This window comes from Hyperoodon ampullatus (genome assembly GCF_949752795.1).
Source record: "Hyperoodon ampullatus genome assembly, chromosome: 13".
NCBI classification, from domain to species: domain Eukaryota; kingdom Metazoa; phylum Chordata; class Mammalia; order Artiodactyla; family Ziphiidae; genus Hyperoodon; species Hyperoodon ampullatus.
Window position 1 is genome coordinate 15,656,875 of NC_136926.1, and position 102,834 is coordinate 15,759,708.

Consider the following 102,834-nt stretch of genomic DNA (forward strand, 5'->3'; position numbering starts at 1 on the left):
AAATAACAAAGGAATATTATGAACTTTATGGCCATCAATTTGATAACACATTGTGGATGTTATAATTTGCTTAGCTGATTTCATGTGCTTTTGACAGTTCTGCCATGTTTCTGAGAGGCACAATTCTCACCCACCCATGACTTCAAGACCTACACTCCGTGCTTTCACCTGTATCCTAATGTTCTGCTTATGACTCAGAGAAGTCCTTGATGGCTAAGGGACTCCTGGTCACTTAGTTCTGATTCCTCCACCTACCTGCTGGGTTAATGGGCAGAGGTTTTGCCTTCGAAGCAGCAGCATTTTCCCTTTCAGCCTCAGGAAGATCCAACTGGCCTGTGAACCACCCAGCTAGCTTTTTTTCAGAACACTCTAGGCTTTATCTGAGCCTTCCAGGTCTAGAGCGGGGAAGGTGAGGGGCTGGAAAGGGGCAGGACATTCATGATGAAGACTGCTATCTCCCAAGCAACTATCCTACAGTAGGTGCTCAGGAAAGCACTATTGAATAAATGGAGAGATGGCAAACCCTGCTTTAACAACAGCCCCGTTTCCTCCCAGGGTGATGTTGGCATCATAGGATAATGTTATTTCACAAAATATGTTCTGTCCTGAATTAGAACCAGAAAATAGTGTCACATTTCAAGAGTGAAAATGGTGGGCCAAGATCTGGCCTATATGGGTTGTTTCCCATCCCTGGACGCAGGGCTTGGAATTTTAAGGTAAAAGATTTAAATATATTTTGTTTTCTCTTTTTCATGGTTTAGTTGCATTTTTTTTCCTATCACGACTTTTATTTTTTTTTGGCTGTGCCGTGTGGCATGCAGGATTTTAGGTCCCCGACCAGGGACCAGGGATCAAACCCTCACCCCCTGCAGTGGAAGTGCGGAGTCTTAACCACTGGACCTCCCGGGAATTCCCTCTACCACCGCTTTTGAAGTATTACCCAATCCTATCTTGTCCTTTTTGAGAACCCATGTTTCATGGATGACATTTGGCTTGCAGAAGGTTCCGGGGATGGAGCTGAAGCAGTGAACGCTGGAGGTATTAACAGACTGGATTGCATCGGTGGTGATGGCTCTGTGGCCGCAGGCTCCAGTGTTATCCTGTGCTTTGGAGACAGAGGACCCTGAATAGTGACTGAGGTTGGGAGGGAATGTGCTCCCAGGGACAGATTTCTAAGCTGCTGGTTATAATGAACAACTCTCTGCTGGCCACTGGCCACGGCTATAGCCCTGGGCAAATTCATTTGACCTTCTGGACTCTCATATCTGAAGCTGAACGGGAAAACATGAGCCTGCTGCACAGTGATTAAGTTTGTGGGTTCCCATGTCAGACAAATTTGAAGTTCAGTCCTAGGGGATCAACACTTCCTTGCTGTGTGGCTTTAGGCAAGTCAATGAACGTCTCTAAGCATCTTCGGCTTCCTCACTTGTAATGTGGGGACAGTAACAGAACCCACGCTTGATAAAACTGTGGTGAGTGTGAAATAAAGTCCTGACTCAGTCATGTTGAGATTTTAGGATGACTTCCAAAATGATACAATTTAATATTAACATTTGAATACTTTTTAAAATAGAACATGTATTTTTCCTCAAAATAATATATACTTATTTTTGTGCAGAAAGGTTTATAAAGAGCCAACATGGATCCATTTTTTACTCCTTTTTACTATTTCTGTTATTTTATTTTATTTTTTTTTTGGTACGCGGACCTCTCACTGTTGTGGCCTCTCCCGTTGCGGAGCACAGGCTCCGGACGCACAGGCTCAGCGGCCATGGCTTACGGGCCAAGCCGCTCCGCGGCATGTGGGATCTTCCCGGACCGGGGCATGAACCCGCGTCCCCTGCATCTGCAGGCGGACTCTCAACCACTGCGCCACCAGGGAAGCCCACTATTTCTGTTTTTAATTTTGTAGGTTTCTGCATTATTCATGACGTTCAGTTAGTAATGGAGGAGGACAGAGATCCCTTAAACCGCTCACCATTTTCCAGTCTCTTCCCTCTTACAGATTAATTCATCACAATTCTTAATTCCTCTTTTGGCAGTGTGGTTTTCGATGTGTTTCTTTCTGGTTATATCCAACTGTGGATAGTATCACTTAGGTTGTTTCAGACAGAAGGAAGAATTTCTTAGCAGTGAATTTAGATTCTTCTAAAATAAACTTCCCCCACTTAAATATATATATGTATTTAAATTGTAATCTTAGCAAATGCAAAACACTGGCTTTTCCTGACTGACAGATTATGTTGTAGAAGAGTCTTCTTTAAACCATGACCCTTTAGTGAGTGGTGGAATCAATTTGCCTGTTGAGACTAGCATTAAAAATAAATGAAATAGAATAGAAAATATCATAGTGCACTGCATGTAGTAAGTATTCTTTTGTATTTAAACAGGTGTCTGCTGGATCAAGGAGGAAAATGTATTTCTTTGTCTGGCTTGTGGTTAAAAAAAAACCAAGGGACTTCCCTGGTAGCGCAGTGGTTAGGAATCTGCCTGCCAGTTCAGGAGACACGGGTTCGATCCCTGTTCCGGGAAGACCCCGTATGCCGCGGAGCAACTAAGCCCGTGCGCCACAACTCCTGAGCCTGCGCTCTAGAGCCCGCGTGCCACAACTACTGAGCCTGCACTCTAGAGCCCGCAAGCCACAACTACTGAAGCCCACGCGGCTAGAGCCCATGCTCTGCAACAAGAGAAGCCACCACAGTGAGAAGGCCGCACACTGCAACAAACAGCAGCCCCCGCTCGCCGCAACTAGAGAAAGCCCGTGCGCCGCAACGAATACCCAACGCAGCCAAAAAAACAAAAACGAAAACAAAATCAACTTGTGTTCAAAAGCCCCCATATTAAAGGCATTTGATTGGTCATAGGATATAACCTGCTGCGATTATTTGAGAGCTAAGGTCAAAGAGATTCTTTTCCCTGATGCTCTGTATTTCAAATGGTCTTGATTTTCAATCCCTTTTGCTTTCAGTTCCACTAACTAGGGCCTGAAGGGAAAAGGGGTGCGTGTGTGTGTGTGTAGCACTTGTCTTGTGTGAAAATACCAGTGTAGAACAGGGTTTTTCAGTCTCCACAGTACTGACATTTTGGGTCAGATAATCCTCTCCTGTGGAGGCTGTGCTGTGTGTTTGTAGAATGTTTAGCATCATTCCTGGCCTCTACCCACTCGATGCCAGTAGCACCCTTCTCCCACCATTAGCTCTGATCAGTTGGAGATGAAATATCTCCAGACGTTGCCAAATGTCCCTGTGGAATGTGGGTGCGGTGCTCCTGGTTGAGAACCACTGGTCTAGACCACAGCAGCTTGGCTTCCCTGTAAAACTCTTGGCACCCCCCATGCTAAGTCCAATGCTCTATCCAGATTCAAAGGAAGGCATGCCCAAGCCTAGCCCAGCTCTGTCTGACGAGCTGACCTCAGCACCATCTAAAGCCACCATCAGTTACAGAATCAAGATCAGATTCACAAGTTGGGTCTTAGGAGCCCTGGGTGCATGACTCTCTCCTGTCAGGGGCTCTTGGAATAAGTCTAGGCAAGTCCTTTATCTCCTTGGCACCTGGTGACACAACACCTGTCTTAGCCACATCAAAAGGGAGCTGAGTGGAGAAGGGATGGTTTAATAGACAGGAAAGCCCTTGGAGAGTTCAAAGCTCTCTTCAACGGGGAGCGATGATGCTGATTATATGTTGAGGGATAAATCACGTAGTGCATCAGCCTCATTGCCCAGAGCTCTTTTCTCCTAGGGAAAAAGGGAAGTACGTGTGGGGAACTTAGCAACTGAGTAGGCAGGAAAGACTCACCCCTTTAATTCAATTTTTTTTTTTTGGCCAAGGCATGCAGCTTGCAGGATCTTAGTTCCCTGACCAGGGACTGAACCTGTGTCCCCTGCAGTGAAAGTGTGGAGGTATGGAGCTCTAACCACTGGACTGCCAGGGAATTCCTTATTTTATTTTATTTTTTTTTTACTGTAAATCAAGTGAAAATCCCAAGCTAAAGCCCTGGCATTTATATCTAACCATGCCTGGAGTGTGTTCCCAAGGGATGCCTCTCCCTGAGCCAGGGCAGAGGTCTGGCTGGGATGCCCGGGGCAGCCTATCCAGCCTGGAGGCAAGGATATTGATACTGACTCTGCAGCCTCTGTTACTGTTTCTTTCAATCAAAAGGCTTGGTAGAGGGTGAAGTCTGGGAAAGGGAACTGTGGGATAGGTTTTTGCTTTCTACTAACAACTTTATAATATTCAGAAAAGGCATGAACAGTGACCTCAGAACTTACCCCTTCTCACTCTTGACTTTCCCACTATTTTCTTCTTTAACTATTTGGAATTCGCCAGTGAAGACATTTAGCACTGGGCTTTACTTTGAGGGAAGATTTGGGTTTTTTTGGCCATGCCGCACAGCTTGTGGGATCTTAGTTCCCAGACCAGGAATTGAACCCAGGCCCATGGCAGTGAAAGTGCTGAGTCTTAACCACTGGACCGCCAGGGAATTCCTGAAGACTATTTATTTCTAATTCAATCTGTTTACTTGTTATAGGTCTATTCAAATTTTCTCTTTATCCTTGGGTCAATTTTAATAATTTGTATTTCTAGGAATTCATTCATTTTATCTAAGTTGTCTTTGCTTGGCATGAAGTTGTTCATAATATTCCTTATAATTCTTTAAGTTTCTGCAGTTCGATTTTGGTAATTTGTGTCTTTTACTTTCTTGGTCAGTCTAGCTATATCTTCCTGATGTACTGACCTTCCTATCAATATAAAATGTCCCTCTTTGTTCTAGTAACATTTTTGTCTTAAAATCAATTTTTTCTGATAGCAATATAGCCTCTCCAGCTCTCTCATGCTTACTCTTTGCATGGATTCCAATTTTTTACTTTCAACTCCTTTGTGTCTTTGAATCTAAGGTGAGTCTCTTGTAGGCGGCATATAGTTCAGTCTCACTTTTTAAATCTAGTCTGGCAAGCTCTGCCTTTTGATTGAAGTGTTTTTTCCATTTACATTTAATAATTTACATTAAATTATTCAGACAGTTGGATTTACATCTGCCATTTTCCTATTTTTTTTATTCGTCTTATCTCATGTTTTGTTCCTGCGTTATTTCTTTAATGCCTTTTGTTGTGTTAAATAAATATTTTTAGTCTACTCTTTTGATTCTTCTGTTGATTTAAAAAAAATTTTTTGAGTTGTTTTCTTAGTGGCTGACTTAGGGATTATAATGTGCATCTTAATTTATCACAGTCTATTCTGGAATACTAAATATTTTCTATTTGATGGGTCATTGTTATCCTACATTTTAAAAATTATTTAAACATGGCTTCCTTTAGTTATTTGAACATATTTATAATAGCTTCTTTGAAGCCTTTGTCTGCTAAAGCCAACATCTAGGGACACATAGAGACACTTTCTGTTGACTGCTTTTTTTTCCTGAGTACGTTTACACACGTCTCACAATTTTTATTGAACACTGGAAATTTTAGAGGGAAGATTTTTTTTTTTTTGTAGCAACTCGCTATTTTTTCCTTCCTAATGATTGTTGTTCTTGTTTTGCTTGGGTGTTTGGTAATTTACTTCCTGGACTAAATCTGTCAAGTCAGTCTCCTCCACAATGTGCAGCTACTGATGTCTCTGCTTAATTTTTTTTTCATATTTTTATTTTTAAACCTGGCTTCCTAGGGGTTGCCTCTGTATCCACATAGTTTAACATTCAGCCAAAAGTCAGTCCGAGGTTGTGCTCAAACTTTGAGCCGGTAAGGCTTCTGTTGTCCCATGGAAAGTGCAGCATGCGCTCAGCACGTCTACACAGGCTCCAACGGCCAGGGATTAAGTGGCTTGGGCCTGCTCTGGTCTCTGCTACACATGCGCATAACCTCTAGTCAACCAAGATATACACAAAGCTCATCAGGCCCCCTATGGCTGCCTCACTCTCCAGGAACTCCAAGCTTTCAGTCCATTGTTTGTGCTAAATAGGATTACAACCTTGGACTGCTAGACCTGCCGTCCTCCCCTGTTCTCTTCCCACCAAGATTGCCACTTTAGCCAATACTCCTTCAAACCAAGTGAGCCCCATCAGACAGTAACAGTGAAGCTGTTGGTATTCAGGGGACTACCCACCCTGGTTGAACTATTATGCCCATAGAACTGGGGGTGGGGAAATTAGAGAAGTCTCAGGTAAGTATAGCACAAACTTGAAGTTTGGTGCTTTTATGAATAAAAACTCTCAGTTTGTTGTATGACTTCGGTTGATTTTCAGTGTGCTAACATAGCACTAGATGGTTTTGTCCAGCTTTATAGTTGCTTTTAAAAATTATTATTGTGGGGCTTCCCTGGTGGCGCACTGGTTGGGAGTCCGCCTGCCGATGCAGGGGGCGTGGGTTCGTGCCCCGGTCTGGGAGGATCCCACGTGCCGTGGAGTGGCTGGGCCCGTGAGCCGTGGCTGCTGGGCCCGTGCGTCCGGAGCCTGTGCTCCGCGGTGGGAGAGGCCACAGCGGTGAGAGGCCCGCGTACCACAAAAAAAAAAAAAAAAAAATTATTATTGTGGCAAAATATACATAGCAAAGTTTACCATTGTAACCATTTTAAATTCAGTGGCATTAAATTGTTACATTCACATCTATGTGCAACCGTCACCACCATCCACCTCCAGAACTTTTTCATCATCTCAAATTGAAACTCTGTACCTATTAAATAACTCCCCGTTTTCCCCTCCCCCCAGCCCCTGACCACCACTATTCTACTTTCTGCCTTAGTTAATCCTCACAACAAACCCTTTGTCTTAAGTATGTAAATGAAATCATATTTTAAGGAGGGGGATGGGAGTTCAGTTCTAAAGTTAGCACAAAAGGCCAAAATTGGTATAATCAAAATCACCTGATTTAAACACTCACTTTCATTGGATGCTCACCTGGGATGTATATATAGGCCGTTGGGTGGAATGGTAGCGGACTTATAAACTACATTCTCACTCCCAGCACCTGTGTTTGACTTGAAAGTAGTTAACTTTGATGCGACTCCACTTGACTAGTATCATCCACGTTTTACGGATGAGGAAGTGGACAAGTGGAGGGGCAGAGTAGAGGATGCCCAGTAGTCCTTGCCGGGGGTCGAGAGGGAGGTCCAAACTGAGGCAGGGGCTGGAGAGCAGGGTCCTGAGTAGGGGACGGGCTCACGGTGGGGGGCTACTGATTCCTCAGAGAGCCAAAGGATAGAGGGCTAGACCCCATTCAACATCTCTTCATCAGTCCCAGCCCTTCCCCACAAAGTCATTCACCTGCTCGGAGGGCTTCAGGTTTTTCTATCCGTGGTAACCACCGAGGTGCCTGCGTTGCTAGGTTACCGGCCAATCTCAGAAGGCGGGACTCAGCGTCTGATTGACTTCCTCTTTCACCATTAAATTCCTTATTCCGCTCAGTTCGTTCCACCTCCTGAGGACTGACCAATCAGAAGCACCGTCTCTATAACTCTCCACCAATTGGAAGACTCGGGCCTCCCTCTGGGTTGGGCTGACCGAGTAAGGCGGGGAGAAACGGAAGGGAAAGGGGCGGAGCTTCTTCGTCCCGCCCCTTCTCACGGAGGGAGGCATGGAGTCCTGTATTAGCAGCAGGCAAGAACTGGGGAAGGACGTAAGACTTGACCAATCAGAGCTCACCATAACAGCCGAGGTAGCCAATAGGCAGCGGTGAAGGGAAAATGGGGCGGGGCCGGTGGGGTGGAAGGGGCAGTAGGCGGTGGACGGGAGAGCTGGCGCAGCTGCTGTGGTGGCAGCGGCTGAAGTGGCGGTGGCTGCGGCGGCTGCCACAGCTGCAACAGCTCCGGGCTCGTGGCTTTGGCGGCGGCGCCGGAGGACTGGGCTGCGCGGTGCGGACCCCGGCGCGCGGTCCGGGTTGCTGGGGCGGCGCATGTAAGAATTCAAGGGGTGTGAGGGTTGGCCTGATGGAGAGGGCAGGGGTCAGGGGTCAGGGGGCTCTGAGTGAGGGCATTGGAACGTGGGAGGAGGGCAGGTTGGGCCAAGAGGGCCTGCGGGGACGTCATCGCCGCTTTTCTCTCCCTCCAGCCCTGGTCGCGGAGACCCCAGCGTAGGGATCGCCCGGGGAAGCCCGGGGCGGGGAGGAGGGGCGCAAGGACGAGCACGTGGAGCAGGCGCCCGCACTCCTCTTCGTTACCCTCCTCCCTCGTCTGCTTGTCTCCCTGGCGCCCTCAGGCGACCCACCCCGCAAGAGCCTGCCTGCCCTCTTTCCCTAGGACCTGTCCCTAGGGATGACCCTTCCCTTCTGGCTCCTCAACAGAGGGAGAAGCACTGTGACCCTGGGCAAGTCCCTTCTCTCCTCTGGGCCTCACTTTTCCCTCTCTGTAAAATACGGGTTTGAATTCAGATGAGGGGACCGTCTGGGAAGAGATGAAGGGTAATGGTTAAGTGGGGAGGGTCCCTGAATTCAGACTTCCTGGGTTGAAATCTGGACTCTATCACTTCCCTGCTGTTTATTTACAAGAAGCAGGTTAAGTTAACCCTGCTAAGCCTCAGTTTCCTCGTTTGTGAAGTGAGGACATTAGCTAAGTAAGATTTCCTAACAGCAGCACTATTCACATTTTGAGCCACATATTTCTATGTTGTGGTGGGTCTCACCTGTGTATGGTAGGATGTTTCCAGGCATCCCTGGCCTCTACCTACTATTACCCCCTACCTGTGACAATCAGAAATGTCTCCATACATTGCTAATGTGTGTGTGTGGCGGGGGAATCACCTGGCTGAGAGCCACAGAACTAATGCATGCATTGCAAGCAACCAGTCGTATATTATACAGTTAAAATAAAAACCAGTAGCTATTTTGGTAACAATGATACAATTAAAAAAGCTCTTCTTGATGAGTTGAGAAAGTTAATAGACTCTCCAGCCTTCACAATAAATACGGGAGAGAATGACAAGATGTTAATAATTGTCAAAGCTGAGTGATCAACACAAGGAAGTTCATTTATGTATTCTCTCTACGTTTGAGTGTGTTTGAAAATAGCTGTGATAAAAAGTTAAGCCAAAAAGAAAAAAAAAAAACATATAATGCTTAAGACAGCCAAATGGTAACATCTCATTTGGAATTTCCTTTTCTGTCTTCCCACTACTGAGATTTAAAAGTGAAATTAATCCCCAGATCTGGAGGAAACTTAAAAAAAAAATCTCGCAGGAAGTTTACTGGGCAGACCACTACAGGCTTAGCAGCAAAGAATGATGCTCACTTTTACTGCCTAATTTTAAGAAGATATTGACGCACAGGGGCCTGCCCTGGATTGTCCTGGTGATTCGTGAAGGAAGTAAATTGATGGGTTGCCATTCAGTGGGTTAGTTTGGAGGCAAACTTGATCGAGACCAGAATACAGCAGTTTGAGGAAGGAACCTGCTGCTGTTTTCAAGTTCAAAGGTCTGCTGTTAGATCTGCTGAGTGTTTGCTTTTCTTTTGGTCCTCCTCAGCGGAAATGGGAATGTTTATAAATAGGAACTGTAACAGGCTAGTTCTGACCGTTTTGAATTGGGAGTTCAGAATGAGCGTTTTTGCTGTGTGACTCCGGACATCACTTAAAAAAATATTCTAGTCTCTTCCCCTTCCTCCCCAAATACCTAAATCTAGGAGAATAATAAGAGTGATATGGGCAAATCTAGATGACCTGGCACACTAACTCTTTATAGGTCATTGGAGCTAAGTGCTGCCTAAATACCAGGGCTGGGACATGGAGGAATTGTAGTATGCTGGCGGGGAACACAGGTCTGGAGTCAGATTGCGTAGTTCAAAGCTTGACTTTCCAGCTGTGGGTTCTTGAACAAGTAAATTACTTATCTTCTCTAAATTAAGCCTTAAGTTCCCCGCTCTGTAATGGGGGATAATAATCCTACTTATCTATTACAGAGTTTCAATCAGCTTTACTTAAAAATTGCTAGAAGAGCCCCAGCATATAGTAAGCGTTCTCTGAGTATTAACTACTATTATTTGAATGGTTGTATATGTATATATATTTTTAAGACTTTAAAACCTCTATGAAACTCACACACAAACAAGGATTAAGAAGGGTAGAGGGGGAACATATTAGCCATAATCCCAATCTGCAAACATAATTACCCTTAACTTTTCAGTATTTAATCTTTTTTTTTTTTTTTTTTAATTATTTTTATTTATTTATTTGGCTGCATTGGGTCTTCGTTGCGGTGTGTGGGCTTCTCATTGCGGTGGCTTCTCTTGTTGCAGAGCACGGGCTCTAGGCAGGCAGGCTTCGGTAGTTGTGGCTCACGGGCTCTAGAGCGCAGGCTCAGTAGTTGTGGCGTCGGGCTTAGTTGCTCTGCGGCATGTGGGATCTTCCTGGACCAGGGCTCGAACCCGTGTCCCCTGCATTGGCAGGTGGATTCTCAACCACTGCGCCACCAGGGAAGCCCCAGTATTTAATCTTACACAGAATTTTAGTGCTATTATACTGCAATACTCTTTTTTATTGAAATACAATTCACATTACTATAAGATCCATCATCTTACATCTTAAAGGGTACCATTCTTTGGTTTTTAGTATATTTGTAAGGTTATGCAACCATCACCACTATCTAATTCCAGAACATTTTCGTCAGTAGTGGTTGTATTTTGATAATTGTCCTTTTTTGTTTTTTTAATCCCCCAAACCCTAGAAGATGCCACTGATGGAGGAGTTTCTAAGAAGCACCTCTGGGCCAGTGGCTTTGAACTGGAGCTCAAAGAAGAGACTATTTAAAGCTCTGGACATCACCTCCTGAGGGCTATAGGAGAGGAGAACATGGCCGTGAGTTTAGATGACGACGTTCCCCTCATCCTGACCTTGGATGAGGGTGGCAGCACCCTGCTGGCTCCCTCCAACAGCCTGGGCCAAGAGGACCTGCCCAGCAGAAGTAAGATGGTAGGGTGGGCTGGGGGAGCGGGTGCAGCTTTTCTGTTTCAGGGGTTGAGTTGTGGGCTTGGTGCTCTGATGGTAGATGCACGTACCTGAATGCCTGACCCCACGTTTGACTCCCAAGTTCTGACACAGAAACTACTGGGAGACTAATCCTGTGGGGTCCTAATCCTGCACCCTCAATTTAGGGGTGCTTTCTGGGACTAGCCTGCCCTGCTTCCCTCAGCGCCTCCCCTCTCTTGCGCCGGTGGTACCCAGGTTTTGTTCATGGATGCTTGGTGGGGACCTCAGGCAAACCTGCTCCTTGGCTAGCTTCTCTGCCCCATTCCTTGTTAAAAAAAGAAACAGATTTCAACATTGGTCCCTGTCTGCCTGATCTTTGGCAGGAAAGTGGAGTTGACTGCTTCTCCCCACTGGCACTCAGTCCCTGTACTGCCCAGGACAGGGTGGAAGGGGGCAAGCATTTGTCGTGATCCATTGATTTGAGGGTTTGGGGTTTTGCTTTGTCTTCCTCTAAACCAAATCCCAGCAGCACAAAGTGAACCCGCGAGAGGTTGTGAGCTTTAAATTTTTTAGATTTTAAGTGTGTTTCTGGCAGAACGAGAGGCCTTAAAAACCTTTCTTGTCCCGAAGCCATTTGCTTCGTTTGCTCAGACCTTGGGTCCAAGAGAGGCTTAAAATAACTTGCCTTTTATGGAGGGTCCTAAGATGTCAGGGGCTAGTGCTTTAGGGTCTCCTTAGCAGATGGAAATTCTACCCACAAGCCATACTGTTGAGCCAGGGGTATTGCTTGGGTCCAGGGAAAGATAAGCCTGGCTCTCCCATCTCCTTTGTCCAGAGAGAACACAGTTGGCTTGCAGGGAGCTTAACAGCCTCCCCTTGGAAGTGGTGAAGGACAGCATTGTTCCCGTGGATGGGAGTGCAGTGGGAGGCCTGGCTCCCTCTAAACTGGCCTCTCTTTGCTTCAGCGTGTTCACCCATCCAGAGTGGCAGAGCTGGGTGATCGAGGAAGATTAGAAAGTAGACCAGATTTTTCCCTAAGTGCCATTCAGGACCAAGAAATCAGTGGCTGTGATTTCAGGCCCACTTCTTAAATACCCTAGAGTTGGCAAACTAAGTGTCAGGCTCTTTTTTTTTTTTTTTTTTTTTAACATCTTTACTGGAGTATAATTGCTTTACAATGGTGTGTTAGTTTCTGCTTTATGACACAGTGAATCAGCTATACATATACATATGTTCCCATATCCCCTCCCTCTTGCGTCTCCCTCCCTCCCACCCTCCCTATCCCACCCCTCTAGGTGGTCACAAACCACCGAGCTGATCTCCCTGTGCTATGCGGCTGCTTCCCACTAGCTATCTGTTTTACGTTTGGTAGTGTATATATGTCCATGCCACTCTCTCACTTTGTCACAGCTTACCCTTCCCCCTCCCCTCAGGCTCTTTCTTACCTGTTATCCTAACTAAGATCCTTTTTGCAAGGTAGACAGTATTATGCCTATTTTACGGAGGAGAAAACTGTGAGTCAGAGAGGTTAAGGAACTTGCCTGATGTCACACAGCCAAGCAAGCGGTTGAGCAAAGATTTGAACTGAGGATTGAGCCCAAAGTTCCTTCCCCTCCTCTTCTTCCCTTTTTCCTCCTCCTCCCCTCCCTCTCCTCTTCCTCCTTCACAAGCCCTCAATGAGTGTGAGTGCTGGTCCTTAGCATTTACGTATATTATTTCATCATAAACCTAATGATAATTGTTATTATCCATATTTACTGGGGAAGCAAAGCCTCAGAGAGGTTAAGTAACTTGTCCAAGGTCACACAGCTAGCAAACAGCAGTGTCTCTCTGATCTTCCCTCTAACACCACCATGTAAGGTGCTTTGGGGAAAGGGATGTAAATGAATGTGACATTGTCTCAGCTTCAGAGTAGGATACCCCCTAGTGAGGGGAGCGGTTAAGTCCATCGCCAATGAGGGAATGGACTGGAGGGAAGGTGGTTGATGTGCACAGGGTGTGGATCATTCTGGAAATAGCCAGGCTCAAGGTTCTAAATTGGACTCCTGATCATTGTTGTGGTCACACAGGGCTCGAACCCATGTCCCCTGCATTGGCAGGCAGATTCTTAATCACTACGCCACCAGGGAAGTCCCATGGTTAGCATTTTTTAGCAACAAAGTATTTTTTTTTTTTCTTTTTTTTTTTTTTTTTTTTGTGGTATGCGGGCCTCTCACTGTTGTGGCCTCTCCCGTTGCGGAGCACAGGCTCCGGATGCGCAGGCCCAGCAGCCATGGCTCACGGGCCCAGCCGCTCCGCGGCATATGGGACCCTCCCAGACCGGGACACGAACTCGTATCCCCTGCATCGGCAGGCGGACTCCCAACCACTGCGCCACCAGGGAGGCCCAGCAACAAAGTATTTTTTCATTAAGGTGTATGCATTGTTTTTTAGCATAATGCTATTGCATAATTAATAGACTACAGTATAGTGTAGACATAACTTTTATATGCACTGGGAAACCAAAAACTTCATGTGACTCACTTTATTGTGATATTCATTTGATCGCAGTGGTCTGGAACTGAACCCGCAATATCTCTGAGGTCTGCCTGTAATTTCCCCAGCTTGCCGCCCCTAGGACCTTCCTGTTCCTTACAGGATGACGGCCAAGCTCCTTAGCCAGCATATGTGTGTTCTAGTGCCTTCTTGCCTGACCAGTCCCATTTCCTGCTTTAACCCACAATTCTAGTTCTCGGAATCCCTGGTATATTCTTTTTTTTTTTTTTTTTTAATTTTTTCAGGGCTACTGATTTTTTTTTTTTTTTTTTTTTTTTTTGGCTGTGTTGGGTCTTCATCTCTGTGCGAGGGCTTTTCTCTAGTTGCGGCGAGCGGGGGCTACTCTTCGTTGCGGTGCGCGGGCTTCTTGTTGTGGAGCACAGGCTCTAGGCACGTGGGCTTCAGTAGTATGGCACGCGGGCTCAGTAGTTGTGGCGCACGGGCTTAGTTGCTCCGCAGCATGTGGGATCTTCCCGGACCAGGGCTCGAACCCGTGTCCCCTGCATTGGCAGGCAGATTCTTAACCACTGCGCCACCAGGGAAGCCCCCTGGTATATTCTTAAACCTCTCCGCCTTGCTGGTAACTGTCTGGCATGCTTTCCCCAGGCTCTTGTTTACTCATGAGCTTCAGTGCTGTCTTGACAATCCTGCTGATAATCCCATCTCTTTGAAGCCTTCACTGAACCTCCTGTTCCCGATGGGGCTAATTACTCACCCTTTTCTGCTTTGGTATCTGGTCTAGGCTTCCATTATTACGGCTACTTACTGTGCGGAAATGACTTGTTTAACCATCTGATCACCTCCGAGGCCCCAAGTGTTCATTCATCTGTGCATCACCTAGCTTGATGCCTACCGTATGCAGGCACTCAACAAGTCATGGTCCAAATAAGCCTAGTTGGGTCTCTGAGGCCTGGTAGCTCATGGGAGGGGCTGTCTGAGGGCCCAGTCAGAGGTGGACAGCAGCCCGTCCTGCCTCTGTTCACCAGCGGTTGGAGTCTCATCACTCCCAGCACAGCTGATTGTCCTGGGGGCTGCCATCATTGCCAGCCGGTTTGTGGCTGATAGAAACCCTTGAGGTGTTAAGGCGTTGGCAGTATGCAGACAGAAGGGAAGAGAAGAAAATTTTATAAAAACAAAATCCTTGAAAAATAGCATTTTTCTAAAGAAAACTAAATGCAGGGTACTTAATAATAGTCTTTAAAAAGTAAGAAAGTTTCTGTTATCATTTTTATAAATAAAACATACAAGTTCCAATTTAAAAAAACAAAAAAAGAATGTAGACAGAGGCCTTCAGCAGAATTGGCAGCTATGTGGGCACGACTGCCGCTGCGAACTCTGCCATGTGTTGGCCCCTGCAAATGGGCAGTGGCCCTCCACCTTGTACTGGGTCCCAGGTTAACTCCTGAGGATACATAAGCCAGCTCTCTGAGGGTGTGTGCCTTGATTGAGCCTGGGCCTCTGCCGTGACCCAGCAGCTGTCACTGGTGCCTTCCTCTGGCTATGTACCACACACTCCCTGTCTTAGTGTGCTCGGGCTGCCATGACAGAATTCCACAGAAGGGGGCGGGGGGGTTACTTCAGCAATGGAAATGTATTGTGTCACAGTTCTGGAGGCTGGAAGTCCAAGATCAGGGTGTCAGCAGTGTTGGTTTGTCTGAGGCCTCTCTCCTTGGCTCTTGGACAGTTGCCTTCTCACTGTGGCCTCAGTTTGTGTGTCTGTGTCCTAATCTCTTCTTATAAGGATACCAGTCCTGTTGGATTAGGGCTCACCCATATGACCTCATTTTACCTTAATTACCTCTTTAAAGGCTCTGTCTCTGAATACAGTCACATTCTGTGGCCCTGGGGGTTGGGACTTCAACATAGAAATTTTAGGGGGGGACACAATTCAGCCCATAACACTCCTGCCCTTTCCTTAGATTCGGTCCCCAGGAATCTGGCTGTGCAGCCTGTGCCCTTTGACCCTATGCTAGGGATGATCAATGCTGGGGAATTATCCCTAAAGGAAACTGGAGGGTTTGGATTTGTTTTTCCTTATATGGGAAAGGATGGATTTTATCCAGGACTCAGACATCTCTGGGCTATAAGAGTAGCTGCTGAAATGCTAATGAATGACTCACAGGCAGGGGATGTCAGGTTGATAAAGGAGGCAGGTATGAGCAAAGGTATTTAAAGCATGGAATTAGGAATAACCTTGAAAATAGTCAGCGGGGTTGGCATTTGACAGTGCAGTTTGGAGATAGCCCGCTGTCTGCACTGCGCATCAGTCAGCGGTCTGGACCATCTCTAGACCATAGAGTCTGAATATTGTGGGCAATACAAGGGATTTTCCAGGGGAATTCTCGTCACACTCAGCTTTTGCCTCCTCACTGCCTTTAAACCCAGCAGCTGCCTAAGATGGGCCTGTACTATCGGCCTTTTCTGGGTGATAAAAGGATTGTGGGCAAGGCGGTGGCTGAGGCTTGAGGAGGGCACTTTGTCTCATGTGCTACTTTGGTGCTGGTGGTCCATGGCTTTCTGGTGACAGGCCATGCAGGGATAAGGCCTAAGGGGATAGAGCAGAGGACCCCCTCCCCCTCCTTTGCCCCGATGCCTAATGTATCCTCAGGAGTTAACCTGGGACCCAGTACAAGGTGGAGGGCCACTGCCCATTTGCAGGGGCCAACACATGGCAGGCACCCTGGCTCCTTTTCCAGAGTTTTCCTGCAGCCAGAGCCAGCTGACACCTGTCTTAGCCAAGGTGGGCCAGAGCTGTTGGCCTCAGGGCAGATGTAGCCAACATGAGCTGGGATAGAGCAGTGGGGCTGTATTCCCAGGGGTGACCAACCCCAAGGTCGGTGCTCCATCACAGAAATCTGTGTCTGTTCTTTCCCTGACCAAGCTTCCCCAGCATACTTGCCAAACGATAAAGAAAGCCCAAGGACTTGGGTAGCTTTTGTCACTTGTGATACCCTGGGTGGTGGAATGGTTAAGCATTCGGGGTCTGGAGTCAAGCTGCAGGCTTCCAATCCCAGCTGAGTATGGAACTTAGCATCTCTAAGCCTCAGCCTCCTCATCTATAGGGTGGGATCATGATAGTATCTTCCAGTAGAGTTATCGCGGGGATTTAGTGAGATCGCATGTGTGATGCCCATGGTAAGTGCTCAGCCAGTCATAGGCATTATTGTCATGACCAGAGACTAGGCTTCTTCTCTGGAAGATCATAGTGCATGAGCGGGGATGCTGAACCCAGGCCAAGATCTGAATCCTTTTTTGGCCCACTCCTGGCACAGCAGGTGGTCACTGCCAAGTTGGGAAGCAAAAGCAGCATGGCAACTGGAGACCGAACAGCAGTTAGATTTTCACAGCTTCCCAGGGAGCTTGGGCTTTTGGCTCCGCCGGAGTTGGTCCCCTGGCTTTCCTAGGGCCTCGCCAAGGCAGAATGCCTGTGTCACCAGGCCGGCGGAGGCACCAATTAAAATGAGCAAGCATCTGGCCTGCTGGGTTCCAGCCTCGTAACCCACACTTGAAGCCTTTTGCTTCCTCCACCCTCTGAGTCTTCATGGGGGATCCTGTCTGTTCCCTCAGGCCCCCCGCCATGAAATGCCATCTCTCCCCTCCACACACCGAAAGCTACCGTGTCAAAATGGCAGTTGTGGCAGCTGGGCGCAGGCTGGAGTGGCTGCTGAACTGCTCTTTACCCATCGCCTTAGGGGGTCTAAGTTCCCATTTGCTCCAGGAGCACTTCATGAGGCAGAACACTCAACTTCTCAGCCTCCAAGTCAGGGAGGGAACGTGGGAGGGCTCTGATGGCCCCTGGCTGCAGTGCCCGCCCCCCGGGGCTGCCTTGCGAATCACAGCACGGTGGCCCTGGAAGGAAACCCAGAGGAGGCAGCAAGCGATCAAGCCCCCAGGAGGGACATTGGTCCCAGGACCATCCCCGTCCCACCTTCATGCTCAGGGAGTCCACAGGACTCCCCTTGCTGGGTGACTTCCCTGATTTGAACATTTCCTGACTCCCTTCTCTCCCCATCAGTCCAAACTGAGTAAGGTCATTCACAATAAAAATAATAGCTCAGGACTTCCCTGGTGGTGCAGTGGTTAAGAATCCGCCTGCCAATGCAGGGGACATGGGTTCGATCCCTGGTCCGGGAAGATTCCCACATGCCGCGGAGCAACTAAGCCCGTGCGCCACAACTACTGAGCCTGCGCTATAGAGCCCACGAGCCACAACTGCTGAAGCCTGGGCGCCTAGAGCCCGTGATCTACAATAAGAGAGCCACCGCAATGAGAAGCCCACACACCACAACCAAGAGTAACCCCTGCTCGCCACAACTAGAGAAAGCCTGCGTGCAGCAACGGAGACCCAATGCAGCCAAAATAAATAAATAAATAAAATAATAATAATGGCTTATGGGTATTGAGCCCCTATCATGTGCCAGGCAGCGTCTGAAAGCACTTTACATGTGCCGTCTCAGTCATTGGGTCCTCCCAGCAGATCTGTGCGGTCGGTTCAGCATCTGCATCTGCATCTGACGGAAGAGGAAACTGACACTCTGAGAGGTTGAAACTTACCCAGGGTCACACAGCCAGGAAGTGTCGGCTGCAGCATTGGAACCCAGGTCTTCTGATTTGGGAACTCAGGTTCTGAGCTGATGTGCTGCACACCAGGAAGTAAAGCTTTGTGAAAGAGGTAGAACTTTAGGCCAGTGTTTCTTTTCGAAAAGGAAGTTGGTTTCTATGTTATCTCTACCTTCATCTCTTTTTTTTTCAGTTAAACTTTTTATTTCCTGCAAGGCATGTTATTCTCGATTGGAGCTCCGTACCTGGAACTCCCTTTCCTGTTATAAAAACAGCCAAACTTACGGGAGTTTCATTGTACACGTGGTATCGGGTCATCACTGAGAAACTAGAAAAGATGGGCAAGTGAAAAAGCAACAGACCACAAAGGACAGCCACAACTTCACGCAGCTTTCTCCTCAGTGTACGCCCTTTTCCAGTGCACGCCCTTTTCCAGTGCACAGGCATTTGGTTAAACTTTACATCATGGTGGCTGGAACAAGACAGTTTGGGCTGAAAATGGGAATTCACAGGAGTCAAGATTTGGGAAAGGAAGGGCAAAGGAGGACCAGCCTTGGAGCAGGGCACGAGACTCAAAAGGCCAGCTGGGGTGGCCAAGGAGGGCCATCCCCCGAGGTCACGGGTTCCCAGGGCCAGGTGACCCCCTATCATCACTTGCCTGGAGGGTGTCCCTGGACAGGAGAACTGATTCAGGCCATCAGGGCTTGGGTTGCCTTTTGCACTGGTGACCCCCTTTGCTGTGTTTGCTTTTTGTTGGAGGTACTTATCTACTCATAAAAACGTATGGCTCTTTCTCTACTCAAAGCACTTGAGAGGCTATGGTTCAGCTGAAGTGACCTTGTAGGAAGTGCCTGAGCACGTGGCTGCCCTGGGCCCGGGTGGGCTGGGGACACTCTGGGGAGCGCACGTGCTGTCTGGTGGGCTGGCTGCTACTTCCGTCTGGCCATTCGTTACCAGGGAGGCTCACGGGCTGCTTGTGACTACATTTTCCAGTGTTTCCAGAGAAATCAAAACCTACGCTTTTCATCGGAAGCCTTCTGACTTTTACATATCAGCAGCCGTTTCACATTTCTCAAACAGCCAGCTGAGTAAAATCTAGTCAGCGGCTGCCACTTTACGACATAGAACCTACCTGTTCAGCCTTTGTTTTCTGTTCAGAACGAACTCCTTCGAAATAAGGAAACAGTACAGAACCAACGGACGTGCTCTCCGTGGCCTCAGAGAGGTTCTTCACCTTTGGATGCCGTTCCATGAGATTCAGAACTGGCTGGGAGAAGACTTTTCTCTGCCTCTGCGTGCTTCACCTAAAGAAAGACCGGATTTCAGGTCTTCCCTGGCGGTCCAGTGGGTTAAGACTCCGCACTTCCACCGCAGGGAGCGCGGGTTCGATCCCTGGTCGAGCCAGGCCAGGCAGGTGAGGTGGGAGGACAGAGCAGGTGGGCGCATCTCCCGGGACCCCCTTCATCTTTCTTTTCTGTTTATTCCTTGCTTCCTCTGGGTTGCAGTTCACCTGATACTCTTCTCTGTGGGAGTGCCCTTTGCTCCTTCTTTCTTATCTGCATCCAACTTTACGACTGTCTTCTCTCCTTTTTTAAAGATTTATTTTATTATTTATTTATTTATTTATGGCTGTGTTGGGTCTTAGTTGCGGCATGTGGGCTCTTCGTTGCGACACGCAGGCTCTCTTGTTGAGGCATGCAAGCTCCGTAGTTGTGGCGCGTGCGCTTAGTTGTCCTGCGGCATGTGGGATCCCAGTTCCCTGACCAGGGATCGAACCTGCGTCCCCTGCATTGGCAGGCGGATTCTTTACCACTGGACCACTAGGGAAGTCCCTCTTCTCTTTTCTTAGCTATTTGATCATGGGACTCTTTTTTTTGGCTTTGACTTTGAGATGTGTAATAAAGATTCAAGTGGGCATTAGAAGTTTAAAAATAAGTAATAGTTTAATAGCTAGTCGTCTTCTAATTCTTTTTTTTCTTGAATCGTTGTCATCTTGTCAACTGGAAAGCTAAGTAGTTTTTCAACTGGCCGGCATGGATTTCTTCAGAGCTTAGAAGTGCTGTTGCGGAGGGCACAGAAACGTAGCAGATCTAGTTATGGCTCGTGAAGGATTTATGGTCTGGTTGGCAGTAAAACAGACGAGTATATGATATGCTACTTTTGTGGCTTTTATTGTAACCGTGGAAGGATTTAGAGGAGGAGAGAGTAAGGATGGGCAGTGGAGGTGGAAGCGCTTTCCCAAGGAGGTGAAATATTGGGGCAGGAGATGGAGTCAGTCTGCTTGATTTGGGGAGGGAGCACATCAGGAAAAATCTCATTAGAGAGATTAAGCTTGATTGTGCTCAGTGTTTAAAGAGCAGATGAACAGGAGGCAGGAAGTGGAAGCTGGAAGTGAAAGACCATCTCAAGGAAAGGGGCAGAGGTGTAGAGAGTTGGAGTGGACGGGTGGGCGTGGTTGGCGCTTTGACTGGTGGGCGGGGAGGAGAGATTGGATCCAGATCTTGGGGGGGTCTCTCCGCCTCCAGGGCCGTGCTGAGGAGCGGGACTTCATCTTGAGGGTGATGCAGAAGTCCCAGAGTGCTTTAAGCAGGGGAGTGACACGGTCACATTTCAGGGGAGCGTGTGCAAGTTCACTCAGGCTGCCCTGCAAAGAGTGGTTGGAAATGGGTGGCAAGACCAGATGGCAGGGGGGTGGCCGAGGCACATGATGGGACCTTTTTTTGTTCGGCCTGAATGGTATTTTAAGCAGGTATTATGGTTGTTCACAGCGTGAGGGCTCAGCACCTGCCGTCTCACACACCCCAGCTTTGCTGCTTGCCTGGTGCCTGCAGGCATTTGAGTTTGTAGCCCTGCCAGTAAATTCCGATAGGACGGCACCGTGGCAGGAGTTGAGAGCACAAAGGACAGTGAAGGCTCAGCTGAGGGAGCAGATCAGCCTGTGGGCAGGTGGAGTTTTTTTTTTTTTTTGGCTACATGGGGTCTTCGTTGCTGCGCACGGGCTTCTTATTATGGTAGCTTCTCTTGTTGCGGAGCACGGGCTCTAGGCACGTGGGCTTCAGTAGCTGTGGCACGCAGGCTCAGTAGTTGTGGCTTGCAGGCTCTAGAGCGCAGGCTCAGTACTTGAGGTGCATGGGTTTAGCTGCTCCGTGGCATGTGGGATCTTCCTGGACCAGGGATCGAACCCATGTCCCCTGCATTGGCAGGCGGATTCTCAGCCACTGCGCCACCAGGGAAGTCCCAGGTGGAGTTGTAGGCACAGATGGGAATTGGGGATGCTGGGGACAGGACCGAATGCCTGGGCAGAGGGAAAGAGGGGGTACGAGCCTCCCCATGCAGGCCAGAGATGAGAGCGCTGGGGCAGATGGGGTCTGGGGCGTGGTTAAGAGCACACGACGAGTTTGAGTGTGTGCTGCCATTTGCTGCCTTGGGACCTTGGGCGCTTGACATAACGTCTCTTAGCTTCGGTTTCCTCATCTGTAAAAGGAAACTAATACCAATACTACCTTAGAGGGCTGTCCCAAGGTTGAACCAAGACAGCGTACCTCAAACAGGCACATTGCCTGGCTTATAGCAGAAGGAGCACTGGGTGGATGTTAGCCGTTTTCATTAGGGGAGGGGTCAGAGCAGGTAGACCTATTTTATGGAGAGCCTGGAATGCTGACAGCATTTTATTTGTTATTTTTTTCTTAAAAAAATTTTTTTTTATTTTTGGCCGTGCCACGCCACTTGTGGGATCTTAGTTCCCCTACCAGGGCTCAAACGTGGGCCCATGGCAGTGGAAGTGCCAAGTCCTAACTCCTGGACCACCAGGGAATTCCCCAGACAGTAGTTTAGAGTTGGTGGAATAACCAGAAAGTGACGTGATGAGAACGTTTCTTCCAGCTGACTTCTTTCCAGCTCCGGAGGCCGTCTCTATCCACCGTGATAGACCTTAGAGACCTGCCTTAGAGACCCTGGGGCGGGTCAGTCCTGAATAGGGATGGCATTTTGCTCTGGAGATTGGGAGGTGGGTGGAGAGGAAACTCTCCCAGCATGTCCTATAGTGGCAGGAGCCAGACCGGGCATCTTTTTTTTTTAATTAATTAATTTTATTTTTTATTTATTTTTGGCTGTGTTGGGTCTTTGTTGGTGCGCATGGGCTTTCTCTGGTTGCAGTTAGTGGGCTTCTCATTATGGTGGCTTCTCTTGTTGGGAGCACGGGCTCTAGAGCGCAGGCTCAGTAGCTGTGGCATGCGGGCTCAGTAGTTGTGGCTCGTGGGCTCTAGAGCGCAGGCTCAGCAGTTGTGGTGCACGGGCTTAGTTGCTCCACAGCATGTGGGATCTTCCCAGACCAGGGATCGAACTGGTGTCCACTGCATTGGCAGACGGATTCTTAACCACTGTGCCACCAGGGAAGTCCCAGACTGGGCATCTTTCTCTCTTTCTTTCTGTCTCTTGAAGCTCAGTGCAGTTCTTGCCTCACCCTAGGCACTCAGGAAACATCTGGACAATATTCAACCCGTCAGTCCTTTCGTGAGTTCGCCTGGCTTGGGATATATGTGTAGGAGGGTGTGTCTCAGATTAGTAACGTCAGGAGCTGAAAAGCCGAGATTGGAGTGAATATGCTCTGCTGCCAAGCTCTTAGGATCAGAAAGGAGCTATTCTCCTGATTTAAAAAGGCACGGCTTCTAACTGTATCCAGCAGATAAGTTTCTGCTTTGTTCCAGTGCACTGACACAGCCCTCTAAACAATCCATCCTGCTAGAGAGTTGATCCGGAAGTTCTCAATCTGCTCAGCCAGGAAGCGTAGATCTAACTCTCTCTATCCTCTTTCATGATAATTCCTGCATGGCTGGTATTTCCATTCAGTGGAGAAAAGGAGAGTTGAATTCTGTTCTCATAACCACCCTCCGTGGACTGAGGAATTGTCATCTTGGATTACAACTGGGGTGTTTGGATGACAAATTAAAAATGTTTTTTTTTAGATCTCTTTCCCTGTGTATTTTAGCTATAGCACAAGCAAGCGCATGATACGGTAGCAGCATCTTTTTTTTTTTTTTTTTTTAAAGGCGTGATTTAGGGGCTTTGTTTTTCCCTGGAAGACTCAATTGTTTGGGGAGTCTCCTAGGTGAACGTTTGGTGACCTCAGCCTGCACTTGGAACAACACTAGCAAATATCTCCCATGAGTGCTCTGTGGGCTCCACCCCTGCACCCTGGCCCAACAATGAATCCAGGAGCTACAAATCAGAGCATCTTTTATGCTACCTTAAAGTAGAAGTCTTCCCCAGAGCCATTCTTGCTATTCTCTCACTGGAGGCAGCAAGCACTATTACAACTGATTGCGGTTGGAAAAACTGTGTACGGTAATGTTAACATAAGCGGTTGCTCCTACGATCCCTTGTGAAGTAACAGTATTTATCCCCATTTTTCAGATGTGCAATTCGAGGGGTGGGGAAGGAAGTGACTTGCACAGGCAGACAGTGGAGCGGTGGGCCTCGTTCATCGTCAGTGTTGGTGGGCTGCTGTGTGCCCAGCACACCCCTGGGGAAGGCAGGTTTGTGGGTCCCTCTTGCTCTCGGATCGCAGACCTGCCACCTCTGTTTTTAGGCCTTGCCCAGAGGCAACATTTCTCCATCCAAGCTCTAGTGGCTCTGAAACTTTCATTAACTTCAGAGTATAGATAAGGAAACCATAAACTCAGACCCGTTCACTTGTTGAGGGTTAGGCCAAGTTCTTGGATCAAATGAAAATGAAGACCTTGAATGCCAAGTCCTCTGATCCACCTTCCCAGCCTGGCCCCCATCCACGTGGCAGTGGCCCCAGCACTTTACAGGCCATAAGAAATTCCACCTCAGTTATACCCCTGGCTGACGGGCCTTCATTCTTTCACTACCCCTCCCAGAAATCAGAACCAATAAGCAAAAGTCTTAAATGTAGAGCTGTTCATACTATCTCATTTATTTATTTATTTTTTGGCTGTGCCGCACAGCGTGCAAGATCTTATTTCCCCGACCAGGGATTGACCCCGTGCCCCCTGCATTGGGAGCACGGAGCCTTAACCGCTGGACTGCCAGTGGAAGTCCCCTATCATCTCATTTATTTAACAGTCACATAATCTCACATTTTTTTCATTTGAACCACTTTCACTACCAAACCTTCCCGTGGGCTGCCGTCTCTTGCTTCTGATTTATCCCCACTTCATATTTCTTCAACGGAAGATCTTGTCCTCTGTTTCCATGGAGGCTTCCCTAACCGCCCCTAACCGGTTAGGGTAGTGGCTGCACTTCTACACCATCCTCTGAATACACTGCACGGAGGCCCACTTGCTCCCTAGCACCTGCATGTGACAGGTTTGGTTAATGTCTCACGTACTGAGTCAGGGTTTGCTTTGTGCCTGAGTAGGTGCTATTGTTTTGGGTCCTGATGTGCCTCTTTCTGGGAGCACAAGTTTTTGCAAAGTCATGGACCACATCTTCTCTGTACACACCCAGGGCACTTAATAACAGGCTCCCATGAAGTAACATATCTGGGAGTGAGTCACTAGGTTCCCAAAACACCCAGGGTCCCAAGTGACTCTGTTTGTCACAGCTTAACCAGCCCCTGGAACCATCTGGGGTGACCAGGAGACTCATTCACGTGTGATCAGGTCAGAACTAGTCCGGGCGGGGCCTGGCCCCTGCTTGCCCTAGGAGCAGCCTACTTTGGGGATGTCTTTGGTCTCTGCTTTTGGAGTTCTCCGGGGTGCACACATCTCATAATTGCCATGTCAGCCCCGGGTGGTGTGGTCCCACCTTCCCTGACATCTGAGCTCACCCCTCCACCACCGCACCACTCGTAGGCCACCTCTCCCTCTTGTTAATCTCTCTTTTTGTTAGACTGGGATTTTATTTATTTGTTTTTTCTTATTCTTTGGGCGCTTGCTGGAAATCAGCTTGGGCAGAGTGATTGTGCTCAGCGCTGGCTAATGGCTTGGAGCCACTCCAGGCTGCCGGATGCGTCGGCTTTCACTTGTGAGTGGTCGTCGACGAGCGTGATGCCTTTTCTCTGTGACACCCCAGGGTCCCCTCTTCTTGCCGGCTCGGCTGTTCACACTTGGCTGGCCTGCCTTTTTGTTGTGAATGGCAGTTTTTACTGCGCACCCTGGAGCCTGTCTGGTCACCTCGATGGGGCTCAGACTTTCTCAGTTGCAGAGCCTGCTCAGCCTTCAGGCCAGTTGACCTGTTTGCTCTTGCTGCATGTTTTGTGCTGTTTCCTTTTGGAGCTCAGACACCGTCCCAGGGTGAGCAGGGGCTCCCAAGTCTGGAGACGGGGATAGCTTGGGAGAATCCTCAGGTTGTTAGACGTGTGTGTGACGGGCGGGTGATCATACATGCTGCTGATGTAGTGTGTTCTGACATTTCTTCAGAGTCTCTTGGTCTATAGCAAAGGATGGGGTTGAATTTCTAGTGTCATCTCTCAGCAGCTGTGCAAACTTGAAGGCGGAGCTAAGCTTCGGTTTCTCCGTGAGTTTCACTTTCTTCAGCTGTAAAACGGGAGAAGAACATCTCCATTCAGGGTTGACATAAAGATTAAACGGGAAATTCCATATAACATCTCCCAGTACCACCTCAGTAAGTGGAAACTCTAACTAATAGTAAAGTATCAGGGTTTCATTTTCAACAAAGTAGCAATGACGCCCTTTCTAGAGCCTCTGAGTAGATAATCTAAGGACTCTCTGTGTTGAGGACTTGAGCTTGCCCTTCCTTTTATTAAATTCTTCCTCTTAAGGAATGTTAGTTGGGTTTTGGATTTTCTTAGGGATCCTGTGGTGGCAAATGGGGGAACCATTTGTTAATTTCCTTGACCATCCAGGTGCACTGCAGAGACAATTCAACTGAAGTAGGCCCACCTCCTGCCCACTCTTTAGGATGGCTTTTTGGTTTCCATTGTATTTTTCTTTATTCACAATGCCTCTTTTGCGCTCTCTTCCCCACTCAACAGAAAGGGAACCGAGGAAGAGAAAGAGGAGGCTGAGCCCAGTGCCCGGCCACTGATTGCACAGGCTTTCAGGCCCTGCCGGCTCCCCTGGGAGCAGCACGCACCAGGCCAGCCTGGGTCCTGGAGAAGTGGTGTGCCCAGGCCATCAAGCTCTCTGCGGGTTGTAGACTTCCTCCTGACATGTCACTCCCCCAAGGCACCTGTGCCTCCCGGCCATCTTACCCCTTGTTGCTGCTCTTCTGAGTATAGCCACCAGCTCACAGGAGATCCAGATGCTGGGCTGTGGCCAGTGTTCATGGGAGCCGGGTCCAGTCAGTCCCCCAGGTGCTCCCAGGTAGGGGCTAGAGCAGACCTCTGAGCAGTAGCCATGTGGAGAACGAGTCTCATAGCCAGACTTGTTCCTCTGAGCACTACTTACCCGCTGACCCCCGCAGAGGCCCAGGGAGCGCCAGTGTGCAGTGAAAAACGCCTTTTGTCTCCATTTGCTGTTATACTGCTCCCATCCCCATCCCTGTGCGTTTCACAATTAGCATCTCCAGTGCTTCCAAGTGAACACAGGACAGATGTTCGCACAGGTGCTGCACTCTTCACTGGGTAAACAGAGTGGAGTTTGCATGTTTTTCTGTGTGCGTGCGTGTGTGTGTGTGTGTGTGTGAAAAGTAGGCCTTGGAGATGGATGTAGTGCTTACAAATGTTTTCTCAAAGCATCCGATGCACTTTTGCCCATGGTAGGTGCTCAATAAATACTTTGTGATGAGTTATTAGTGGGAATAAAAGCCTTTTGTTTCATTAAAAACCCAGGGGCCCGGGAGCAGGAACTACAATTCCAAGTCAAGCCTTGAAATTCACAGACTAAAGAAGATGGAAATCATTTCGAGCCTCACCAAGAAATTATCTGCCAGCATCTGGCAAACCCCTTCTTCTCTCTTTGCCTTGGCAGAGGGTGGTGGTGGGTTGTGTAGCAGTGGCAAGACATGGTTCTTCACGTGCAGGGTGGTCAGGACAATCAGACAGTGGAGGTGACCCCAGCGGCTCCTGGCAAGTTAACTGCTCTGTAAACATGAGCTCACCATGGCTCCTCCAGGGAAGGGACCTTTGCCCTTTTGCCTGTGCAGAATGTAGATGGGATTACGGTATAACCGAGAATGCCCTCCTGGCCTGCGTATATCCGATTGGCACACCTGGTCTAGCTGCTCTGCTGGTAAAACCCAGCAGCTCAAGTCCATTCTCCTTAGCATGGCTTACAGCCCACCCTCTGCTCCTGCCTCACAAAAGAGTCAGGCTGCTGGGCTCAAACCCCAGCCTGGCCCCTTTCTTGCTCTGTGACCTTGGGCAAATCACTTAGCTTCTCTGGGCCTTAGTTTCCCCTTCTGGAAACTGAAGATATTAATAGTCTCTAGTTCATGGGGCTTTTTATACTTAAAAGAATTGACAAACGTAAAGCGCTGAGTGTGAGCTGTTATTCTTGTTCTCATTCCCACACATCAGCCTTATCTCTGGCTTTAGAATTACCGAACCCTCTGCAGTTTCCCAGACATCGCCTGCTATTTGCTTCTCTGTGCTTTATGCATGACCTTCCTGTTTCTGGAATGTACCCCTCACCCCATCCCCATCCCCCTTTTGAACACCTTTTCATCCCTCATCCTTTCAAAGCCAGCACGGATATCGCCCCTGAATCCCTCTCTGCCTCTTTCCTTCAGCCCCCGTGGACGGTAGTTGTCATCACATCCTTTTCTAGGCTGTTGTAACTAACAAGTGCCTTTTTTTTTGGCTGCACTGGGTCTTTGTTGTTGTGCGTGGGCTTTCTCTAGTTGCGGCGAGCGGGGGCTACTCTTCATTGCGGTGCTCGGGCTTCTCATTGCGGTGGCTTCTCTTGTTGTGGAGCACGGGCTCTAGGCATGCGGGCTTCAGTAGTTGTGGCACGTGGGCTCAGTAGTTGTGGCTCATGGGCTCTAGAGCGCAGGCTCAGTAGTTGTGGTGCACGGGCTTAGTTGCTCCGTGGCATGTGGGATCTTCCCAGACCAGGGCTTGAACCCGTGTCCCCTGCATTGGCAGGCGGATTCTTAACCACTGCGCCACCAGGGAAGCCCAACAAGTGCCTTTAATGCACCAGAATCACATCCCTTCTTCTGCCTCCTGATTGTGAACTCCATGAGGGCAAAGTTCATGGTTTTACTTTTTCAAATCCAACACCTAACCCAATGCCTGGTATACAGTAGGTGCTGAGGAAATGTCTCCTCAAATGAAACCATATTTGTTTACATCTAGAAGGTCAGCCTTTTAAAAACTTTCCCCTCCCCTTTTCTCCCCCAAATAACCGCATGATGTATTAAGACTAGAGACTTGCTCTCAAGGTCACATTTGCAACCTCAGGGTGTGAGCTCCCTGTGTGGCCAGTTTGAGGGTGGGCCCCTGGGACAGCAGTTGCTACTCTAAATTACCAAGAGATGCTTATTTTCCGGGCCCCTCCCAAGAGTCTGTTGTTTCTGATCTTCACCCCTCCCGACTTTCTGTACCTCTCCTCTGTTTATAGCTGCTGCTCTCAACTTTCTACCCAGTTCAAGTCCCTTCCATGGCTGGCCTTGTGTATCTGCAGGGAATCCCTCTGGATTTGGCCACTTACGTCCCTGTCAGCTGGCCAGAAACAGAGTTGGAGGTGGCACAGGGCGTTATCCTGGCTACTTCCAAACCAGGGCTCCTTCTAGAACAGTGCTTGACCCAGTACCGGCCTGGGTGAGCCTTTCATCTTTCCTCTCCTCCTCTGGATTAAGCCTTTGGCAGGACAGGTTTTGGGCTTGAGGCCAGCGATTCAACTGGGAGGGCTGCACGCCAACTCTCGCCTTTGTGGAGGTTAGTCTATTTGCCCGGGGTTCTGCCTGGGTTTACAGCCTCTCCTAACGTACGTTGATGACGCGGGTCTACCTCCCAGGCCATCTTGCAATCAGTCATCAGCAGAGAAGTCTCGAGCAGAAGGAACTGTGCGCTCTGCTTTCTTTCGGTGTAGTGTCTTTTGCCTGATTTTTATCTGGGGGCCTTTAAGGAGCCAGCCGGCACAGAAGCAGGACGGCGACGCCGTGCCTGGAAAACTCATCAGCGTCACTCTGGTTGATTTTCCTCTCCCCTTCAAGCTTTTTCCCATGGAGTGGGGCTCTCAGCGACAACTGGCAAACGGTTGGGCGATTGCTCGTTGTCATTCTGGTGGGCACTGGTGTCCGGAGGGCTCCAAGTGCTTTGTGGGTATTCGCATTTGTTTCTCAGATGCCCAGGTGCACAGTTGGCACCAGTCCCAGTTAATGGATGAAGAAACTGAGGCTCTGGGCATCAAGATCGTGAACCAAGGGCTGGGAGGGGCACAGCTGGGAGCGACCTTGGGTGTTCAGGGCTGCACTTTGTCTTGAAGAGGGTGTGTGGGACGTGTGTGTGTGTGTGAATGCATAAGGTTGTGTATGTGTAAGAGAATGAGAATGAAAAGGAGGGAGGGTTGAATGGGGTGGGTTCCTCAGTGTAAACCTGCCCGAGAACAGTCACTGCCTTGCAGTCTTTCTGATCAGAACTACGTCCCACCAGGAGCTCATATGCCTTTTATCCAAAGCAGCCTCTTGCCCAGGCCCCAAAGGAAGGCCGCAGTGATTTCCCAGCCCTAGCGGACCCTGCGCTCGCTGGATGGGGGGTGGGTCACAGAAGCCCTCCTCACCTGCCCGTTCCTTCCCTCTCCTCCCTGGCTCTGCTTTACAGCCGGCATATGGAAACTGTTTCTATTTACCCAGTGCCACCAGGATGCTGCTGTACACTGTGCTCCAGCGAATGGAAATCTTGGATTCCCCACAGAGTCGTTTCAGAGGCTGCATGCAAAGCAGCCAGCTGTTTTGCAGGGAGCCTCTGGGCCCTGTTACATCAGCTTGCAGGAAACGTTACCATCTGTGCAAACAGGTCATCCTGGTTTGTCTGCCTGTCCTCTGTGTGGGGAACTTCTCTCCTACTTGGAGGCAGTTCTTTTGTTGTTGTTATTGTTGTTTTGTATTCCAGTGCCTGTCAGTTCAGCAGTTTCTTTCTGTTCCTTCTCCTCTATGTTCGCCTCCCTGGGCTGACTGCCAGGATGCAGGGAGGGCAGTTAAGGGGTTGGTGATGCATAAATCTTTAGTGGCGAAGGTCGTTGGGCCTGAAAAGCCTGCAGGCTGGTTTCACAGGAGAGTTCTCTGCCCAGGGCACCCAAAGTGCAGAACAAAGTGTTTCTCTTTGGGGGTTGGGGTGGGGGGGGACTTGCCCTAGAGGCGCCGAATGGGATCTTCCTGGTTGCCAAGAATGTTCCTGGTCAGCTTCCTCTGGCCCTTCTCCTGAGAGCGGAGCAGCTGGTTTGCTGTGGGAGCCAGAAGACTGCCGCTCCCACCCTCCTGCGCTGCTGTGTATCGTTGTTTTCCTCCTCCTTCCCGCCCGTTTCCGGCCCAGTTGCCTCCCAGGAAAGACGGAAATGCAGAGGCGAGGGCCAGCCATCATGTTCCTGGACGAGGCAACGGATGGCCAGCTCCCCGACAGCCCCGTCGTGAGGTCATCCCACCTCCTCCAGCTGGGCCCTTGCGGTATGCCTTGACCTTGCCTTTCCAGCTCGTCTGGAGACACCCACCCTGCTCTGGGCGAGCATGGTGCCAAAGTCAGAGGTTGAACATGTTGATTCTTATGTGGTCTCTGACAACCGCTGGTGTGAGGGCTGGTCCCTGATCACAGGAGGGGCCTGGACCTGGGGTGCTGTGTGAGAGCCTTCCAGACCGCCTTGTTGTCCAGACTCTCCCTGTGCAGGGGATGCCCTGAAAGTTGCATCATCAACTTTCACCTGGAGACCTGGGGGGCCGCTGTTTCTCCCAGGAAGTGCAGATTTGGCCCAGGTGGGTAGGAGTAGGCCAGTGGCTTATTCTCTTTGATTTGACTCACAGCTGTGCACCAGCAATTACACAGTGGCAGACAGTGGGCGTCCGACCCCTGTCCACATTACTCTAGTGAGGGATGAGTGACCAGTGTTTGTGGCGGAGAAAGCTCTAGACGGGGAGCCAGGAGGCCCAGGTGCTAGAGCTGGCTCTCTGATGGATCAGCCCTGTTACACAGGCACACCTCCCCTCCCTGGCCTCAGTTTCCCATCTCTAAGAGACGGGCATTCAATTAAGTGGACTCTGGGATCCATTTCAGACCTGACTATCATCCTTTCTAAGACCCCAGACCTGACACTCATCGTTTCTAAGCTGAGCAGCAGAAAGTACTCAAGTCCACGCAGTAGCCCATAGAGCACGCTAAACCCTGCTCTGTGGTTTAGCGTGGGGATTCTCAGCACAGAACCTGCTGACCTTCTAAATGTGTGAGACCCGGGCAAGTTCACAGATCTCTCTGGGCTTCCATTGCCTCATCTGTAAAATGGGCACAATAATGGTCACTACCTCATAGGATTATTGTGAGTATGAAATTTATAGAAATATATACATTTATATAAATACATAAATAAATATATGGTGCTGAGAATAGCCTGGCACACAGAATATGCCCTGTAAGTGTGTTTGTTATTTCAGCAGAAGCTGAGTTGATGAGGTTTGGGCTACATAGAGGTTAATTAGGGTGGGGGAGGGACGTGTGTGCTAAAAAAGACCCTGTCACCCTCTCGGTGCAGTGAGGCAGTGTTGCTGGGAGGCTTCTGGTAGCCAGCAGGATCCAAGCGGCTGGCCTCTGCACCAGTGGTGGCATGGCCGGCCCCATGGGTGGTGCATGAGTTGGGAGTCATTTTTAAAGCCATCTGCACCCCCTTGCTTGTCCCCCTCACCGTCTTTATGTATCTGTAAATTCATAGATGCTGTGAATTGCAAAGGCAGCTGGTCCAACTTGCTACTTGCTGGGGGGGAATCTCCCTCTGTTGAAGCCTCCTCTTGAGGCCCCGTGTTGATGGCGTATGTGCTGCCTTGGCAGACAGGTGCCCCCAGAGGACAGGGACTATCCAGGTACCTCCAGTCCCCAGCCAGGGCCCCCAGCACCTAGGAGCTGCACTCCACCCCTGGGGATGCCCATCAAAACGAGTAGAACAATGCCATTCATTGTTGGTTTTAAAATATTTTTATTGAGAATTATTCCTTTTTTAAAAAAAATTTATTTATTTATGGCTGTGTTGGGTCTTCGTTTCTGTGCGAGGGCTTTCTCTAGTTGTGGCAAGCAGGGGCCGCTCTTCCATCGCGGTGCGCGGGCTTCTCACTGTCGCGGCCTCTCTTGTTGCGGAGCACAGGCTCCAGATGCGCAGGCTTAGTAATTGTGGCTCACGGGCCCAGTTGCTCCGCGGCACGTGGGATCTTCCCAGACCAGGGCTCGAACCCGTGTCCCCTGCATTGGCAGGCAGATTCTCAACCACTGCGCCACCAGGGAAGCCCAAGAATTATTTCTAACTTACAGATCACATGAGGAATAAAATGACAAATACATATGTACCCAGCGCCACCAGAGCTTAGTGCTTACTTAATTTTAATAAATCAAACATGACAGAGTTAAAGCCCCCTCTGCCCAGTGCATTTGGGGGCAGCTCTTTTTTTTTTTTTTTTTTTAAGATTCTTTTTTCGATGTGGACCATTTTTAAAGTTTTTATTGCATTTGTTACCATATTGCTTCTGTTTTATGTTTTTGGTTTTTTTTGGCCACGAGGCATGTGGGGTCTTAGCTCCCTGACTAGGGATTGAATCCGCACCCCCTGCATAGGAAGGTGAAGTCTTAACCACTGGACCGACCGCCAGGGAAGTCCCAGGGGCAGCTCTTGTAGTTAGAAAAGCCTTCCTGGGATCTGGTGGAAATGCTCGTCCTGTGACATCTCCTCCCAAGTCCTTGTTCTGCCCTTTGTAGCCTCACAACATGTCTCCTCATACTTGCCAGCCACCAGGTGTGATCTGTGACTAGAGAGCATACATTTTGTCTCTGTGATGCTCGCTGTTGCACGGGGGCCCCGGCATCCTAGTGCTCGGCAGTAACCAGCTGCCCTCTGAAGATCTACGCATCCGGAGCCTGTGCTCCGCAGCGGGAGAGGCCACAACAGTGAGAGGCCCGCGTACTGCAAAAAAAAAAAAAAAAAAAAAAAAAAAAAAAAAAAAAGATACCAAGGGTCACCTGCTCCCAGGCAAAAGCCATTGGTGTGAGTGAGGTGGAAGTGGCAAGGATTGGCCTGCACTGGGGGATGCTGTAGCGTTCCTCCCCCCCCGCCCCGCCATTCACAGTGGTGTGTGATGTAAGTGATGGGGGCAAAGGGGAGAAGTTGAGGAGGACCACGTGCCTTCTCCCCACCAGGATGGGCCTGAGAGAGCTCCCGGGAGGGAGGCAGAAGCTGGCTCAATTTGCTGAGACCCCTACACGAGAAGAAGGGCTCGGAAGGCTCACACGGGGTCTCCAAGGCAGGGGCTCCTGCAGACGCTTACGTCTAGCACGGGCTGGGAAAATGGCACTCATGTCCGCTGCCATCTGTGCCAGCCTGTCGCCGCCCACCCCGCACCAGCACCGCTATTTATTCGACCTAGGACTGCTGTGTCCTGGGCGCTGGCTCCTGCCGTGCTGTGCAAAGGTCATGGAGGACAGGGCGCAGGCGCACAAGCTCCCAGCTCCGTCCAGATGCCGGCAGGCATCTTCCTCCTACTTGGGAGTCACGTTTTGGCTCATGCTTCCCTGGTCCATGTGAGCGGGTGGAGGAAGGTGGTTTGACCTTCTCCTGTCTCTGCCTAGGGCTTAGTTCTTTCAGAAATGGGCACTGGGATCAGAGTTGGGAAATGTTGGCATTGGTAGAGCAGGACCAGGATGATCAAGGGCTGGCTGCAGCCAGATGTCCTGCCTTCTACCTGTTACTCCATTTGAGTGATGGAACCGCTGCTATATATATATATAATATATATATATATATATTTTTTTTTTTTTTTTGCGGTACACGGGCCTCTCACTGCTGTGGCCTCTCCCGTTGCGGAGCACAGGCTCCGGACGCACAGGCTCAGTGGCCATGGCTCACGGGCCCAGCCGCTCCGTGGCACGTGGGATCTTCCTGGACCGGGGCACGAGCCCGTGTCCCCTGCATCGGCAGGCGGACGCTCAACCACTGCGCCACCAGGGAAGCCCCCGCTGCTATATTTTTAATGCTTTCGGCACTACCTTGTCCTCCTTTTCAGGTTTCCGATCCTTGAGAGGCATGCAGCCTACCAATGAGAAGCTAACCAGCCTAGTTTGGTACCCAAGCTCTTCTTCTCGCTGGCTGCATGACCTCAGGAAGGTACTTAACCCTTCTGCACCTTAATCTCCTCAAGTCTGAAGTGGGAATAATCATATTACCTTCTTCGTGGGATAGCTGTGAGAATTAAATAGCTTGATAGGTAGAAAGTACTCAGGTATGTATCAGTTATCTATTGCTGTATAACGAACCAGCCCCAAACACAGCACCTTAAGACGAAGACATCATTTATTCTGCTCATGAATCTGCAGGTTTGGGCAGGCCTTGGGGGAGGGGCAGCTTCTCTGCCCCACACAGTGACTGGGGCTGGGGGATCTGGTTTTGAGATGACTTATTCAACTGACCAACAAGTTGGTGCTGGCTGCTGCCTGGCAGCTCAGCTGGGCTGTGGACTGGGCGCCTTGATTCTCCTCCGTGGGCCTCTCTCACAGCACGGTGGCTACGTTCCAAGAGCAAGAGACCCAAGAGAGAAAGGTGGAAGCGTTTTTACAACTTAGCTTCGGAAGTCATAAGCATTACTTCCTCTATTGGTCAAGACAGTAACAAAGCCTCACCTGGTTTCAGGAGGAGGAGACACAGTCTCTACCTCTTTGTAGGGAGGTGGCGGGGTTCTAGAAGGGCATGTAGTATGAAAGATAATGCTGTGGCTATCTTTGGGGAAAACATCTGCCACAGAATAGATTTTGACACGTAATAAGCCATCCACAAGTATTTGCTACCGCTAGTTTAAAACCATTCTCTGCGGTCCTTCACCCCAGACTTCTCTTTCTTAGAGGGTGGGAGTATAACAGTGGTTCAGTGGAGCTGCTCTGGAGGGGCGCTGCCTGGGGTTAAATCCTGGCTCGGCCCTTTACAGCTGTGTGACCTTGGGCAAGTTGTTAACCTCTCTGTACAGTAGGATTTATGCTAGTGTGTATCTCATGGGATGGTGAGGATTACGTGAGTTAATCAGCATGGAGCTCTTAGCACAGAGCAAGTCGCGTTAACTCATTACTTTTCTTATATCCTTCATTGGTGCAGTCCCTTCCAGAAGGACTGTCCTAGTTACACATGCTAGCAATGGAGCTCAATCCAGAGTAGGTTGGTGAACTGGAAGTCCCTTCGCTTCCAGACGCACAAAGTTGGGAGGGGAGAAAAAGAACTATACTGTTGTAAGAGTCTTATACTAGACATGAAGTGGTCTCTTGATGGTAGATGTGATAAATTTAAAATGTATACTGTAAACCCCAGAGCAACCTCTGAATAACAAAAGAAAGCATTGTAGCTAATAAGCCAACAAGGAGATAAAATGGAACCATAAAAAAATATACAGTCATCCAAAAGAAGGCAGAAAATGAGAACAAAGAACAGGTGGGACAAATATGCAATAAATTGCAAGATGATATATTTAAGCCTCATCATATTAGTAATTACTTAATTGTAAATAATCTAAATACTCCAATTAAAAGGCAGAGTTTTTCAGATTGGGAGAAAGGAGCAAGACCAAACTCTATGCTGCCTACAGGAAACAAAGTTTAAATATAAAGACACAAAGAGGGAACTCCCTGGTGGTGCAGTGGATAAGTCTCCGTGCTCCCAATGCAGGGGGCCTGGGTTCTATCCCTGGTCAGGGAACTAGATCCCACATGCATGCCGCAACTAAGGAGCACACCTGGTGCAACCAAAGAAAAAAAAATGTTTCTCCTTTAAAAAGAAAAAGACACAAAGAGATTGAAAGAATGGAAAAAGCTACACTAATCACTAATTCAAAGAAGTAATCAAAACTAGAGTAGACATATTAATCAGAGATAAATATTTGTATATTTATGTAAACTCTCAAAATTCAAAAAGAAGAAAATAACCTAATAAATAAGCAGGTAAACTACTGAAGCCCGTGCGCCTAGAGCCCATGCTCCACAACGAGAAGCCACCGCAATGAGAAGCCTGTGCACCGCAACGAAGAGTAGCCCCTGCTTGCTGCAACTAGAGAAAGCCCGCACACAGCAACGAAGACTCAACACAGCCATAAATAAATAAATAGATAAATAAATACATTTTTTTAATTAAAAAAAATTAAAACCTTCAAAAGAAAAGAAAAAAAGAAAAAGGTAAAAGAAAGATTTGGAGACACTTCAGTTAAGTTGTACACATGGCAAATAAAGATATGGAAAGATGCTCAACATTATTAGTCATTAAGGAAACACAAAGTAAAAGCATTGGAATTAAAACAGTGCAGTACCATCACAACCTTTTAGAGTAGTTGACTAAAAAAACTGAGCATGTCAATTGTTGGTGAGGATGTGGAGGACCTGGAACTCTCATTCACTGCTAGTGGGAATGTAGAATGGTACAATCAGTTTGGAAAACAGTTTGGTAGTTTTGTAAAAAATTAAATGTATGATCTAGCTATTTCAGCCCTAGGTATTTACCCCAAAGAAATGAAAGCCTATGTCCATACCATACTCTGTACATGAATGCTCATAGCAGCTTCATTTGAAATAGTGAAACCCTGGCAACAATCTAAATGTGAATGGATAAACTGTGGTACATCCACGCAATGGAATACTACTCAGCAATAAAACAGAATGGACTACTGATACACCATATAACATGGATGAATTTAAAAATAATTATGCCGGGGCTTCCCTGGTGGCGCAGTGGTTGAGAGTCCGCCTGATGATGCAGGGGACACGGGTTCGTGCCCCGGCCCGTGAAGATCCCACATGCCGCGGAGCAGCTGGGCCCATGAGCCATGGCCACTGAGACTGCGCATCTGGAGCCTGTGCCCCGCAACGGGAGAGGCCACAACAGTGAGAGGCCCGCGTACCGCAAAAAATAATAATAATAATTATGCCGAGTGAAAGAAGCCAAACAAAAAGAAGAGTACATACTGTGATGCTGTTTACATAAAATTCTAAGAGATGCAGGTTCGCCTGATAGTGACAGAAAGCAGATCAGCGGTTGCCTGAGGATGGATGGGGGGGGCTTGAAAGGGTGACAGATACATTACCTTGATTGTATTTAGTAATGGTTTCACGAGTGTGTACGCATGTCAACACATATCAAATTGAATACTTTAAATATGTGCAGTTTATTGTGTGTCAAATATATCTCAGTAAAAGTATTTAAAAATCGGTAGAGAAGAGCTTTGCAGAGGGCAGACCTGACTGCCCTTGCTTAGCAGTTCAAAGTCAGAAGGACCAGTTGCGACCCAACAGCCCTTTGAACCCTGCCAGTTTCCTCCCCTTTCCTGTTTGGTTGTGAGCTTTACACATCTGCTCCCTGCCACTGTGCATGACTCATTATCCAAACATTTGATTCTTTATCCTCCCATAGGTGGGTCATTCGGAATGTGGGTTAGGGGAACCAAATTCTCATCCTAGATGCTCTTCTTCCCAATAAATTTAAAAAGCTGAGAGTCATTTCTCGGTGCTATTGCATATGTCAGTGGAGACACCTGAGTGTTATGACGAGCCCAACTCAAACAGGCTTAAGTGTAAAAGGATATTTGTGGACTCAGGCTTCAGAAACGCTACGAGGTAGATTTTGGGCACAGCTTGATCCCAGGGATGTAACTCAGGCAGGTTTTCCCCAGGTCGTGGCAGAGGCAGCCGCCAGCAGCAACAGGGAAAGAGCCCCTCCTTTCTAACTGGTCCCGGAAAAGTTCCAAGTTCAGCCCTCATTGGCCGGGCTTGGGTCAGCACCGCTGCCTGAACCAGTGCCTGTCCTCGGGGGATGAGGGGATCTCATTGCACTGGATCGTCTGCCTGGGAGCCAGGGGTGGAGTTGGCCAGAGCCAAAGAATATGGACAGAAGGTAGGGAGAGCATGTTCTTCAAAAGCAGATGGGGCTGTGTTACTGGAAGAAAAGGGCATGGATGTCAGCAGGGAAAAGCCACAGAGGACACTGCACCAGTGAAAAAATTCAATTGTTTTTATTTTTTTGATAAGGTAGTATATTAACACGCTTCCAAAAGTCAAAAGTAATCAAAAAGATCACTCCCTCTGAGTGACTTCTACAGTTCCCTACATCCGTTGTAGGCAATCAATCTAATTTGTTCTTCCTGTTTCTTTTGTTAAGTAGATATCTCTGTGTTTTCTTGTTTTCTCCCTTTCTTACACAAAAGGTAGCATACAGTATGTGCTTTTTTTGTACTTGCTTTTTTTACTTAACAAGAAAAGGAAAAACTTTTAAAACTTGAGGTATGGTTGATGTACAATATGTAAGTTTCAGGTGTCTAACATAGTGATACACAATTTTTAAAGGTTATGCTTCATTTATAGTTGTTATAAACTACTCCTCTGCTGCACAGTATGCCCCTGTAGCTCATTTATTTTCTACATAGTAGTCTGTATCTCTTAATCCCCATCCCTATCTTGCCCCTCCCCCTCCCCTCCCCCTACTAGTAGCCACTAGTTTGTTCTCTATTTCTGAGTCTGCGTTTTTTGTTTATATTCAATAGTTTGTCTTATTTTTTAGATTCCACATATAAGTGATATCATAAAGTATTTGTCTTTCTCTGTCTGACTTATTTCACTAAGCATAATACCCTTCGTGTCCATCCATGTAAGAAAAACATTTTTAACTAGGCACACTAATTCTTGCTGTCATTAGTACACGGGATGGTGCGTTGACTTACAGTTAATAGGATATGTGTGTGAGCATAGGAGGTGACTGCCAACCTTTTCTCCTGGTGAATGGTGTCTTTATTCTCTTAAGCCTGGGTTGTAAGTGAATCTCCTCTTGCAATGCAGATGGAGGCAAATATGCCGTCCACGACTCCTGCACCCCCAGTCTGAGCTCAGGGGGTGAGAGTTCCCCCTCCAGCCTCACCGGACACAACTGGGAGATGAATTATCAAGAGGCAGCAATCTACCTCCAGGTGAGTATCTTCCGGTCAGGACCTGGCCATTCTTGGCCCCTGTTGGTGGAGTAGGATAGCCGGGGTTCTGTTGGGTGCCCAGCAGCTCAGTTCTGGCTTAGTGCTCCGTGTGTGAGCTTCTCATCTCCTAAGATCAGGCTGGGAGAGCCAACCCGATTGCGCCCACGTGGAAGGGTGATGTGAACGGGCTTGTTCTCGGGACCCCCAGTTTGTGGCTCTGCCTGCCCCCAAGGTTCCCCAAGTCTGTCCACTTGGCCTCCCCTGTCCCGCTCCCTCTTCTCAGGCACATTGAGAGGCCGGTTCTCGGGAGGGAATTCTTTTATCTACTTAACACTGCTGACTTAGTGTGGGGAATCTAGAGATCTTTATTCCCTTCCTGTTTAACTTGCTGCCGCTCTCATGTTTGCTATTTCATGCTTGGTTTTTGTTTTTGTTTTTTTAAAGAAAAAGAATACTTTTTAATAAAAGTCATGCATGCTCATTACAATAAGTTTCAGTACAAAGGCGATGTGAAAAAAAATTCACCTAACGCAGTCGCTGACAACATTATTTAAGAATAATACATAGGTTTCATGTGTCTTCTAAAATAATTTTAAAGTCCTGTGGTAGCTACAGCTGTACAGTCTGCTTTTTTTTTTTCCCTAGCATGTGGCCTAAGCTTTTTTCTCATGTTATAACTCTTGTAAACAAATTTTAAAGTCTTTATAATTCTATCTGGTAAGTGCGTCCTAATTTACTTAACTATCCTGATAAGGTTGGATATTTTCTCTTTTTATATTTCCCTTATGTATTTCCCCTATTATGCATTTCCTTATTGTAAATTATAATCCGAGGACAATCTGTGCCTACGGCTATTTCTCTCTTTTTCTCTTTAATATCTAGGATTATTTTATTAGGAAAGACTCCAAGAAGTGGAATCAGTGGGTAGAAGGAATCAACCTTTTTTAATGCCCTTGTTATGTAGTATCGAATACTCTCCAAAGGGGATATTGCCTATTAACTTCCAGTCTGACTGTCAATGGCATTTTCACCCTAATCTTGCCATTTTTGTCATTGTAAGATTTCAGCTTCAGCTGTGCATTGAATAAGGGTTTGGGTGAGGAAATGGAATTTTTCTTAAATTCATTTGAATGATCATTTTCCCCTAATCTTTTTTTCTTTGAAGCAGCTCTCCCTTGTAAGTATTTGCTTTGCTATTTTTAAAAAAGACTTAATGAAATTCAGATACTTATTTGATAGTTGTTTGGGTGTCTGTGTGTTTCTCGCATTTTATGGCTGTACTCCTCAAGAAATGTATTTTGATTCAGGTTAAGGCAATAGAAATGTTTTAGGGAAATTTTAGCAAGCTTGGGCATGCCAGTTGATGTGGCAGGGCCCCCCTATGCACTGTCACCTTCTCCAGAGTTGAATAGGTGCTAGACAAGAGGGTGGGATGGGTCAGAATATGGAATTAGAATAGCTGCTGGGTAATTCCTTCTTTCCTTAAGCAGATGAGAACATTAGTAATAAAAATGGCTATCATCACAAAGTCTACAAATAATAAATGCTGCGGAGGGTGTGGAGAAAAGGGAACCCTCCTACACTGTTGGTGGGAATGTAAATTGATGCAGCCACTATGGAAAGTAGTATGGAGGTTTCCAAAAAGAACTAAAAATAGAGCTACGATATGGTGCAGCAGTCCCACTCCTGGGTATATATCCAGAAAAGACAAAAACTCTAATTTGAAAAGATACGTGCACCCTGATGTTCATAGCAGCATTATTTACAATAGCTAAGACATGGAAACAACCCAAGTACCTGTCAGCAGACAATTGGTTTAAGATGTGGTGTATATATACACTATAGAGTTACTCAGACCTAAAAAAGAATGAAATGTTGCCATTTGCAGCAGCATGGATGGACCTAGAGAATATTATACTAAGTGAAGTAAGTCAGACAGAAAGACAAATATTATATGATATCACTTATATTTGGACTTCTAAAAATAAAGCAAATGGAGCTTCCCTGGCAGTCCAGTGGTTAAGACTCCCTGCTTCCACTGCAGGGGCCACGGGTTCAACCCCTGGTTGGGGAACTAAGATCCCACATGCTGCGTGGTATGGCAAAAAGAAACAACCCACCCCCAAAAATGCAAACAAATTTTATATAGTTTAACTGGGCACTTGCTGATCTTTCTAACAACCTTACCAAGCAGTTTAATCATCTCCCAGTTCATACACCTGAAACTCCCAGGGGCTCAATGAGTCCAAAGCCAGCCAGCTAGTAAATTGCCAAGGTTGGATTTAAACCGCGTCCATCCAGCCTCCAAATGATGTTTTTTCTTCTCTACGTGGTTGCCTCATTTCTGTACCTGACCCCATGTATTCACTTGAAAATGGGCCATGTCTTTGTGGGAAAAGAGGTTACAGAACAGAAGGTATCATGTGATGATTTTTATATATAAATTATATACAGTTTTATATAACGTGTGTCCGTACCTACGCACATACACCCATTCACATCTGGAAAGTTACTTATCTAAATATTAAAGGTGATTACTATTGTTTTTTAAAGGTGATTATTTTTGGCTGATGGAATTTTTACTACCTTATAATTCTGTGTATGATTTGAATTATTTTACAAAAAATGCATCATTTTGTAAAATTAAAACTAAAAGCAAAAGTTGGATCCCCGTGGACAGTATTTCGTGGCTGTTTCTGGAGGATGGCTTTAGCTGGCGTCTGGTAGTCGTTTTCATGCTTGCAGGGGAGCATGGCCCTTGAAGCAGGTTGCTGGTGTGCTTGGGTAATTGGCTGCTCGCTGCTTTGAGGCTGTGCCTGCAGTTTCCTCTCTTCCCAGATTTTACCTGTTAACTCACTCACCCTCAGGAGCTGTGTGCTCGGCGCTCCTGTTGCCTCCAAGGCAGTCCTAGTTTTCTGTGTGGACTTCTGCCCCAGGGAGCAGAAAGCAAAGACCTGGAAGTCACATACAACTGGCCTGCCTTCTCATTTTTCCTAATCATGAATTTCTTAGTTCATGATCGGCAGTTAGGAAACAAGGCCAGTGTTCTCCTTAGGGTCTGGGTCAGAATCCAGTGACTCGGGTCGTATTTCACTCCGTCCTTGCTAGGGGAGGCCTCATCCTCCATCTCCTCTGTGGCAATTTCAGTCTCCTCTGTGGCAATTTCAAGTCCTAGCGGTGAGATCCGAGTCCCCCATGTTAGTGGTTTCCTCTAGCTAGACCTTCATCCCTGGCTACTTGTTGGAAGAAATTACCCAAGAATTGCATTTTTTTAGAAATCCAAACCAGAAGCTTCCCAGGCCATGTGTGTCCCCTGTGGCCATGGCAGTGCTGGTGAAAACCACAGCCTGGCACAGATCACAGGACTGGGAGCAAGGCTTGTCCAGCTTGCCCTCTGTGTGACTGCCAGGATGTTTGTTCCCTGCCCTATTGAGTCTGTGGTTTGTCTTTATTTTTTGATAATGAGGATAGGGATGTAGCTGGCTTCAGGGAAGTAACTCACTTGAAGTTTCCCCTGCAAACCACAGCCAGGGTCAGGGCTCCCCCGCTCCCAGCTCCTGGGCAGTCCTCAGGCTTGGCAGGGGTCTGAAGAATGATCTCTTTCAGGAGTGCTTCGTCCTACCAAACACCTATTAAATGCCTACTGTGTGCACCAGGCACCGTGCCAGCTGAGGACCTGACAATACCTCTTGCCTTCCCAGTTCTCTGAAACAGGCTTGGCGAGCTGAAGCCACCTCGGGCTAGTACAGGAGCCCACCAGCCAGAGCTGTTTCCATGGCACCATGTGCCACCTCTGGGCCCAGAGACACTTCTTCCCATTGGCCTGGCTTTGCAACCTCTGCAGGAATCACCGAGCGTGTGTTAGTTTCACCTTCCCCAGAATAAGGGTTTATGAGACGGTTGAGTGTGGCCTCATCTCAGAAGAGTGGAATAGTTGGAATAGTTGAAGGTCGGACTGCATTCCAGGACAGCCGGAATGCTTTCAGAAGGGCTCTGGGCATCCCTTCTGGCTGTGCCCCTTTTCCTCCTCTAAGGATTGGAGCCAAGGGGAAGAGCCTGTGTTCTGAGTGTTTGCGCTGGGAGTGAATGAGACAGATTCTCCCGACTCAGCACCATTGACATTTGGGACCGGATAATTCTTTGTTGTGAGGGGCTGTCCTGTGCATTTTAGGAGGTTTAGCAGCATCCCTGGAATTTACCCTCTAGATGCCAGCAGCACCCCCCAGGTGAGACAACTAAACATGTCTCCAGGCCGGGGCGGAGTCAGGGGAGGGCTGGTGGTCAACATTGCCCCCAGTTGAGAAGCACTGAGGCAAGGTGATGCTTGTAAAGCATGAGCCAATAAGTACTCTCTCTGTGTCGGCTGCTGGATGGGGTACTGAGGTGATGAAGCTGAGGGACCTCCCTTACTTATCCCCGTGCCCACCAACCCTGGGGAGGCAGTGAAGATCCGCTACCTCCCCCAGAAGACCGATCCTAACCGGGAGGGTTATCTGCTTGTATTCCCAAGTGGACCGTTCCCGGTCTGCTCCGTCGTTTGCTTTCTACATCATCATCAGGAGGCCAAGAATGGGGCAGGGCCGCTGGAATCAGGCTGTCTGGCTCTATGAGCTCAGGTGCTACTGAAGCTTTGTGCCTGGATTTCCTTGTCAGGGGTGAGAGGAGTGTGGAGGGCTCGGCGTGGCGGGTGGGGGCGCTGAGCATGGTGCCGGGCCTGGAGGGCACTCGCTGGGGGTCAGCCACTGTCTCATTACTGTCGGGGTGAAGGCATCAAGCGGTTAGGAAATGAGGTGGAAATGGAGTAAATTAAGAAGTGGGATGGGGAAAGCTGAGTGAAGAAGGAGTGTGATAAAGGTACCCTGACACTTTCCCCTCAGTGTTCCTATAACTTAAAATAATAATAACAGGTAACCTCGGGCGGGGAGCTTCCTGTGTGCCAGATGCTGTCCTAAGTGTCTTGCAGGAACCCGGGGAGTGAGTACGAGTGCTGATGGTTGTAAAGGTGAAGGAACATTCTCAGTGTTACCCAGGGAGGAGGGGGGAGCCGGGACTCAACTGTTCTTAGTTTACCCCAGACCCCACCCCCCGACCTCAAGCACTTAACATCCCACAGACACACCTGAGACTGAACATTTGACCTCAGAGGGGACCAGATGTGCCCGCTTCTCTTCGATCTCTTGGATTTTTTATTCTTTGATTCCTCTGAGTAGTTTTGGGAAGAAGCAAGTCTTTGGAGCCCCATCAGCGGGCCAGGGTGAGACTTGACTGGTGTGCGGTTCTACGAAGATGACACTTTTGCTTCTCCATCATCTCCCGACTCTGGCCTGAATCTCCTCCCACCTGCCGAGGGCCCTCCCCCCTCCCCGCCCACCGCGCATCCTGGCTGCCCTGTCGTCTCCAGGCGCGTTCGCCCACGTGACGCTTGCTCTTTCAGGAAGGTGAGAATAATGACAAGTTCTTCACCCACCCCAAGAATGCCAAAGCGCTGGCGGCCTACCTCTTTGCTCATAACCACCTCTTCTACCTGATGGAGCTGTCCGCAGCCCTGCTGCTGCTGCTGCTGTCCCTGTGCGAGGCTCCGGCCGTGCCCGCGCTCCGGCTGGGCATTTACGTGAGTGTCCGGATGGCTGGGAGCCACGGCTCTCTGGGGGCAGAGTAACTCAAGATTGAGAGGGAACATTCTGGAAGGGCAGACGTCTTGCCTGGGGTCCCCGCCCGACTGAATGCACCTCCCCCGTCTCCCTGGGATCCTGCTCCCTTGTAAATTCCAGGGAGGGGCACCTTCGGATTGCCTCAGAACCCATAGCCCCGCTTTGGCCCCCAGGTGGGCAGCATACCTGATTAGCTGTCTCCAACCTCAGAGGAAAAGGCGGGCAGGTGTGCTCACTGCTGGGGGAGGGTAGGCGCTGGGGAAGCCACGTCTCCTTCACACCCTTTGGCTGCAGGTCCACGCGACCCTGGAGCTGTTTGCCCTGATGGTGGTCGTGTTTGAACTCTGCATGAAGTTGCGGTGGCTGGGCCTTCACACCTTCATCCGGCACAGACGGACCATGGTCAAGGTGCTGTGCCCACCTCCCTACAGCATTTCCTCCCCTGTCAACTTCAAGTCTGTATCTTCAGTTCAATTCCAAGTCCCCCATGGGCCTAGTCCTGCGCTCAGAAGTGTAACCTTGGGTCCCTGTCCTCGCCATGCTTCCAGCCTTGCTCCAGGTGTCACAGTGATGCTAACAGTAGTGAATGTGGTTTGGCGTTTAGCGCGTGCCAAGCTCTGGCACGATGACACTTGCGGGAGGTGTAGTGCTCTTCCTAGCCTACATGCAGCCAGTTGGAAGAGAATGGGATCTAAATCCCAGTGAGTTGGAATTCAAAGCCAGCTCTGTGGCCTCCACGCCCACGCCGATCAGGACCATATTATATGCTTTCTCTGTCTGCGGCAGAGAGAGGCGTGAGTTGGGATGTGTCAGAGTGGCGTTTGGCAGTGTAAAAAGCCCACACACTTGTCCAGGAAAATGTGCCCAAGGAATTGGAGGTCAGGGTGTGCTGCAGACCTCAGGGGCCCTCACGGTGCAAGCGGGGAGAGCTGGAAGCAGAGGGTGGCTGGATGTGGCCTGCGGAATAGCAGTTTTGCTCAGCGGGTATCATCTGGGGCTCATTCTCCTGGGACTGCTCATCTATGCCAGCAGCCAGAGGGCTTCTCCCTGGGGCCTGCTTAATGTTGGGGGAGGTGAGAAAGGGCGAGGGAAAGGACTCTCTGGACTCCGGGCCGGGCTGGGCAGTATCCAACCAGCCCTCTGTTCAGGGTGTACAGGAGGGGCTGGGTCAGAGGAGCTGACGGCGCACTGTGCCCTCCACCCACAGACCTCTGTGCTGGTGGTGCAGTTCGTTGAGGCCATCGTGGTGTTGGTACGGCAGACGTCCCACGTGCGGGTGACCCGGGCACTGCGCTGCATCTTCCTGGTGGACTGTCGGTACTGCGGTGGCGTCCGGCGGTAAGGCCCGGGGGAGGAGCTGCTCAGACAGTCGCTATCAGGGCCTGGCCTGGACCTCCGGGCCAGTGAAGCCAGAGCCAGTGAGTGACGTAGCAGTAAGGCCACTCCTGCACTTGGATAGGGACTTAGTCATGCTCACTTCCCTCTGCTACTCGACCCACACAGAGAGGCAGGTGGTCTTCTTGCTGAAGTTCAGGTCTCCTGACTCCGGGTCCAGGGCTCTCTCCTGCCTTACCTGTGCTTCTCTGGGGCTGGTCCTCTCTCTGAGCACAGTACCTGCCCAAACACAGCCTATAGCAGGAACTCAGTAAAGTCCACGTGACTCAGCAGGCTGTCCTGACACCTCCCCTGGGACTGGGGGTACTGAACTCAAACCAGGCCGTTAGCCTAAGGTCAAAATGAGTTTTGAGAATCCATCTGGAAAACCTCTTGGCTGGGGTACTGTGGATGAGAGCGGGCTGGCCATTCACGCTTAGTGCCCGTCCTTAAAACCGGAGACAAATGTCCTAGGACTGGGTGGCCCTAAAATGTCTTCCCACATCCCAGGCAAGCTGGCCTTGTCAGCCGAGGCCATGCACCCGGCCTTCTCCTGCCGTCTCCGTCTCCTGCAGGCACTTGCCTGCTTGGGCTCCGTAAGTGCTACACCTGCCCCGGGTCTTTCCCCATCACCCACTGAGTGGAAGGCCGAGGACATCACTAAACATGATGTCACAAGCCAGGGCAAGAGGGAATTTAGTGTTCTGGGGGTCGGGAGCACCAGGGCCCCATCTCGACAGGCACGTACCCCACTGAGGAGCCCCAGCCAGTACGCCCTGGGCCCTGGCCCGTCCCCGGCTGCGCCTCACCCGCCCTGGCCCCCGTCTGTCTCCCCAGCAACCTGCGCCAGATCTTCCAGTCCCTGCCACCCTTCATGGACATCCTCTCGCTACTCCTCTTCTTCATGATCATTTTCGCCATCCTTGGTGAGTTTCTCCTGCGCCCCAGGATGCAGGCGCTCGCTAAAAGCAAACTCACAGTTGAGAAAAAAGGGTGCTTTGGGGCTTCCCTGGTGGCTCAGTGGTTGAGAGTCCGCCTGCCGATGCAGGGGACATGGGTTCGTGCCTCGGTCCGCGAAGATCCCACATGCCGCGGAGCGGCTGGGCCTATGAGCCATGGCCGCTGAGCCTGCACGTCTGCTCCGCAACGGGAGAGACCACAACAGTGAGAGGCTCGCGTACCGCAAAAAAAAAAAAAAAAAAGGGTACTTTGACAGTTTCAGAAATTCAGGAAGGTTTTCAAAATGATATAAACACCCAACTGAGGAAATGCAGTATCGGAAAAAAAAATGGAAGCCACCTTTGTACCCTTTCCTGATCTCGATTCCCTCCGGCTCCCAGAGGTACCCCCGGCCTTTATTCATGCTGCTGCACGTAGATGTAGGTCATTCATTTTCACTGCCGTGTCGTTATCTGATATGTGAATATATCCAAATTTATTTATCACGTCTTCTGTGGGTGGGCACTTTTCACTATGACAGATCACACTGCAGTGAACATTCTCACGCGTTTCCTGGCGCACACGGGGGAGGGTTTCTCTACAGCGTGTGCCTAGGACCTTAGGGTCTACACACTTCAGCTTCACTAGATGTAAAAGCAAGGTCATGGCCTTTCTAACTCTGAGGAGGCCTTGCCTCTTCAGATAAGATCAAGTGTTGATTCGACACCCACATTCAGACACAGGGTTTAGACCGTGGAGGTCTTAGAACACGGCGAGGTAGCCCAAGGTCCCTTCTCCAGTACTCAGATGGCAACGACAGTGGAACTAGAGAGCCCTGGCTCTAAGGCCCCCACCAGTGCTGAAAGCCCCGGGTTCTCGTGACTGCTCTGTCCTGAGCCACTGACTCCCACTTACCTTACCTCCACCCCACTCTCGATAGAATTTCCTTTGTGTTCCAAGGGGGCTGACTTCCCCTGAGGGCAGAGTTACTCCCTTTCCCGCTCAGGATTTCAAGGACTCAGGGGAATAGCTCATTCTGAGAGGAAAAAATTAATGGTGTTAATTTGGCTACAGGGGAACAACAGGGTCCCTTTGGAGTTGTGCTTGGCTGTCATGTTCTCAAAACCAAAGATTGCAAACCGGTGGTCTGGGTTCCAAATCCAGCCTATGGATGAGTTTTGTTTGGTCTGAAAGTGTTGAGCAGCATTTTGAAATTAGTTTTTTTTTTACATGAAAATACAGATTTTCAGCCTTAAAATTTTAAACTTTTTTTAAACTTCCGTTTTTAAAAAAAAATCGACATATAATTGACATATAACACTCTATTAGTCTTAGGTATACAACATAATGCTTTGCTATGTATATACTGCAAAGTGATCATCGTAATAAGGTTAGTTAACATCCATCACTATACAGAGTTACGATTTCTTTTCCTTCTGATGAGAACTTTTAAGATCTACTCTCCTAGCAACTTTCAAATATACAATACGGTATTATTAACTATCGTCACCATGCTGTACGTACTGCTTTTTTTTTTTACTATACAGATTTATTATTTTTTTTAATTTTATTTATTTATTTGGTTTCCCCAAGTCTTAGTTGCAGCAGGCGGGCTCCTTAGTTGCGGCATGCATGTGGGATCTAGTTCCCTGACCAGGGATCGAACCCGGGCCCCCTGCATTGGGAGCATGGAGTCTTACCCACTGCGCCACCAGGGAAGTCCCTCTACGGCCTTTTTAAATCATACATTGGATGGCGCTTGGGTCACCCTCCTGAATGGCAGCCGTTATCCGGTGGTCTGCCACAGTCCCCACCACTCCCTATGCTTTTCCTCTGCCTACTGCACTGATTCACATTTATTTGTCCAGTCCTTCTGACATCTGGGTTTGGGACTCTTGTGCTCTAACCCTTTTTTCAATCTGTTTCCCACCACCTTCTAGGTTTCTACCTGTTCTCCCCTAATCCTTCAGACCCCGTAAGTAATCAACATGTTTGTCTGTTTCTTCCTTTACGGGAGGCCTTTCCCCTCAGATAAGGTGGCTGGACTGACCCCCTAGCTGTATTAGGAAGGGATGCCCTGCTTGGTTTCTCATCATCGCTTCTGGCACCTGAAAGTGCCCCGTCACCCAGATCTGAGCTGTCTCCTTCCTTGAATGCCAAGGGGGGACCCTTGCCCTGTCCTTGAGAGGGGTGTTTCCAGCATCAGATTTGGAACACGGGCACATTTTGGCAGAGGAACAGTGGAGGAGAGCTCAGCTAATGGTGCATATGTGGTTCCCCGGGAGACAAGTCCCAAAGCCAGTTGTCTGCTGCCGCCGGAAGCATTGAGCTCCGGAAGGAGGAGGCCTTGGACTCCATGTTTGCTTGTTCCTCTGCCATCCTTCAGGGATCCCTTGGGAGGAAGAAGGAGTGGGCGGGGCAGGGAGCGGGCGGGCAGGGCTCTGGAGGCGGCCCACAGGCAGGCAGCCTGTTCCCGGTGGCGTGTGCCCTCGGCCCGGCGGCCACGTGCCCTCCTCTCCTCCTCTCCCCCTCAGTACTTCAGCACCCTGGAGAACAGCATTGTCAGTCTGTTTGTCCTTCTGACCACCGCCAAGTAAGTTTGGGCCCTGCTTTGGCTTCGGCCCTCTTCCAGTGCCCGGGGTCTCCTCCTCTTTTCAGCCAAGAATATTCCACATCTTGGCCCAGACAGGTTCTTGGGACCCCGTGAGGGACGGGAGTGGCCCGGTGAGCCAAGAGTAGGGGAGGCGGGAGGGACCGGCAAGGCAGGAGAAGAGACGTCCTTGTAGAAGACGGACACCAGCAGACACGGGCCCTGCGGGTAACACTCTGCAAACACAGTTTCCCAGATGTGATGATGCCTTCCTACTCTCGGAACCCCTGGTCCTGCGTCTTCTTCATCGTGTACCTCTCCATCGAGCTGTACTTCATCATGAACCTGGTGAGTGACCTCGCCTCGCGCCCCACTGGAGCAGCCCTAGCCCACACTCTGCTGGGCACTGTGGGGATGAGGTAGGGACAGCTTTCGGCCTCCGAGGGCAGGACATTGGGGAGGGAGGTCCCAGACCGTGGTCAAGTGTGGTGTGGCTAGGAATTCCCTGTCGGGACTTAAGTTCAGCTGGTTACCGGCAGTAACTAGCCGGCCGCCACAGCTGCCGACAGTGCTAGGGTTTAAACCAAAGGTACCCTGGGATCTTTTCCTTCTCACAGCAAACATATAATAAGTATAAAAGCTGGTACTTATTAAGCCTTAGCCAGGCACTGTGCAAAGTGTTTTATGGATGAGGGTTAAATAATTTAACACTTAAACCCTGGAATTCTTATTATTATTCTCAATTTATAGTTGAGGAAACTGAGGATCAGACTGATAGGCTAACTCGCCTGCACAGCTCGGGGTGGCCAGGGGAGCTGCTCTGATTGCAGAGCCCCGCTCCGAGCCACTCCACCCTACTGCAGCCACGTGCCAGGAATGTCTTGTGTATTTCCACCTCGGTTATCACGAACCATTGGGAAACTGAACACAGAACATATTCCTTTAGGGAGAACATAAAGTCCCCATGCACACTGGGAACTTTGGAGGTGTTTGCAGAGGCTCGGCCGGCCACCAGCAGTGTCCTGCCATCAGCAGATTGCCTCCCGGACCGGGCCATCAGGCTGGTGCTGAGCCCACATCAACGCCAGGATTACTAGGAAGAGGCCTTATCAAGTCTTGCATTTATTTTTATACTTCTGAAGAGCATTCTCACACCAGTCACCACAGTTAGGCCCAGTATAGAAGTGGAAAACACTTTCTCTGGGGTAGATCTGTGAAATCTCCTAAAAGTGTGACATCTTAAGAAGGAAAATATTTTCTTTTTTTAATTCCTCAAAACCCAAAATAAGTATGTTAGATATCTCTTTGAACATCTTACAGCTCTTTTATACTGTTGTTAGTTTAGAATCTAAAAAATAGTTTATGTGTAATTGATTTGCTTTAAAAGATATTTAGAGCTGTGAAAATATAAGGCATGGGTCAGCAATCAGGGCCAATACCCAGCCCACCATCTGTTTTTGTCAGTAAAGTTTTATTGGCCCATTCATTTGCACATAGTCCACGGCTGCATTCATGCTGCAGCCGCAGGGTTGAGTGCCTTCTACAGAGACCATCTGGCCTGCAGAGCCTAATACATTTGCTCTCTGGCCCTTTACAGATGCTAACTCTCCCTTGATCTAAAAGGAAATATGGGGGACCAGTTAGAAGGGATGGAAAGGACAAGAGAGTTCCCCTCAAAATATTTTTGAAAGAAAAAGGAAGTGTTTCCAAAAAGTGTTCTTCCAGATTCTGCTCCTGCCCTCCCGTCGCGTTCCGATAATGCAGACTGTGTTGTTCACCTGCTAAATTTGGAATTAGAAAGTTCCAGAACCTTGTGCCCTTTTGTGCAGGCCACCTCACACCCCTGCTTTCTGGGGCCACGCAGACTCACCAGGAGAAGGAACAAGGGGACAGGAGAGGAAGCATCGGCACAGCGATGTTCCTTCCTGCTCTGAGGTTGGGAGGGCACAGGATGGACACACAGCCTCCCCGGCCATCACACGGAGCTGAATTGGGCAAAAAACCCAGTGCGTTCCCCTCGCTGCTTCTCTCCCCTTATAAAGCTGCCCAGCCAGGGATGAGTTACAGGCGGAGAGGAGAAAAGCCTGGGGAAAATGTAATAGCAGTGTCTTCATGAATCTTTAGAGGGGAAATTTACAAGTGGCAATGAATGACCTTCCTCTGCTGAGTCTTGGAGATGAACTTCCTACACCACCTGGGGGCAGGCGAGAGGCTCTTTTCAACCCCTTTCTCTGGGGTGGCTGGAAGAGCGCCCTCTGGAGGCTGGAGAGCAACTCCCTGGTTCCTTGAGGCCCCGCCGGGCACAGGAGCCAGGTCTCTGCTCTTCCCTCACAGCTTCTGGCCGTGGTGTTTGACACCTTCAATGACATCGAGAAACACAAGTTCAAGTCTTTGCTGCTGCACAAGCGAGCCGCCATCCAGCACGCCTACCGCCTGCTCATCAGCCAGCGGGTAGCGGGGCAGGGCCTGAGCCCGGGAGGGAGCTCGGTCCCTGCTCCCCAGCCCTTGCCCTATGGTATCCCCTAAGCGTGGGCGGGCCGGCAGCTTCCGAAACCAGGAGTCCTGCCCTCGGGAGAACAAGAGAACAGGGCACCCTGGGATCCCGTGTGATGCTGGGCATCTGGCATGGCTGCTCCCCGCCGTGTTCCACGTGGCCGTCTTCCCTCTTCCCCCAGGAGCCTGCCGGCATCTCCTACAGGCAGTTTGAAGGCCTGATGCGCTTCTACAAGCCCCGGATGAGCGCCGGGGAGCGCTATCTCACATTCAAGGCCCTGAATCAGAGCAACTCGCCTCTGCTCAGGTGAGAGCGGATGCCAGTTGGGCGCAGTGTGGCCGGACGAGGCGTTCACAAGAGGCAGCTGGGGCCTGCAAAAGCCCGGGGGCTGGGGAGTGGGCAGGCAGAGAGGCTCGTAGAGACTTTAGTTTTCTTCAGAGATTCTTAAGCATGTAGACCCTATTCCTCAGGATTCTTTTTACAAGTAACAAAAGTCCAACCCAAATCCAATTTAAACTTGAGACAAAAAAAGGAATGGGGCTTCCCTGGTGGCGCAGTGGTTGAGAGTCCGCCTGCCGATGCAGGGGACACGGGTTCGTGCCCGGTCTGGGAAGATCCCACATGCCGCGGAGCGGCTGGGCCTGTGAGCCATGGCCACTGAGCCTGCGCGTCCGGAGCCTGTGCTCCGCAAAGGGAGAGGCCACGACAGTGAGAGGCCCGCGTACAGCAAAAAAAAAAAAAAAAAAAAAAAGGAATGTATTGACTCGTGGAATGGACTGGCCCAGCTGCTCACCCTCGAGCCATGAGCAAGGTGGTTGCATGTGAGCTAATCCGCAGAGCAACGTGAAACACTCACACACTCACTCCTCTCTCTCTCTCTCTCGCTCACTCACAGCTCTGGCACAGCCTCAAAGAGCTGCGCTCTCCGTGGGCAGTCTTGGTCTTCTGACTGCTGATGACCAAAACCCTTCTTTTTGATCTGAGATGAAGCAGGCCTGCTGCAGAGACGAGAGTGAGCGAGCTCTGTTTGGGCTGAACTCTCTGCCCCGGTTCTGTTAAGTCCTTTGCTAAAGGAGGCTCAGTCCCTGTCTGTCTAAGAATGGTGGTAATCTGGGGGCTGCCTCTCTGGGGGACGGAAGCCGGCAGTGGTCTGTGTAGACTGAGTGGATTAAGTATCCATAGTCCCTGGAGGAACGAAGAGATGAAATGCCTGCGGGTACGGGTCCCCTGGGCCCTGATGCGCTGGGACTCGCAGATGTCGCCTCCTGCCCTCCCCCGCTCCACCCCTCGAAGGTGACCATAGGCAGGCAAGTGAGAGGACCGAAGCTTGGTGGGAACGTGCTCTGATTTTTTTTGCCCTTGTTGCTTATGACAGCCTGAAGGACTTTCAAGACATCTACGAAGTTGCCGCCTTGAAGTGGAAGGTGGGTGCTCCCCAGGGAGTGACCCGGCAGATGGTTCCATGGGAGGGGGATGAGGCCAGGAGGCACCTGGCTGTCCAGCTCTCTCCCTGCTGGGACATCTCAGCTCTCGGCTGGGCATTGTGCACTGGAGGGGTAACAGGTGGCCCCTGGCCCTGCATCTGCCTGTCCACCTGCAGTGTGGTGTCCTGGTTAAAAGCACTGCATCTCAGACCCCATTAGTCACCGTGTGACATCAGGCAAGTTACGGAACCCTTCCAAGGCTTGTCTCACCTGGGAAGTGGGGTCAGGAGAGTCCCTACCTACCGCGTTATTTTCAGGATTCTATAAAAACAATGCCAGTGCAGGGCACATTGAAGAGTTCAGACATTGGCTGGCTTTGTTGTTCTTTAGACCCCTGAGTGTTTTCATGGTTTCCCAAGTTAGCCAGGAGAGCAGGAAAGGAAAGCTGCATCCATGCCCCCACGGCTGGGCTCTGGTCACTGGTCCTAACGCCCTCTCTCCTATGGCCCTGTTCCTTGGCCAGGCAAAGAGAAATAGAGAGCACTGGTTTGATGAGCTTCCCAGGACAGCATTCCTCATCTTCAAAGGTAAGGTTGACCTGAATATGGCAGCTGGGGACGAATGGAGGTTTCCGGTGACCACAGATAAGCATTTAAAGAACGTGTCCAGAGGGTGTGTTTGTGTGCATGTGAAATGTCTATGTGTGTAAAAGAGACAGAGTGTGACTACCGCATCAGGGAAATAGTGTTGGATTAGGAAGGAAATCAGTAACATAAAAACCAAACCAAAAAAAATTTGTGGAATATTTATTGAAGAAAATTGATACAAAGTCAAATAATTAGAAAAAAATGAAAGTCTCCCACGCAGAGATAACCACGGTTAATTTTCTGATGTGTTTCCTTCTGGTTATTTTTCTGTGCACTTTAAAAACAGTTGTGGGGATTACATTATATATTCTGTTCTGAAACCTGCCTTTTTACCTAATGATGGATTTTGACCTTCCTCCAGTGTCAGGATATATAGCTAGTATATCTGATCCCTTACATAATGCTTGCATTGTATAAAATTGAAAATTTTAAAATCGGAGTGCCCCATATTATTTACCTAATAGTTTTCCCTGAATTTAATGCCAGTTTTGAAGTTCCACATGGGGTATGGTTAGCTCACAGGGGTCTGGGCCCTATGAGCAAGAGTTAAAATGGTATGTCCTATTTTGTTATTTCTCCCACAGCTAGGACTTTGAGCACAGCTGTTATTATTCCATATTCTTCAGCGAGTTTTCCATTCCATTGGGATGATAGTTACTCAAGTGGATAAATAAACAGTGCCGGTTCCAGGCCAGGAGCAAACTTAAAGTTTCAGCAGTGGCCAGCAAAGCTTTGTTCTGCTCTGTCCCGGCTCCAGGTTGCTCAGGCTCTTCCCAGAGGGAATGTTGCCAGTGCAGTCTTGCCCAGGGGTCCGGGCACAAGCGTGGGTGTCCTTCTGAGAGCAGGCCCTTCCTTTTTCACCCCTGGGCATAAACAGCCCCGTTGCTTACACGCATGATGTCTGTGGTAGGGGAACGTGTACTTGTACGTGACCATTTCACTGTTAACATTTCTTTTCTTCAATTAGGAATTAATATCCTTGTGAAGTCCAAGGCCTTCCAGTATGTCATGTGTAAGTGTGAAATATCACGGCTCTCGGTCCCTTTCCTCCTGAGTCTTACTGCTCCAGAAGATGGAGATGCAAGGGATAAATCCTGCAGTTACGATGTTGGCTGTTTATTACAGAAAATTCCAAGCATGTATAAAAGTGGAGCGGTTGTAAAGAGCATCCACGTACCTGTCACCCAGCTTCAGCAGTTATCATCTCATTGCCTGTCTGTCTTGTCTGTCTAATCCCCTCAGTCCAGCTCATCATCCCTTCTCTAGACCTGGTGTTTTGGGAAGCAGATTCCAGAACCACAGATGGTGGTTTGTGGATATGTCACTTCAGTCTGTTTGAATCCGTAGGTTTCTCCCCCAATCCGTTTTCTTCCTCTTGCAATATTTAGTTGAAGAAACAGGAGTGTTTGTCCTTCATTCTTGATTTTGCATGTTCCTCTGTTGCTTATTTACTATAATTTGGTAGTTATAGCTAGAGCTGTGTTGTTCAGTGTGGCAGCCACCAGCCACATATGGCTATTTAAATTTAGACCAACTAAAACTTAAAAATTCAGTTCCCGTCACAATAGCCGCAGTTCAAGCACTCAGTAACCCCGTGTGGCTAATGATGACCAGTTGGACAGCACAGATGCAGACATTTCTACTAATCTAGAAGCTTGATTGAATTCACTCTTTCTAAGGAGTTCTGGTTCCATTTAATGGGAAATGGTGTTTAGAGACCACAATCTGAGATGCTAGAGGTGCTCATTGCTTGGAGTTGGTTATTGTTTCCAGGCCTTTCCATGGACAGAGGTAGGATTTTGGATTTTTAAAAGATAAACTATCTTGTGAGTTTATCCTGATATTCTTAATTCATATTGTGGACTATAGGGTTTTTACCTAACTTCATCGTTCTTTTTTTCTTTTTCTTTTTTAAAATTTTGTTTTTATTTTTGGCTGCGTTGGGTCTTCGTTATTGTGCACAGGCTTTCTTTAGTTGCAGCGAGCGGGGCTTCTCTTGTTGCAGAGCACGGGCTCTAGGCACGCAGGCTTCAGTAGTTGTGGCACGCGGGCTCTAGAGCGCAGGCTCAGTAGTTGTGGCGCACAGGCTTAGTTGCTCCATGGCTTATGGGATCTTCCTGGGCCAGGGCTTGAACCTGTGTCCCCTGCACTGGCAGGTGGATTCTTAACCACTGCACCACCAGGGAAGCCCTCATCATTCTTTCACGTCTAAATTCCCAGGCTTAAAATCCTAGTTCCCAACAACACTGCCACAGTCCCTCACTTGCTTTATCCCACAGTCCACACATAATAGTCTCCAAAAAACAATACCAACACAACCCTAATAATATAATTGCTAGAAACACCACTCCAGGGATTCAGATGACTGTTTTAAATTCATCTGGAGTAGTTTTTCTCCATGTGGGTATGTCACCATCTACATTTCTTTATTTCATTTGAAAAAATATTTTTAGAGATCATTTTTTACATTGAATTTTGCCTTATAATTATGTAAAATATGTATATGATTCCAAGTCAGATCAACAAACAAAGTATACTCAAGGAAGAATTGTTTCCATCCTGTCACCTCCCCCAATGGGTAACTTTTATTGTAGTTTATCCTTCCTTTTTTTTTTTTTTTTTTTTTTTTTTTTTTTTTTTTTTTTTTTTTTTTTTTGCGGTAGGCGGGCCTCTCACTGTTGTGGCCTCTCCCCTTGCGGAGCACAGGCTCCGGAGCACAGGCTCAGTGGCCATGGCTCACGGGCCCAGCCGCTCCGCGGCATGTGGGATCTTCCCAGACCGGGGCACGAACCCGTGTCCCCTGCATCGGCAGGCGGACTCCCAACCACTGCGCCACCAGGGAAGCCCTATCCTTCCATTTTTTAAAAAACTTTAAGTACATGCATATATGCACATTTTCCTGCCTTAAATAAACTAGCATAATTTACACACTTTTTTTCAACCTTGCTTTGTTTTCAGTTAACAATACATCCTAGAGATCACACCATATTAATATACAGAGATGTTCTTCATTTCTTTTTATAGCTGAGAGTACGCCATTTCATGAACGTATCATAGTTTGTTCATCCAGTCTCCTATTGATCGTTTAGGTTGTTTCTAGTTTCCTTGCTATCACAAATAGTTCCTCAGTGAATAGCTTTTAGTATACGTCATTTGTGTTTTTGCTAATGTCTCTGGGATGGATCCCTAAAAGTAGGATTGCTAGGTGAAAGGCCAAACGCATATGCAATTTTGCTAACTAGTTCCTGCAGTCATTTAAAAACCAGATATCTCTAGGGAAAAACAAATGTTTTCAATACTCAAACCCTTTGTATATGGTCCATCTTTTACACCAACTTGGAATAATCTGTAGGTTTTACTGAAACATCTTAACTGGTATCCCTATAGTGACACAGAGGGTGATTTTTAGAAATCTGTAGCTATTTTCTAAGAGAAACTACTGGTTGATTTAGCTCATGGTAAAGCATTAAGCAGGAAGTTATCTGTTACAAGCCCTGCTCTCTGCATGTCTCAGAGCTGCCTAGAAACTAACCAGGGGCTGCAGCTGTGACCTGTAGATTTCCACACCCACCTGTGCTTTCTCTATTATGAGCCTGTCTGTTGCAGACTTGGTGGTGGCAGTCAACGGGGTCTGGATCCTTGTGGAGACCTTCATGCTGAAAGGTGAGCCTGGTTAGGGGACTGGCCCATCCTGGGGGCACACCTGGCCCACCTCTTGAACTGCTGCCTCTCTTCTTACAGGTGGGAACTTCTTCTCCAAGCATGTGCCCTGGAGTTACCTCGTCTTTCTGACTAGTAAGTCTCTGACATGGCTTTGCTCAAGTGCTTGTCCTAACCACTGGCTGGAACTTCTTTTTGGGTTAAGATCTCATGGCTCTTCTCTAAAGCAGGGGAGCGTAATGAGGGTGGAGCAGAAATCGAGTCTGATTCTACCCCGTCCCTATTTCAAACTCTTCGGTGATTGCCCACTGGCCTCCAGACCAAGTTCCCGTGCTGGGTGTGAGTCATGGCGCCACACGGGGCCCCTTCAGCCTCCCTCTCAGGCTTCATCTCTTGCCAGTACCACCACCCGTGCCCCACCTGCAGCCCCCCTGAACACATCCTGCTTCCCAGGGCCCCTGCCCTTTCTTACCTCTGGGCCTCTGCACAAGTGTTTTCCTCTGCCTGGTGCACTCATGCCCTCACCACACCGCTCTGCCTGACACCCCTCTCCCTTTATGTCTAAACATTAGACATAACTAATAACACTGTGTCCTAAATTGTTTTCATTGTTCTTAAAAAGCATGACTTTTACTGCCTTGATCAGTGCCCTTTGGCTTTTTCTGTGGAGTTCAGAGTAGCATAGTGATTCAGTGCACAAACTCTGGGGTCAGAAAGACCTGGATCTATTCCCAGCTGTGTCTCTTGTGTGATCTGACGGCCCCTCCAGAGCTCCCTCTTCGGCTCCTCCTTTCATTATGTTCCAATGACACCAACCTGCCTTCTGCCCCTCAAGCAGGCCAAGATCATATCCGGCTTGGCTCCTGATTTCTTTCAAATGTAACACTTCCCCCAGTCTATTTCCCCCAGTCTAACATATCAGTTTGCTGTCTTTCCCCTGAGTCTAGACTCTAAGCTCTGTGTTGTTCAGGGCTGGGCACCCAGCACCCAGTGCAATGCCTGGCACAGGAGAAGGGCTCAGGAAATAACCTGTTGGATGGACAGACAATGCCTGCGGCCACTCCCAGAGAGTGGGAGCGAGTGCTTCTTGTTAGCGGGCGGCCGCGGTTGGCCAGCACCTGGGCCAGGCCCTGCCCTGGAGCCCACACTCTCTCAGGGGTGTGGGTGTGACGTGGGTGTCTGGAGGGCACGTGACCAGACCTCGGGGGAGTCTCGAGGAGGAGACGAGCCAGGCCAGGGGTGGCAGAGGCTGTGGCAGGGCCGCTGCTAACTGCTTCTTCCTGCTTACAGTTTACGGGGTGGAGCTGTTCCTGAAAGTAGCCGGCCTCGGCCCCGTTGAGTACTTGTCCTCCGGATGGAATCTGTGAGTAGAAAGCATGTTTCTTACGTACGTCAGAGACTCTAGTGAAAGCCATGGGTCCTCTCCGTCCACACCCACTGCGCAGTTGCAGAGGGAAGGTCCGAGGCTGGGTCAGGCGCCTGTCTCCTGGAGCAGTTCTGCCTGTGGCTCCAGGCCTCCCCAGGGTCAGGCCCTCATCTTACTCTCTCAGGCCACCCCCGCCAGCCCCTCTCCTGGACATGGCCTCTTGGGGTCCTTAGGCCAGCTGGCTCTCTGTGAGTCACTTAACCCCACACCCCTCCCTGACAACTAAGCTCTTTTCTCCTCCACGAAAGCCATGACACACACAGAGAAGGAAGTGCCACGGGTCCTGATGCTTGGTCAGCATCGAGCTGGTCGCCCTTCTCCCTGTCCCAGAGACCCCGAGAGGTGGCTCACTGCCCATGAAAGTTAACTCACCCACGAAATCAGGCTGCACTCACGAGGTCTTGGGTCATGAGAGTAAAAACAAGTTAATAAGTAGAGAAGAGTCGGGCAGAGCAGTAGCGTGTGGGCATGCAGTTTGCAGGGCCTTAATGTGTATCTGGGAGGAGAGAGGGTCTCTCTGTCCTGCTTTCCCTGTGGGACTCCCCTGTGGTCCTGCCCCACCCCTCAGTGCCTTCACCAGGGTTGCTGGTGTAACCCGTGTCTGCCATGAGACCAGTGTGGGACCTTCAGGAGGGGTTTCTAGGCATTTTTTTTTCAATTAATTAATTTTTGGCTGCGTTGGGTCTTCGTTGCTGTGTATGGGCTTTCTCTAGTTGCGGCGAGCAGGGGCTACTCTTCATTGCTGTGCGAGGGCTTCTCATTGCAGTGGCTTCTCTTCTTGTGGAGCACAGGCTCTAGGCACACGGGCTTCAGTAGTTGTGGCACGTGGGCTCAGCAGTTGTGGTTCACGGGCTCTAGAGCGCAGGCTCAATAGTTGCGGCTCGCGGGCTCTAGAGCGCAGGCTCAGTAGTTGTGGCGCACGGGCTTAGTTGCTCCGCAGCATGTGGGATCTTCCCAGACCAGGGATCGAATCCACGTCCCCTGCATTGGCAGGCGGATTCTTATTTATTTATTTATTTATCTATCTATCTATCTATCTGTGTTGGGTCTTTGTTGCTGTGCTCGGGCTTTCTCTAGTTGTGGTGAGCTGGGGCTACTCTTCATTGCGGTGCTCAGGCTTCTCATTGCAGTGGCTTCTCTTGTTGCAGAGCACTGGCTCTAGGCACACAGGCTCAGTAGTTGTGGCTCACGGGCTCTAGAGCGCAGGCTCAGTAGTAGTGGCTTGCGGGCTCAGTAGTTGTGGCTCACAGGCTCTAGAGCGCAGGCTCAGTAGTTGTGGCTTGCGGGCTCGGTAGTTGTGGCTCACGGGCTCTAGAGCGCAGGCTCAGTAGTTGTGGCTTGCGGGCTCAGTAGTTGTGGCTCACGGGCTCTAGAGCGCAGGCTCAGTAGTTGTGGCTTGCAGGCTCAGTAGTTGTGGCGCACGGGCTTAGTTGCTCCGCGGCATGTGGGATATTCCCGGACCAGGGCGCGAACCTGTGTCCCCTGCATTGGCAGGCGGATTCTTTTTTTTTTTTTTTTTTTTTAGATGTTGGGGGTAGGAGTTTATTTATTTATTTATTTTTACTGTGTTGGGTCTTCGTTTCTGTGCGAGGGCTTTCTCTAGCTGTGGCAAGCGGGGGCCACTCTTCATCGCGGTGCGCAGGCCTCTCACTATTGCGGCCTCTCTTGTTGCGGAGCATAGGCTCCAGATGCGCAGGCTCAGCATTTGTGGGTCACGAGCCTAGTTGCTCCGCGGCATGTGGGATCTTCCCAGACCAGGGCTCGAACCCGTGTCCCCTGCATTAGCAGGCAGATTCTCAACCACTGTGCCACCAGGGAAGCCCGGCAGGCGGATTCTTAACCACTGCGCCACCAGGGACGTCTGTAGGCATGTCTGACCCCTGAGGTGTGTGCTGTGACTGGGGCCCAACCACACCAGCCTCAGAAACCCGATAGCAGTAGGAAGTTGGCTGGCTGTGGGCCACTGCGGGGCCTGTGGCTGCCTTTGCGGTGGTTGGCGTGAGGGCTCCTTGGGAGTGCTGGGCACAGGGCCGGGGAGCCACCGGATGTCGTGGGGGAGGCTAGGGGTGGGCCGAACAGACCATGGCTTCTCCTCCTCCCTCCCAGGTTTGACTTCTCTGTCACAGCATTCGCCTTCCTGGGACTGCTGGCTCTGGCCTTCAACATGGAGCCCTTTTATTTCATAGTGGTCCTGCGTCCCCTCCAGCTGCTGAGGTGACGGGGCAGGGCTGGGGTTGGGAGTGGTGGGCAGGGGAGGGTGGGGAGAGCCTTGGGACTGGTCTGGGGAGTGACCAGGAGCCAGAAGGCTCACAGGCCTGATGTCAGGGGTGGCGCGGCCCCTGCAGGAGCACCTAGTGCGGGTGGGGGGAGGGGGGATGGTGGGGGCCTTGTCTCCACCTGGGCGGGTGCCCACCTCCTCACATCCTGGGACCAGTTGCCTCTGACTGCGGAAGAGAAACGTGGCTCAGGGCTCCAGTGAACTTGGCCTGTGCTGGTGTCGGCTGCAGCCACAGAAACACACGTGCTCCGAGTCATCAACTAGAGAGCCACGGCCTCTGAGGGTCCAGAGGGACTTTCAAGCCCCTACCACAGACAGCCGTGATTTTCTGGCACAGTCCCTTGTCAAGAAAAACCCTCACTTGCTCTCAGCTTTCCCCCAGGGACCACCGTAGGAAACCAGCACAAATTTGTAGAGATCCGTGGACGGTGTCCCTTACCAGTTAGAGATCTCTGTGTGTCCTCAGAAGGCTGGTTTTCCTCTAGAATATTCAGCTGCGATCCTATTCACATCCATCGACCCCTCCCGTCCTGCCCAGGAGGAGACGTGGAGGTGAGGGACGGGGCGGCCCTTTCTTACCTGGAGGAGCTGCCGCACCGCCGGCTCCTCTGCGCACGCGGCCTTCTCCCCTCCCGGGGTGGCCGCAGCGTCCCGGGCAAGGCCCCGCCCCGCGCCCAGCCTCCGGGCTTCATCCGGGAGCTGTGGCAGCGGCGCCTGCTCACGCGGTTCTTGCCCTGCCTCCCTTCAGGGCAGGCCCCGTCCAGCCGCGATGTCCCGGCGCCACCGCTGCCCCTGCCCAGGGTGCGAGTCGCCCGAGCTGAGTGCCCGGCTGGCGGCTCTGGGGAAAGTAGGCGCTCAGGTGGCGGAGGGACCCCGGGCCTGCCGCGCCCCAGCTGGTGCTGTGGACAGAGGGGCTGCGGCCACGCCCGGCACCTGTAAGTGACCCGGCCCGCTTCCCTCGCTCAGGTTGTTTAAACTGAAGAAGCGTTACCGCAACGTGCTGGACACCATGTTTGAACTGCTGCCCCGGATGGCCAGGTACTGCCCTGCCTCCTGGCCCCCAGGGCCAGGCGTCGCGAGGCTTGTGCCCCCTCGGGGTGGGCAGCTGGGTGGTCTCGGGAGGAGGGGGAGGAGGAGTCCCCAAAAGGACGAAAATCGAGGGCCTGACAGGGTCAGATCTCTTCAAGGAGACCGAGACCTTGACCACCACAGGTCTCCCTGGTTCCACTTTTCTCCACTGACCTGTCTGAAATATTTAGTAGGGAGGGCAGGGAGCTGTCAACTCACTTACCACCTGTGTCTATGTTCACAGGTAAGGGTCACCTGTGAGTCTACCTTCACAGGTAAGGGGTGAATCGCTGGTAGAGGGGCGTCTGGTGATAGAGTCCTGATTCGAGCCGTTTTCTACCCCAGACCGGAATCCGAGGCCCCTCCCCTGCAGGCACTTTCCAGCTGGTGCACCTGGCTAGGGGCATGCGTCTCCATCAGTCAGCTCAGGGGTCTGAGGATGCCGGGGCCGCCGGGCGAGCTGCTCTCTCCCGCCCGGCCCTCGATCACCCCGTCTCTTCTGACCCTCCTCCCTAGCCTGGGCCTCACCCTGCTCATCTTTCACTACTCCTTCGCCATCGTGGGCATGGAGTTCTTCTGTGGAATCCTCTACCCCAACTGCTGCAAGTGAGTACGCAGCGGGGCCCCCAGCCCCAGGCCGGACTGGAACGCTGACCTCTGATCCCTCAGGGGCCCACCTCCCCAAGCCACAGCACCCTTTGAAGCCCTGAGAAGCACTCTGCTTTGCTTCCAGGGCTTGTTAGTTCAGTGCAGCAGCTAAGGGAGGGGGCCTGGAAGCAGAGGGTCCTCTCTGAAGTGAGGATGTCTGAGCAAGTTTCCCTGTCCCCCAGGCAGGGTCTAGGAGCCACTCTCCAGCCAGGTCTCCACCAGCTTACCCTTCGGGCTGGGCGCCGGCGGCTGCTCCGGAACTGGGAGCAGCCTGGGGCCCGAGGCCAGAGTCCCACAGCTTCCTCCTGCTTCTCCCCAGGGGTGACTGAGGACCTGGGCAGACACATCAGCTAGGGGTGGCCTGTTAGGATGAGATGGACACACGCGGGAGGGTCTCTGGGGCAGGGATAGAGGGCGGGGGACACAACCTCCCTTCATCACTCCCTTTCCTCCTAAGCCACCACGATGAAATCTGTGTGCTCTGCCATTCATTCTCCATCCAGTGTTCTCTTAAAATTGGTCCTTATGGTTTCAAGCACTGATAAAGAAAGTTCTCAGAGACACGGGTAGCCGTTTTGAGTGTCAGGCTAAGCTAAGAACCAGAGCCTGTAGCAGTGGGTCACAAACCTTAGGGCACATGAGAATCCTCAGGGCTGCTGCTTAAAAGGGCAAACTCCAGACCCCATCCTGCGTGTCTGACACAGGCCAGAGGCTCAGGACTCTGCCTTCGGAACAAGCTCCCTGGGGGCCCAAGGACCAGACCTGTCAAAACATCAGCATGAATTATAGCAGATCAGCCATAAGAGGTTGGCAGGAAAGTAGCAAACAAGCTCTCAGAACAGGGGCAACCGATTAGAATAAAACAGAACGCTCCAGCCAGGTGCTGGGGAAAGCCCGATGAAGGGAGGACCCTTCTCGAGGGCTGCCGTTGGCACCCGGCCTCCAGGGCAGATCCCAGACTGGTGGGGGCAGGGGGCTGGGGGTGGTGTTCGAGGAGGAACTGCCTTTGTCTCCCCTCCTGGAGTGCCGGGCTCTGGCCGCTGAGAGTGAGAAGGCCTGGCTGGTGGCAGAGAAATGCCAAGTGAAGGTGGAATGGGGGGCAAGTCTGGGCGTTCCCACCAGCACCCTGGGGACTCCCCTTGAGACAGGAAGACAGGCAAGGGAGCTGGGGGCTCGGCAGGAAACCAGGCTGGGCCAAGAGAGACGGTCCTCAGTCAGACCTTGGTTTGCTTAAACTTTCTGTACTTTGTTGAGGTGACCAGTTATCTTGTGACCTTCCCGCCCAACCCTCTGTCCCCCGCCCCCCACCATCTCCCCCGGCCAGTACGAGCACAGTGGCAGACGCCTACCGCTGGCTCAATCACACCGTGGACAACAGGACCGTGGTGGAGGAGGGCTACTACTATCTCAACAACTTTGACAACATCCTGAACAGCTTTGGTGAGTGCGGAAAGCCCAGGCGGGCCATGCCCTGGGTACTGCCTTGGTCACCGCAGGTCCCAGGTGGGGCGGAGCGAGCTGCCGGAGGCTTCCCCATCCCGAGCCGTTTGCCATACTTTCTCTAGTCCTCTCTGGCCCCAGTGGAGCCTGTGGTTTGCCCAGCCTTGGGGGTGCAGTCCAGGCCAGACCCCAGGGCTTGTTTCCTGTTACTTTTTCAGCATCGGGAGAGCAGCAGAGCTTCATGCTTGGCTGGGAAGTGGGTACAGCCCGGTGCTAGGGAACCAGCCCCCTTGTCACAGCTCCACAGTTGCAGGGTGGGACCTGGCCACACCAGCCAGCCACAGTGCCCCGCACTACCCAGGCCAGGCCCACACAGCTGTGCTCCTGGCTTCCATGGAGGCCGGGAGGCCAGACACAGCTTCCCAAGAGGAAGGGATCCCCTCATGACATACCAGATCTACACCAAGGAAGGTCCGGGGACTCTTTCCCCAGTATCTCCACCCCTGGTCCATCACGAGCTGCTGAGGCCAGAGATGCACCCTTTTGGGGACCGGCCGAGATGGCAGCACCCCCTGTGGGGTGGGCGCTCAGGAAGCGCCTTGGCTGCTCTCTTGGGAGCTCACAGGCCGGCCCGGCAGACAGGTGCGTGGTACCCAGGATAGGTGGAGAGAGGCCGCTTGAAACTCGCTTTGCAAAAGCAGATCTGATCAAGATGCTTTCTGTTTCTCCCTTCCCTTTGGCAGTGACCTTGTTTGAGCTCACAGTTGTCAACAACTGGTACATCATCATGGTAAGGACCTCCGTCAGCTCCTGGGGGCATCTTCCCACCATTCTCTGAGGCCGGCTCCCGTCTCCCCTCACGCAACCTGGGGCGCATTGCTCTCCCTGTCCTCCGCAGGGGCAGGGTTCTGTGGGGATGCCACGGTGCGGCCTGAATCCCAAGAGCCTCCCCTTCAGCACTTGCTGGACGTGGCCTTTATCCCTGCTTTCCACACATCCCCCAGCAGCCAGGAGAGGCCAGTTAGCCTCTGGGTCTCTGTCCTGCTCCCACCACTGTGAGGGAGACTTTTCAATCAAGAAACAGTCTGGCAGTTGTGGTTGGTTGGTTGGTTGGTTTTTTCCATTTCTTCAACTCTTCCAAAGGCTGGCCGTATCAGTCCTGGGGGCAGTGTCCAGGCCTTAGGAGCTCAGAGGGATTTTTAGACCCAAGGGAGCAAGGTCCCCCTCCTCTGTCTTCCACAACCGATCAGGAAGGGTCTGTAGAGAGCAGGGGCCACGGAGAAGCCTGCGTAGACAGCGACCTGGCCCCACTCCAGGAGCTCGCTCACTCCCTGCTTCCTCTGTCTCCAGGAAGGCATCACCTCGCAGACCTCCCACTGGAGCCGCCTCTACTTCATGACCTTCTACATCGTGACCATGGTAGGTCCAGGGACACAGAACGCCCTCCAGCTGCCCCTGCTCATCGGGCGGCAGCTCAGGGCGGAGGGGGCCGGGGACACAGCTGACCGGGCTCTGTTGGCTCTGGGGCCCCGCGGCAGCTCACACCCCCCTCATTCCTCTCTCTTTCGGCTCGTCCTCTCCGTGCCTGGCCAGGTGGTGATGACCATCATTGTCGCCTTCATCCTCGAAGCCTTCGTCTTCCGAATGAACTACAGCCGCAAGAACCAGGACTCGGAAGGTCTGTGCAAGTGGCTGGAGCAGGGGCGTTCGCCGCTTGCTGCTCATCTGCCTGTCTGTCCAGTCTTTTGGCAATTCAGCTTACTGATCTGGCTTAGCTTCCCCGCCGCCCCCAATTTTATTTATTTATTTTTGGCTGCGTTGGGTCTTTTTTGCTGCACACGGGCTTTCTGTAGTTGTGGCAAGCAGGGGCTACTCTTCGTTGCGGTGTGCGGGCTTCTCATTGCCGTGGCTTCTCTTGTTGTAGAGCACGGGCTCCAGGCGCGCGGGCTTCAGTAGTTGTGGCTCGCGGGCCCTAGAGCGCAGGCTCAGTAGTTGTGGCACACAGCTTAGTTGCTCCGCGGCATGTGGGATCTTCCCGGACCAGGGCTCGAACCCGTGTCCTCTGCATTGGCAGGCAGATTCTTAACCACTGTGCCACCACCCAAGTCCTGGCTTAGCTTTCTTGATCTCTTATTTGCATTGATTTTTCAAATATTTAATGACAGAAAAATGCACGTGATCTCATTTTAAAAATCAGAACAGTACAGCTCAGAGATCAAGAAAAATCACAGGCTGATTGCGACCCCCGCAGCCCTCTGTCCCGCCTTTCTCATCTCCCCGAATGTTCATCCTTAGCTGTTCCCCCTTTTAGTTATCGTTTCCGCATTTCTAAGCCCCGTGTTTGTCCTCTGGCTCTTGATGTACACGGTGTAACTGCCGTTGACCACAGAGCCTGACACTGCTTCCTCCTGCAGCGTGCGACCCCTTTGCCACCCTCTTCCCGGATGCATAGCTTTCTGCCTAATGATCATTCTTTCCGGATTCTCCATCAGAACTGCCACATCCCTGTTACTACTTGTTTCCAAATCTCTGTCCTCTCAGACTACCTGATCGTTTTCTTTTTGCTCGGAGACTCCCTCCTGAAACCCTCTGTCCCCTGTAAGCTGGTGGCCTGACCAGCGCTCCTGACAGCCGCAGCAAAGGGAGGGGATGGGGAGGGACGTGAGTTCCAGAGGGTGGGGGGAGGCGGTCGTGCTGATCCAGAGTTTTGCTGGGAGAGGGAACCTTAAGGCCCCCAGAGGGAGCAGGGAGGATGGCTAAACCAAGCCAGACTGGGGGCTCTGAGTCCCAGGCTCCTTCCCCCTGCCGCCCTCCCGTCCTGCAGTTGACGGCGGTATCACCCTTGAGAAGGAGATCTCCAAAGATGAGCTGATTGCCGTCCTGAAGCTCTACCAGGAGGCATGGGGAGCCGCCTCTGACATCGCCCAGCTGCTCAAGATCCTCTCCCAGATGGAGAGATACGAGGTGGGGAGCAACAGGGCCTCGTCCCACGGAGGGAGCGGGTTGTGGCTTAGTGCAAACACTCCCCCACTGTCCATCCCCTCAAGTTTTGGTGACACTTTTGGGGGGCACCGTTGCAGAAGCCAGAAGAAGGGGTGAGGCCGGGCGCCAGGACCTTGGCTCGGGCCGGTCCCTGCAGCCTCTCTGTTCTTCTCTAGCAAAATACCTTGGTGTTTCTGGGACGGAGATCGAGGACCAAAAGCGATCTGAGCCTAAAGATGTACCAAGAGGAGATTCAGGTAGGAGCACCCCTGGCCACGCTGCCCAGCTCCTCCTGCCCGGGAGTGGTCCTCCCCACTGCTGAGCAGAGGCTGCTCTCTGGTCCCCATCTTGAGTTGTGTGGGGAGCTATGGGATTATCTGCTGGGACCACTACCAGTGGACCACGGCTCGGGGGGGGGGGCGCGCTTCAGGGCTCAGCCTTGAACCCTTGAGGCATTCCCCAACATAGGCAGCCACCCTGTCCACTCTTCCACATATGTCACTGACCTCATCTCAGTCTCCTCCTCTGAGCCAGAACAGCAAAGGAAACGCGTACAGCGGGAGACGTTCCGGGCAGAGCAGGGAGCATGGGGGGCCCTGGCGAGCTGGCCTGGACCGGCCTCTTCAAAGAGGATGGTCCTTCCCACATCCAGCCAGACACTGCCCGATAGGAACAAGGGCCTGCTGCGCCTGGCTCTCTTGGGGGTTTTGATGGGTTTTGTTTTCTAATTTAAGAGAAGGGAGAAGTCAGATATTTTTTTTTTTGCAAACTCTCCCAGTCTTCCCACATTGGCTGCTAAGTGAAAGAGCTTGCGAAGCACCCCGTGGGCTGGCGCTCTGCAGCCCAGACAGAGCCGTGGACTTCGGGCCACCCATCTGCCCAGGCTCCCAGCTCCCTCGCCAGCCACTGTGACTATGCTGTTTTCAGGATGGAAACCCTTGTTTCCCTGGGACAGTGATGACCAGGGTCCGAGCCCAAAAGGCCGGGAGGCTGCAGTCCCCTGAAGCGACTCGCACCTTATCTGTAAACACACAAGGGGTCTGGGCAAAGGCCTGGCGAATCACTGCACTCGGAGTCACAGAGATGAGGAACCAACATGAGCTCCGGTGTCACAAAACCCGGGTTTGATCCCAGGCTCCGTGACCTTGGGCAGGTCACGCAGCCCATCCCCATCTATGAAAGGGGGACAGTCCCTGCCTCACAAAGCAGAGGAGGGGACGGCACTAGACGTGCCACCTGGCCGTCCACTCCTGGCCTCAGTCTCCCGCTCTGTGGAATGAGGGGGCACAGAACCAGGCCATCTCTCTGATTTTTTAAGCTCTAAAGTTCTGTGGTTCAGACTCTTTAAAAACATTGGGTTTATATTTAAAATTTCTCAATTACCTGAATACGTCTGTCCCTGAAAATGTCGGTGATAGAATGATAATAGTCTTAGGCGGGTGAGCTGTTTGTTTGTTTTTTTTCAAAATGCTCTCACAGCCATTCTGGAGGGCAGCAAAGCAACCGGGGAGTTGGGAGATGCACTCAAGCTTCATACACCTTTATACAACTTCTGAGCTTCGGGTTTCCTGGGTGTAAAATGAGGACACCCAGCTCAAAAGGGATAACACAGGGGGTTGGCGAGGGGGTGGGGGGCGCACATCCCTTTGTGAACCACACAGATCATGTTCACAAGTAAAGGGTGATTATTACTACCTGGGCCTCATTGAAAGAGGCGACGGTGCCAGGCACACTTAACAAGGAGGTTTGCAAATCTCTAGTTAAAAAGGGAAAGATTGCATCGTCATTTTTCTATTTAGGGTCCTATTCAGAATTCCCAGCAGATCTGGGAGGGTCACACAGCACTGCCCAGCCTGGGTGACCCCGTTAGCCTGGGGGGCAGGGCTGGGGCCCGCTCAGCACCCTGTCTGCTCTCTGCCTTAGGAGTGGTATGAGGAACACGCCCAGAAGCAGGAGCAGCAGCAACGACAGCTCAGCGGCTGCGTGACCCCCACCACCCAGCAGCCTCCAGGCAGCCGCCAGCGCTCCCAGACCATCACCTAAGCCCAGCCTGCAAAAGCCATCTCTTCTATGCAATAACACAATAGTATTATTTTACTACAATGTATCAGAATAATGTGTGTGTATATATATGTTTTATATATATATACACACATTCATAAATATGCACATATTTATATATAGGAAGAAGGAAAGACAGGCAGACAAGTTGAGGTTTGGTTTGTACCCACCTTGCCCTGTTAACCCCAGAAGTCAATTTCATTTTGGGGGGATCAGGCCACTGGGAGCTCTTCTTAACATGGAAAGCTCCAGAAGGTCCCTTCACAAGAGCACTTGAATGGATTCTGCCGATCTCTGCAGGGCTTGCCTTCAACGTGGGCCAGCGTCCCTAGGCCAGATCCACACTGTCTTCCTGATGCTGCTTGCAGAATCCCACCCAGGCTGACAGCTAGCTTCCCCACTAACCTGCCCTGCCACCCATATCCTGGGGTTTCTGTGTTCTGCTTTAGGGACAAAACCACATCCTTGGGTTGATATGTCTCTAGATATGATAATGAAATTGGGCGTTCCCTTGGGGGACCAGTACCCAGCACCTACTGGAACGAGTGATCCAGGGCTGTGGTTATTCCGTATGGTCAGATCTCAGCCAGTGCCAGGAGGCGAGAGAGGCCGTATCCCGGCTCCGTGAACCACCTCACCTACCCTTCTTTTGGTTTCAACCCTTGTTGCTGAAAATCCTTCTAAAATGCCTTTGGAGTCACAGCCCCGTAGGAGGAGGAAGGTGGGCAAGAGGCCAGGCCGATGGCTACCACCCCAGACCAGGTCGTGAAATGGGCTTTCTCCTTAAATCCCTTTTCCTTGGGATCGTCCTGTTTAAGCAAAAAGACATTTTGGTTAATTCAGGATTCTGCTAAAGACAACAGCAGATCCTTCACGTGTGTGCATTCGCTGGAAATGGGAACAAAGCACAGAGGCTCACCTCAGGCTGTCCACGGCTGCCCTGCGGCTGAACCCGTGGTCTCCTTGGCCAGCTCCCCCCTCACCTTGAGCAGTCGCCCTCCGTGGACTTGACTGAGGTAGGGCTGGGGACGCGGCTCACCCCGAGGTTTCCACTCCCGGGAGTAGGTTCAGGTGGCCTGTCCGTTTCCTGAGTTCCCCAGGGACCTTGGGAGAGTTCTCTGAGATCAGGATGCAGCCGGGGCTTGAACCCATAGCGGGCTGTCGGCGTTGGCAGCTCCGGTGAGCGGCGGCGGCAGCGGCAGCAGCAGCGGCAGAGCAGAGGGAGCCTCGGCTCAGCTCTCCGGGGCGGTGAGCCTGTCTCAGCGCAGGCAGCAGAGGTGGCAGAAGCCGGGATGAAAGGGGCGGCGGCGGGGGGGCAGGGGAAGCGGCTGCACTGGGCATCCTGCCCGAACCCCCGCTTTCCAGCTGCCTCCACTGCCTCCGTGACTTAGGGAGGCGGGTGGGCAAACTCCCCCTCGCCACATCCTCTTCCCAGCCGGGCAGGGCCTGATCCCAGGTGCGGTGCCCCGTCTCCAGGGCCTAGTCTTCTCGACTGCGGCCTTGGACACGCTGGTCCCATGGCCAGCACCACACAGCTCTGCCCCGCACTAGGGGAGAAGTGGTGGATGTTTGTTTTTAAAGCACAGCCCTTGAGGGAAACAACGAATCACTGAGAACCACTGAGATTCCCCAAGGGAATCGGGAGACGGGCTTGTCCTCTTTATCTCTGGAGGGCCACGGGCCATTGCAGGCAGCTCGGCACCAAGCCCCAGGCCAGAACCCCTTCCCCTCTCCAGAGAAGTAACTTTGTTTGCATATTTGGGTGCCTTTTAGCTTTTGTGTATTGAAACGGGCATTCTGGAAGCAGGAGTCAAGGGGCGGCTTTCAGAGGAGGGCGTGAGTCCTCCGACCTCAGCATCTGCCCCCAGGAGGCTGAAACCTGGGAGGGGCGCCAGGGAAACTGAGCTCAGCCCCCCAGCCCCCAGGGTGAAGGCTGGTACCAGGAAGATTGGGATCTAGTCCAGGCCTCCCAGCCCCATCCTGTGAAAGGCCCTGGTTTTAGCCAGGGACAGGATGAAGGCCAAGTGGCAGCAGGGCTGAGGCACCAGACTCCAGCCACTGGTGGGCACCCTCGTTACTGAGGCTAAGGACAGCTGCCCCTTTGGGGTCACTGGGGGCCTCCTCAAGTTGACCCTCTAACTTGCACACAGGCCATCGAGCAGGGAGCAGGTGTCACCCAGGGCTGTGAGCTCTGGGGACCCAGGACATCCAGCTCAGATGCCCTCTCACCTCCCATGTCAGCTGAACACCACCAAGGTGAGATGCACTGACTGGGTCTGGGTCACACCACCTGTCAGTGTCTGATGGCCCTGGGCCCCTGCCCCGCTTTGGGGGGGACACCACCTGGCCCCTCCTCCTTGCTTCCCTCCCCCAACCCAGCCTTACTCCACACCACGTGACAATCATTTTGTACAGACAGAGGGCGCGACGCTGTAAGGTTTTTGTACAATGGCGATTTGTTACCTAGAAAACCCACCGCGTCTCCGGACTTCTGGCATATTAATAAAAGAGCCTCTGCTTTGTACACGTGGCTGCTGCCTCGTGACTTCCACCAGGCACCATTCGGTGGCTTCTGAGATCGTGGGGAACAGGGAGAGGACCCATCCATGCCCGTTGCTGACCCTACCTCAGCCCCACCCCTAGACGTGCCACGAAGTCCAGATCCGTCAGGCCCAAGCGCCTTCGGCCCTGGAACTCACCACTTGTCAACCTGACCCAGGTTAAGAAGAACTAGTAACAGCCGGCTGTATGTTATTTTCTGTATACTTGAAATATTTAATAATTTTTTCATTGGAAAAAAAGACAACTGAGTCCCTTTACTGCCGGTATAAGGCACTGAGCAAACGGAAGAGCTGCTTATTGAAAAGGCGGGTCGCTGGCTGACAGCAGGAAGGCGCCCGGGAGCGCTCATCACCCTCCCAGGAGCTCGCAGGCAAAGCAACCCCAGCCCAGGGCTCCCCCTGAGGTAGGCACAGGGCACAGTCATACTGACTCCTGTTTTGCAGCTGGGGAAACCTCTGAATCCAGCAGACAGTTCTAGAGGCAGAGTCTAGAGCTGTGCCGTCCAATATGGCAGCCACTAATGGGCCAGTGCCACTGGCTGCTATTTTGGAGTGATACATATTATCATTAATTTCACCTTGTTCTTTTGGCTTTATTAACGTGGCGACTAGAAGATTCAAAATTAGGTATGTGTCTCACATTCTATTTCTGTTGGACAGCGCAGCTCTAGAACTCAGCCTGCATCAGCCCGAGGCCCACAGCACACAAGCTGTTCTATCTGCCAGGTCCGAGTCACCCTGACTCCCTAAACCCGGGTTTGGCAGCCCTGAGAGAAGCAGGAAAGGCAACAGGGCGTGACTGTGGGGAGGGGCCTGGGCCGCCACAACTGTCTCCAGCCCTGAACTCTGGGGTCTTCCAGCCTGGAAGGCACCCAGGCATCCCCTTCGCCCCAGACCCCAACTTTCAAGAGGCTCTGGAGATAACACAAGGAAGTCTTCTACCTGCTGCCTGGAACTCTGTCCACAGGGAAGCCCAGCCTCCGCAGCCCCAGAAACAAGGTTTAGCTGTCCTTACTGCACACAGCGGCGACTGGGGAGCTTCGGCAGAGAGCACAGCCCCACGAGCCCACACCCCGTTCACGGTCTCGGCCTCGGCCACGCTCGCCTGAGCGGGTTCTAATGAAGGTACTTCATCCTCCATCTCACCGCCTGCAGCGACACCTCCCGACCACCAGGTGGACCCCGACACAGCTTCACTCACACAGTTTTCAAGTGAATCACTCCAAATTCAGTGAGCAGGGCCACCAGGAGGAAGGTCAAGTACAAGAGGAGCAGGCAGCAGCCGTAAACTCTGTTCAGCTGGAAGCATTGCAGTGGGACCGAGACCAGGGAACAGACGAGGCTGAGGCCTAGGGTGCCAGCCAAGACCCACACCAACAGTCCATCCGGCTCCAGCTGCGGGGAACACGGGGAGAGAGGCTGGGTCACTGCAGCTGACAGTCAAACTGAGGTCTGAGGGCCCCTCGTTAGGGGCCAGGGAGGGACTTTTGGCCTGCCCAGTGGGATGGCACCCCGCACCTTGAAGTTCAATGCTTTTAAGCCACCTGGTATGTGGTAATTTGTCATGGCAGCTCTAGGAAACTAATTCTATAGTTTATATATATATATATATATATGTATATGTATATATGTATGTATATATAAAAATATGCATATATATGTATACATATGTATATTACGTGCAGTAGTTGAAAAATTCCCCAGCAACACAGAAGAATAAGAGGAAATGAAATTGTCCTCTTCCTACTTCTCTCCCTTTCAGATTTAGTTAGCATCTATCTAACAAACATGGAAGACTTAACCCCAGGTGCTATGCTAGGTATATTACACCCACCTTAGGCTTTTATCTCCCCATCACGTAAGGAGACCGTTATCATGATCACCAGTCCACAGTGAGGAAACCGAGTACAGCCGACCCTTGAACAGCACTGGTTTGAACTGCATGGGTCCGTTTATATGCGGACTTTTTTCAACAACTATAGTACCTGTATTTTCATTTCACGATCTTTAAATTAAGCGTGGCGGGGGGAGTTTGTGTTGAATTAGAGATCACAGTATGTGGAATCGAAAGAGCTAGGGTTTGAGTCGTGACTCTATGCAAACTCTTTCGGCATCCTGTCCCCGGGTCAGTCATTTATCAGTTCCTTTGCTTTTGAGGCAGAGATAGCAGTACTCAGATTTGCGACTGTCAGGGACTCAGCACCTCTAATTCCCACGTCGTTCAAGGGTCAGCTGTAGTACATGACAGAGCCCAACTCCGAAGTCCAAGCTCATACCCTACCCTGTCTCCCCATACAATGATACGTGTACCCACAGATGTGTGGGTACACGTGTGCACACACAGGCCTGTCCATCCATTCTGAAACCACAAATGGGACCGTACAATAGGTACGTGTTTAAGAGCAAAACCTGTTTTTCAGCCAACAATACGCCCTGGACCTCCTTCTAGGATGACCTCTCATGATGCCGTATGTCTTATGCAATTAAAAGCAGGAGCACAAAGGCAGCGGAATGCGACAGACCGACACCCCCACACACACACATTCCACAAGGAGCCAGAGAAAAGAAGTAAGGCCCTCAGGGGGCCAACCCCTAAAGCCTCATTATCAGGAGCCGCCTGAAAATCGAGAATGAAAGGAACCTATTAAACCCCTGAAGAGTATAAACAAAATTTGCAGACAGAGGGTGTTTACCCCTTAGAAAAGCAAACTTTTCAAGCGGCAAGTAGCTATTTGCTTATGGGCGTGGCCACTGTGAAAGGCCGGCCCTGCTGCCAGTTAATTACAAGTCAACCACAAGAATCTGTTCAAGAACTAGCCAAGAGGTGGGCGACTTTGTTCCCATTAACGACGCCATCATTCAGCTGCACATTCCAAGTGCTTCCACGCGATTAGCCTTAAAACCATCCCCTGGGCCACATACCCTCCCCATCTCCATCCTTTTCTGGTTTGGCCTCTGAATCCAAGTCCTTGGGAATGCAAAGCTGGGGCCCGAATGTGGGTTGACTCTGCTTTGCACGGGGTGCTGCTGGCCCTGTGCACCATTTCCAAAGAGAAAAGTTCACTTAGGAATCTCGATTTCTTCTCTAGAAAAGCTGGATTATCTGGCCACAGGAGGCCCACCTGAGTCACCCACAAGATTTGGCTACCTGCCCTGAAGTAGTGTTTGAGTTTTCAACCTTGTTGGAAACCTGTTTCCAAGTGTCCTAACCTTCATCGGTCCCCAGGGAGCATGTTTAAAATGCAGGTTTCCAGCCCCCAGCCCCTGGAATGCCTGGGTCAGGAGGTCTCACGCGCTCCCAGGAAATTCCTGGGTGCCCTTGAATCCCCAGAAACTCTGCTGCTCAGTGCATTTCAGAACTCCAAATCTATGGAGATACCCCCTTTCTGGGCTGTTGCCAACATTCTCTCTCACCCCAGCCTGTCCCCTCCAGGCAGTGGTGGGATAAGGTGTTCAGCCTGGCCCTTACCTCATGTCTGCTTATCCAGGAAGCTTGTGGTGGTGGTGGGGGCATCAACCCCATTTCACAGGTGAGGAAACTGAGGCTCAAAGATCCTCAGAGTCCTGATTCATTCAAAGTCACATAGCAAGAGACTTCAGTGATGAGACCAAGACCCCAATCCTGGGCCTTCCCGCCCCTTTCCCTCAGAGCTACATCTTAATTACTCTGTGACCTTGCAAGGAATACCTTTTTTAACCCTATATGCAAAATATTTTAAAGATATTCTACAAATCAGACATGTCGCAAATGTATGCAAGTCCTCTCCCCAGTAAGTGTCATCTACTGAGATGTGAATGGTCTCTGGTCCAGAGAAGGGAGGGGGAAGAGGAGGATAGGGAGGAGGGGGAGAAAAAGGGAGGGGGAGGAGGAGGGAGAGGGAGGAGGAAGGGAGGAGGGGGGAGGAGGGAAGGAGGAGGGGGAGGAGGAGGGAGGAGGAGGGACGGAGGAAGGGGGAGGAGGGAAGGAGGGAAGGAGGAGGGGGAGGAGGAGGGAGAGGGAGGAGGAAGGGGAGGAGGGGGAGGAGGGGAGGAGGAGGGAAGGAGGAAGGGGGAGGAGGGAAGGAGGGAAGGAGGAGGGGGAGGAGGAGGGAGAGGGAGGAGGAAGGGGAGGAGGGGGAGGAGGGGAGGAGGAGGGAAGGAGGAAGGGGGAGGAGGGAAGGAGGAGGGGGGAGGAGGGAAGGAGGAGGGGGAGGAGGAGGGAGAGGGAGGAGGAAGGGGAGGAGGAGGGGGAGGAGGGAAGGAGGAGGGGGAGGAGGGAAGGAGGAGGGGGAGGAGGAGGGAGAGGGAGGAGGAAGGGAGGGGGGAGGAGGGAAGGAGAAAGGGGAGGAGGGGGAGGAGGGGGAGGAGGGAGGGAGGAGGGGGAGGAGGGAGAGGGGAGGAGAAGAGAGCCTTATGAGGAGGCCCCTGCAGAAGCATCTGGCCACTCACCTCCACCTCCACGTGGCCCCTGGAGATCTGGAGCAGGCAGCCCAGCCCCACGCCCACCAGGATGTCTGCAGCCCAGCTCAGGAAGTTTGCCAGAACATAACGCCCCACAACCCCGGCCACACAGCCCACTGGCTTTCTTTCTGATCTCTGGCTGTGCTCCCCGCTCTCCCCAAAAGCCACCCTATCTGAGGACACCTTATCCAGTTTTAGCACCTCTAAGAGAGTCTCCAGTGCACATTTTGCCTCAGTCTGTAAGGATCGCAGGTGACAGAAACGCTTGGTACCTGGTAAGATGGAAAAATGGGAGGCAAGGTGAAGTGACCCCCCATGGTCCACTGGGGAGACTGGTGACAGAGCATGTCTCGGGGCCACCTCTAGGGGTTGTTCAGGGGACACTGCTCCAGCCAGGGCTCCGTCCTTCCCACCCCAACCTGGCTTTAGGGCTGTGGTCAGGAGAAGCCACAGCCCTAAAGCCAGGAGCGGGTCACAGTGAGCACCTGGGAGTGAGACAGCAGGAGGCATGCTGCACACAGGTCACACAGCTGGCATGCGGCAGCACTGAAACCGGCACCGGAGACTGTCGAGATTTTCACAGCCCCAGGTGGCCTGACCCTGCCTTTTCTATATAGACCAAGGGGTGGCAAATTAAAGCCTGCAGGACAATCCGGCCCAAGGCCTGCTTTTATTAATGAAGTTATATTGGGACCCAGTCACGCCCATTTGTTTATGTATTGTCCATGGCTGTTTTCACATTACAACAGCAGAGTTGAGGAGCTGCAGAAGAGATCCTATGGTCCACAAAGTCTAAAATATGTACTCTGGCCCTTTAAGAAAAAGTTTGCCAACCCTGACATCTACAGACCATGACATCTGTAAGCAAGAGGGAGGGGTCTTCCACAGCTTAGTGTGTGGGCACCTACTGATAATACCTCTGCCCTAACAAGACGAATATCCGCCATCACTGCCGTTTGCCAGGTGCAAAGCACTTCTGCCACCTCACTCAATCCTTATAACAACCTATGAGATCAGCCCTCTCAATATCCCCATTTCTACACACGAAAAAGCTGAGGCTTGAGCAGCCGCATCACCTGCCCCAGGTGTTCCAGTGAAAGCCAATCCGGGGTGTGGGGGGGTGGCACGGAGCACACCCTTAGCTCCGTGTGGCAGCCCCAGAAAGGATACTGAAGATGATGCCACCAAAACAGGCCGAGAACGCCATCCGTGGGTAGCCCTGGCGGGCCAGCGTCAAATCTGAGAAGACATCTGGGTGGAAGCACGAGAAGGCCTTGAGTTGTGCAAGGCTTCCCCTAGCCCTCCTTGTTCATTCACTCCTTCATTCTACCCACCATCATTCAGTCAACAAACACTGATGAAGGTCTGCCTGGCTCTGGCACTAGCTGGCGGGGTGCTATGGGAGGCCACATCATCCCATAAAACACAATTCCCTCCTTAATTCCTTCTACCTGCCTCTTTTCCACCAGGGGCAACTTTGAGGGTGTGACATGCCACCACCAATCTTTCACCCATGTCCCGTCTGCTGCTAGCACACACAGTACCTCAGTGCAAATTAGGAAAAGGGGCCCAAAAAGGTGAGTGGAAGGAGAGCTAGACTTTGGGCCCCTTGATCCCTTGTCAGGATGCTCTTGGGCAGTGTACAACCTGACCAACCCTACTTGGCAGCTCTAGCTAGAGAAGGATATCTGCATGTATGAGTGAATGCCTACCCATGTCACACACCCGCGGACACATTCCACCTGGTTGGCTGCAATGAGCTCCATGTCCTGCCTGAAGTCTGGGGAGCCACTGAGTGTCCATGCATCAGAGAGTGGGGAAGAGGCTGGGGGCTTCTCCAGAGCCTCCCGGCTCAGGTACAGTCTGGGCCATCCCACCCAGATGCCCAATGATGGTCACTCCAAAATGACAGGCACTGACCACCTGCTGAGGGCAGATGCCCTGGACGCCCCTGCCCACATGCAATTCTGTCTGGAGGAGCAAAAAGCAGTGAGGTGGCTGTGCTCATTCTAGAAGCCCACCCGGCCCCAAGTCACCTCCAATGCTGTTCCCCCAGGCCAGCAGCGTGAGCCCGAGGACAGTGTTGCTCAGCCGGAAGACCACACCCAGGGACCGTAAGATGTTCACCACCTCTGTGGCAGCTGCGTTGATCCACAGGGCGCTGGTCAGGAAGCCCAGGAAAGCAAAGAGCTGGGGGAGGGAACAGGGACACAGCCTTAGTTCCTCAGCTATAAAATGGGAATAACAGTACCTACTCCGTGAGGTTGTCATGAGCATAAAATGAGTTAGTAGGTGCAAAGCAGTTAGAGCCTGGCATATATTAAGTGCTCAATAAAATGCTAGATCAATATTACCATTTTGTCAAAAAGGAGTTCATCATAGCTTTCATCAGATTTCTAGTCTATGGACCAAATGCCACCTCATCACCAGGAAACGAAACTCCATACCCATGATCAGTCACTTCCCAGCCCACCCAACCTTCCTCCCAGCCCCTGGCAATCACTCCTCTATTTTCTGTCTCTCTGGATTTGCTTATTCTAGACATGTCATAGAAATGGCCTCACACAATACGTGGTCCTTTGTGACTGGCCTCTTTCACTCAGCATCATGTTTTCAAGGTGCATCCACTTTGGAACATGTGTCAGTACTTCAAAGACTAGTAAGAAACACTGCCTAAGACCATTTCTCTAAATAACCAATCAGCTGAAAATTCAACTTCCTTTGGGATGGTACATCCATTCAGAGTTTCTGAAAATAGAAACTAGAATTTTTAAAAGCAATAATTAGAAAAAAAAATTAAGTAAACTTTTGAGGAAAAGGTCTCTGGACAAACTACCTAAAAAATTTTTAACATCCCGCAGAGGTGAGAGAATGGGAAAAAAACACCCCCAAAGACCAAACAACTCCATCACTGGAATGTGATCGTTAGGAACCCAGGTGCTTCCTAGTTAGGATGGTGGAAAAGAGTCTGGTAGGTCTTTAAAAAGGTAAACATACAGTTCACATTTGACCCAGCAGTTCTACTTACCCCCAGGAATACACCCAAGAGAAATGAAAGAATTATTTCTACAGAAAAAAATTTAAACAGTGGTCATGGCAGCATTATTCATAATATCTAAGAAGTGGAAAAAAAACCCCAGGGTCCATTAATAGATGAATCGATAAACAAAATATGCTATATCTGTATAATCGAATAGTATTCAACCATGAAAAGGAATGAAGTACTGACACATGCTACAACACGGATAAACCTTGAAGACGTTTTGCTAAGGGAAAGAGGGCAGTCATAAAAGACCACATATTGTATGATTCCATGTATGTGAAATATATAGAACAGGAAAATCTAGAGAGGCAGAAAGCAGACTCATGGCGGCCAGGGCATGGTGGGGAGGATGGGGAGTGACTGCTACTGGGAACAGGGGTTTTTTTGGGGGGTGATGAAAATGCTCTCAAATTGTGGTGATGGTTGCACAACTCTGTGAATATAATGAACACCATTAAATTGTATACCTCAAACGGGTGACTTGTATGGTGTATGAATTACAGCGCAATAAAATAAAGCTGTTACCAAAAGAAGTGGACCCTGAACAGGCACAAAACTCCTTAAAAGTGGCTTTAAAGACCTGTCATGGTGGAAAGTGATTAGCGGCCAAATTGTCCCAGAACATCTGCCCAGGAGACCTCAGTGTCCCCTCTCCCGGCTTGGAGAGTCTAGGTTTCTTACCCAGTGAAGCCTGGGGGGCTGACTGTTGGATGTGGCAAAAAAGGTCACTGCAGCCAAGGCTGTGCCTGCGATCACCACCACGGCCCAGACAGGAAAGAGGCCACCTATCTCATAGACGCCATCTGCAGAGGGACGAGAAAGGGAGCTGGTACTCTCCGTGGCTTCGCCTTGGTGCCTCCTCCTGGAAGCCCCCTAAGAATGACTGAGATGCTGTAGAGGGGAGACCCATGGATAAAACCCACAGATAAAATTCGATTGTTTGGATATAGGGTAGATACCTCCTATGCGCCCAGCCCTGTCCTAGACACTTCAGGGAGACAGAGAAATTAAAGACACAGCCCCTGCCCGCAAGCTACTCACATTGGAAAGAAAAGACAGACACGTGAAAAACACTCTCCAGCCTTTTGTTGTGGTACTAGGATGGGAATGGCTAAGACTACTCACCACCACTATCCTTTCCCCTGCCCATGGCAGACATCACTAATCAACCATGATGCTTTGGTCCAACTGAGCTTCAAGACAGCACCCTCCAGCCAGGCATTACCAATGGATGGGCATCGTTCCATGAGATGAACTGTACAGTCAAATACAACCTTACCCACTGACCCTGGCTCTCTTGAGAAGTCTACTCCACAAACCAATCCATTATAAAGTTACGAAGGTTCCAGAGGCTTCATATAAAAACACCAAAGGGAGGAGACCCTGCAGGCAGGCAGAACACTCTAGAATTCTCCACATACCATCCTTTCACCACTAGTCTCAAAAGCAATGGATGGTTCAACTGCCCAGGCACATGTAACAAGACTTTCCTTTTGTTCTTTCTTTAGTCTAGCTCATGGGCTTGCAAACATCAGTGGGCATAAGGATTACACGAGGGGGCTGAATATATAAAATTGTGTGCACAATACACTGTGGGAGATTTTCAGGGGGTAATTTTGACGGATGTGACTTTTACTTATAGAGCTGGCTTTGGAACCTGATGCCTGGATGAGAGGTCCTTTCTCTGTATTTCCCAGTCCTGTGTTAGAGGAATTTCAGGAGGTGGCTGGGGCATGGGGTAGTCAGGAAGGACTTCTTGGCATGCTGAGGGTGTGAGCTGAGTCATAAGCAGGGAGGGGCACAAGGGTTCTACAGGAAGAGGGAAGAGATGGGTGGAAAGGAATTGAGCAAGTTCGTGTCATCAATAGCAGAAAAAGACCTGGAGAAGGTGGTTGGCTCAGGGTCTCAGAGGCCTTGAATGATAGTTCGAGGACATGGGCTTTTTCCAAGAGGCACAGGGGAGCCGTGGAGGTCTTCCAGTGGAGGAGTGACCACAACATGTGAAGAGTGGCACTTTAGAAAGATGGCTCGGGGTGGCCTAGAGAGGCAGGATGGAGGTTGGCAGTGAGATTGGGAGGCTTGGCTAGTGGACACGGCACCCCCCAAGGCAGGGCTCTCTATCTCTACCCTCGATTCTCCGCCTTAACTTTAATCAATGAAAATAACTCGCTCCTGATTAATTCTGTTAAATGCTTATTAACTGGAAGCATTTTTGCCGGATTTATTATCTCCAGCAACATTCAGTTCCCCTAAAACCATACTGTTCTACCTAAACTTAACTGCCCTCAGTGACTGTCCTAGGCTTTAACTTTAGCACGTGAAGTTAATCTTACTACACAAAACTTAAAATTTAATTACCCCCAAGCACCTTCAAATTCTCCAACCTTTTAGGGTATTTTCCCACTATCATACACCACCTACCACCCTAGTTAAATCTATCAACAAGCCAAAAATCAGCATCTTCTCTCCTAGACTTAATCTGACTAGAAAGAGTTTTACCAAAAACCACTTCCCTTATTCAATTAAAATTCTCTACACTAGTTTCAGACCAAAAAGTTCTAATCAAAGTATATTTCCTATCATTCCTCATTACCCTTACTCTAAGCATAATTTTATTTAATTACCACGAGCAAACTCCATAATAACCACCACACCAATAAGCAGTAATCAACCAGTAACAATCACCAATCAAGCACCATAACTACATAACCTGCAATTCCTATGGCTTCCTCGCTAAAAAAAAAAAAGCCAGAATCACCTGTATCATAAATAACCCAATCTCCTAGCCCATTGAACTTAAATAAACTTCCACCTCTTCGTCTTTTAAAACATATAGCACTGTTGAAAATTCTACAATCAGTCCTGAGAGAAGTATTCCTAAAACAGTCTTATTAGAAACCCAAACTTCGGGACTTCCCTGGTGGCGCAGTGGTTAAGAATCCACCTGCCAATGCAGGGGCCACGGGTTTGAGCCCTGGTCTGGGAAGATCCCACATGCCGCAGAGCAACTAAGTCTGTGCGCCACAACTACTGAGCCTGCGCTCTAGAGCCCACAAGCCACAACTACTGAAGCCTGCGCGCCTAGAGCCCATGCTCCACAACAAGAGAAGCCACAGCAATGAGAAGCCCGCGCACCGCAACAAAGACCCAACGCAGCCATAAATAAATAAATAAATAAATAAATTTATAAAAAATAAATAAATAAAAATAGTTAAAAAAAAAAAAAGAAACCCAAACTTCAGGGTCAGTAGCCACAGCCATTGTATAACCAAATACTACCAGTATTCCCCCTAGATAAATCAAAAATAGCATTAAACCTAAAAACGAACCACCAAAATTCAACAGAATTCCAAAACCAACACCACCACCCACAATCAACCCAAGTCCTCCATAAATGGGTGAAGGTTTTGAAGAACACTCCATAGAACTAATTACAAAAATAGTACTCAAGGGCTTCCCTGGTGGCGCAGTGGTTGAGAGTCCGCCTGCCGATGCAGGGCATGCAGGTTCGTGTCCCGGTCTGGGAAGATCCCACATGCCGCGGAGCGGCTGGGCCCGAGAGCCATGGCCGCGGAGCCTGTGCGTCTGGAGCCTGTGCTCCGCAACGGGAGAAGCCACAACAGTGAGAGGCCCGCGTACCGCAAAAAATAAAAATAAAAAAAAAAAAAGAAAGAAAAATAGTACTCAAAATAAATGTATGTTATCATTATTCTTACATGGACTCTAACCATGTCCAATGACATAAAAAATCATCGTTGTTATTCAACTATAAGAACACTAATGACCAACATCTGAAAATCACACCCATTAATAAAAATTATCAACACACTTATTGATCTTCCAGCCCCATCAAACATTTCATCATGATAAAACTTTGGTTCTCTAGTAGGTATTTAATTTTACAAATCCTGACAGGCTTGTTCCTAGCAATACATTACACATCAGACACAATAACCGCTTTCTCATCAGTAACACACATCTGCCGAGACGTAAATTATGGATGAATCATTCGGTATATACATGCAAATGGAGCTTCCATATTCTTTATTTGTCTATTTATTCACAGAGGACATGGCCTATATTATGGGTCCTGTACTTTCCTAGAAACATGAAATATTGGAATTATTCTTCTATTCACAGTTACAGCCACTTTCACAGGCTATGTATTACCATGAGGACAGATATCATTCTGAGGAGAAGCAGTCATTACCAACCTTCTCTCAGCAATCCCATACATTCGACAAAACGTGTCGAAGGAATGAGGCGGCTTTGCTGTAGATAAGGCAACTCTTTCACGATCCTTTGCCTTCCATTTCATCCTCCCAGTTATCATCGCAGCACTAGCAGCTGTCCACCTACTATTCCTTCACGAAACAGGACCTAATAATCCCACAGGAATTTCATCCAACATAGATAAAATTCCATTTCACCCCTACTATACAATTAGAGACATCTTAGGTGCCTTACTACTAGTTCTAGCATTACTAATATTCATTTTTATTTTCACCCAACTTACTAGGAGACCCCAGCAAACCCCCTCAACACACCACCACACATTAAACCAGAATGGTATTTCCTATTCGCATAGGCAATCTTACGATCAATCCCCAACAAATTAGGAGGAGTCCCAGCCCTCGTCATGTCAATCTTAATCCTAGCATTTATCCCAATACTCCACATATCCAAGCAACGAAGCATAACATTCCGACCTCTTAGTCAGTGTCTGTACTGAGTACTAGTAGCAGACCTATTAATGCTAACAGGAATTGGAGGACAACCTGTAGGACACCCCTTCAACATCATTGGAAAGCTAGCATCTATTTTATACTTCTTTCTAATTCTAGTATTAATACCAGTAATCGGCATCATTGAAAATAATCTCCTAAAATGAGGAGTCTTTGTAGTATATTTCATTACCCTGGTCTTGTAAACCAGAAAAGAAGAACAACACATCTCCCTAAGACTCAGGGAAGAAGCTTCAGCTCCACCATCAGCACCCAAAGCTGAAATTCTACTTGAACTATTCCTTGACATTTTTTTATGGGACATTTACAAGATTATTGAGTACTGTGTCAGTATTAAAATGACCCATTTTTACCATAAACTGCTATGTTCATCATGCATAATTGCGCTACTCCCACAGTCTGGGGGTTCTATCCAGTGCTCGGCCCAGAAGCGGGGTCACAAATGCATTAGCCTGGACCAGCTACCACTAGATGGTGTTGGGGCAGGTGGACAAGACACTAAATATCATAGAATCACATCTCAGGAAACGGATTCCTTCTTCAATTCTCTCACTGTAACAAACTTAAATACCTTAAATGCATTGGAAATGATGCCAGTTTCCTACTGATGCAGGTGATACAGATTCCTTTCCAAAAAATTTTTTTAAAAAAGAGCTGATTTAAGTATCAAATATAACAGTTTAGAGTGAGAGAAAAATCAAGATCGTTCCTGAATGACTAACGCTTGGGAGCCCCTCTTTTACGAAGCCACAAGGATGGTGAAGCCAGCCCGCAGGCGGGAGAGGCCGGCCGTAATGAACCAGACAGCTGGCACCCGTAGGGGGCGCCCTTCCCAGCTCTGGGGCCACACTGTGTGTCCTGACGGACGCTCCTTCCCTCAGTGCCTGTGTCCTCCCATAAAATGGAGGAGAAACACAGAGAATTTGGCAGCCTTTTCATCCGGACACTCCTTAGCAAAAAAGCCACAGCCAGCCATGCATTTGCTACCAGAGCCCTACCTCCACTCCAGGAGATGCCCCTGGGTTGAGGGGCAGGAGCCCAGATGACAGAGAGAGGAATGGGCGGCATGAGATACTACGGTCAGACAACGGGAGGAACCTAGGTAGCAGGAGTTAGAAGACACCCGACAAGACTGGGCGTCGCTTTAGCCAGAGCAGGTCAGAAAAGGAAAGCCTGGGGCAGGCGGGGGAAGACTCAGTGCCAGTGGGGACCGGCCAGGTCACACAAACGAGTGAAGTAACCCACCCAGGTCACCCAGGAGGCAATGGAGGGGCCTGTGAGGAATCAGTCAGTGGGACCCGCATTGTGTGTGTGTGTGGGGGGGCGGTGCCCCTCTGCTCAGCTCCAGCCAATTTTGCTTTTAGGAATGTGGCCCAGACCTCCTTGAGAAGCCCAGGCCTGGACTTTGACGTGAAATCTGCAAATTGTGTAAGGCTAGGGAACGAGCCAGAGGGCCGGACTTGGTCCGAGGGCCACCAGTGTCCAGCCTCCATCTGGAGCCAGCGGGCCTGGACCAAGAGACTGCGGGACGCTGGTGTCCTTCATGGCACAAGCACACATTAAGTGCCAGGAGTGCCCCTCTGGCCCAGGGTCCCCCGGTGTGGCTGAGAAGAAAACTCGGGAATATGGGGAAGAGGGAGGTGGGCTGGCCTGGGGGAGGGGATACTCACAGGCCCCCGACTGCAGGGTCAGGACCAAGAACAGGGGGCTGATGACCAGGTGCAGGCAGTTGAGGGGCCGTTTCCAGTTCCCATCCTCCTTGTCGGGGTCCATGACGGGAACGGTGAGCAGCAGCAGGAACTCCACGGGCAGCTGTCAAGTGTGGGAAGGCAGGGAGGCCTGTGCTCGGCTGGCCCCACCCTGAGCTCAGTTACTCAAGAACAAGGCTGTTGCTAATAGAGCACCCACTGTGTGCAGGCCCCCAAGTGCCTGGATTAGCCTCCTACTGCTGCTGTAACACGTTGCCACGCACCGAGGGCTAGTACAGCACCCGCACTGCTAATCCTGACAATGCTGTGAATAGGAAGTCTAATTTTCCTACCTTTCAGATAAAGAAACTGAGGCTCAGAGAGGTTAAGAAACTTTGCCAAAGCCACACAGAAGGGTATATGAAACCAGGACAGAGGGGCAGCTCTGACTAACTCCACACCTTGTGTTTTCAGCCAGTAACTAAACCACTGATAACGCTTACGGAGTGCTTACTATATGCTAAGCACCAGAGTCAGCCCTTTACATATATTAGTTCATTAAATTGTCACAATCACTGCAGTAGGCTGGATACAGTTCCCAACTCTTCAGTCCCTTCCTGTAACAGAATTAAACACTCCCACACTTTGTCAAATGACTAGAGTCTGCAGAATATATTTCCCTGTCCCACTGATGTTGAACTTGGCCATGTCACTTGCTTTGGCCAATGGGCTGTTGGTGAATGTGATGTGAACAGAGGCATAAAATGTGCTTGGAGAGTTTGCCTTGGTCTTTTCTGCCAAGAAAAGAGCACACTCCCACTGGCCCCAGAATGAGATGGGGGGCAGACCTGAACCACCAAGCAGAGTCACCCTAGATGACTTATAGGCTCTTGAACAAGAATAAATACTGTCATCATAAGTTAATGAGATGTTGAGGGGTTGTTTGTTACACAGCACTGTTGCAGCAATAACTTACTAATACAACCACTCCAGAAGAAAGGTACTGTCATTATCCCCATTTTTCAGTGGAGAAAACTGCAGCTCAGAGAGATGAAGTGACTTGCCCAAGGTCATGATGTAGCCAGAGCCACTGTGGGGTATAAATATAGTTCATTATCTACCCCCTGGGTCTGAGAAGGCCTAAGAGGTATTCACGTTGGAGGGCTGTGAGGTGAGACCCCTGACTTTTTCGGTCTGGGTGGTGGAAGGCAGCTGCAGTTGTGCCTCATGTAAACCAGCCTGGATACCCCTGCCCACATCGAGACCTCAGGAGACATTTAGCTCAGGGAAGCAGTGGGGATCAGAGGAGAGCAATCTCAGCCTCATTTGGACTCACTATGACCCACTCCCTCCCCATCCCAGTTCCCTGCCCTCACCTGGTCAGGAGGGGTCCCCATCTCCTCTCGCTCTGTCCCTGAGAAGATGCTCTCATTCCTCCATTGGGGGCAGAGCCCCAGCTATGCTCCATGACTCAGTTTCCCCATCAAGTCCCAGCTCATCTATTTCCCCATCAAGTCCTCAGCAGAGGCCGACCCTCCCCTCATTGCTCTGGAGAAGGCTGAGGGGCAACTGTCCTGTGCTGTCATGAAGCCAGGAGCCTGGCTCAGAGTCCCCCCTTACCTTGAACACCTTGAGGGCCCTCCAGTACACCGACTCGGTCCTCCACTTCCTGTAATTCAGGGGGTTGAGGGCCTGCAACAGGATCTGAGCCGTGGTCTCCTGGTAGAAGAGCAGCGGCCGGTACTCCTCACCTGGGGGTGCAAGGTGGGAGTGGCAGCTGTCCATGGCTGGCTCAGCCTCTGGGAAACCCTCTTCCCTCCCCCTCCCACCAGTCCCCCCAACCCTTGAGAAGAAGGGAAAGCCCAGGGCCTGGTAGGGGTGCAGGCAAACCCGGCCCAGAGCTTAGCTGAGGTGGGACCTGGATGGCCCCATCTCCCCACCTCTCCATCCCAGCCAGGCACAGGGCACTGGACTCACCGTAGTCATAGCTGTTGGTATTAGAAGATACCCGATCCTCCTCGGAACCTGAGAGCATCTCTGTAGGAGAGAGGGGAGTTTCCCATGAGCCAGCTGGGGCGCCCAGACCCTCCCACCACTGTTCTAGGGTAGACCACCTCTGGGACAGGACAGTTTTCAGGGTGCAAGTGTCCAGGCCTCTGTAGCTTGGATTTCTCAGCAATCACCCTGCACGCTCAGGAATTCTTACAGACTGAGGAAGTCTAACTCACGAAACATTTTCAAATGTAATGACGCAGCCATAATGCTAAATTTAATAAGGGTGTTTGAAGACATAATTGAAACATCTACTGACTTCAATTTTGTACCTTTCAGAATTTGGAACCCATCACATTTTTCTTTTCCAGCTGCAACTTTTCTCAGGAGTCCTTGGGAATGATTAGAGGACTGAGCCCTGTAAAGAAGCGCTTCCTAAAAGGAAAATGGCCTTTCTCAAGTGAGGAGTGCTAGTCCTGATTCTGCCTCTGTGTGACTTTGGGCCCTTCTCCAGGCCTCATTTTCCCCTTCTGTTCCAGCCTAGAGGCCTATGATGGGTTTAAAAGACAGCACAGGGTAATATGTGCTGAATTCTGAAGGCTCAGTTGATAAAGAGGGCAGAAGAGGAAAAATCATGGTAGACTTCCTGTAGGAGGAGTCACCAGCACCTGTGTCAGGGCCCCAGGGATTTGAGAGGTAATGAGATAGAGTCTGGCCCTCTGGAAGCTCACAGTCCAATAGATGGAAATACAAGCAAATTAACAACAGAATGGAGAGATAAAGGCTGTGCTGGGGAGAGTCTGAAAGCTGCACAAGCCCAGAAGGGACACCTGGGGGTCTCTGCAGAGCTCCCTCCAGGCTGAGTCCTTAAGTCTTTCAGAAGAAGGGCACACCAGGGAGAGGGGACAGCACATGCAAAGGCCCAGAGACAGGCAGAAGGAGCATAGTGTCTTCAGGGACGCGGCAGTAGCCCTGCACAGCTGGGGCATGGAGTTTGGGGTATGAAATGAGTCTGGAGAAGAAAGCTGAGGCCCAGCACAAATGGCAGCAGATCAAGTGCAAGATTCTCAGGCTCACACGCTGAAAGGGACCAAGCACATCATGGGACCAAGTGAAACAGGCTGGGTGGCGGAATTCTGGTTTTCCAATCAGGTCTGCAACCAACCCACCTCCACGTGTTGGGGCTGACGACAGAGAGTGGTAGGGACTGGGGCAAACTGGGGACCCACACCTTGTCCTAAGGGGGAAGCCCCATTCAGTTCTAGGCATTGTGCCAGGCAGGGATGGAGGACCCGATGGTCTCATGTTTCAAGAGAAGTCACAATTTATATCAAGTCTTTTCATTTTAGGGACTTCCCTGGTGGTCCAGTAGGTAAGACTCCACGCTCCCAATGCAGGGGCCCCGGGTTCGATCCCTGGTCTGGGAACTAGATCCCGCATGCCGCAACTAAGAGTGTGTATGCCGCAGCTAAGAAGCCTGCATGCCGCATCTAAGAGCCAGCACAGCCAAAATAAATAAATATTTTAAAAATTAAAACAAAATCTGTTCATTTTAAATCTTGGCCTAATATTTTTTAAAAGAACACACTGGTCACACCACAAAAAAACAACACTTCTGTATAGAAGAGGTGGTCTGTAGGTTCCCAGTTGTGGCCTCTGGCATTGTGGGTAGGGGGATGGCTTTTGGGGTCTGGGGAACCAGGGTCAAGTCCTGGCTCCGCCTCTCTCCAGTGGCCTGGGAAGAATCTGACTTCCCTGTTTCCTCACCCGAAAAGATGATAATACAATAGGCCGCATCTTACAGTCTTACTGAAAAGAATGAATTTGATAATTTAATAATTATTGACAATTACTGATAATTTACTCAATAAATTGTATATATGTGTATGTATTTTGTATTTGTGTATGTATGTGCTGTGTATATATTTGTATATGTGTGTTGTCTTTGTATATGTGTGTGCATGTTTATATATGAACTTGTGTATCTGTGTGGATATGTATTTGTGCATGTGTATTTATATGTGTGTTGTGTATGCCATATATGTATTTGTACATATGTGTATGTGTGTGTGTATATTTGTGTAGTATATGTATTGTGGATGTAGTTGTGTGTGTTTGTGGATATGTGTGCGCATGTATTTGCATGTGTGTGGTACATGTATTTGAGTATGTATTGTGTTGTGCATGTATTTGTGTGCATGTATGTAGCATGTATGTATATATATATTGTATATGTGTGTGTATTTGGGAGTGTGTGCTATGCACGTATTTGTATATATGTGTTGGCTGTGTATGTATTTGTGAATGTGTATTTATATATGTATATGTTGTGTCTGTGCGTGTTGTGTATGTATTTGTGGATGTGTGTGTTTGCGGATATGTGTGTGCACGTATTTGCGAATATGGAAGCATCCGGATTTTACCCCGACGGTAGGGGGCGCATTCCTGGACGCGAGTGGTGACAGCTCTTAGGAAGATGTGCCCTGGCAACAGGCAGCAGCATGAAGAACTAGGGAACTTGGACAAGCAGGTGATGAGGAGGCTTCACCAGCACAAGCAAAAGCGCAGAGGTGGGACCCTGGTTGAATGAGTAGAAAAAGTAGGCGATGGGCACAGGCAAAGGCCTCAAGAGACACAAGGCAGCAGGGAAGGGCGAGGAGGGCGCCAGGCCCACTGGTCCTCCCTTGGGGGCTCCATTCAGACTCACCTGGAGTACCTGGCATGGAGTAGACCAAGGATCTCCTCCACTGCCACTGGTAGATCCAGGTGCAGAGAACCACAGTGACCACGTAGAACACGTAGAAGCCCAGGTAACCTGCAGACAAGGGCACGCTGTCACCGAGTGGCATCCTGGCCACGGGGCCCAGAGAACAAGAGCTGCCAGTTCTGTCACTGGCGCCTGGTGGCGGTGGCTATCTGTGTAAGCCCAGCCCAGCACCAGTAGGCAAATGGCCATTTCCTGGAGCCCCGCCCCCTCCCTGCCCTCCTTGGCTCATCTTCCCTTCCTACCAACTCCACCCCCTGCCTCCCCACCACCAATCTGGCAGTCAACGGTGGGTGTAACGCCTGGTATAGACAGTGGCCTCTAGGACACAATTCAAGTGCAAAGGGTCGGTGTCCTGCTCTGTGGCCTGGGAGGCTGAGCCCTGCAGCCTGCATCCCCTGAACTCTGGCTGCCCTGGGCCCACCCATAGAGCCCTGACAGCCCACCAGAAGGCAGTAGGGGGAGGGTCTGGGGCACTTCCTCCCTGCTCCCTCCCTACTGTGGTACCCTGTCTCCAGCAGGGACTGTGACCCTCCATAACTGTCACTCATGTTGGGTGGTCCCAGGTCTGGGCCTGTAGCCCTCAGCAGGCTCCAGGCACCCCATTCTCTGCCCCTTCAGGGGCTCCCACTGTTGCTGGTCCCTGGTGTCTCTGCATCTCAGCATCCCTTGTTGGCTTCCTTGAGCCTCTGTAAATTGTCCCACCATTCATGTCATTTGAACCATCTGGATGGAACGGACATGCTGCCGGGACCCTGATGGCCACAATCAGCATCCTGGCTGTACTGCTTGTTAAAATTTGAAATAGTGAAAACTCAGAACATCACCCTGACTCTGCCCTGCCCTCTTTGGTTATCCGAACCACGAGTCCCCTTTTTTCGCTCAAGCCACCTTGAGTAGGGTTTCCAACATTTGGAACCAAAGGTGACTCTGTGCCCTGCTGACCACTCCCTCCTGTGCCCCCATGCCTCCCACCCATCAGCCCTGGGATGACCCCGCACTGGTCCTGTGGCTGCTCACCCAGGGCCCATGCCAGCGTGACCCTGCCGCGGTAGAGTGCGATGAAGATCAGGAACACGGCCACCATGTAGAAAATGATGTCCCTGAGGAAGGGCCTCGAGGCTGCTGTGAAGGGGTGCAGGATGGCGATGCCACCGGCCACCACGGTGGTAACCAGCACGCCTGCGCCTGGAGGAGAGGATGCCAAGCTTGGTCTACCCTGCGCCCCCTCCTGCTGCCCCACCCCACCCTAGCCGGGGCCTCTCGTACCAAACAGTGCCCCAAAGGCCAGGCCGGCTGTGCGCGGACCTGAGAAGGCCACCAGGGCGCTGAAGATATCCGGTGCCCCGTTCCCAAACGCCAGGAAGGTGACGCCATGGGGGGAGCGTGTCAAGGGGCCTCAGTGCACGGGCTCCAGCCTGCCCAGGCCTTTCCTGGCCACGAGCTGCCACCCTGTCTCCCAGCCACCCGCCCTAACTGCCCTCCATCCCTCGGGGACAAAGGATACTGCCACATTGTGGGAAAGCTTGAGTGTGGTCGAAATGGCTGACAAGTTAGGGCAGAAACTATGGAGAAAAGGCAAACAGTGAGTGTTTCCACAATGAGTGGCTCCTGCCCCCAACCTTCCCCCAAGCCCAGGGTCACCCCAATGTCAACCTCCTGGGATTCCATTTTCCTATCTATAAGGTGGCTATGAGCCCAAGGCCAAACTCACAACTTTGCCGCGGTGACTCCCAGAATCAGAAACAGGTAGAGCAGCCAAAAAGCCTGGGTTGGGGGGGCCGGAAAGGGAAAAGAGCATTAAGTCCCGCTGGGGCCACCAGCCCCTCTCACCAGCTCCCCGGAGCGGGGCCTCACGTAGAGAGTGACGGCCAGAGGGAGGAGGTCGGGTGGGAAGTAGCAGAAGATGCCTTCGAGGTAGTCCAGGTATCCCCCTTCACTGCGGCAGTCAGGGTTGGAGCGGACGAAGTCACAGCGGTTAGAGGCATTCAGGCCACACACTTCTCGACACTGTGGGAAGGGAGAGGGGACGTCAGGGCCCGACACCCTGTGGTGGACTGGACCAGCCCCACCTAAGCAGTGAAGATAACCTCCTTCATCCTGGTCTCTAGGCCTCCCAAGGCCTCCAGGTGCCAGCTGCACACTTTAATTTTTAAAAATAAACTTGTGTTTGAAACTAACCCAAGTAAGTCCTGAATAGGTGTATTTAAAATGAAACAAAAAGAAACAATGCATAAAGATTTCTAAATTCTCCCTTCTCATCCCTGCCCTCCACGATCCCACCTCTCTCCAGATGTCCTACCATGATCAGTTTGAAGCAGACCCTTACAGACATTTCTCAGTTTAATGATACTTGTATATACATCCTAGTATAGTTTATTTCATAGAAATGAGTCCATCCTGAAGCTCGTTTCTGCAACTTAACTTTTACCACTTCACGTATGTGCCATGTATTGATATATTGATGCACATAATGATGAAGAAGATGATAAAAGTCAAAACTTTCTGAGGGATTTCTATATGCCAGGTACAGTGCTAAGAGCTTAAAATGTACCTCAATTAACCTGTACAATGATCTAATGAGGGAGGTACTATTAACCTGCCCATTATACAGATAAGGAGACTAAGACAATATCCCAGGGCCCACTCAGTGGTAGAGACAGGGTTGGAACCCAGGCAGTTTGAAGCTCTAGAATCCCTGTCCTTAACCATTACCACCCTCGCCACCCCCCACCCCCCCGCCACTGTAGAGTCTTAGGATTTCACATCATGGATGATACATAGTAGAGGTAATGTTTCCCTACTGATGGGCAGTTGAGTGTGTCTACTTTTTCATTATTACCAAAATCAACTTCCTTGCACATGACTCTGAGTACACGTGAGAATATTCTGTCAGAGAGAATTCTAGAAGTGAAAGTGCTGAGTCAGAGAGTATCCCAGTCTGAGCTCCTCCAGAAGTGACCCAGAGACAAGGATGTCTAAGTAAGCAGAATATTTGGGAGGTGTACAGAACACAAGCACTGAGAGGGAGAAGAGACTCAGGGACGGAAATGCAACCAGTGAAGGCTGGTAGAGATCGTTCCCACCATGGGCTGGTAATCCCAAGGGCAAGGGAGCTGGGGTATTTATACACCAACTCCTATCAGTCATCAGGTGAGCACTGCCAGGGAGGGAGGTGCTAGGTCCCCAGCACTTCTGGCCTACCATGCTTATGGGTGGTTCTGAAAAAACATGCTGGGAACTCGAAGTCCACAGAAGCCCACCAAAATGGTAGAGTCCAAAGGATATGGGCAGGGCCCTGACAGTGTCTGTTGCAGAGGGAGAAACATCTTAAACATTTGATGGATTTTGCCAAAAGACCCTCCCTAAAGCTCTACTTAGACACACTCCCACCAGCAATGGGAAAGGAGTTTATACCTGTACCCCTACCGGGTTAGGGTGGCTGCCATAAGTCTGGTTCCAGCCAATGTAGTAGGAATCTCCCTGTTGTTAAGCTGCAAGTCCCAGAGGACGGTGAAGTGCTCTTTTCATATGTTAATGGCCATTTGTATTCCTTCTTTAAACTGCTAGTTTTTTCAATTGTTTGCTTCTTCTTATTGATTTATAGAAGCTCTTTATATAATGGATATTAGGCCTTTGTGAGGTTATGCATTTGCTTCGGCATTGCCTAGAAGCTCCCCCTTCTCAAACTTTATGTTCAAAAGCATTGTCAATACCACCTCACACCTATTAGGATGGCTACTACACAAACCAAATGAGCAAAACCGGAAAATAACTAGTGTTAGGGAGGATGGGGAGAAATTGGAACCCTTGTGCAACTGTTGTGGGTGTAAAAATGGTGCAGCTGCTGTGGAAAACAGCATGGCAGTTCCCCCCCCTCCAAATTAAAAATACAATAACCAGTACCAGGGATGTAATGTACAAGGTGATAACTATAGTTAACACTGCTGTATGGTATACATGAAAGTTGTTAAAGTATTTCCTAAGAGTTCTCATCACAAGGAAAAACAAAACCTCTTTCTTTTCTATCTCTATGAGTTGATGGATGTTCACTGAACTTATTGTGGGCATCATTTCACAATATATGTTAAGTCAAATCATTATGCTGTACACCTTAAACTTATATACAGTGCTGTAGGTCAGTTGTATCTCAATAAAACTGGAAAAAAACCCAGAATTACCATATGATCCAGCAAATCTACTTCTGGGTATATGTCAAAAAGAATGAAAGTCAGGTCTCAAAGAGACATGTGCACACCCATATTCACGGCAGCATGAGTCACAGTGGTCAAAAGGTTTAGAAGCAACCCAAGTGTCCATCAATGGATGAATGAATAAGCAAAACTTGGCATATCCACACGATGGAATGTTATTCAGCCTTAAAAGGAAATCCTGATGCAGGCCACAACATGGATGAACCTTAAAGACATCATGCTAAGTGAAATAAGCCAGTTGCAAAAAGACAAATACTGTGTATGTAATTCTATTTATGTGAGGTAACTGGAATAGCCAAACTCATAGAGAGAGAAAGCAGAATGGTGGCTGCCAGGGGCTGGGGGGAGGGGGAAATGGGGAGTTGTTTAATGAGGAGAATTTCAGTTTTGCAAGATGAGAGAGTTCTGGAGGTGGATGGTGGTGATGGTTGCACAGTGTAAATGTTTTTAATGCCCCTGAACTGTATACTTAAAAATGGTTAAGATGGTGAATCTTAGGTTATGTATGCTGTATTACAATTTTTTTTAAAAAAAGCTCTGTCAAATCCCAGTTCCACCCCCTCCACAAGCCTTCTCTGAACTCCCACCAATGCCAAACTGGAGATGAGATTTCTTGTCCCTGAGCCCTCAGGTCATCTCCTCATCCTTTGCTTACTGGCTCTCTACAGACGCCACACTGACCCACCGTACCTATTTCATGCACTGTTCCTTCTGCCTGGTACACCTCCCTCAGAAGAACACCACTCATTCATCCTCCAATCCTTAGACGCTTCTTCCAGGAAGCCTTCCCTGATCACCCCCAGCGTAGGGCAGATCCTCCAGTTATAAGCTCCCATCACCCTCGGTCTTCTCTTACAAAGCACTTCTCATGTTTTGAAATCCCCAGTTATTTGTAGGATCCCAGACTTGTTTTAATGTCTGTCCCTCCCACCAAAGTCTTGCACGCAGTATGGCCTCATAATTGTTTTGCCACACATTGTGCTGGACCCCAACTCAGTCTTCAAAACAGACCTAGGAGGTTGGTACAATTGTTTCCACTTCACAGATGAGAAAACTGAGGCACAGAGAGGCAAAGTGACTTGCCCCAGGGCACACAGCCTACCACTGCTAGCTGGTTTCAAACTCAGGTCTGCCTGAAAGTTACTAGCTGAAGCTCTTGGGGAAACAGCTCACCTGGGCAAGGGCAGCCTCCTCTTCCTGCCTTCTTCCCCACCTCCTGGTCTTCACGGTCAGCCAGGGAGGAGGCAGGGAGATGGTCCCAGCCCAGCTCGTCTCCATCTCCCTGACAGCAGAGTGAGTCAGCAGGGCGGGTCCCCCAGATCTGGTCTCCAGAATCGCATTGCTCTGCAGCCTACCTGCCCCCGTGCCCCAAGCTGGCCGTCCCCTCCCTCAAAGCCCATCAGGACCTGAACACAGCTCTGCCCAGGGGTGGGAGAGTTAAAGCAGCATTGCTCTGAGTCTGGGGTGGGTGACTTTTCAGACCATCTCATTCCCTTCTCATCCTCTTCCCTGAATCACTAAGGACACCCAGGGAATCCAGAGAGGGTCAAATATTTTCCCCTCTGTGAACAAGTTTCAAGGGCCAGGCTGGACAGGGAAGGGTTGCAAACTCAATGCCTTGGGGGCCAGGCAGGTTATATAAATGTCTAAAACCACCACGGCTGCTAGCAATGGTGGTGAGCTGGAGGGTGCATGCCCTGCTGAAAGGCATCCAAGTTATAAAATGAAAGAAACCCCCTCCCCACACTGCCCAAAACACTGAAACCAAAACCAAAATCATAGCAGCTAGACAAGCCCGTGGGCCATCAGTTTTCAATCCTATACCAGTAAGACTGGTATGGGAGACAGGGTCAGCTGAGAGGAAAGGCAGTCCTGGTCTGAGACCCAGCTCTGCCACCAGCTGGCTGGCTGACCTTCAGCAGCCCCTTTAAGGGGTCTGGGCCTTGTTTTCCTCACCTACAGAGCCGTGTTCATCAAACCCACTCTGGCCACTGGCATCTTGGTGCCACATATGTTTTGTTAAGTGCTTCTCCACACTCCCTTTATTATTGAATATCAGAACGCACACTATCAAAGTCCACGCTGGCTCCATTAAGAAGCCAAACAATTAAACAACTCCAATATTAAGGGGACAATTTTAAATCGTTTCCATTTCGTTAGTTGGGGCCCAACAAGAAAGGCTTGGGGGCTTCCCTGGTGGCACAGTGGTTAAGAATCCGCCTGCCAATGCAGGGGACACAGGTTCGAGCCTTAGTTCGGGAAGATCCCACGTGCTGCAGAGCAACTAAGTCCATGCGCCACAACTACTGAGCCTGTGCTCTAGAGCCCGCGAGCCACAACTACTAAGCCTGTGCTCTAGAGCCCGCGTGCCACAACTACTGAAGCCCGCATGCCTAGAGCCTGTGCTCCGCAACAACAGAAGCCACCACAATGAGAAGCCCGCGCACCGCAACGAAGAGTAGCCCCCGCTTGCCGCAACTAGAGAAAGCCCGTGCACAGCAACGAAGACCCAATGCAGCCAAAAATAAATAAATAAAAATATTTTTTAAAACTAAGAAATTAACATTGGTACAATGCCATTAATTAAACTATAGTAGTATTAAAAAAAAAAGGGCTCAGGTTTTCCCCACCTCGATGCCCTCTCCAAATGTTGTTACTTGCAGCCAATGGCACCTCCTTGTGCAGGTGCATGGGCAGTACGGGGATGGCTTGGGGGACGAGGGGGCTGGGAGGGACATGTGGACTCACAAGCTCCTGGTTCATCCTGGCTGAATAGTGGTCCCCAAAGATGTCCAGGTCCTAATCCTCAGAGTCTGCGGATATGCGACCTTACATGGCAAAAGGGACTCTGGCAGGGGTGATTGAGGGTCTTGAGATGGGGGGATTGTCCAGAATTATCTGGAGGCCTTTAAATGTAATCAAAAGGGTTTTTTTTAAGAGGGAGGTGGGAGTGCCCGAGTCACAGAAAGAGATGTGATGGAAGCATAGGTCAGAGGGTCAGAGAGAGAGACTAAGAGAGATGCTAGGCCGGTGGCTTTGAAGATGAAGGAAGGGGCCACAAACTAAGGAAGGAATGCAGGAAGCTTCTAGAAGCTGGAAAAGGCAAGGCAATGGAACTTCCCCTGGAGCCTCCAGAAGGAACACGGTCCTGCCCACACCTTGATTTTAGTCCAGTGAAACCCATTTTGGGCTTCTGACCTCCAGATAACAAATGTGTGCTGATTTAAGCCACTACTGTTTGTAATAATTTGTTACAGCAGCAACAGGAAACTCAAACACTCATCTAGAGTCACTTAACTGCAGACACTAAAGTACTCTCAGAGACTTCTCATGTTCTTAACCTCATTTGATCAGCCCCCCAAGGAGGCACTGTAGATGTGACCTGGGGCTACAATTCCACTCTCCTACGTCCTGTAGCTACACCTCCTCCTATTTTCCCAACCCTGCAGCTGGACCCCACCAGGGCAAGTTTTCAAAGGGGTGGAAAAATCACAGGACTCTCACCAGGACACCAACCCAGGAGCAGAAAATGAACACTGCCATTTCCCAAAGGCCCCATGGCCTTGTGACAACTGCTCAGCAAGGCTGGGTGGTACAGTGCTTATGAGGACAGGGCTCTGGAACCAGGCTAGGTTCAAATTCTGCTTCCCTACTCACAGCTGTGTGACTTTGGACAACTCACGTAACTTCTCTGTGCCCCAGTTCCCTCCTTTATAAAATGAGGCGGGGGTTGGCAAACTCTTTCTATAAAAGGCTAAACATTTTCTCCTCTGCAGGCCAGACAGTCTCTGTTGAAACCATTCCACTCTGCTTTGTCGTGTGTAAGTATCACCTGCAATAATAAACAGGCATGACTGTATTCCAATAAAACTGGACTTATGGACACTGAGGTTCAAATTTCACATAGTTTTCATGTGTCACTTAATAGTGTTCTTTTAAAAAATTTTTTCAACCATTTGAAAATATAAAACCCATTCTCAGCTCCTGGACTACAAAACCCAGCAGTGGACCTTATTTGACCTGTGGGCTGAAGTTTGCCGACTCCTGAAATGAAGGATTAAATGAGTTAATCCATGTGCTTAGAACAGTGCCTGGTACACAGTCAGTGCTCAGTAAAATGAGCTTTGATTACTCTTTTTTCCAGAGGGGAAAACTGAGACTAAAGACTCCCTGCACCTGTGAGCTTGGGCCCCTCCGCCCCCCTAAGGGTCAGCCCCAAATATCCAGCCTCCGTCAGATCTGTCTTAAGTGGAGATTTTTTCTTTCTTTTTTTTTTTTTTGTGGTACGCGGGCCTCTCACTGTTGTGGCCTCTCCCGTTGCAGAGCACAGGCTCCGGATGCGCAGGCTCAGAGGCCATGGCTCACGGGCCCAGCCGCTCCGCGGCATGTGGGATCTTCCCGGACCGGGGCACGAACCCGTGTCCCCTGCATCGGCAGGCGGACTCTCAACCACTGCGCCACCAGGGAAGCCCTTAAGTGGAGATTTTTTTCCAGACCCTCCTCCTTCCGGAAAGGAGTGTCCTGGAACCACTGGGCCCTGGTGGTCTGATGCCAAACCTGTCCCTGGCCCTCTGAGGCCACACTTGGGCCAGCCCCGGCTTAGGGCATGGGGCACTGGGTGGCCCAACAGAACCCTGTCTTCTACTTGCCCTCTAAAAATCTTAATTTGGACCCCTTCCCAAAGTTGCTACCAGCATCTCACCGGATCGTTTTGCCAGCCTACTCTCTGCCTCCGCCCTTACAGTTGATTTTCCCACAGCAGCCAATGGGATCCTTGTAAAAACTGAAATCAGATCACGTCCCTCCTGGGTTCTAAATCCTACTATGGCTCCCGTCTTACCCCTAGGAACGGGCCAACTTCGCACAGCGGTCCACACAGACCCAGGCGATCTGGCCTCCATTACCTCTCCTGTCTCCTCTCTCATCCCTCAGCCCCTAGCTCACTGTTGCAGAGGCCTCTCAAAGTTTGTGACACGTCATTCTGCTCTTGCCTCAGGGCCTTTGCACTTGCTGTTCCCCCAGATCTTTGCAAAGCTTCAGGTCTCTGTCCTCGGAGAAGCCTTCCCTGACAGCCCGAGGCAAAGCGGCTACCCCTCTCCATCTCACTCCATCACATCCCACCCTGTTTTGTTCTCCTCATCACCCAGTGAAATCCTGTGGATTTACCTGTTGACCTCTTTCTCATCTGTGTCCCCCACTAGAGTATAAGCTCCACGAGGGCAGGAACTGAGCTTATCTGCTCCCTGATTTACCCCTCACGTGTGGCACTGTTCCTGGCACGTAATAGGTGCTCAATAAATATTTGTTGAACGAGTGACTATGCAAAAGCACCTAGGTGAGGAGTGGGTGGCCTTTCCCAGCCTGCAAGCTGGCCAGACAGCAGCTGGCCAGAGGCTGGCGGGACTTCCAGGAGGACAGCCACCTGTGTCAGTCCTGGGAGGCAAGTGAACCAGAGGGGAGGGGTCTGGATTCAGCATGAGGAAGCCACGAGTTCACATCCTGGCTCTGTTACTTCCCTCGTGGCCAACGTCCCCTCGCTGAACCTCAGCGTCCTCACCTATAGCACAGAGATAATCACACTCATCTCAGGGGTTTGGGTGCAGGACTTGATGAGCTTGCTGGCCTAAGTGCTCAATAACTCAGAGAGATTATCTGACACAAGCCACAGTTAACCCCCGTTTTCCTGCCCCCAAGAGGCAGCGGTCAATTTTATAACCACAGTAACCACAGATCACTTGCCCATCTGTAAAATAGGCATAATTACCTGTCTGTCTGCCTCGAATGATGGGCATGAAGGTACTCTGCAGCCCCAGAAAGTTGGTGTGGGCGCTAAGCACTCTCAGCTGTCAGTTCAAGGGGGGAGGAGTTTGTTACTCCGTTTGTTCTCTCACTGAAGAGAATAAAAGGAGAGAACTCCAGCCCCCTGCAGCAGGGGGTCATCTTGAGCAGTCTCCTGCCTTCAGATTTTCACTCTGGATCCACTGTGACCTCTCCGCCCCTTACAGACATCAGAACAGTTCCCTTTGGCCTGTCTCAACGGCCCAAACCTCCCTGTCTCGGGAGGAAGCCTCCTTGCTCTCAGCAAGCGTCCCCACTGCTTCTCCCTCCGTTCATACAAGTCAGTGGCACTACCATCCTCCTCCACCCCCCCCACCGCTAAGGCCAGAAACCTGGAGCCATCCTTGACGCCTCTCTTTCTTCCACCACCGTGCCCCTCCGTCTAAGCCATCAGCATACCCTGCTTGCTGTGCCTCCAATACTTGCTCCAAATCCCACCACTTCTTTCCTATCTCCCACTACCACCATCACCTGGCGAGCTGCAGGAGCCTTCCCACTGTTCTCCCAGCTGCCACCCTCAACCCTCTCAATCCATTCTCCCCAGAGAAGCCAGAGACATCCCTTGAAGAAATAAATCACATCTTGACATCCCCCTGCTTAAAACCTTCCACTGGCTCCCCACTGTCATAAAACAAATCTCACCTCCCAGCCTCAGCCTATAAGGCCTTTTGTAATCTGACCACCACTACATCTCCATCCCCATTCTTAACTCTCCCCCTCACTCACCCTGTTCCAGCCACTCTGGCCCCCTCACAGCTCCAGAAACTAAGTTTGTCCCTGCTTCAGGGCCTTTGCACATGCCTTTCTCTCCACCTGGAATGTTCTTCCTTCTGATGTCTGTCTAAGTGGCTTCCTTTCTCCATTCAGGGCTTGGCTCAAAGGTCCCTTCCTCACAGAGGCCATCTGTGACCCCCCCAAGCTGAAATAGTTGGAAATACTCCTTCTTCCTCACAGCCCCCACCCGCCAATATCACTTTATCCTATTATTTGCTGAGCACGGAGCATCTTACCACCAGAAATTTACATGCTTACTTCTTTATCCACCCTCCTAAGAGACTGCTGGCTCCATGAGGGCAGGGATTTTTGTCTACAGTATTCATGCCCTGGCATATCCCAAGGTTTAGCTCAGTGCCTGCTACACAGTAGATGCTCAATGAATACTTGATTGGCTGAATACACCCCCCACCTGATGCCAGTTTCTTGCCTGGACACTCACGTCTACCACGGGGCTCTGGTTCACACCCGAGGCTGGAAACTGGGAAGTAATGCGGGTCCCTGCAGATGGGCCCCCGGCCCCCGACACTGTCTCCACCATCAGCAGTACACAGAGCCAGCTGAGCACCCAGTACAGATTCAGCAGTCCTCTGGCCATCAGCCCCCAAGGGGCCTGGCCCTCACTCTCCGCTTCCCCTTCTGTCGTGTTTCAGTTCCAAACAGCTGGCACCTCTAGTGGCCTGTAGGGTAGGGGTGAGAAAGAGGGACAGTGTCACTGAAGACTGCAGGACCCAACAGGAGGGGCCTGAAAACTTTTTCAGCTGAAGAACTGCCCCTCCTCCTACCCACACCAAAGGAAAGCCCAGGTGGGAGCCCACATTCTGGATGGGCCTGACTCATTTAGCATGCAGATTAGATAGCCCTTCGTCCTGAATCCCCAGTAGTGTTTCCATGGAAACCTAGGCTAATAACTCCTCTGATGGGGAAATCAAGGCCCAGGAGGAAGTGAATTGCTCAAAGTCACACAGCCTGTCAGCAGCAGAGCTGGGCTGGACTTTAGCATCTGTCTTTTCCCCTCAACACCACGGAAAAACCAGCTTTGTTTTTCTTCCAAAGAAATTAAACTGGAAAGAAA

The 102,834-nt window shown here is 50.4% G+C and overlaps 2 protein-coding genes across 4 annotated transcripts; one reads left to right on the forward strand and one right to left on the reverse strand.

Moving 5' to 3' along the window:
* Positions 1-7,728: 7,728 nt before the first annotated feature.
* TPCN1 (two pore segment channel 1) lies at positions 7,729-69,682 on the forward strand (the record flags this gene model as incomplete). The annotated part of the gene is made up of 28 exons (XM_079717845.1): positions 7,729-7,888; positions 10,649-10,882; positions 38,891-39,018; positions 44,453-44,629; positions 44,964-45,077; positions 45,877-46,007; positions 46,881-46,969; positions 48,923-48,957; positions 49,517-49,575; positions 49,821-49,920; positions 51,907-52,023; positions 52,248-52,372; positions 53,442-53,490; positions 54,014-54,077; positions 55,105-55,149; positions 57,744-57,800; positions 57,879-57,932; positions 59,088-59,160; positions 61,330-61,437; positions 62,468-62,539; positions 63,086-63,175; positions 64,542-64,657; positions 65,401-65,447; positions 66,008-66,076; positions 66,251-66,335; positions 67,482-67,621; positions 67,816-67,896; positions 69,563-69,682. The coding sequence occupies exons 2-28, from the start codon at positions 10,771-10,773 to the stop codon at positions 69,680-69,682; spliced, it is 2,457 nt and encodes an 818-aa protein (XP_079573971.1). The 5' UTR covers positions 7,729-7,888; positions 10,649-10,770.
* A 3,776-nt stretch (positions 69,683-73,458) lies between these two features.
* Positions 73,459-102,396, reverse strand: SLC8B1 (solute carrier family 8 member B1; the record flags this gene model as incomplete). 3 transcript variants are annotated; one of them, XM_079717117.1, is made up of 15 exons in its annotated part: positions 73,459-73,656; positions 76,690-76,754; positions 77,872-77,952; positions 78,738-78,891; positions 80,426-80,547; positions 86,160-86,301; positions 87,798-87,928; positions 88,155-88,214; positions 90,877-90,984; positions 91,954-92,121; positions 92,203-92,308; positions 92,441-92,498; positions 92,648-92,700; positions 92,791-92,943; positions 102,190-102,396. In XM_079717117.1, 15 exons carry the CDS (start codon positions 102,355-102,357, stop codon positions 73,459-73,461), a joined length of 1,767 nt encoding a protein of 588 aa, XP_079573243.1. The 3 variants fall into 3 exon arrangements, with proteins under 3 accessions (XP_079573243.1, XP_079573242.1, XP_079573241.1); XM_079717116.1 differs by having other exon boundaries at positions 102,202-102,357; XM_079717115.1 differs by having other exon boundaries at positions 102,172-102,357.
* Between the last annotated feature and the right edge of the window lie 438 nt (positions 102,397-102,834).